This window comes from Epinephelus fuscoguttatus, linkage group LG11 (genome assembly GCF_011397635.1).
Source record: "Epinephelus fuscoguttatus linkage group LG11, E.fuscoguttatus.final_Chr_v1".
Classification (NCBI taxonomy): Eukaryota; Metazoa; Chordata; class Actinopteri; order Perciformes; family Serranidae; genus Epinephelus; species Epinephelus fuscoguttatus.
This window is the reverse complement of record NC_064762.1, coordinates 21,075,569-21,219,333: the sequence shown is the minus strand read 5'-3', so window position 1 is coordinate 21,219,333 and position 143,765 is coordinate 21,075,569. Positions and strand designations below refer to the sequence as shown.

The 143,765-nt window shown below is 40.1% G+C and overlaps 8 protein-coding genes across 10 annotated transcripts in view; 3 read left to right on the top strand and 5 right to left on the bottom strand.

Moving 5' to 3' along the window:
* Window positions 1–9,738, bottom strand: part of rhag (Rh associated glycoprotein) — an 11,160-nt gene extending 1,422 nt beyond the window's left edge. The window contains exons 1-10 of the mRNA XM_049589706.1: window positions 9,462–9,738; window positions 4,078–4,261; window positions 3,285–3,435; window positions 3,017–3,164; window positions 2,525–2,691; window positions 2,291–2,428; window positions 1,615–1,736; window positions 1,390–1,463; window positions 1,168–1,241; window positions 1–54 (exon numbers count right to left, since the gene is read on the bottom strand). The exon at window positions 1–54 is cut by the window's left edge and continues 1,422 nt beyond it. Of these exons, the coding sequence (XP_049445663.1) occupies window positions 1–54; window positions 1,168–1,241; window positions 1,390–1,463; window positions 1,615–1,736; window positions 2,291–2,428; window positions 2,525–2,691; window positions 3,017–3,164; window positions 3,285–3,435; window positions 4,078–4,261; window positions 9,462–9,645 (1,296 nt within the window). The 5' untranslated portion in view covers window positions 9,646–9,738. The remainder of the gene's footprint in view (window positions 55–1,167; window positions 1,242–1,389; window positions 1,464–1,614; window positions 1,737–2,290; window positions 2,429–2,524; window positions 2,692–3,016; window positions 3,165–3,284; window positions 3,436–4,077; window positions 4,262–9,461) is intronic.
* A 29,760-nt stretch (window positions 9,739–39,498) lies between these two features.
* Window positions 39,499–48,657, bottom strand: LOC125897574 (cysteine-rich venom protein TEL1-like). The gene is made up of 7 exons (XM_049590975.1): window positions 48,565–48,657; window positions 48,153–48,266; window positions 47,763–47,853; window positions 43,970–44,112; window positions 43,685–43,779; window positions 42,564–42,643; window positions 39,499–39,617 (listed from the first exon to the last, which is right to left on the bottom strand). Exons 1-7 carry the CDS (start codon window positions 48,655–48,657, stop codon window positions 39,499–39,501), a joined length of 735 nt encoding a protein of 244 aa, XP_049446932.1.
* Window positions 48,658–53,028: 4,371 nt separating this feature from the next.
* LOC125896829 (cysteine-rich venom protein TEL1-like) lies at window positions 53,029–59,762 on the bottom strand. Its single transcript, XM_049589707.1, has 7 exons — window positions 59,607–59,762; window positions 59,199–59,323; window positions 58,866–58,956; window positions 55,199–55,341; window positions 54,908–55,002; window positions 54,319–54,401; window positions 53,029–53,219 (listed from the first exon to the last, which is right to left on the bottom strand). The coding sequence occupies exons 1-7, from the start codon at window positions 59,704–59,706 to the stop codon at window positions 53,092–53,094; spliced, it is 765 nt and encodes a 254-aa protein (XP_049445664.1). The 5' UTR covers window positions 59,707–59,762; the 3' UTR covers window positions 53,029–53,091.
* Window positions 59,763–66,746: 6,984 nt separating this feature from the next.
* On the top strand, window positions 66,747–82,822 carry si:dkey-12h9.6 (macoilin). Its single transcript, XM_049589705.1, has 11 exons — window positions 66,747–67,266; window positions 68,813–68,954; window positions 69,084–69,210; window positions 69,318–69,441; window positions 69,778–69,956; window positions 72,364–72,826; window positions 72,910–73,068; window positions 74,844–75,014; window positions 77,274–77,400; window positions 78,131–78,305; window positions 79,921–82,822. Exons 1-11 carry the CDS (start codon window positions 67,190–67,192, stop codon window positions 80,109–80,111), a joined length of 1,935 nt encoding a protein of 644 aa, XP_049445662.1. The 5' UTR covers window positions 66,747–67,189; the 3' UTR covers window positions 80,112–82,822.
* A 4,471-nt stretch (window positions 82,823–87,293) lies between these two features.
* Window positions 87,294–101,246, bottom strand: nrbp1 (nuclear receptor binding protein 1). The gene is made up of 18 exons (XM_049589985.1): window positions 100,700–101,246; window positions 100,221–100,473; window positions 100,009–100,131; window positions 98,346–98,447; window positions 98,151–98,240; window positions 97,961–98,001; window positions 97,703–97,797; window positions 94,760–94,843; window positions 94,458–94,516; window positions 93,968–94,066; window positions 93,741–93,873; window positions 92,769–92,859; window positions 92,307–92,357; window positions 91,842–91,977; window positions 91,617–91,670; window positions 91,447–91,510; window positions 89,057–89,112; window positions 87,294–88,930 (listed from the first exon to the last, which is right to left on the bottom strand). Exons 2-18 carry the CDS (start codon window positions 100,443–100,445, stop codon window positions 88,835–88,837), a joined length of 1,599 nt encoding a protein of 532 aa, XP_049445942.1. The 5' UTR covers window positions 100,446–100,473; window positions 100,700–101,246; the 3' UTR covers window positions 87,294–88,834.
* Window positions 101,247–103,231: 1,985 nt separating this feature from the next.
* Window positions 103,232–126,165, top strand: capn3b (calpain 3b). Of its 2 annotated transcripts, XM_049591037.1 has the most exons (23): window positions 103,232–103,787; window positions 108,304–108,373; window positions 108,967–109,085; window positions 109,605–109,738; window positions 111,527–111,695; window positions 112,042–112,125; window positions 112,212–112,303; window positions 112,463–112,540; window positions 113,825–113,985; window positions 114,120–114,289; window positions 114,379–114,390; window positions 115,911–116,119; window positions 116,247–116,283; window positions 118,278–118,301; window positions 118,529–118,615; window positions 120,333–120,410; window positions 120,511–120,568; window positions 120,660–120,724; window positions 122,055–122,123; window positions 122,216–122,294; window positions 122,526–122,642; window positions 124,950–125,008; window positions 125,535–126,165. In XM_049591037.1, the coding sequence occupies exons 1-23, from the start codon at window positions 103,476–103,478 to the stop codon at window positions 125,559–125,561; spliced, it is 2,310 nt and encodes a 769-aa protein (XP_049446994.1). In that variant the 5' UTR covers window positions 103,232–103,475; the 3' UTR covers window positions 125,562–126,165. The 2 variants fall into 2 exon arrangements, with proteins under 2 accessions (XP_049446994.1, XP_049446995.1); XM_049591038.1 differs by lacking the exon at window positions 118,278–118,301.
* Window positions 126,166–126,609: 444 nt separating this feature from the next.
* On the bottom strand, window positions 126,610–139,562 carry znf106b (zinc finger protein 106b). 2 transcript variants are annotated; one of them, XM_049591034.1, is made up of 21 exons: window positions 139,489–139,562; window positions 138,929–139,065; window positions 138,737–138,798; window positions 137,042–137,245; window positions 135,696–136,952; window positions 135,250–135,601; window positions 135,112–135,172; window positions 134,616–134,770; window positions 134,461–134,521; window positions 133,618–134,380; window positions 133,473–133,522; window positions 132,902–133,035; window positions 132,463–132,597; window positions 132,041–132,157; window positions 130,285–130,476; window positions 129,996–130,058; window positions 129,591–129,710; window positions 129,195–129,266; window positions 129,019–129,090; window positions 128,748–128,894; window positions 126,610–128,639 (listed from the first exon to the last, which is right to left on the bottom strand). In XM_049591034.1, exons 2-21 carry the CDS (start codon window positions 139,061–139,063, stop codon window positions 128,583–128,585), a joined length of 4,209 nt encoding a protein of 1,402 aa, XP_049446991.1. In that variant the 5' UTR covers window positions 139,064–139,065; window positions 139,489–139,562; the 3' UTR covers window positions 126,610–128,582. The 2 variants fall into 2 exon arrangements, with proteins under 2 accessions (XP_049446991.1, XP_049446993.1); XM_049591036.1 differs by having other exon boundaries at window positions 137,045–137,245.
* Window positions 139,563–139,637: 75 nt separating this feature from the next.
* Window positions 139,638–142,835, top strand: churc1 (churchill domain containing 1). Its single transcript, XM_049591033.1, has 4 exons — window positions 139,638–139,845; window positions 140,100–140,235; window positions 142,297–142,367; window positions 142,475–142,835. Exons 1-4 carry the CDS (start codon window positions 139,807–139,809, stop codon window positions 142,565–142,567), a joined length of 339 nt encoding a protein of 112 aa, XP_049446990.1. The 5' UTR covers window positions 139,638–139,806; the 3' UTR covers window positions 142,568–142,835.
* The last annotated feature ends 930 nt before the right edge of the window (window positions 142,836–143,765 follow it).

Genomic DNA, 143,765 nt, shown 5'->3' with positions numbered 1-143,765 from the left:
TGAGTGATCTGCGTGAGCCAAGCTCTCCTCGTTCTCCTCCTCCTCCTCGGGAACCTGGAAAACATGCAGTCCAAATTATTTGTGTGTAGCCTAATAAAAGAGACCTAAACATGGGAGTTCCCAGCACAGGGTAAAACAAAGAGTACTAGAGAGTTGGAATTAACACAGGAAGAACTGAAGCCTGTCTGATAAAATTTTGATTGTAATGACACGGTGAACAACATTCATCTAATATGATCCCAACTAGGGATGCACAATGTTGGATTTTTGCTGATATCTGATGTGCCGATGCTTTCCAACTCATTTTGGCCAATGTATGCACAAATTTTTTCCACCTACTAACAGAGAACATCAAGTCTCTCCTGTAGTGGAATGAACATATTGTTATGCCTACTCTTATCGTGATGGCCCACTGGCAGATGCAGACATAAACAGGGCTGCAACTAACAATCATTTTCATTGTCGATTAATCTGCCAATTAGTTTCAAGATTAATTGATAAGTTGTTTGATCTATAAAATGTCAGATAATGGTGAAAATGTTGATTAGTGGTTCCCAACGCCTAAGAGATGTCCTCAAATTGTTTTGACCACAACCCAAAGATATTCATTTTACTGACATAAAGAAACCAGAAAATATTCACATTTAAAAGTGCTGGAATCAGAAAATTGTGACTTTTTCTTCCGTAAGAAAATGACTCAAACAGATTTGTTGATTATCAAATTAGTTTGCAATTGATTTAATAGTTGACAACTACTCATGAAATCGTTGCAGCCGATAAAGTACAATGCTTTTCATAATGTATACACTCTCTGGGCAAAGGAAGAAATCTGCTTCGACTTAGGTTACAGGTAAAACACGCCATTATTATTTTCATGAAACATTTTCGAACAAAACTGTTGAATTTATCCTACTTTACCAGACATGGATGGTGTTAAAGTTGCATTATTAAAGTTGTATCATATCTACAGAAATGTTCATGTCGGTTGATGCCGATGTTTCATTATAAAGCCTTAAAGATATTGATGACTCCCCGATTTTTTCGTGCATCTCTACTCAAAACCACCAATTTAAAATCTTAAAAATATTTGGCCTCTGCATCTATCACTTGTGATGTCTGGCAGTCAGACAACTTGAGGTAATATTTATGAGGAATGGGGTTTCTTACCTCCCAGTAAATGGAGTCGTCAAAGCAGTTCTGGTCTGGAGGCTGGCCCAAGAACGGCAACTTCATTATTAAACCTTGAAGAAGAGAATGAATTGTTTGATCACTCAGCCCTTTTGTTAAATCACAAGGCCCTGAACCTTTTTTCTGGTACATGACAAACCTTGTGCTCAGGAATTTAACTGTTATGTTACATTTACGGTGTAATTTTTCATGTCCACCCACCTGTAACAGCACCTCCAATCACAGCGAACCCGAGGGATGAAGCCAAGGCAGCAGCTTGCATGGCAGCACGAAATCTGAAGAGGAGGCGGAGGAGAGACAGGAATGTAAGAGCTGACATTTAACCGACAGATAAAATTACCTCAAAGCTACAATATAGTCATGTGTGTGTATATATTTATTATGTAGTGTGTATGAAAGATTTGTGGTGAGTAAAATGGTCCTTACCCCTCTTTTTTCCCCAGACCCACAGCTACAATACTCGCCACCCCGCCCAGGATGCCAGGCATGCCGTGCAGATTGTGGACACCGCAGGTATCTTGGATGCCCAGGTTGGATGCGAGGATTGGCTACAGAAGAGAAAAAAAGGCCTCTTGTTGCAACCAAAGGAGTGTGTTTTAAAAGGTGAAATGTGCATTTTGATTTTAAAAAAAATGGGCATGAACCTTAATTTTACCAAAATATGTAGGATTCAATCTAGAAATTGATCATTTTTGGCTGACAGAGACATTTTTTTGTTTAACATCAAGAGTTTTGCAGCTAATGAATATATTTATTATTGATAAGTTGACTCAATAGTTAACAAAGGTCAACAAATTGTAGACAGTGCCATGGTGACATTTTCAAATGACTTGTTTTGTCCAACCAACAGTCCAAAAGTCAATTATATTAAATTTACTATCACTGAAGAGTGAGAAAACTATAAAATGTTCACATTTGAGAAGTTGAAACCAGGGATTTTTTTTTTTTTTTTCAATTTTGGCTTACACAGTACTTCAACGATTAATTTATTGTAAAATTGTTGCAGGTTTTTTGGGTAATCCTTTACATGGACACCTCTTAAAGGATGATAACTTAAAATCAGCCATTTGTATTCTGCACCGGAGCTTTGACTTCAACTCACAGAAAGGAACTTGAAGCCCAGGGTAGAGATGATGCCAGCCACAAATCCAATCAGCATTGCCCCAAACGGCCCAATGGCCATGTCAGCACATGATCCCACAGCAACGCCACCAGCCAGGGTGGCATTCTGAATGTGCACCTGTTGTTAACAAAGATATAAAAGCCAATATACTATAAGTGATATTTATTTAAAGCTCTTGAATTAGTGTTATTGTGGATATTAAAGTTATCTGACCATGTCCAGTTTTCCTTTGTGCTCCACAAGGCTGGAGGTGGCATAGGCAGATAGCACACAGGCAGCCAGGGAGAGGTAGGTGTTGATCACTGCTGTGAGCTGAGGGAAGCCCGGGTCAGCGATGGCAGAGTTAAAACTGGGCCAGAACATCCACAGAAAGACAGTTCCTGTAGAACAGGGTGATTAAAAAAAACAGCATTTGTATCGATTCATCTTGAAAATCTCATTCATGTCAAGTCACACTGCATATTAGAAACTTACAGGTTTTAAGGATTCATCATAATTTTCCTTGATCTGGATTGGTACACAGCTGAGGTCAGTATCACTGAACATCAGCACTGTTATTTGTGTCCACTAGGTGGCATAAGTAGTACATGTGCAGGAGGCCATTGAAGAACCAGTGAGTGAAGAGTCACAGCCAAATAAAACACATCACTGCTGTAAACAGATGACTAATACATTACATTATTTTTAAGTGTAACCGGCTCTTACCAATCATAGCAAACAGATCCGAGTGATAAACAGATCCGTCGTTCTCATGCCCGTTCCTTAAACCTGGCCTGTAAAGCACTCGAGCCACTGCCAGGCCGAAGTAGGCTCCGTAAGCGTGGATGATCATGGATGCTCCGATGTCAGTAGCCTGTGAGAGAAAAGGTGACACAGTTTAATATAATCCAGTTTACTCAGTGAATGTTCCAGGTCACAATGCAGTTCATCAATGTTGTCTCGTCAACACAGTCACAAGTCACTGTGTACTTACTTTGAAGACTATCCCCACCAGATGTTCATTGACGGAGAAGAGGGTGATCTCCAGTATAGTCATGATGAGGAGCTGCACAGGGCTGGTTTTACCCAGAACGGCTCCGAAAGAGATCAGAACTGTAGCTGTGCTGAAGTCTGCGTTGATTATTCTGCAGGATGTATGAGAAAACAAGTCTTTAGGAACACAGAAGTTACAGGATAAAGTCATTTTCCAGAGCTGCTCAGTAGGGTTGTAAATCACAAGTTTCATCATGACACGATATTATATCAATTCTTTGGACTACGATATGATGTTTACTGATATCACAAAGTCTGCCATGATATGACTTGAGAAATTCAGAACGATATTTTTAGATGTTTTCACTTTGCATTGCTAATATTGGATTGTTGATCAATGAATCAGTAAATTGACCCAGATTGACGTATCTTTACACCTCTACTGCTCAGCAGCCAACACAACAGGTCATTGGTTTATTTAACAGCTATTAAGCCGGTGATGTATATTTAAAGGTCCAGTGTGTAGGTTTTAGTGGCATCTAGCTGTGAGGTTAGAGAACTGACAACTAAAGCAACCATTAAGGCAAAGTACAGTGGCCAGTGTGAAAATGCAAATGGTCCTTCTCAGAGCCAGTGATTGGTTTGTCTGTTGTGGGCTACTGTAGAACAACATGGTGGACAGTACCATTTCTACAAGTAGACACCTCTAAATCCTACACACTGGACCTTTAACTGCGTAAAAGTTATTCAGGGGTTTATTGAAAAACAATAAGTGCCAAAAAAGACATTCGTACTTAAAGATGCTGACTTTGATCTTGCCATCGTCCAGGTGCCAGATGCCCTGCGTGAAGAGGCCCCACTGCAGGCCGAAGGCAGCCAGGAGCAAGTTGACGCCCACGCTGCTGAACCCGTATCTCTTCAGGAAGGTCATCAGGAACCCGAAGCCAATGAAGATCATGACGTGGACATCCTGAAACACTGGAGACGTGAGAGAAGGGAGGTCAGTTGTGTTGTTGATTCGATGACAGGGCCCTGCTTTGGCCTCAGCTGAATTTGGACATGAAATTAAATCAGATGAAACCCTTTCAAGATACGCTGCCCTCAATTTAAAATTAGCTGAGACGTTGCTTGAAACGGTGGTATTCTTTTGCCTTTGTAGTGTAAGTGATTGATTGAGCAGTTACTGGACTTGACAGGAGTCATTTCCTTCCACAGGGGCTGTTTTGTCAGCCGTGACCTGTTAGCTGGAAAAGCAATTCAATCACATTATGAATGGGATTATGGCAAAATGCTGCTGTTGTTCCTGTTGTTGAGTTTGCCGCCCCTTGCTGTTTCTATTAAGTGCATATGATCCTAATTGTTTAGCACACTCTTATCTATTAGTCTCAGTATGACAAAGACAGCAGGGTTTGGAATTTGTTTGGATCACATCCCATGTTTCACTATCAACACATGGTGTTGTCTTTAAATTCTCAGCACTGGGAACACACAAAAAGGCAAGCTTCTTAAGAAGAGTCACTCTATAAATCTGGGTTAAGGCCAGCTAATTGGGGGGGGGGGATTTACGCAGAGCTGGGCCACCCCACTGAGAGTCATCATCCTGATAGGAAGGGGGACTCCTGTTTCCTTAAAACCTTTAAGCTTCATATGATGAGCCCCTTGTGGAAACACCGTGTGCAGTGTGCACAGGCTAAGAAACAATGTGCTTCATTTCCTGATTGTATAATGAGAATGAAGGTAGCCGTCTATTGTCTAGACCAGTAGTTCCCAACTGGTGGTCGCGGTCCAAAAGTGGGTCCGGGGTGGAATCTGAATGGACTGTAGGTGTTTTGCAAATGTGTCAAGTTTGTAGAAAACACTAAATTTTTAAGTGCAGTGAATTTCCAGCACAGAGCTTTTATTTTGAAGGGCTGTGTCCTGCTGCAGAGGAAGTGACTAACAGTCAGCAAACTAGCTTGAAGACAGGGTAAAATGCAAGAAGGTATTAAACTGTGCAGACCTTAGACTAATGACTAAGGAGAAATCTGGACCCGTGGCTGGACCAGTTGGGAACCAGTGGTCTAGAGAGCATTATTTTTTTTCCCAAGAGTGTTCCGCCCAGTTACACCCTACTTTGCTGTGATTGGCTACTTTTATCTTTCAAATGGGAGCCATTAAATGCAGCTTAGTGTAAGATTAACACATTTTTTTTATCTCATTTGTGAAGCTCCTTTTAGTCCCCATGAGGTTGCCAGACAACCAGCTGAGGCTAGATGAAGTCAGCATCCAGCCAAGAAATAGTCCTGCACATAACCCCATGTGAAACTACAACATGTTGTCTTTACCCTTAAGTTTTTGAATGGATTAAACAAACAAGATATTACACAACTAATAAGTGAGCTTTTGAGTTGCTGCTAAGTGGATTTTGTTCCAATGTGCTGAGCTAGGCTCATTGTTTTCCCCTGTTTCCAGTCTTTGTGCTATGCTAAGCTAACCAGCTGCTGGCTGTAGCTTCATATATGACACAAACATGAGAGTGGAATCAGTCTTCTCATCTGATGCTGTGTTCACACTACGAGCGACACAGCAACAGGCTACAAGTCATTTCAGTGGAAGATGGTGACATGAAGCTACAAACTGAATCCAAACACTTGTCGCTGCTGCCGGACGTGGCACGCTACAAATCAAAGTTAAGCTGGCTTTAACTTTTTTCAGTGCTTTAATGGTGCGACGATGCGTCAAGCAATCATATAGTTTGTTTCTAGCTGTGGTCCGGTGTTATTGAGGTCACTTAGCTGACGCTATGCTAGCTTTCTGTGCAGTGCGGTACACATTAAAATGGGGCTCAGGCATTGATGAAATATAGATATATATTTTTGACCAAGTGCAAAGTTAAGTTGGCGTTCAGTCGAGGTGCTTTGTGGCAAGAAGCAGACACACACAAACCCGTGACGATGTAACTATGTAACGACTGCTTGAGCAACACTTCAACAGATACTCTGCGATAGCACGCGGTTGCGTTGTCGCTCTAGTGTGAACACGGCATTGCTCTTGGCAAGGAAGTCAGCCTTGGCTATGATGAACTGTTTTCAGTCAATATTCTGTATTAAACAGAGAATGGGGTGTGGTTAATAGTCTAGTGTAATCCATCAATGTTACCATGGCAGCCATTTTAGCATAGGTATTAAGATCAAAATCATTAGCATAAATATAGCGATATCACAGGAGCAGGATTTTATCTCTACCTCCTACACTTGAAAATGAGAATCCCAATGAGACAAGGGTCATCATCAGACTATATATATCTAAGCGAATGGCTCTTATTTTGGGTGACTGATGACTGATGAGTGGTGAAATGTGCGCTTTTTGCACACATCTCATTACCTGGGAGATTAGCGAACGGCTGAGCAGTGAGTTCTCTACGGACGCAGAATCACAATGTACCAGCACGAGCTTGGAGGATGACATATGACCTGCAGCTTCTAGCATAGTTATACGTCATCTTCCTGTTTTAGCAAAAAAAATTTTTAGCAAAAGTAAATATTTGGCAAACAGTGTGTCTCATCAACATTGTCAGGAGACTCAAAGTGATTTGAGCTTTAAACATCCAATTTTTATCCATCGTAGAATGAGTGCATGTGTTATTTTTGGTTTGTTTGTTTTATTGACAAACCCCTAACATAGGCATTAGTGCCTTGCAGTTACTAAAGGCAATGAGCTATTATACACTTTACAAATTCCGGTTTCAACCCATGTCTCCACTTATTGAAAGAGAGAATGAATATTACACATCCCAAATATTACAAATATTTCCGTTTGTCTGCTTGAAGCTGCTTTTTCATTCAGCACAGAAAGTCACACATGCACTGGTTTAAAATGCAGCAGCTTTAGAATGATCGACTAATGAGGGAGATTATATTCACCCACACCTATTTTCACAAACAATATTTACATATAGAGTATGTCAGCACATTTTCAACACGTCCTTTGGGAAAAAGTGAAACATTAAAACTCCTACATTTGCTTACGTGAGGCAGAATCCAAGATGCCACAATTTAAATACTGTTTTGTTTTTTTAATGTGTTTCTGTATGTGCTAAAAATCAGTATACTCAGACAGATGTTCTACTGTAGGCTGCTTTAATCATTAACCAACCTGAAGGACACAGTTGCCTGGCTGCTTACTTGTAAACAATTGTGAATTTTAAGGTTAATAATAAGCTTTTAAAAATCCTGATGTGTGTTTTTCTAATGCTGCGTAACATGTAGTCAGCATTTCGCACACTGGTATTAGCAGCAGCAGCAGCGAGTTGAGGTGTAAATATCTGATTTGGCTCACGTCCATTGAGCTGGTTTGACGGAAAAAAAAGTGTTTGCTCTCCAACTTTGTGCTCTGACCCCGTCTCATTCTCACCCAGGACATAGACTTGCTTTTCTGGTAGTAGGGGCTTCTAGTGAGCGGTGAGATAGAGGATGGGGAAGAGGTACATTGGACAGCAGCCACAGCAACTGGCACCACGCCCAGATGTTAGGTAACGCTCAGTAATCTCAAAGAACTGGGTGAGCCAAGATGAGAGAGGGAGAATCCCCTCGGGACCTACTGTACTGCAGACTGTAGTGGAGTGATGCAACTGGTACAAAAACATGAATTATTTCATTTTTTTAAAACGCTGGAGCAACACATTTCCTCGCTTTTGATGTTTTCGTTCTGCAAATCAACTCCTAATGTAGATAAAATTACTTTCAGAGGGTCCTCATCAGAAACATATGCAGTGTTTTGTCATATCATACAGTCAGAATTTGTTCCTGTCACTTACTGATTGATTTGAGTTGCGATATCTTAAACTCCAGCCCACATTCCTCTGCTTATTTGTCTTCCTTTGATCCTATAAGTGCAGATGTCTGGTATGCGTTGAACGCCTTCACGTCATCCAGGCGCATTTTAGTCAGGATAATTGAAATACATTTACAGATGTGTCACTTAACATCTCATAATGGCAATGCTGCATTGTTGGCACATGTAGTTATAATTTAAAAAGTCCATATTGTTGCTTCACTTGTTGTTGAGCTTCACTGTGCAGAATGATGTCTACTCAAGTTTTAAACTTAGATTATTAGATTATCATTAGTTTGGAGGCCAGTCGAACAGTGGACTTTTCAGTGAAGTAGGAGACCTCTTGTGATGGAGCAGATGTGCTTTTTATGTGTTTCATGGGAAAACCATACCAGACACAGATTGTTATTCAAAGCTAAACATGCCTGGAGAACATCGTAATTCATATGTGTAACAAAAAGTTAAGAAGAAACCAAATAAATGATAGAAATACCGAGGAAGACGATATTGCAAGGCATGTTCTGTCCTATCTGAAGTCAATGATATGCCTAATGGTGACCGTGGAGCTAATCTCTATGGGTCACACCTGCCCCACCCAATCATGAGCAGCCACCAACACAGTAAAACAGCAGTTTGTAGTTGCGACTATCTTCATTCAGATAACTTATCAAGATACAGAGCGACCCGTCAACTGTTTAAACTAAGTAGTTTAAAGGGAATGATGCTTTTAAATCCTCCACTATCAGCATCTGTCTGCCTTTTTCATCACCAGTCTTTGTTCTTTCATTATCTGTGTTTGCCACATTGATTTAAGTCACATGTGACCTCCACTGTATGAGACCTGACACTTCTCCCTGCAGGATCCTCTTGGACTCCTCAGCTGCATGTGTATGAATAGACGTTCTGATGGGTGAGAATGTGACCCCCGTGACTCCTCTTATTGCATTTAGCAGACCTTGGAAATGGACCTCTGTTTGCAAGTAACTGGAAAAATTTCACCCTTGAAATAGAATTCACATTATTCCAATGAAGGAGAGGCGGCCTTTTATAGTTCACTCGGCACTACAAAGTTCAAGACTAAAGAGCTGAAGCTTGATATTATGGAAGATTTGTAGGTTTGTTCCTTTTTAAAAAGGAGAAATAAACCTTATTTTAGCATTTTCCCTGACACTTCTAATTTGCCATGTCCTACTGAATGTCAGCAGACCTTGCCCCTGTTAGGTGTCAGAAAGCTTAGCAGGATATTTAACTAATAAACATGTAATAATCCATGATGTTTAACCTCTTCAAAAGCAGTCTAGTGACCAGACATTAAGGCTTTCCAGCAACAGAGCATCCCTCAGAGGGCAGCAGCAGGTAGACTTACTGGGGTAGAGGCTCATAGGCTGCGGCTTCGCATGGTGAGTCTCATTGGAGTGTGCGTCGTGCCCGTGACTTGATTTCCCGTCATCATAGTCCACAAACACTGCAAACAGAATGATGGTGATGAGCTGTAAAACCAAGGCCACGATGGGAAACTTGAACCTCATGTTGGTGGCGTACGCAGGCATCTTGAGACCAACTCGGGTTATCTCTCACAGTCTGACACACACTCAGTGACTCTGTCTGTCCCTCCCTATCTGTCTTTTTTGGGGGGTAGTGCTGTGTGAAGGGAGGCAAGAAAGTGGTGTCTGGTTTTAAACTGATGCAGGTTTCACAGTGACCAATGACAGGGCAGAAGACTGGGGCCTGGGCAGTGAACACCCCCCTCGAGCACTTTGCTGACGGGGATGGGTTTCCTCTCTAGATGTCGGAGGGGAAGAAGCAAAACACAAACATAATGATACTTGGCCAGTGAACAGACATGAGAGAAATAGTTAATGACTGCTCCCTCCCACTCATTTTTCACTGTCAGAAAGTTTTGATTGTTGATTTGTTGACTTAACTGAATGTGTGGACTGGGGCATTTCTTTCATGTCTTCCATTATAGGAAGAAAACTATTTAAAAAAATGTAAAAAGAAACGTCTATATGAAGAGATATTTTCTATTTAGAACTGTATATTGTTCAAGAAAATATACAGTAGCTTTCAAACAATAAGTGTTTTCTTTTATCTGCTCTACTGAACACTGTTCCTCTTTCTTAGTGCACAAGTCTTTAGACTGTTCCCTTGATAATAAACGATTTTGCAGTTTTTTAACTGATGCACCTGCAGTTTCAGATACATTACTGAAGTGAAAGTAGTAATACAACACTGTAAATAATACTGAATTACAAGTAAAAGTCCTCCAGTTTTGTTTTACATAGGTAAAAGTACAGAGGTAGCAGCAAAATTTATTTAAGTATCAAAAATAAAAGCACATTGTTATGGTGAACAGACTTTTTCATATAACTAATCCATTCATGTATAAGCAGCATTTAATGTTGGAGCTGACTGTTTTTTGTTTTTTTTTTAAAATACTTAAGTCTGCTATAAAGCTGTATATTTTGTAAATTCATCACTTCTCAAATTAGACTTTATATGCAGTTATGAACATAAACATATTAATTGATATTAACATTTAATACATGATTTTAACACTCCATAATTTAGTTTTAAGAAGCTGGAAGTGTTTATTAATGCATTTGTCAACTGTAACTCCTCCTGCAGGCACCCGTAACTGAAGACTGGTGTACAAACTGATAATTAATGAAAAATATAGCAAAACACAGCTGTAATAATATATATATATTTATAAACAGCGTTTTAATATTTGCCTTTAAAAGCATGTGTGTGTGTGTGTGTGTGTGTGTGTGTGTGTTTTGGGGGGGTTACTTATTGAACTGTATTATTATTGCACACAGTAGCCTAAGTACTAGTACAACAAAATGCCGTTTAGCGTCTAATCAGAGGGTCCACACTAGTAGCTGAAGTGCATGAAGACATATGTAAAGAGAAACTAATTGGAGAAACATTGCATGTGACTATGATTACATGCTATATAAAAATATTGATATATAAATATCCAAAAATTCTATTAATGTACAGTACAAATTAATGTGGACCAGACTGGCATCGCATCATTAAGCACCAAACAGCAAGGCCACGCCCCTTTTTGGGGGACAGAATCATGCCGTCACTGAAGGAGAGAAACAGAATATGCCAATAAGCTGTAGTGTAGTGGCTTAATGAATGGGTCAGTGAGGTACGTTGAGCATAAGCCAGAGTTTCCATGTTACAAAGGTTCATGGTTAGTTTGGTAAATGGCTAAATGATGCTGGTGACAGTTACTACTGATGGATAGCGAATGTTAGCTTAAATGGGAGACTGCTGCAGTAGAACCTGAATGTATAGCAGCATCAGACCATTGTCTCCAACTAAATCTCAGACAGAGAAAGATCAAACAGTTGGATATTACAGACAACACTCAGCTTAACAATACCTGGTGATTTAATTGAATATGTACAAATGTCCGGATAAGCAAGTTGAGTCACTGATGCACTTAGACGGGGTAAGACTGAAGCACATGTCAGCGATCAACCTCGATTTATTAAGGTATCATGAACGCTCCGGTTCAGACACGGTCACAAAATAATTTTTAGATGTGTCCATAGTTTTATGGACACATCTAAAAATTATTTTGTGACAAGAAATAAACAAGAAATAAAGGCACACAAACTTGTCAAAATTATAATCCAAGCACACATCAGATGACACTGTCATCTATATGATCTTTGTGTTTTCTATCCCCCTAAAAGGAGCGCTGCCAGTCTGATCCATGACATGTCAGTAACAGAACTATGATATGTACATTATGAACAGAGACATAAAAATAGTATAAGTCTGGCTATGGTATATACAGCACAAACAGCAAGCATGTATTGTAATATGTACAGTGTATTAAGGAGACAATGTGTGCAGGTGCCCCCCAATAAATGTCCTTTAAAAGCCAACTATAAACACCAGGGACAACTAGAACTGTCAGATAAATGTAGTGGAATAAAATGTACATTAAATCCCGCAGAAATGTGTTGGAATTGAAATTTAGAGGAAATTTAGAATTTAAATTAAACTTAAAATAAAAAGTAATAAGTAAATGAATGAAAAATTACATATAATTTTAAATTTTAACTTTTGTTACAATTAAAATTTAAAGGAGGTAATAAAGTGGCATAAATTGATGCCACTCCAGGAAAAGTGTTTCAAAATTGTACTTAAAGATATACTATGTGGGATTTAAAAAAAAAAAAAAAAAGAATATCACTTATGGCCCGTTAGAAGTGTGTATTTTCTTATTTTCTTCTTATTTTCTGTGTTTGTGACATTTATGGACATGGACCTCCACAGTGCTCAGGTGAGGTTGGGGCTTTTTAAAAAGGTAGCGACCAGGTGCCGATTGTTACCAGCAGGCATCAAAGAGACATAGTGCCAAAAAATGCAAATATAGCCAGGCAAAACGCCAAATAAGAGTGGATTTGTGATTGGCTTTTGCTTTCGCTGGCACTTACAAACAGTAACCAACAATCCTGCATAGTTTACCCTTAAGTACAGAATTTCAGCTTCCCACCATTGAGTCTAGGCGAGGCAGATGTTGCCTCTCAGGAACTCTGTTAATTGTCTGGTGCTTCAACAAATGCTGCACATTATCGTTCTACCCATGAACCCCTGCAGACAGTGTGTGTAACTATGATCAAGTTACTTCATAGTTCAAGTCCTTTACCATCAACTGTTACAAAGAGTACATGCCTGCACTTCCTTTCCCACTGGAAACCATCCAAATGGACTCCTCTGATTGGCCTTCAGGTTGTGATCCAGTAAGCGGCTCCCACAGTAAGTGTGGTGACAATCTGAGGCCTCTCGCCAAATTACCTCGGGGCAGAGGTCCTTCATTTGGGTCCAAGAGTTTTATGAATGAGCAGAGGACTTAATCACTGCCAGCAACACATTTGTGTTTGTCTTGGAGCTGAGAGCAGTGAGGGTTTTCCCAGACCCTTTGGGAAATTACTTCCAAATGTTGAGAGATATCAAAAACTCTGCTGCACTGCGAGGACTTATCTACTCATGCTGAGCATGTGCTTTACACTGTTTTGTTCTAGTATGTGGCAGACGGCGGAGGCCGTTTCACTGGGTGGAGCCCCGTCTTTTTTTTATCACAGACAAGTGAGCTAACCGGCAAACTTGAACAGCATGGGAGGATTTGTGGTCCAACTGCCACAGTCATTCATTCATGACGGCCACAGATACTCCCTCACATGGGCTGTCTCTTCTTTTAGTCTTTTTTTAATTGGATTCATTACAAAACAAACTGTGGCTGTTTGACTAATAACATTTAACTAGCTGATTATTTTTGCCTGCAGAGGAGCTTAAACCCTGAGAAATGTTTGTGTAATGGGTATCTGCAATTATTTAACCAATTATTATGTCTGTAGTTTTGCGATCAACTTTTCTCTGCTCAGCTGTGATGTGTCAGCGTTTTGACAGAGAGCATGAGAACTGTTTATATAGTCCAGACTGTTCAATAACAGTAAACGCTCTGAGTCTCACATTTCTCAGCTGGGTATCCCAGAGGTACCAGTGCTCTTAGGTTGTTGCCTTTATCAACATTTCATCTCTAACTTGAAACACACATGATTTAGTGTCTTGAATAGAATTTGAGAACTAGACACTGATGATGGTAACATGCTGCAATAAGATGAAATGACTGATAAGACTCATGCATGTGCCTTAAAGTTAAACTATGCGGAATTGTCTGTTGTTGTTTGTGAACACACTCGCCAGTGAAAGTGAAAGACAACCCCAGATTCACTGTTGTTTTGGAACTACCGCTATCGCTACCTTTTTCTAAAGTCCTGTCTTCACCTGCACGCTGTGCCTTTGGACTGTCTTGAGCACAGCAAAATAAGAAGGAAAAAAGAAAATACAAGCAGAAGAGAGTCTCAAGAATAAAAACAGCAGCAAACATTTCAGTCCTTGACTATCATCAGTGTTGTCATCAAGAACTGAAATGTTTAATGCTGTTTTTATTCACTTATTATTTTTTGCACTTTGAGCACCTTTCTTTTTGTGCATCAATGTCCTAAATAAGTTGACTTTTTTCCTTTTTTGGTTGTCCATTATACCAACTCATCCAAGGTAAACTTTTCTGTTATCCTATGACAGCACAGTTTCAAAGCAGCCCTAAGACTTTGCAAGATGTGGATTTGCTCATGAGGGCAGTTAAATCTATGCATTTTTTTTCACATCAGGTTCATCTTTTGTTAACTTTGACATGCAAATTTGTGATTGCATGACCAATAGATCAGACTAGCACCTATGTGTACTTCACAGTTCGTCAGGGCTCACCTCTTTTTGGTGATTAGGAAGACAAAGATCATAGAAATGTCAATGCGTATCATGCCGACGTTAATCAAGTTTTTTCATCAGTGTTTGATGCCGCAAGTCACTTCCCAAGAGCTGGATTTTGACGACTTCAGAGTGAGACCGGATTGAACACAGTGGCCAGATATTGCTTATCTGGACATCTATACATATTTGATTGAATAACCAATGTGTCAGTAGCCAACTGTTTGATCTTGGCTGAGACTCAGTTGGAGATGACAGTCTGATGCTTTTTTACTGTATGGCTTTACTGCTGCAGCCTCCCACTCAAGCTAATGGTAGCTATCCATCAGTAGTAACTGTATCCGACTTCATTTAGCAATTTACCACACCGACAGTGAATATTAATTATATTATGTGGCTCAGATTTCAGTGTGAAAGCCTGGGTGAACCCACCACACAACAGCTTTTTAGCATTTTCCAGTCTCTTTCCTGATGTCACAGCCATAGTGACAGTTCGTCTCTTTCCCCAAAAAGGGGGCACGGCATTGGCGATGAGACAGTGCCACTCTGGTCTACAGCCTGGAGACATAAAGCCCTTCTATTAGGATTTTTTTAGGACATGACAGGGACCAAATTAGAGATCAGTGTTTTTGGAGTTACTGTTGTTGCAACCAACTGGTCTGATGACGTTGTTCAGGGGTTAGCCACGCGAGCACTTTGAATAAATGGCTGCTTTGTTTGACTTTTTGTTTGTTTCTCTTTGTTGGTGCTGTGAACACAGGAAAGTGGTTGTAGTTCCAAGATGGCAGTTTGAGTCTGTGATGTTGTATTACGTCAATGTTGGCTTATTATCTCTTTTGTAGCTCTGTCAGTCTCATATGGAATAATTTGCCACTTTCGTCAAACATTCCCAATTATTTCTGTGGGAAGTAAATGTGTTGGCTTGTTTAGATCCATATAATCTGAGAAACTTTGAAGATTAAAGTAACAAAACAGATTAAAAAAAACAGCTAAACTAAACAGCTTATTCATGTTATCAGCTCTCATCAGTTTTAATCTAGCCTCCCTGTGAACTTTCAGGAACATTCCAGAAAAACCATTAAGTAATTTATCTCTGCTCATTCACAACCCCGCTGTAAAGCACAGATTTGTGGAAAATAAACAAGCCATCAGGCCTAAATGTGCTCCATCCTTTGTCTCGGATCCCCACGTGCCGTTATGTAACACACATGACTACACAGACCTCTCTCATGTCCTGCGCTGCTGTAAAACCACGCTGACTGTACAGTTGATACTCTACTCATTTTATCCATCTGTCACAGACGTGAGTCTCGCTGTAATGGCAAGACGACTCGGTGAGCGTAAGGGATCAAAGAGCAAAGGAGCTGCATGATGGAAGCCTACTTTAGTTTGCTTTGGTTTTCAGCGTCAGGACATTCCTGGACAGGCTTTAGTCTGCCACTTGTAAAGGTCAAACTGAGGTTTAAAGTTCATTGCCTCATATGAAACATCTAGGAAAACCTTTACTTCTATCTGAGCAGTAAGAGCAGATACTGTAGATTTGCTTTAAAGTCTGTGTTTATGATGGAAAAAGTTCAGTTTATTGATTGAAATGCATAGAAATTTTGAATGTAATTTATTTAAATTGATCAAATACCATTTTTCTTTCCATTCACTCAGTGTTTTGACCCTTGTCTCGTGTGGGAGCACCACCTTGCAGCTGATATTTATGTATGGACATTCCTCTGTGTGGTTGTGTTTGCTCAGCCCTTTCTCATACAAAGGTCAACTCCATATGCATCGTTATTGGGTGCCCTAACCACTCAAGTATTTACTTCTTATCACTTGTTTTGAGGACCAGTACGTCCACACAAGCAGTCCTCCTTTCACACTACATGATACAGACCTTTGCACTCCCCTGAAACGACGTCCACGCCTCTTGTTGAATACTCAGGGGATCAACACCACATTCCTCAGTTCGGAGGATTCTTCCATATAGAGATATGTATGTGGCTGATTGGAAACAGAGGTCAGTCGGTGTGACAGACAAAACCCAGGTCTACTTTGTTCTCGTTAATCAAAACTGTAAAGCAACCAGTCTTTAGTTGGGTGGGGTACCATCATGCAAAGCTTTCTACGTGAATGTTCGTGAGCTGTAGAGAGCTTTGCATGAACAATATCTTTAATGATCCAGCCTGATTTATGAAGCCTGATAAATAAATGCCGGAGTTCCTCGAGTGAATGTCGACCTTGCCTCAAAGTGAGGCTGTGGAGGTACTTTGAAGCCTTCTACGAAGCCGGTGCATCCACTGGGAAACTTGTTGTTGCTGTTTCTGTTTTCAATCTGTTTCAGGTTCAGAGCAGCGCTGCAGGTTTGTCCTGCCTGTAGAGTTCAGAACGCCAGAAACCAAAAGTTAAAAATACTGCATGTTTGAATAAGATACCAAGTATCTGTAAAAAATAACTAGTGTCTGTGGAGCTGTAGCTGTGAGTTTGCAGGCAAATTGGTTAGAGGAACTAAAATAGAATTTAAAGTTTTTAATGATAAGAGAAGCAAGCTAATATAACTTCGTGGATCATATAGCCACACAAACAACACCACAACCTCAATAGATAAATAGGAACTAGGACTGGGACACCAGAACCAATACCAGTACCTGTAAAGTGATACCAATACCAATAGAGTACTCAATTTGATACCTTTCCCCCCCCTCCTTCATTTGATACCAATCATGTGAATGGAAGCATTAACTTGTGTAAATTGCCACTGGATGCCACAGGCATGTAGTAAAGCTCTACTTTCAAATGTTTTAGTGGCATCTCAGAACACTGAAATGCCAACTCCATCAAATAATTCATGCTTCATTTCACCACACCACAGACTGCATGGGTTGTGGCTGCTGCAGTAGTGGACCAATCACATGTCACATTAAATTGAAGAATGCTACAGTGATTGACTGTGAGCAAAAAACTACAAATGGTAATTTTTCTCTATATCTAGGTACGAAAATGAACAAATGCAGGTATCGTTTGACTAGAGAAGTTTTGATACTACTTAGTCCTGGCTTATTTCGGTTGATACCTTCAAATAAACACAAGAAATTTGTGCTCTAAATAAAGGATCGGTGCCCAGTATATAACTTCCTAAGCCCTGTGATAAGCTATTATGGCAAGGCTTAACTATACAGACCAGTGAGCAGTGATAACTAACACGTCTTTGGGGTCATCAGGTGGGAACCTCCTTTCACCAGTATTTCGTGTAGTTGGTCCCACAACACCTCCAGGAGGCTAGACAGTGATCTCTGGCATCCCAGAGACACTCCCCTAATGCCAGCTCTCACTGCTCCCCGCACCGACCCAACAACCTCCTTTACCTTACATTACACATGGCTTTCTCAGCCCAAACAGCACTGCCACCTTCAACAAACCCAGGCTCCGTTGATGCGAGCTCCAGGTAGTGACCATGCTGATACTACCTTTCCTAGCACATTCATCATACCTTATTTCACATGCTTCATTTTCACATCCTTATTTCATGCTACATAGCATAACTCCAATATAAGCTAAAGTTAAGGGAGATAGAGAAGATGAACCCACAGGCTTTCTCAGCCCAAACAGCACTACCACCTTCAACAAACCCAGGTTATCAGGATACCTTAATGGTATCGAGTACCGATACCCAACCCTAGCAGGAACCAACATGTCACACCATTATATGATCAACATATCAATCCCTTAACTGCTTTCAAAGAACCCAATTAGCCAGTTTAGAACAAGCAGGATCATTTAAGTCTGAAATTATGAAGGACAGAGCCCTGATCGATGACCTTAACATTATAATAATGTTTGGGATACTCGGGCTGAGTTGTCATTTCTATACGCCCATATACGACATGCTTAAAAGTACTGTATGAGTGCCACCACAGAGGTCACAGTCAGCTTGGAACATAGAGCACATGAGAGTTCAGTGTTTTGCTCAAGGACACTTGTGACAGGTGTGAACGCTCTCATTGGGATCAAACAGGCACTCCAGTTATGGCAGTTATGAAATATCATCTGGATGCATGGATGGCATTGTATGGATATGTGCAGTATCCACATTTCCACCTGCAGAGTTCTTATCTGTTTTGAGCCAGCAGGTGTTTTACCAAGAAACATGTGCTGCTTATTTCCTGTCAAAGGCTTTGTGCTGTTTGCTTTGAGACCGAGTCATCTGTTTTGCTGCTCTACACGTCATTATCTCGATGTGTACCTGCAGCCTTTTAAGCCTGGTGTAATGTGGCAGCAGGAGCAGGGGTCATTGTGCTTACATGGGTCAAAGAAGTGGTCCACTTCAGACTTGCCTGTCTTTAATATGAATCCTTGAATTTTGTATTTATTCTGAAAATTCTCTCTGAAACAAATGAGAAAATCTGCCATGGGGATGACCTTTTTTATGTTTACAAAGAAAAGTTACATTTGAACAATTAATCACTGTTATGTGATACAGGTATTTAATTTACCTTTTACCAATTATGAGACATTTACATGCAAATGTAGCATCTTTGAAAGATAAAGAAAATAAATGGAAATGGTCAATCTTTTGGCGACCACAAAATCCCGTAAATTTCATACCTATCTGCCATTAGATTTTGATATGTCTTGTGTATAAAGATGATATTAGAATGAAGGTGAGGTGGTAATTGACCAAAGTGCTGCTCAAAGGAAAATTTTAACCTGACAATGGTAATTAACAAACGGTCACCAAACATTAGAATTGAAATGAAATTTAGGAATCATCTAGCCATTTTGTTTCATTTCCACATTCAGCATAACATTGTGTTCATGTTAAAAATAGGTAACACAGAATCATGTTTCTGTCCTCCACCAACATCACAGAAACTGCAGTTGCGGTTGCTATAAGGTAGCTTAACATCATATAACAACAAAAAAGACCAAAAAGCTTGTGTCTTTCTCTGGCAGATGTGTGTGGTCATTAGAGTGTGGCTCGGGCCGCATTTTCCAGACCAAACCCAACTCGAGTCCGAGACAGTTATAACTGAGCCTGGCCCGACCCCGACAGACTTTGTTTGTCACCTGACATAGTTGTTGTTATCATGGTTACAGCTTGTCTGTTTGTGGTTTGTCTAGCGTCCTCCGTTTTCATTAGTTCAGTCTGCATATTTTCCTCCTCCTGCTTGAAATGTAACTATTGGCCTGTGTTGCTACAGGTGTTGTGAATAACAAATTCCAGCACCTGGATAGGCCATAACATAACATAGCAGCATGTCAAGCGGGCTGAACTTGAACGGAACCCAAGTCAAATTTCTGATTTGTTATCTGAACCCGTGCATGTTCTGTCCGAGCCCGGCCCGGCCTGTCCCTTGAACTGTAATTAGGAGCCTGAGCCCGGTTTATACCCGACATTTTATTTAAGGATACGAACGTGGACATTGAAGGTTGACTCTCCTCTTTCATTCCATGGCAAGCCTTCGTCATGTGCCTCTTAAGTGTCGAGGTCCCCATCTTTTTGCTGTCATATACCAGCATTGTGCTGCACTTTGTACACTCAACGAAGCCAACACACACGTTGTCACCATTGACAACTCACATGTGCGCGGCCTTGGCCCACGGGTCGGGCAAAGAATCTAAGCTCTAGGTCAGGTATCCACACTTTAGTGGTCGCCCTCCTATTCAGACAAATTTCCAGCTGACCTGGCCCGGGTCAGGCCAAACACAACTGTTTATGTAATATAGGACATGATTGAGACAATAACTGAGGACTTGTCTTCAGAGCACTCACACTTTTGCTCCAGGGACATGATGGCAAACATAAACCTAGCATAGTAGTCTTGAAAACAGCGATGATGAAGCTGATGTAAAACTTTCTGTTGACGTACCATTTTCAAATTCTGATGTTAAAATCAGCAACATTCATTCAGAGACCATCAGAGCTCATCTCCGACAGCTGTTGTCTGCTTACATTCGTCTGTCAGTCGGTGCTCTGTCACATGTTTTTTCATTGCTCTGGTTGGTTGTGGGTCTGTATTTGCGTCCTGAGGCATTTTGGTCTACAGCTGTTGATAATGCCTCTTGGAAATTCATCGGAAAATGAACTGAGAGGTTTCAGACATACTCACATTGGTGAATTGGTCTGGTGATGCCGGGCTGTTACTTCTGTAAGTTGACGTACAACTTGTACAGCTGTGTCATGGACATCTGTTGCTATTTTTGTGGATATAACTTGGTACCTAGCTACCTATGTAGGAAAATGACGTCTCCATCCTTTATCTCGCCTACAGACCTTTGATTGGCAGAAATAGCCATCACTGAACACAACACCAGACTTGCATATTGATAGAGAGGTTTGGAACCAGACTGGGATTCATCCTCTTATGGCCACAAATATTCATACCAGCAATCTGGTCTGTAGCTGTTGAGAAATCTCTGTCTGAACCAATGTGACAGTCAGTCATTGTCACATCAGTGAACACAACACCAGACTTGCATGTTGATAGAGAGGTTTGGAACCAGACTGGGATTCATCCTCTTATGGCCACAAATATTCATACCAGCAATCTGGTCTGTAGCTGTTGAGAAATCTCTGTCTGAACCAAAGTGACAGTCAGTCATTGTCATATCATTTGTAAGGTATTGCAGTGAGATCCTTGGCATCCACGTTTAACTCCCAGTGCCCTGGAGCATCATGGGGGTGTGAACCGGACAGGAAAGGATGATAGTGGAGAGACACTCCTCCTCTCTCACCACAGCCCCCTCCTGAATGCACTCCACCCCTCGTTTCCTGTGGCTGGGGCTGAGGGGAACAGTTGCACACCCTGATAAGCCTGCTCGGAGGGAAGCCTATACAGGCGGGTAATCAGCATGTTGGATGCAAGCAATCAAGAACAATCACAAGCTCTCATCATGTTTATGTTGCGGTAGCCCTTTTATGCTATTTAAGTGAAGGGCAATTGTATAGCATCTCCAAAGTGATTCACATCACACTGTTAAGAGGTCACACATCTGGTCAGTTTCAGGCGAGATGGAAAGAAACTATGCCAACAAGTAGCATTCAAATAAACACCTCTGAGTGTTGTATACATTGTCAGTCAATGTTTTGAAAAGAGAAATACCTTTCTGTTCGTCAAACATAGCATCTTCATAACACGAACATTCACTCCTGCAGCAGCACCTTTGTACATAAAAGGCTTTGCACACAACTGCAGATGCTGATAGGCAGCTCCGTTTGAAGACGGCTGAGAGCACTCAAATGCTTAACAGGTGTGTATTTGAGGATTTAGCGCTGTGCCTATCGAGTTACCGTGGGATATGCAACAGGCATCAGTCAAAACAGTGCAGACAGAGGAGCGTGAGTACAGTATGAGCCCTGTTGGACTGAAACCACATGTGCAAAATGTGATACAGGGAAATTGCAGTTGCGTGCTTGTCCATGACAGCAGAAAGATGTACAGTCACTAACCCTCTGAAGTCTATCCATGCTTCTTAAAGAGGTGTGGTTGTCACTGGAGGATTGCTATTACAAATCCCAGAAGTTCAGGATATTCAAATAAGCTCAGCTTTCAGCAGTATGGCATGTAGTTGAAAGGCTTTACCAAAGATTTTAAAGTGAATAGATTCCCTGTATGGTCATTAGAATTACGTAACACTTTGATGGCTTTAGCTGGTTTGATGGCTTTAGCTGGTTTCCTGTGTAAGTTTGGCTCCATGAAGACCTATTATGTCTACAAATACATCGCAACCCATGCTTACTGTTTACAGCTACAGTATGCGGCCTGTTTGCCGGGGGGGAGGGGTTGGTTTGGTTACTTTGTAGTGCCGTGGGACTTCTTCTATTTGCTCACACACAGAGATAAATCTTTGCTTTACTTTCTAGTTTCCTCAATTACAAAGATAACACAAACAAGCTGTGGTCCCAAGCCACCGCAAGTATGAAATGTATGATTACACTCTATTAAATTTTATTCCTGCCATTTCTTCTGGAAGAGAAAGTGACAAGAAATGCATTCACACAGCTGCGACGTGCGACAGGTCAGGAGCTAGACTTGAACTCATAATGTCAAAGCCACGTTTTCCTTTTCAGTTTTAAATGTCAGGCTAATTGTATGCATAGCACATTAACGGCTTGAGTGGAGATGCATTAAAGGACACATAATGGCACCTCTGGTGTTGTTTTTCGCTTTTGATTTCCCACAGTCTTTATCCGTACACTTTTAAATCCGCCCAGCCTGAAAGATATTGCCTATCATATTATTTTTGGGTGAAAGCCCTTTGAAAAGCAGCGCTGCAGCTTCCTCAGTAGCACATCCTCGTGTCCTGCTGCCTCTCAAACACGGGGCCTCCCTGCAGTGATGTTGTAATTGCTTTATCTAGCACAGGCTTCTTTAAATGACGCCTAATTGAGGGCCTTCGCCGCACCCTTTCCTCATGTGGCTCCATGAGGCAATCAACCTGCCACGTTATCACGACATCTTAATAAAAACTAAAATGATTGGACAACCCAGGACTTCCCATAGAATTAGAGTTTAAAAAAAAAAACGAAAGAGGAGGGAGGAGGGTGTTAAAAAAGCAACCGAAAAAAAAAACATCCTGGCCTAAACGACATGGGGAGTGGGCTTTCAATGCACAGGATGTAGAGAGATTGGTGGTTTGAGGCATGAAGATGGTGAAGCAGAAAAGGGAGGAAAAAAGAGAAAATGACTTGTCACGCAAACGGCACAGCAAACCACACGGCTGGGAGGAGCTTTGTGTATATTATATAATTAATAACTGCAGTATTTAAAACATTTACACACTGAAAAAATGTTTGGCATCCAGTTAAAGCACAGAACAGTCATGCAGGTTTCAGCCGTGTAATAAAATCCCTCTTGAAAATATTGATTTAAAGCAATTAACTGATTGTATGAAAGAATGTCCAGCAGCCACATGAAACAGAATATGTGTTGAACGTGTCGGTTGTATGATGATCCAGCTGTTTAACTGTTTCTCCACATGGTAGTTATTACAGGAGGCATGTCAATTATGTGAGAGCTAAGCAGATGTACAGTATAGGGTCAATTTACTGTACATGGGAGACCATATGTTTGTTCTCTTAAAGTTTTTCTCATGACAGTATAATAACCTCAAGCCAAACCAGTGATGGAAACACAATAAATTTGGAAGGACATGGTTCAGCTCCAAATGTAATGAGCCATGTTTGGGTTGAACAAACAGCTGGATGAAATTAGATTTTCAATTTTCTTAGAAGGCATGTGTTTGTATATATGTTTGTGTGTGTTTGTGATATGTTGCTTAAAGGTCACTATTAAGGTTACAGCGAGGCATCTATATATATGTATATATGTATATATAACTATATAACATACTGTATTTTCTACTACCTGTAAAGGGAGGTAAATCAAGAATGCTCCATTTACACGTCCACTAGGGCTGTCAACAAATATTCTAAATTCGAATTTAAATTCGAATTTGAAAAAAAATTGGACCTTCGAATGTGAAAATTGATATTAGATTGTGGAGGAAAAAAAACACACCACCGCAGCTGTCCTCTGCGAGTGGGCGTTGGCCTGGGCCGCTGCACTGAAAGCACTGCATAAGGCCACACCTCCCGCGGAGGTGCTGCGAAGCGCAGCGCACCGAAATTCTCGCACGAGCCGGAGCACTTCCGTTCACATCAGATGCGCATTTCTCCATGCTGGTCGACAAGCGTTTCTGCTCCCAGCTGTTGTCTCCGTCACCCGGCTTGACACATTCGCTCATGGCTCGTGCAGAAAATAGACCAGAGCCAGCCACGGAGCTGCGCAGCGCGGCGCAGCCGGTGTGGAGGATTGGTTTACATGGGCGCCGAAAGGAAACTGGCTCTTCGCAGCGCTTCTGTGAGTGGTGTGGCCAGACCTGGTCGGGGGGGGGGGTCAAGCGAGAGGTCTGCGGTCGTTTCTAAAGTAATGTTATAGATAATTGTTTTATGTGTTTTAATATGTAGGCAAGTTTTCAAAGACGTTTATGTTGAAATAAAAATACCTACAAGTAGTTATGTTTCCTTGTATTAATACATATACAAGTATGTTTCCTTGTATTAGTTTGCCCTATTGTGGACATAATGCGAAAAAAAAAAAATTCGAATGGTTCGAACCTATGAGTTATTTTTAGAAGGAATATTCGAATGTCATTTTTGAGCAATTTTGACAGTCCACACAGATAAACAGTAAACTGAGATTTGATCTTCACCTTAGAAGGTATTAAAAACACTCTGTTTTAGTGGCATAAAACTCTGTTTGCATGTGAACGAGTGGCCCAAACATATAGGAAAAAATCCATTTACAAAGATATCTGTTTACAGGCCCTGTAGAGAGGGCCACAGAGACTTTTGATTATGCAACTCTGGACGTACTGTCTGTGAATGTCTCTCCAACTCAGGCGCCTATATTCCCTATATGAAAATTTGGCCTGTCACAATGAAAATATATGTTGTGTCTACCAGATGCAGATGTGCATCCCTGTAGAAAATAATAGAAAACATATGAAGAATTATTAGGAATAAAGTCATTTTTTAAATCTGGAACTGATAGCAACTGTGAGAAAATGAATGAATGAAAAACATTTGAATAATAAAGTTGAGATAAATGCATGAATCCAGAAGGTCTGTTTCACCTCTGTGGCACCACAGAAACAAATTACTGAATGTAAGTTCTTACTGATATTTACACTTACTATCTGCCAAGTATAACTTTCACATACTGCTCGTTGACTGAATTAGCTAACAGTCTGCATATTTTTTTCAGATTGAGATAGAGTAAATATCTGACCTGACACTTCAAAATGTTGACATTTCACAAAAACAGAATATACATCAGACTACAAAACATTATGCTAATAATTTAGAATAGATGACATGGATCGGCAGTTTGGTGCAGCTTCTGCAGTGATGCGGGCGCTGCGCTGGACTGTTGTGGTGAAGAGGGAGCTGAGCCGAAAGGCAAAGCTTTCAATTTACTGGTCCATCTACGTCCCAACCCTTATCTATGGTCATGAGCTCTGGGTAGTGACCAAAACAATGAGATCGAGATGTAAATGAGTTTCCTCCGTGGGGTGGCTTGGCTCAGCCTTAGAGATAGGGTAAGGAGTTCGGACATCCAGAGGGAGCTTGGAGTAGAGCCGCTGCTCCTTCTTGTCGAAAGGGATCCATTGAGGTGGTTCGGGCATCTGATCAGGATGCCTCCTGGGCGCCTCTCGTTGGAGGTGTTCTGGGCATGTCCCACTGGTAGGAGGCCCCGGGGCGGACCCAGAACACGCTGGAAGGACTACATATCTCATCTGGCCTGGGAACGCCTTGGGGTCCCCCAGTAGGAGCTGGAAAGCGTTTCTGGGGAAAGGGACATCTGGGGTGCTTTTCTTGGCCTGCTGCCCCCACAACCTGGCCTCGTATAAGCGGATGAAAATGGGTGGATGGATGGATGGTGTAGAAATGATTTTATCTCAGGCTTTTTGATTCGTACTCAGTTCATCACTGTAACTGGCTTCCACTCCATTTCATTTGGCCCTCTACAAATGTTATATTTGAAGGTTATATGACATCCTGTGATGCTACAGTGACTTCCTGTTTAGTTGACAGCTTTTGCTCGGACAGAGTTATAGTTGTTTAGCAGCTGATTTACACATTACTCAAATCTAGGACATTCTTTGAGTTTTACTGGTGCAACCTGATTTAATAAATCCCTAGTTTGAAACTAGCTAGCATAGTAACGAACTCAGTGAATGATTTACCTACAAATAGCTGGTGCAACCCGGTCTTGAACCTTGAACTTCATCTCCTCTCACGTCACGCAGCATAACTTCTGTACCATGAATGCATTGGCTGCCACTGAAATAATGAACCGTGAGCGATTGACCCTTGCATGACCAAGCCATTCCTGAGTGAAGCTTATGGATTTGGTCCCTGCGTCTGTCCGACATGACTAATGGCAAACAGATTTACCAGAATGTGAAAAAGGAATGTTCTCCCCCATTTTCTGTTTAAATGTCAGGCCCCGCAAACGTCTGTGTCAGATTACTGTGGCAGCAGCGATAAGCAGATGTAAAGACCCGTGGGGCTTATTTATTATTAAGGCGACGAGTGGGGGAAAAAAATAGCTGGAGCACTGCAGTGAGAACAGCGCTCTGGAGAAAATAACGCACTCTCATGCAATATTTGTCAGGGCGTTTTGACTCCCATGTGTGATAATACACCAGGGCGGATATGGAGTTCATATATTTTTCCCAGACATCAATTTTCGAGAATTTTCATACAGAAATAATGAATGTGAAAAATGAGAGGGGAGTTTGCATAAGACACAGGAGCCAAGATTTGGAAAAAAGAAGGTACCTTTGAGAATATATGAGAAAGCACTGAGTTTCTGAGCAGAAATGTTACAAAACACAAATGCGTTAGACTCACGGATAGGGGTGAGCAGTGACTTACCTATAGGGATGTAACATTAGATCTTGGCAGAACAGTTTACTATAAACTATATGCAAGTGCCACATTCTCTCCTTGTCTGTTCTAGTGGGGTTATCAGGGGAAATTATTTTGTCGAACACCTACAGGCTTTAATAAGACTATTATAATTAGATCTTCATACGGACTCTAGTGACAATGTGAATGTAGTAACATCTATTAGCTTGAGCTCTCTCTGATGTGACAATCCTTGTTCAGTGAGGTTCAGGCGCTTCCATCAGGACCTCAGCTTCATCAGAGCCAGGAACTCTTTCATCCCATCTGCCATTGCACCTAATAACACAGATACATCAATGGCATGCTGGAGAGCAGGTGCCCACATGCATCTCTGCCAGTGTTAGTCCATATCATAATGATAATTACATTATCAACTTATTGAGGTCAACAAAAATGATTAAGGTCACGTCCATACAGTATATTGTTCCATATTACCCTTTGTGTTTGCATATGTGTTTGTTTTCATAAGAACCCACGTTTTTGTAAATATAATGCCAGAATACACAGCAGGGTTCTCCGGACAATTATAAGACTTGGACTCGAAGCCTAAACATTTTTTCTCAGTGCCAAAGCTGATTGAACAGGAAAAAAAGTGTTTGCTGTCATTTCCGGCCGTGCTGCTTCTGCCCTCTTGTCTGCTCTCTGTCAGAGTTTCACCATGGGCAGGGCTTAGCTACTGCACACACACATTCACGTTTATTTATGTTTTATTTATTCAGGATAATTTGGTGACTTTTTTCACATTCTATAAATGAGCATCAGATGGACTGTATTCATAATAAATACTCCACAATAATATAAGTAAGCAGCACCAATTAATCCATCAATGAGAATGTGTGTGTGTGAGGGGGCATAAGCACATACAGTGAGCAGCAGCAGCAGCAGCAGCAGCGACCCGCCGTCCGACACTGGCACACGAGGACAGAAACAGAGGGCTCGGCGTGGAAAGAGCACCTGTCTGTGGTCATTTTGACTTGACCACTGGACATCATTACAAGCTGATTGGCTGTAGAAACAGGCGATGTTCTAAAACCAGCTGCCAGCGACTTGACCAGCGGAGTTGAAGGTGACACCATCAGCCAGCTTGAGTACAGCTAAGACGCCGCTGCAACTTTTCTCCGCAACGTTCAAAAGCGGTTTTGTCTTGTGGTGAAACTTTTGTCTGAACTAGACTTTAGCGACCTTAATGAATGTGGGCCAAGGTCCTTAAGTGGGGGGCCACTTGCACCTTCCCTGCTTCATACCCACCTACTTCTGGGCCCCTTGCTCTGACCATACCCATCTTTTTAAGCCTGGCCTTTATTTTGATCAGTTACATATTTGTAAAATTTCGTGACTACATCTGAAGTTATCACATTGAGTGCGTTTACATGGACAGTTTTATTCCCTTTTTATTCGGAATGAAAGTTCATTCCTATTAAAAGTGATCTTGTAAATACCTAATTTGGAAAATGGCCAATACGATTGAAAATCCAATCCGATGTAAGGGGCTGGAATATTCCGTTTCTAATTCCGAATGAAAGAATTTCTTGCACTTGTACACACTCATTCCTCTTTAAATTCATTCCTGTCTTTCTGTGCATGCTCGTTTTCTTGCCCCTCTGGCGCGATGACATATATAGCGTGCATAGCAACGGGCTGAGATAGAGCAGTCGGACTCATTGCACTCACCGGTCTCCATTCCCCACAGCACGGTCTTCTATCTCCCTTCTTCAACCTTCTACCTCTTAAAACAAGTCAGAAAAAGGCACTAAGAACGGCGTCGTCAAGCATCTTGTTATCCAGAGCGAGGACTACATGTGTTTTCTTCCAGTAAATGTAAACACGTAACATCCGCCCCACACCCTATCCAATCAGAAACCTTCCCTGCACCAAACCTTGCACAGACATGAATAAAGGCGATTAAACTGATATCCTGTGTAAACCCTTATTCGGAATGAATATTTCCCATGTAAACTACATGGAAAGACTTTAATTCCAAATGATTTCATTCAGATTTATTTCATTCTGAATGAGAAACCATCATGCACCCATTGACAAAATTGGTCCACAGACTGACATATAACAGGGCTCGACAGTGCGAGCGTTTCACTCGCATTTGCGACTAAAAATAGGTGTGTGCAAACTGTAAAAAATATTTAGGGGCACATGTGCGCATAAAAAAAATCAGCCGAAGCAGCCTATATTTTTGTCAATAAAAAAAATATGATAATCTAACTGCAGATGTTGGAGGAACTCCAGCTGCCTTCCCTCTTCCCTCTTCCCCGTGTGACACGGTTATGGGCGGTTTTCCAAGCCACTGTCGGCACAATGAATATCGTGCGCAACACCAAGGGTAGCGGTGCCGCTTTGTCAGGTGTTGCTGCCCTCTCCATAGACAAACAATGGGACAGCCAGCGCAAAGCGGTTTTACAGTTGATCATGTGTAGAGGCTTTTGGGGACCGTTCGCCACGGTACCGGTGCTGGGGAGGGTGGAAATAAAGCCCTTTTCACACAGAGCGCGCAAAGAGCAGACCTCTGCCTCATTGTGTATGTGAGTGTGTCCATAATTTTGCTTGTAAATGTCTATTTGCATCACGTTTATTACGGAAAACACATTATTTGATCAATTTACATTGTGCCCCTAAAGTTCTTTGTGCGCTCCTTACTTTTTCAACCTAGGAGCACATGTGCTCCTTGGGAAAAAAGTTAGCGTCAAGCCATGTATAAAGACATGGCGAAATACTTGAGACAAATGAGGTCCATCAGTTATCGGTTTCAGTGTACTTGAACTTTAAAAGTAAAAACAAAGACAAACATTTATTTAGTGACAGTTTGTTTCCCTTCCATCATGATTAAAAATATCACAAATGTATCAATCAAAGCGCCCTGTATTGAGTATTAACCCGCCTTTAACACACCTTTGACTGTGTCATTACACCTCTGTTGTCCTTCGAAAAACTGCAAACTATTTCTAGAGTTCTTAAGTCCGTTGATTTTATTTTCTTCACAGTTGTGGTTGTGTGTGATTGAATGTTTTGCACTACACTGTGTTTGGGGTATGCCCACACCCACTTTAACCATTTCCTCCACTGCTGCCTTGGGACCCCTCTCCCAGTGTTTGTTTAATGTACATTTGCTGGAGGACCATTGAGTGAGACCAGCGATCACACAGACAGCGGCTTGGAGAAAGAACAACACGCGTCTGCTGATGGCTGACGTGAACCAGCTCTGTTTTATTTAGCTGGGTGTGCTGGGAGAGCTCAGCCCGTGGCCACTGGTTGAACCCCTCGCCATCACGCTTGCTCATAAAACAATAACCACACTAACAGGCACTATCGGAAGCACCAGGCACACAAAGCCCCCTTACTGTGCACCCAGTCTATAGGTTATGAGCTTCTCAGGACAATCTAGGGAAGTATGTGGTTACTATAGGACCTGCTACCACATACAGATTAGAAATAAAGTGTTTGCCATGGCTACAATGCTCCTTTCTTCAGGCTTTTATCAATGAAAGTGATCTGTCAGTGCTTTGGCATGTGGCTGAAGAGATGTGTTTTCAGTGGGCTTTGGTTTGACGGTGGTCTTGTGATGTTCTTGTGTTTGTGATGACAGCCTAAGAGGCGAGCTGACGAGCCTTTTAGCAACTTTTGTTTTGCTGCATCTCAAAGCACTCAGTGAAAGGAAGGAAGCTGCACAACTCAAGCGCTTTGCTTTCATTAGAGGGAGGTCTGAATGTTTCTGTAGCACCCAGTGAGCAGGAACTCCCTTCTCACAGGTGCCTCTTCAATACAGTATGGGGTACGAAACCTATAGCACTGATCTGGGACTGCCACACAAGTTGTGTAGGGCAAAGTCTAAGTTAGGCATGGGACAATACGAAAATTTCTTGTCCTAATTATTCTGGCTCTAAAACGCTAGACTGTATGATATAATGGATGTCACTACTGTATTGTGACCTAATGGTTTGCGGACTGCTTTGAAGCCGGCATTTCAGCTGTCACCTTTTTTTAATTTATTTATTTATTTATTTATTTTTTATTTGGAGCCATAAGTGACCATATTTGGATGAGAGGGTGGAGCTGTGAAGGAGCGAGGGATGGATCTGCCTCATAGATTGCAGCATTGCTGTCACAGAATAAAAGAGAAAACTCCCTTGAATATGTAGAATTTTAAGCCTTAATAAAATGTAAATGGGTGAATTATATAAAAATTCACCCCCCGTACTGTTGACATGAATGGTGAAGTTAGCTATAGAGACCAGAACCGTTTTTTGCACCGGGCTGTAAACATGTTTATTTCTGCTGCAAAGTTGGGCATTTTAACATTTTAACATGAGAGTCTATGGGGATTGACTCACTCCTGGAGCCAGCCTCAAGTGGCCATTAGAGGAATTGCAGTTTTCAGCTCTTTAGTTTTTCAGCCCTAGAGGTTGCTGCTTCTCAACATGACAGCACGTATTAAAAAAAATAAGAATAGAATTAAAAACAATTATTATAATTTATTATAACAATTATTACATAATTTTTGATTTGAAGTTTGTTTTTTGAGGTTGGTGTGTATGCAGGCTGTTTTTGTAGAGTCTCTTTTATTGTTGGTTGCCCTGCAGTCTATGTGGGTGCTGCTGGACACCATATGTAAGATTACCCCAATAATGTAAATTCACCATGATCAGTTTACCACCTTCATAAAATTAGCTAGGAGAGGCGTTGACCGTACAAACTGACAGTAGACAGTCTTGTTAGTGACTCACAAAGTGCAAAAATATCAATGTCGGCCGGGTGTAAAGGAAAGATGGCTGACAGGCTTCTATGCCGGCACAGGGAGGATGATGCTGGAAAAACCTTGGATAACACCCAATACCACTTTGTTTTTAGGGCTTTTCAAAATAATGTTTCAAAGTGCTTTAGAGAGAGACAAAACTTGAGACCAAGTCAAAGGATTTTCATATTAAAACATGCTTATATTTTATTACAAATACCACTAGCAGGTTGTAAAAAAAAAAAAAAAAAAAAAAAAAAAAGCAAAAGCAATAACCAGGAAATGGTTGAGTTAAGAGTCTCCAACAGCTTCTGACTGGATAGAAACAGTTAAGGAAATGTATGTTATGGAACAACTGACTGACATGCCACTAAAAAATGTGAAAAATAATGGAAAAAATGGAAATCTTATTTGACTTCGAAGTGATCTTGTATTTGTGCGTTTGTTTTGTGAGTTTTGTCCCCCATAGTGTTGGGACTTAAGTCAACACCTGTGCCCGATGTATTTACTGTAACGTGAGACATGTGACTGAACATTGAGCACTTGAAGGTTGAACAATAACAAGTGATAAAGAAACACTTTCTGACTGGTCCTGATATACTGGGCAGAGCCCTCTCACATAGCTCTGGAAGCAGTTTAAAACAAGCTCAAGTGTTATTTTGAAAGGGTAGCTGACCCAGTGTCATGGAGTATTTAATCTTGGTCGTATAGTCAGTTGAACAGTTGCAGTTAAATCCAGTTTGCTGCACTGAGCCTTGAGATTCTGTGGTAGGATTCAAATGGAGTGAGCTCTTTTTTTTCCTCAGTATCCTGTCCCTGTGGGACTGTGATGTGGCGAGATAACAGCTCAGACTAAATGAACTGTCTTTAGTCTGGACAGACTGATGTAACTGATCTCCCAGTGTCTTCCTGCCTTTTTGTGTTTCTGCCAACATATTTCCCTCTTTCGCTTCTCATCTGTCTCTTTTCTTTTTTCCACACTTTTATCTCCTTCATTTCTAACACTGTTTCATTGAAAGAAATAACAAGGAAAATGTATCCTCTGCACTTGATTATATTCTCTGTCACTCGACATGCAGAGAGCTGTCTGGTGGAGCTGTAGTCAGCAGTGTTAACATATCTGATTTTATCTCAGCCCGAGAGAGTTTAGATGAGGCCAGTCTATGCTGCAGATTCACCAGGTCACATTGCTGATGAATGTAAAATCTACAACAATGTAGTACATGTGTGTAGTCATTATTTTTTCTCATATTACACAATCTGCTGTCCAGGAAGACAACTGACGCCAAAGTCATAAACATTTTCTGGCCCTGGGACCAACTGTTGAGGCTTGCTGCTAGAGTTGATAAGCCCCACAGGATGGCTCAGCCACGCTTATCAAGCTTCGCCAAGCCAGAGGACCTCTGCTATCGCTGGGTGCATTGGCAGAGGAAAAACTCATCCCCTTATCTCCCCTCTACTGGGGGAATAACTCTTCTTCCAGCTCCCCTGTACACTCACTTCAGGTGGTGCGCTCATCTGTCTTCTCGCTGACCTCATGGGGATCGCAGTGACTGAGCAGAAACAAGAGACTCAGACTTTCGTACGACTCCTACATGCTGTTGTATCAAGAGCGAGACTGTTCTGGCATGCAGACAAGGTTACAAAAAAATCAGCCCAAGTGTTTATTTTCACTGAAAGACGTTTGCCATCACATGAAAGGCCGCTAATTTCAACACAATAGCCGTGTGTGTGATAATGTGACGACAGGAAATGTAATGGTGAAGCTAGAGCGGATTATTTAATGAGCCAAAATGAAAACAAGCTCTTCTGTTAGTGCAGAGAGGAAACTCAGAACAGATTCATAATACAAAGAAAAAAACCCTAAGCAGATCCAGGCTGGACAAATTCCAACCAGCCAAGCCTGAAGATCCATCTGGGCCTCTTAAATGTAGACTGCATGAGCCTATTACATACAAACACAGCCTTATTTGAACCAGGAGCCTGCTGTGTGGCCAGAACATGTCTGGTTGACTCCTGAGGAGAGGCACGCTGTCTCTGCCTCAGATGTGGGTTAGAAAAAAGAAAAAAGACAACAAAGTGAAAGCATGTATTCTGACAGAAAAGTTGCAGTCTGACTTGACTAAGGACATGTAGGACTCTCTCTGCAACCAATAATGGCAACTTTAAACATCTACTCAACAGTGATGCTCCCAAGGGGGGGCCAGGGGGGGCATGTTCCCACAATACAATTGCGTGCGAAAATAATAGGAGGCTGATATTATGGTCTTTAACACTTTCCCCGTCAATTTTTATCATGTCCGCTAATCTTTCAAGACCCACAGAATAATTTGTTCTATGAATATGTAAACAGTGTATACATGAAACTTAAGAAAAGACCTTCTGTTTTTATACACAAAAAACATTTTTATTCTATCTTATTCCATTTCTTTTTTTATCAACACTTGAATTTGTGATTTTTCATAAAAAAACAACATTTCAGACAAAAAGCTGAGACAAATGCATTTTTGTCAGTCATTTTAAAGTAAAGAATAAATTAGATATTTATTTATTGTTTTTGTTTATCATGTCCTTACATCAGTTTGAATGTTATTAATGAAAAAAAAGGAAAGAAAATAATATTCTGTTAGAGGTATAGTGGGACACGTCGCCATGTTCAGTGATCGTTCTGTATCAATACTGTTGTCTCCCTCTCTTCTGTGGTCTTGTCCATGTGTCACGGCATCAGGTCATGGAGATCCTGTTTTGTCCCACCAAATTCATTTTCTTCTTCGTCCAAATCGGATTCAGAAAGTAGATCCGTTTTCTGTTGGCGCCGACATTTTCGTGCCGTTTACATGCTGCAACATCTTCTTCTGGTTTCCAGCAGATCTTCTTAGTCGTTTGTTTTTGGACATGGCAATGCTGTTTTATGTCATGAGATGTGTAACAGCGCCCCTGTCTTATAGCAGTGAAAACACAAATTGCAGGAAAATCTCGTCAGTGGCGGGGAAAGTGTTGAGCAACTGTGGTGCCCTAATTTTTTAAGTTAGCATGAAGGTAGTGTCATCTTATAAAACTAGACAGCCTAAAGGCCCAGACACACCAAACCAACAGAACTAGCAGCGACAAAGGCCCCTTGCTGTGTCGCCTGATGTCGCCCTGTCTTGGCCAAAAGAGTTGCACATTAACACACCGCTAGGACTACAGCCAATGGGCAACCAGCTCATATGCTCTGCACCTGCGTGAGCAGAAATAACTCTCCACACCAGCAGATGCCAGTAGTCTGTAATCCTCATTCAAAAAGAGCAGCTGGAAGATTGTCTTGATGGTAGTTAGCCAGTTAGCACATTAATAGCACAATCCAATGTTGAAAGAACAAAGTGTATTTACTGTGGACCAGCGAACAATAACACTAGGCATCACAAAACGTTTCTGCTAAAGAGCTCAATGGCTGAAGAAACATTTTCTTGCCTTATGTGACAAGTTTGATTTGGTCTAACTCCCTTTTGACTTTAGCGTTCACTCGTGATGCGCAGGTCGGGGGTTTTTCCAACCCACCCCACCCCGCCCCCACCGCTATTAACTTATCCGTCTTGTGGCTCTCATGCTTGTATAGCTTATCACAGGAATTGCACTTCACGTAGCCAATGCTGCTGTCGTCTGCTGCACTAACTACCTCACAGAAATTGTCCCAAACATGAGATTTAGCAGCTTGGCCTTCTTTTCTTTTGACTCTGTACTCTCCCAACCGTAATCTTTCCCTCACTTCTTCTTCCATCTTCACCACTTCATTGATTCTGGTTTGTTGTGGCCGCTGCTTGGCGCTTTTGTGATGTCAGGTCGCAGGTTACGTTACGTAACATGCATTTACCTAACCTACAGCAGTTTTGTTAACAAGTAGGCTATATCCAACATATTTAATCTTTAATGACCCGCCCCGCCAATAAAGTGAACATTACTTGATCCAAGACTCGTAACCCGACCCATGGGTTATGGGTCGGCCCGCGCATCACTAGCGCTCACCAATAGCCCAACTTTGACTGATGACTGACCACTGGCTTGTTGTGTCAGGGCTTTGAGGCAGCATTGGTATCGACCATGTTGGCTAAGCCTGTTGGGAAGGGGGGTAAATTATGCTCCAAGTTTAGGCTACATTTTGGCGAAGGAACAACTGGCACAGCCATTTTCAAAGGGGTCCCTTGAGCTCCCACCTTAAGATATCTGAATGAAAATGGGTTCTGTGTACCCACGAGTCTCCCCCAAACTCAAGAAGCCTTGTTCTGAGTAAATGCTTTGTTCCTTGCAATCAATGTGCTCCTTTAAATTAAGGCTGTATATTTGTCTTTTTAAGGGAAAGTACCACCAGCCTATATGAAGACCAATGAACTGGCTAACACATGGATATGCAGATACATAACACATCACAACAGGATTATGGTGGCACCCAAAATGTTAACTGTTCCTCCATTAATCTGTGCACATCAGATAATTAAGTAACATAACTCTAAAAGAGGAAAGTATATCAGTATGCGATCCCTTAACTCTCAATATTGACATAGATTTTATCCAACTTATTTTGGCTTGCGATTTTGGTGTCCCACCCCAACATTTGCAGTGGTGCCATCTGGCCACTCCTATAAAAATTTTTAGGGGCACTGCTGCTTCTCAGGATGTCCAAAGCCTAATGTTTTGCTTCCCAGAAACAAGAATAGTGTACAATACATTATTAAAAGTAACAAGGTTGCACGGGTCCAACCTTTGAATCCACCTGCTTTGCAGAGTTGACTGATTCATCTGGCATTGTGACATTAAACAGAGGTTTCTTGGTTGTAACAAAAAATGACTGATGAGCATCAAGTGGTGCGCCAAAATCAATGAGGAGTAATAACAATGGCGAGCACTATAGACGATATAGACGTTGTTCCTGCCTTGTATCCCCCTCTAAGAAAATCTCAAACACTGAGTTATTACCCCCTTGTTTCATGACCTCTTGCCTTTTTCCCCCAGTACTTGAATATTGTCTCAGTGTGTACTTTATTGATTTGTGGGCTGTAGTCCAAAGTGTTCTGAGCAAAATATACTTAAAATAACAAAAGTAAAGTACTTTTTTATGCTAAATGACTCCTGTCATAGTGTTGTAGGACCATCACTGATGCATCATGTAATAGCAGCATTTTTGTTGTTGCTTGTTAGGGTGGAGCTGATTTTCACTACTTCATAAAGTATTCTGCAAACATACAATCTTATAAAATATTTCTGTCAGTAATTAGCTCCAGAAAATGTATTTTTCAGTACAATTTAAATATTTCAATCTGTTTTCAAGAACAAAAGAATGAGGCACCATCGCTGCAATAAAATTAAGAAAAACATTATTTTAAAAAATTCTTGAAATGAGTTGATTTGATTTCTTAATGTCAATACTGCTACATGGAGAGCAAAGTTTACTGAAGTCAAATTCCTTGTATGTGCACACACGTACTTGGCCAATAAAGCTGATTCTGATTCTGATTTGTATTGAATACAGCTTTTAATATTACTGCTACACCAGAAAATGGTTTCACTTTTCATAAAAAATGAAACTAAAGGACTCCATTTCAGACTAAACTAAGTAATTGCAAAATATACAAAATAAAACCAGTAATACAGTATATGACAGAGTAAATATATTCCCCCCTGAAATGAAGTGGAGTAGAATGTCTAATGTAGTTTAAGCTGAAAATATTTTATACAGACTGTCCTTAGTTACATTTCACCATTTAGCGTTTGTTATAAACAGTTGCTCAACATTTCCTTTAAAATGGGAGCCAGTGTGTTCTAAAGTCAAGCAACCATCTTATCTAACAGGAAGTAACCTTTTCGGCTTCCTGTAGAATCCATGCAGCCCAATTCCACAGGAAGCCCTCCCAAAATTTACCTGACAGTGTTATCAGTGCATCATGATAAAATAAAAGGGTCTGAAAACACTAATCATTTACATATTTTAAAGCGTTAGCCATCACTATTGAGGTCTGGATTTACACTGTTTAAAGCTTGGATATATATTTAGGACAAAATGATTACTCATTGATAAGGGTCTTTATAATTAGCAGCAGTAACCAGGTGTGGTTTCAAACTGTTACTTGGCTCAGCTTTAATAAATCCATGTGGAATTAATTTTTCCTCCCCACTCCTGCCAAATCCACCCTGTCAAATGTGTTCTACTTCCTCTTTTTGAGTTTAGCCCTCACTTAGAGTCAGAGGGTACCTGCCCCTGCAGGCAGTGTTTGTCCAGAAGGGTGCTGTGCCAAAGTAAATTTCCTTTCTAATCTCAGGTTCAATACAAACCCAGCTCCAAAAAATGTTGGGATGCTTTGTAAAATGTAAATAAAAAATAGAGATCAATGATTTGCAAATCATTTTGGACCTACATTTAATTGAATTCAGTGCAAATACATGATATTAAATGTTCAAACTCATATACTTTACCATAATTATTATTATTATTTTTTTAATAAATGTACACTTAGTCTGAATTTGATGCCTGCAACACGTTTCAAAAAACTCAGGACAGGGGCGTGTTTCCCTCTGTGTTACATCACCTTCTTCTTTAACAACACTCAATAAGCGTTTGGGAATTGAGGACACAAGCTGTTAAAGATTTAAAGTCAAATTCTTCATCTGCTCAACAGTCCGAGGCCTCCATTTCTGCATTTTTGCTTGGTAATGCACCATACATTGTTAATGGGAGACAGATCAGGACTGCAGCCTGCCAGTCTAATACCTTCACTCTTTTACTGTGAAGCCACGCTGTTGTAATACGTGCAGAATGTGGCTCTGCATCATCTTGCTGGAATAAACACGGAACGTCCCTGAAAGAGACGTTGTCTGGATGGCAGCATATGTTGCTCCAAAACCTGTATATACCTTTTAGCATTCATGGTTCCTTCACAGATGTGCAAGTTACCCATGATGCCATGGGCACTAATACATCCCCATACCACCTCAGATGCCGGCGTTGAGTTTCGCACTGGTAACAATCTGGATGGTCCTTTTCCTCTTTATCCCAGAGGACACAATGTCCATGATTTCCAAAAACAATTGGAAATGTGAACTCATCAGAACACAGCACACTTTTACACTTTGTGTCAGTCCATCTCAGATGAGCTGGGGTCTAGAGAAGTCGGCTGCATTTCTTTAATTTTACACTGGAGAGTCTTAACTTGCATTTGTAGATGCAGTGATGAACTGTGTGTAGTGGCTGTGGTTTTCCAAAGTGTTCCTGAGCCCATGTTGTACTATCCTCTATGCGATCATATTGGTTTTAATGCAGTGCATCCTGAGGGGTCGAAGGTTTTCAGCCTTGACCCTTACATGCAGAGATTTCTCCAGATTCTCTGAATCATTTGATGATATTATAGATTGTAGATGGTGAAACCCCTAAATTCCTTGTAGTTGTGCACTGAGAAACTTTGTTCCTAAACTGTTTGACTGTTTGCTCACACAGTTTTTTCACAAAATGACCATCCTTTCTTGTGAACAACTGAGCCTTTTAAGGATGCCCCTTTCAAACTCAATAATGATGCTGTCATTTGTTACCAATTAACCTGTTTACCTGGTACCCGTCCCAACTTTTTTGGAACATGTTGCAGGAATCAAATTCAGAATAAGTGTTACAAAAATTGATAAAGTTTATCAGTTTGAACATTACATATCATAACTTTATTTGATTGAATACAGGTTGAAAAGGATTAGCAAATCATTGCATTCTGTTTTTTTATTTACGCTTTACAAAGCGACCCAACTTTTTTGGAATTTGGGTTGTACTTCAGGCTTTTTGACCCGATCAATAATCAGCTGAGGGACACAAGTGTCATAGTGTATCATTTATTGAAAGTGACTGATGACTCAGAGTCCATGTGGACTTGTGGCATTAAATCAACACTTGCAGGAGGCGGGACACCAAGAAGCCACCAGGCCATGTTTGCAGCTCAGCTGCTGCTTCAACGAGGGACAGTTAGAGGCCTTGTCCTTGTAGCGACAGCGTTGCGAGGTGCCTCCAGCTGACAGAAAAAAAGCAGAATGAAGGCATAAAAAAGGTAGCAAAAATGAGGAAACTGGGTGGTCTCCCGATTATCTCAAAAAAAATCTCTTTATACTAAGGTATATACTAAGCTAACTACTGTCCTGCTTATAAAATGCATACCATGGTCATGAATGAATTAAAAAAAGGACATATTTATTTCTTCTGCTCATAGTTTTCTATTATTTCTGTCTGTGCTTAAAGAAACTCTGTGGGCTTCACTCACTGAGGTTTAAAGCTGTAGTTGGTAACTTCAAAAAAAAAAAAGCTTGCCGAAACTGTCTCTACATTCACACAACACTGAATAAGACAGATAATTTGTGGAAAAAAAAATCATGCTCCTCTGCCTGCTCTTGTAGCGCTTCTAATGGCCTTACGACACATGAATGAAAACAACCAATCAGAGCAGAGGAGTCTTAAACGTAGCTGTGAATCCTGTCAGTCACGTCTTGTGAACTGCGGTCAAACTGTCAAACTAGGCAGCACTGATCAAATGTGAATCAAAATTCTGTTACTGCATTGCGTATTTCTCATCTATGTTTTCAGAAACATACTTTAGTGTACCGTAGGGGTGTAACAATCCATCGGTCTAGATCAATATATCGATTCAGTGATCAATGATCCAGTATCATTGATGCAAAATGAAAATATGATCTATATCTCCATTTTTGGGATACACTTTTACTTTGAGAGTCTGTGTCACTGCCAAACAGCGGCAGGCAGATGTCAAGCAGCCAAGAGAAAGACGACGAGGATAACGTTATTTACTCGGAAAATAAATCAGCAGTGTGAAAATATTATAGATTATGGAGAAAATAAGGGTCAACAGACAGAGCACCTTCACCATGTGCTCTGTCAACTGACAGAGCGCATGGTGAATGTAAACAATACTGTTAACGAGATAAAACATGGCGAAGTTTGGGAGAGAAGAAGAGGGAGAAGTTTGCCTTTAGGGCTGTAAGCCAAATAGTTCTGAAGTTTTAGGAAAAAGATAATTATTTGGGTTAAAGTGAAATTATTTCTTCCAGAAAGGTCTTTCTAATAGAAAAGCCTGAGGGTGAACTTGTTCCACGTGCTGTTATATGTGTGTTAGTGGAGTCCGTTTAAAGTAAACTTTACTGCACTTATTTACATTATTTATGTTGGGTTTTTTTTTACTTATGGACAAAAGCTAAAAACAAAGGGGTTGCTGCGTCCTCTGCAAATCTGAATTGTATTGTGGGAGACTTTGTAATATCAGCAAATATCGTATCATTGTCCAAAGTATTGATGCGTATCGTGATGAGACGTGATGAGATTAATACCCCTATTATTTAACTGTAAAATGAAAATGTTGGTCTGCCGGTGGGCATTGCTTGATACTTTGGTCAACTGTCTTCAAAATCACAGCTGGGTCACAAATTTTCTCATTTTACAGCTAAACAGTACGCTAAAATACGTTTCTGAAAACCTTTGAGATGATAAAAAGGCAATGCAGCTAACAGTATCTTGTTTTAAATTTGATCAGCGCTGCTTAGCTTGACAGTTTGACTGCAGTTCACAAGCAGTGACTGACATGATGGACAGCTGCATCAGAGACTCCTCATCTCTGGTTGGTTGTTTTTGGTGCAGAAAAAAGAAAAAAGAAGAGAAGCCAGCACTCACAAATGTCCTTTTGGTAAATTTAATAAACCAACTTGGGTGGCGTTACCAGAAACACAGACGTTTCGACAGAAAGTCTTCTTCAGTGTGTAACTCAGGTTACGGAAGTGGCGTTTAAGTACGCTCGAAGCAATCAGAGCAGGTGTGTGGAAAGACAATTTACACTTCCGCCATACAATATAGTGCCAACTCACAGGCAAAGAAAAACACAATAACAATACAACAATTTTAAACACGTGTGTCACAGCAAAATAGCAGTAGATACACCGAAAATCGATATACATGTGCATAATAAATTCTGCTCGTACAAAAAGGCACTGTGATCAACAGTAAAACATGTGTGCTTGAGGGGGCAAATAAAGTACCCAACTGTCAAATAACCATTAATTAAAATCAACAAATTGTCCCTCAATTAACAATCAGATCACAAATGCCCAGTAAAAAAATAAAGTGCAAAGAAGTCACTGAGTCGCTGTCCTTCAATTAACAATCTTGACTTTCTGTCGAAACGTCTGTGTTTCTGGTAACGCCACCCAAGTTGGTTTATTAAATTTACCAAAAGGACATTTGTGAGTGCTGGCTTCTTTTCTTTTTTCTGCTGCTTTTGGCCGTGCACCTGTTGAATGGATTTATTTTTAGAGTGCTTGCTTCTTTCCTACGTGATTTTGTTTTTGGTGCACCATGGTAGATTTTAGCCACTGTCATTGGAGTCAGTAGTCAAAGGAGGTTAGACATGATTTTTTTTTCACAGACTGTCTCCTGCTCTTCTTTAAGAATATAGTGACAGTGTTAGCAAATATGACACAAAGTTATTTTCATTTAAGTAACCAACTGTAGCTTTAACTCTTTATAACTATAACTATTTATAACTGGTATGTAATATTTACATTTTACTTTTCGCTGTTTGACTTGTTGGGAAGGTAATTTAGGTTTTTAATATATTGTTTTATTATATGTGATGCAACGTAGTCCTGCCTTATAACACCTTATAACAGTGGAAAACATCCTGGATTTTATTTCACCTTTGACATTTTGTAGTAATTTAATGTCCCTCTGACAATGTCAAATGAGCTAAACTAAACTTAATGTTTTAATAAATCAGTTAAGGTATAAAGGCAAACCCATACACTTGGCATTTTTAAGCAGTATGTAAACATTAACGAAATTGTTTGTAATGTAGTAAAGTGTTGCCCAAATTCCAATAAGCCATTCTCATTCACAAAAATGAATGTTAGGAATTAGTCTTCCAGTATTTGCCACTTACACGCAATACTACCACACAGTTTGTTGTCGCAGCCATTGGGACAGTCACCGCAGGAGCGTCCTGATTTGTAGGGACGAGCGTACTGGTAGTTTCCACTGTAACGTAGGCAAAAGCATCAAATATTAAATGTAGCAGCAGTGGACTCTTACATGGGATATCAGCGCAAACAAATCACAGATTATGATCTGAGAAGGCAAAGCACTTTGAATAACTATTTAATGACTACTTAGTAAGAAGGACAAATTAGATGTAAATTGCAGTTTTACTCCTTACTGCAGAGCATTGTCACAGTCCCTTTTTTCCATCCACTTCAGTATTCTAATGATGTTTTCAAAATTATTCGTACTTAGAGAAAGCCTTCAAGGTTTGAAATGTACTAAAATTTTTATCTATGTTCTTTTCTTCTTTTTTAATCCCCCAGATACATTTAATATTATAAAACAGAACTTGATCCTGGATCCATTCACCTCAATAAACACGTAAATATTCATGTAAATATTCAACACATTTTCACTCCGTCCTCGTCACATATCAATGTTTGGTCATGGAAGGTACCCTGGGTGCGTTGGTTGTTGACGTTTTGGGACGCCATGTCAAGCTCTGCCTGTTACATACATTGTCTTCTTTCAAAATACACTTTTGTTTTCACAGGAAATTTAACGTTTTCACACAGTCTCTTTCAAAATAAACGCACTGCGTCGGTACAACACCGCAAACTGAGTTTTTTTTTCCTTCAACAAACACGTGGTTAGGTTTAGGAAAAAAGAACAGGGTTTGGCTTTAAAATCTTACGGTACACAAACACCGCTCTCATGAGTGAAATTTGGTGTTTGTTGGACCCATCCACCACCCCTCCCGCCTGCCCCAGTGGGACTTTTGCCGCCTTAACTTTCGTCCTTGTCCTGCCACGTTTCCCCCTGATGCTGGCGTGCGCCTTTAAACTATAACGGCAACCAGCCACGAATCAGGCTGAAGTTAAAGGATGCCTTTTTTCATTGGTTTCTGACACCGCAAGTCACTTCATAAGCGCTGGATTTCGGCGACTTCAGAGTGAGACTGGGCTCAAATATTCACTAAAAGTGAGAAAATATGACTTTAATTTATGTTTAAAAAGAAAGGAAATGTTTTGTACTTACGGTGGGCAGTATTGGCAGACGTAGTAGTACTTGTAGGCACTGTTGGGACAGTAGGCTATACCACAGCCAACCTTGTTGGAGTTGTGCCAAACCATCTGTGTAGGAGATAAAAGGAGGAGATAAAACCCAAATCATCCGGAGTTCATGGCATTAATTTGTTGTATAACACTGTTTTAATAGTCACGGTTTGGGTTGGTGAGCCCATTTTAACCCTTTAGAGTTATTAAAGATTTGTGATGATCAAAGTTAGTCAGAATTAACAAGTGCTGTGTGATATAAAGGCACCTGTGTGTAGTGTCCAACCACTTTTCCATTGATAGATCCCACTCCGTAGCGCCAGTCCTTCACCTCGTTTATCCATTTTTGAATAGCTTGGCTCCAAGTTTTCTTCCCGCTAGACATGTACAGGTTCTCTCCACATTTGCTAGCTACAGTTAAAGAGGAGAGGTATACTTCAGTTCTTTAAAACCAATCATTAGTGTGTGCTCAACTCATGATCACACCTGAAAGAAATTCTTCTCATCTGCACAGTATCTTTGTGACAGCCAGGAAATTAGGCTGTACCATGACCAACCCCAACTGTCATTCCTAAGGACATATGACCACCTTCTTTGCATAAAACCTACTATATATTCCTCCTCTATCTATTGCTCCCTCCACTCATTGTTCATGTAATTCTTTGTCAGAAAAAGATGATTTTTGAAGAAGTTAAAAAATTACATGATCGAGTTGAGAGCTGTCGTTGTATTGAATCTCTGCTGACTTTTTAAATTGAATATCAGACACTGGCTGCTCATTTCGTCCACCTCCGGTATGACCTGCTACATATTTTTTTCTTAATTTGAATTTGTTTTCTTTTTTTCGGAGCCAAAACAATATATCACAATCACATGAAATTACAACTAGACTGCATAAAGCTATACAAACAATCCAGTGATAAGCAAAATAAACAAACACATAACCAAACCTATTGCTGAGAATTAAGCAATACATTTCTCAAAAAATAATGTACATTATTGCCACTGTAGACACGCTTTAATTTTTCCAAAATGTACAGTTTATCAACCCATATTACAATTTATTGGTCCATATCTGTAATTGTATGCACTCAATCCAAAGGCAAACACAACTTTATCCAGGTTCAAGCCCTTTCTTGGCCACCAGAAGGAAGCTCATTTGCCTGAAATCAAAGCCACAAACAGAAGCGAGCAAAAAAATGTTGAGTTTGAAGTTTGCACGATGTATAACCAAGTTCATAATTAGATAAATACATGGATTAATAATTTAACTCATTACGGTTAGAATGTAAATCTTGTCACTGGGTTGATGAATAAGGGTAAAATGTACGTGATTACAAGGGTTGAAGCTACTAAGGCATCGGTTCATTATTCACTTATCTGTATTTCTGTGGCGGGACTTATGCTTGCTATTAGGTGTGACACCATACCGGAACTTGCTGTGGGACCGTGTATAGTGCAGTGTTGAGAATGTCTTGCTAGGCTCTCATTTTCTGTTTGTAAATGTCTAAGGTTGAAGTGGATGGTTGGAAAGACGGTTGGAGAGACACTTGAAGGACTTAAAGAGCTTTGGGAAACTCTTTTCATGAAAAGCAGCCAATAAGGTGTTTATTTCACTTTGTCCCTGATTGCGCTGACCGCCACTTTGTTTTCTCTTCTGCCTTCTTGCACTGTATTGATGCATTCTCTGTTATGTTTATTCTTAAAAATAGTTTTCACGGCGTGACAAGAAGTAGAGGTATCAGCGACACGGAAGTGCTCGAATAAGCACCTGTTTGAGACAGCTGACCTGTGTCTGTGTTGTTGTTACAGGAACTACACAATTCACTGATAAGCTCCGCCCTTTGCCAAAGTTTTTGATATTGATTTTGAATTTGTTAAGTGGCAGACATGTTTTTAACTGATCCTGCTCATTTATAGTAGAAATGTGTGTCTCAGTCCCTTAAGGCTGTGTCACAAATTTGGTGTTGATGAGGTCAAAATAAAGAAAAGTCTATTTATTTTCCTGTTGTCACATTATGCATAATAGCAAAAAAATCCATCATGGTGGACTTTTATGGTCCAAGAGGCTTTTTGGAGATCACATGGTGCTGGATATGTGCGCCAAATTTCAAGTCAGTTGGACTTACGATGTGAGTGGCGTGGCTTTCAAAAATCGCATCTAGGTGTTAATTACAGTGCCACCATGTGGCCTATTTGAGTCATATTTCTTGGAGGCATTTGCACATCATTTCCAGTTGGGGCAAGTTTCATGTGTCTAGCTCATTCCAGCTTGAGGCTTGAACTTTGATTAAGTTAATGATTATGAGTAATTCAGTTAAAGGTGAAGTGTGTAATATTTAGTGGGATTTGGTGGCGTCTAGTGGTGAATTGCAGATTGCAACCAGCCAGAAGTTCTCTTGGCTAGATTTCCTTGAGTGAGGAGGTTTTTTACGGAAGCAGAATAATCCACAGGGGTCCCTTCCTCTCCAAAACAAACGCACCAGGCGATTAAAACTGCTAAAAACAAATCCCCTTCTTGCTTGCCCCTTTTCTCTCATAAGTTAATGTGTGCCCCCCTTTTTTTTATCTACACGTTAAGGAGGTTTTTATTGTGAGCCGAATTATCCACAGACGTTTTTTTTTCTCTCCGAAACAAACAAAAACACTGAATAATGTAGTTTCAAGCTACAAATCCACATATTTATGACGAAGTCTGGCATGTCACTAAGGACGGTCTTGACCTCTCCAGTACAAGTGGACTAGGTGATTTTAATCACCAGAAACACCTAATAAAGCAGTTTCTCTTTACAAATCCTAATAATAAATAATATGTTGCTACTAATTGAACTAATGAAAACGCGAATGGCCAGATATGGAGTCAGTGTTTGGTTTGTCTGTTCTGGGCTACTGTAGAAACATGGTGGGGCAACATGGTGATCTCCATAAATGAAGACTGTGTAGATGTTAACAGTTTATTCCAAAGGTAGGGAGAACACAACAAATCTTATTTTCAGTTCATTGTGCACTACAAAAAAATACTCATTAAATTGTATTCTATTTCTGCCAATTTATCCCCCTAAATCCTACACACTGATCCCTTAAGATTGTACCCCTCAGATGCAAAATTAATTTACTCCATGTTCCCATTAATAGTGATTTTTCTTGTCGTTTTGATAGCAGCATCTTACATTCATGCCGAACATGAACAAAGACATTAAAAACAATCAATAAGCAAACAAAGAACCATCATGCATATTAATTAAACCAGAAATTAAATCATACAAAACAACAAACAACTGTAGCAGTAAATGATTGCTAAAAGTAGAAATACATGCTAAGCTGTAGCTATATAGTAAACAGCAAGTACACTCAATTAAAACAAGATCAGAAAAAGGCATTTAAACAGCCATAAGAGTGTCTAAGTTTAAGGTATTCTTCCTAGTTCTGTGAAGCAACAACCTATTCTGTGAACGCGTACCAAGATTATGTGAGGTCATAGTTAAAGACGAATGAAATACAGGGTGGAGGCGTCTGCATCAAAGCTTTATAAATGAACAAATACCAATGCTATTCCCGCCTCACTGCCACATCATAATGATGTTCTCTTCAATAGATCTAAACTGTTTTTAATGGTGACATAGCACTAGTATGATCATCACCACAAGACCCATACTTAAAATATTTGCCAAACCAGCCACACTGAAGAAAGCACACAATGAACTGCCACATGAAACTAGTCTATAAACCCAGCCATGACATTTTGATTACATTGGAAATGAACTCACTGCGAGTACTAATGTTTCTGCCATTAAACGCTTTAGATATGGTGGACACAGAGCCTTAAAAAGCTGCTAACTCTAAGTAATGTGATTTGTCCTGGGTGGCAGTGAAGCATCTAATGTCACATGATGGTCTAAAATACTGCTGTAGGTAATTTTACGCTCTGACAAGATTAAAATGCTTGACACATCACTTTAGAATTATAAGTAACATGGTAGTTCAGTGTTTGCAAAATGACAGTGTGGCTGACAGTTTTATAAAGTAAAGTTTACAGTAAAATAAACAATAAATGAACTTACAGCTGATCGTTCTGGAGCTGTCAGGACTGTGCTTCATGGTACACTTGTCGGCCCATTTCTGAGCGTTGGCTGCAGCCTCGCTGCTCCAGCTCTGTGGGAAGCAGTGGAAGGATCAGCCATTAGCACATCTAGACAATTATAGTGTATATACCAGACAAGCACACAGCACTCACTGATTTTCTGGTATAGTGTATATACCAGAAAATTAATGAGTGCTGTGTGCCTGTCTGGAAAATCATTTTATCCCTTACCCATCTGCTGCACGAGGGAGCATGTGTAATACCAAATCAAGCACTAATTGGCCAGATCAAGTGAGGATCCATGCTGAGAATTAATATTCAGTGAAGCACACTATGCTTTCAAAACTCTGAAATTATTTTATTGCATTACCATTTTCATCATGTTGCTAGCAGTGGGCTGAACACTTCTTCTCACGTCGTTGTGCTTGTTCACGATCTCATTCTGATCAGCTTTGCTGATGGACAGTCGTTGAGAGGGTTGTTCCTCTTCTGAAGATGATGATCCTCCTAAACAGAGATGAACACAATTAAAACCCAAAACCTGGATTTTGTGAAGTGTGAATGTGCATGAATATTTGACATTTTATAATACTAATTACAAACACTCACCCTTCAGGTATGGTTTTCAGGGACAGAAGGGAGATAATTGGTCAGTTTATTGCACATTAGAAGCAAAAATATAAAAATGTACATATAGGAAAAGCTACATTTGTCAGATTATCAAACAAGAAATAAACACCCAATATAATTCCCTATTAGAGAGGACATTAAATTTTACTTACAAACCAATCAAAAAAGAATGCGTTGGTGCTCGGAACCTGGAGAGCAGCAAAGACGCTCAAGGCGCACAGGAAGGTGAAAGTATACACCGCCATGGTTATGTCCAGGACTAGGCCACAGGTGTCACTTATATACACAGCGCCACGTAAACATGTGACTATTGAACATACAGACTCCAGGGCATTTTGATAACAAAGCATCTGGGAAACATCCCTGATGATGTATGGAAAGCTGCAGGTCTCTTTTTTATGTTGTGCATGTGTTCTTCATGATGAGTGTGACAAAGGGGCATGCAGTATGTTGCTTTTTTTCAAAGTTTATGAGGAGAGAGAGAGCAATATCAAAAGAAACCTTGAAAATTAAAAGGTTAAACTAACACTGGGAGCGGTCGTAAGATTTAAAAACCCTTCTCCCTCTTCTGTCCTTGACAGCTTATAGAGATCTTTTTGATGGGACAGGCCTGTATGGTTTCACCTCCGCTGCTACCGTGTGTTCTGTATTCTGCATCATTTCTGTTTTGTTTTGTTTTTTCTACATATAGCGTGTACACAACGTGACATACGTCCCCTAAATGACAAACAACCTGGCTGACTACTTAAAGTCCCTTAATGCATACATTTACTGTACACAAATATCCTCAGGGACCCACAAACGGCTACTGCTGCTAACTAACACTTCACACTTATTCTATACTCACATTAATATTTATAAATTCTCATTTTATTTTTTTTTCTATTTTTTTAACACAGTCTTGTAACAGTTTTTGTGTGTTGCACTACATGTTTGTGCCTTGTTTTGTGTCTTGTTTGTACTCTTGCACCTTATGAGCATCATTCATTCTTTTTCTTTTTTTTTGTGCATTGGGAGCCAGAAGAAGCACAGTTTCATTCCCACGTGTACTATACAGCACTGATAGATGACAGTCTTTCTTATTGCTTTATTGCACATTGTCTAACTTGCTCTTCCTGCATTTCACGTGAAGTTTTGAATGTTGAATATAATCTTAAATTGAAAAGTAATAATCTATGGTAATGACAGTAAAGCAAAGAAGTAAAAATGTTGTGAGGAAATGTATCTGTTAAAAAACAAACAAAAAGTATAAAGCAAAAAACAATGGTCTAATGTTCAACCATGATTTCAAATAAACTAAATAAAACAGAATGCATTGATTTGCAAATCTTTCTAAATTTATATTCAATTAAATACACTCCAAAGACCTGATTTTTAATGTTCCAACTGGTAAACTTTTTTATTGCTTTTGGTAAAAGATACACTTATTCTGAATTTTAGGTCTGCAACATGGTTCCAAAAAAGTTTGGAAAAGGACAACAAAAGACTGGGAAACCTGCACTGTGCATTTACCACCTCGTGGCAACTTTACTGGTAATTTCTCCTCTGCTCTGATCGCCAACACCTATCTACTCTGAGCACAGCTCCTGTCACTCTCTCTGTCAAAAACCACACACACACACACACACACACACACACACACACACACATTCTTGTACTTCTATTATTGACATAATGTATTGACATAATGTATTCCCTCGCCCCTTACCCTACCCTTAACCATCACAACTAAATGTCGAACCCTAACCTAAACCTAATTCTCGCTAAAGGTGAGGACCAGCCAAAATGTCCTCACTTTGCACAGTTTGATCTGGACAGAGACCACCTCTTTTCATCGGACCCAGGTTTGGTTATTTGGTCTGGGTGAGGTGTCCCACCTGTAATTTTAGTTAGGGTCAAAAAGTCTAAACTAAAAAGTCCAAAAGTCAGAACCAAACAAGGTCGGTTTGGAAGGACCTATATATAATGTTTCTGGATGTCAAAATTGTATATATCATTGATGTAGAGGCCAAGCCAACACTCAAAGCCAATGAGATGCTGCATCACGAATTACCTTATGCACACTGATTAGCGTGTCTGATGCAAGTTAGGTTTGATATAAACCTGCCAGTTGAACACTAAGTCCATTTATTTTCTTGGACAAAGACTGGTTCCTATTAATAGAACCGAGCGCTAATTGGCTCCCTCAGGTAACATTATCTTAGTTTATGACGAGAGTTGTGACAACTAATGGATTAATCAATTACTTGTACAATATTAAATTAATTGGTCACTAATTCTATAATTAATTCATCAGTTTGAGTAATTTTTCAAAGGAAAAAAGTCAGAATTCTTTCGATTGTGAATACCGTAAAACCTCTATCAATAGCCAAGGCTTTGATTTGCTTAAATCACTAAACTCAGCCGGCCTATATTTGGGACGGGCATCTATATGGGACAGGCCTTTAATTCCTTTCACACAAAACTGTTGCTCAGCGAAGATCAGGAAATACAGCCATTTTTAAACATTTAAACCACTATGAATATTACTATAGTACTATAAAACTGGACAGGACATTTAATTGAAGGTTTACGGTATTTTCCAATTTCTTCATCCATCTATCCATCTATCTATCCATCTATCCATCCATCTTGCTAATAGCCTAATAATCCCATAATATTTTTGGGCTTGGTGGCACCTCTGGAAGACATTCCTTGAGCCTCTGAATCTGCTGTCTGCTTGGTTTGTCCGTCTGGATTGGGTCCGTTCCCTGTTGCCAACTTAATTCGACTTTATTATCCTCAAGGGGATTTTTTTGTGGAACCAGGTGAAACAAACAATGTGTCCAATGTATAACATAAAACATGAATAAAATTTGCCTGGGTCCAGACTTTTAGATTCATCCACTCCACTGAGTTTGAGTTGACTAATGCATCTCGCGTTCCTGACTTGAAACAGTGGTTTCTCGGTTAAAATAAGAAACCAACCAATGTGTGCTGCGGTGGGACTCTAGCCAGTCAGCGCCAAGGACGCGACTAATGCCACTGTCAAGCTGTTGTCAAATGGTGCGCTGGAACCAATGAGGAGTAATAACAATGGCGACCACTGTAGACTAGACAGTGCTGCTATCGAGGCAGTTCTAAATTGACAGTCTTCTTAACATCACTGGACTTGAAACAATGTAATTGGATAGGGAACATCCTCATCCTCTGAAATCAGTCAGAGTGGACACAAAGTTAGACTGAAGCTGGAAACGGAGTGTAACAAGTTGACAATTTTGTCTGACATCAGGCAATAATAAAATACATGAAACATATAATGAAAATATGCAAAACATTTATGTGCTAAAACGCTCAACTCAGGCTTTTGTAAATATACACTGTGTACAAGTGATGACATACCTCACTTTAGTGGTCACAAGAACCTGCCTGACTACTTGACCTTAATCCCCCAGACTCAACAACAGCCTCTTCCCACAGGCTGTCGACATCCAGCTGCCCCCAAGCTCAACAAACCAAGCACCTTACTTTATGTCTTGCTTTGTCCCTGGTTTGTCTGATGCATGTACTCTGGCACCTTATGTGTAGTCTGAATGTTGATTCTCTCTCAACTGGATGTTGCATCATTCACCAGGTGTGCCTGATGTACACAGCACAAAGGAGTTATTTTTCCATCATACTTTTTATTGTTGATGTACTAAAAATTAGAATTATTTATCTTTCCATCTCGTCGATAGCACATGTGCAAAAAATACACCAAGACGTGTAGAGTAATTGGGAATGGTGTGCCGTGACTTTTCTCAGAGACTCACTCACCTAACTGTTGACATGAAAAATGTCAAAAAAGTAGGGCTGCCCCCCGAATAGTCAACCAAACATTCAGTGTTAGAAAGGTCATTAGTCAGCAGGATTTCATTGGTTGCTTTGTCGCTGAAAACATCAAAATAACAACAAAGAAACAAAAGAGAAACTCTATTAGGAGCTGCACCCTGTCAAAATAAATCAAAACCTATATGACTGGACCATGTGGGAATTTAATTTGAAAGGACAGACACAGGAAGTGGCCACGCTCAGCAGTCAGACAGGAGTCAGGTTAATTTCCAGGGCTGGTACCTGCGGTTATTCCACAGGCTAGTTAATAACGTGTCGGGCAGGAAATCCAAAGTGTGGGGTCATTTTGAGAAGGTGAAGGACAAACCCAAGGTGATATATAAACTCTGCAGGAAAACATTTGCCTATCATTTGTCAACTACAAACATATTCAATTTCTGCCTGTAATTCATGTGATGGACAAAGGACATTCTGATGTTTCTTTCTAGAGATACATGTGATAATGCAGACGCTGTCCCTTTTGAAATGGTCTAAATATTCACAAATTTTGGTTTTGGGAAGGATCCAAACATGAACGAAAAACAACAAAACAATTCTGCATTCAAATAATTTTTACATATCAATCCATTTCACTAACTAGACATATTAAAGTTATGAAAAAAACATGGTAGCGCTTTGCTCTACCCTGTATTGCAAAGACGAAAGCCCTTTTGGGTATTTGTTCCTCCACTAAACTCTACTAAATTTATACTCTTTGGTTTAATACTTCAGGCTATTAGACTTGTTCAGGAATCAGCAGAGGGACACAAGTTTAAGTATCTTTTATTAAGACTGACTGATTAGTCAGAGTCCATGTGGACACATGGCATTTAAATGATCTGAGTGGTGCACTTGCAGGTGGCAGGACACCAAGAGGCAATGTCGCTGTTTTGGCAGGTCCACTGCTGCTTCAGCTGAGCACAGTTACTGTACTTGTTAGTGTAAGGACAGGGGTTGGCTGCAAGAGACAGAGAAAGAGAGATTCTTAGTTAAAAAACACAACACAAGTCAGATCGGAGTCCTACATCTTCTTCTCGAAGGCATTCTGAAGGCCAAAATTGACCCATTGCTGAGTCCCTGCCCCTGGACGCTGAGTGGCCAATCATAACGTAGCATCCATCTGGCTTAGCCCAGGATCCAACAACAACACAGCTGTGCTCTATTGACTCTAATGCAGTCGTTTCAGATTTCCTTCATTTTCAGGCTGGTTTTGTGGATTTGGAGCTAAATGTTGTGCCTGGGTCACGTCGTGTATTAATGATACTCGTTACCTGGAGAGGTTGAAAAAAGATATCGGACAAGATATCCCTGTTCCAAAACCAAAATCAAACCCATCAAACCCTGGAAAGTGTAGGGTTAGCTAGCTAGCTACTGAAGATATAGCCTACTGAATGTGTACACATGCTGCTTTTGCTTTTTAATGATTATAACAGTGAAAAAAAGACCGACCCTGCTGTACAGGAACCAGTGAACACCGTTCATCTGCACACACTGTGATGCCACACAGCTGGTTCAGTATCAGCAAAGTTTCCCTTTATATTCATTGTCGTGTGTGGCGATCAGCAGTGATGTGGTGGTTCACTTTTACACTGTGATCTGTAGCCTATAGTTCGGCTTTAGCTTCTAACTATCTTTGTCTTTTTAACCTGTTGTTGCTGCTGAGTCAGTTTGACATCCTGGATATATCCTTCAAACACAGACTGTAGACCCCTCTGTCTGCTTCTCTCTGGAGTCACTCTTTCATTTTTCCAAAATTATGATAATATTTCTTCAGGGAGTGCAGTTAGTTACAGTGTGGGCTCCATGCTTACTCCGACAGCTTGTCGGACCATTGGAAAGGGGCGGGGCTTAGTGAAAGGTCTGTGAAAGTTTTCCTGTCTTGTTCATTATATTGAGATCTGGGAAAAAGACAACCACCACCACAGGAGGTAGTGAAAATCAGGAGGATGATTCCCTACTATCTCAAATAAAATCTATCTATGCTAAGATATAACTCAAACTCCAATTAGCCATTCTCATCCACAAAAATGGATGAGTGGCCAGTATTTGCCACTTACTGCACAGTTTGTTGTCACAGGCATTGGGACAGTCGCCGCAGGAGGGTCCTGCTTGATAGGGACGAGCATACTGGTAGTTTCCACTGTAATGAAGGCCAAAACATCAATTATTAAACATTCTGAAACAGCAATAGACACTCACACTGGATATCAGCCCAAACGTGACATGGATTATGATCTGAGAAGGCAAAGCACTTTGAATAATTTTTTTAATGACTACTCAGTGAGAAGGACAAATTAGATGGAAATTGCGGTTTCGTATCTCATTGTTGCACGGTGCATTTTTTGGATCCACTTCAGTTTTCTAATGGTGTTTTGAATATTATTTGAAATTACAGAAGACCATCATGATCTGAAATGTACACAACAGTTTTATCAGAAAAAGATAAGGTGTGAAAAAACTGTCTTTTTTATTTCCTTTTTGTTCCTTAACTCCCAGATACATTTAATGTTACATAATGGAACTTAATTTTGGATCCATTCAACTCAAAAGACACATAAGTATTCTTGTAAATATTTACTAAGAGAGAAAATATGAGAAAAAAAAGCCTCTACTCCGTTGAGGAGGAGAAAAATGTTTTTTACTTACGGTGGGCAGTATTGGCAGACATAGAAGTACTTGTATTGAGAGTTGGGACAGTAGGCCATTCCACAGCCAACCTTGTTGGACCTGTACCAAACAACCTGTGCAGAGAACAAAAGATAAAACCCAAATCATCATGAGCTCATGGCATTAATGTTCTGTATAATGCTGTTTTTATAGTTATGATTTGGGTTACTGAGTCCCTTTTAACTCATTCCGGTTATTAAACACTTGTGATGGCCCACTCCTGTGCAAGTTAGTCTAATAAGAGCCGTCCAAACTGTGTCGTAAGGGCACCTGTGTGTAGTGTCCGATCACTCCATTATTGATAGCTCCCACTCCGTAGCGCCAGTTCTTCACCTCGTCGTACCAGTCCTGAATAGCGTTGCTCCAGGTGTCTTTAAAGCTGGCCATGTACAGGTTCTCTCCACAGCCGCTAGCTACAGTTAAAGAGAAGTGGGATACTTAAGTTTTCTTAAAAACCATTATGACTGTGAATTCAACTCATGATCCCACCTGAAAGAAAATTCATCACTGAGCTTCACATGAGCTGAACCCCATCTGGCCGGTTTGTCCAAAGTCCGGCCCTGGGGTTAATTGTGGCCCGCAGATTGATTTTAGACGGCCCTCAGCTTGTCTTTCAAAATACTTGATGATTATCACAATATTTGTAATCAAGTGAAATCACTTTGCATTTTTTTCATTCAGCTCACGATGGCAGGACAGTCATACAGTCTGTAGACATGCAGTAGGAGCTACGCAACCAAACTAATGTGTTTTCATTGACAGCTGGTAAACAAGCAAACAAATGGTTGCCTAACAGCAGATGTTTCCTGCTACCTGGCAGACACGGCCACAGCACAGAACAGTTAAGTCAAAAACGAAGGGTTGCCGCTTTCAGGAGTGGTGAAAAGTTGAATACGTTTTCACATAAAGGTGAAACAGTTGCATTTGTGTAACTTGTTTGTAATTAAAAAAAAACAAACAAAAAAAAAAAAACATATGATGTAGGAAAAGCTGGCCCTGCTTTATGGAAATGTGATGTATGTACATATATTGACTTTCCATACATCAGATATACAAATGTACACATCAAGTAAAAGCATATATGTACATTTATTCACAAACTATGTGTGAAACCTGTTAGAAATTGGAACATCATATATGTCTTATTGCCATATGTGTGACATTCATACATACATACATACAAACATACTGTAGTTATTTATACGTATTACATGTATTTGTATAAATGTGTAATGTGCAACATACTGAGGACTTGTGCCAACCAGGAATTGAATCTTATTTGTAAGCTATTTGTGTATATGATCGGCAAATCTTTTTTAAATTAATGTGTCATAAATGTTAGTATTATATACTGTATGTGAACCTAAAAAAAGAGAAATGTATCTTAAAAAAATAGCTAGAAAAACATATTTAATCATGCATATATGTTTTCACAAACTTGCATACAGGAATTGAATATATATTGTTTACATATGGTCACAACATGTACTGCATAAAAAAATCATCATATAAACACTTTTAAAATATCTGCAATTATAATACATGCTTATATTGTAGACATTTATGTAATTTACTTATATATCCACCCTGAACTCAGTTTATATATGCTGAAATAATATGCGTGAATAAATGTAAAAGATAGACATATATGTCAAAATTAATAAGAAAACATGCATGTTGCAATTTATAATACTGTATAAAAATTCATAATATAGATACTTTTAAAATATGTACAAATATATATGCTTATTTTGTAGACGTGTTATGTACGTATATGTTTGTATGATCACTGACATATTTTTAATATATGTACTTATTCAAAGTAATATGGGTAGTTCAAACATGCTATAAACATATCTTCATATATGAAGAGGATGTGTATATGTGGTAATAATATATGGCCTTGTCAGTAACGTATGTTGAAACATTACTCTTAAAGGGAAATTTCAGTTTATTTCAACCTGTCTCCTATCGTCCTAAATTTGTTTCAAGTGACTAGTGACATAAAAATAATAGTTAGCATGTTAGCCGTTAGTAGCATAGTATAGTGAAGAGGAATGCCTCTGTTGCAAGGAATGGGACTGGTTGCAGCCTTATTTTCAAGGTCTGGATGTGACCGAGGACGAGACACCTCCACCTGGAGTAGTATCCAGCTGGGCTTTATCAAGAGCTGGCGAGATATATTTCGGCCATACTCTGGAAAGCAGAGCTAAATGGTAAACAAACGGCACCACACCGGTAAGGTAAGACAACACATTTACATGTCGTTTTCTATATGTTCTCTGACATTTATCCTAACAATATGAGGTGGTCTTTGTGGAAAAAAAGCTTGTTTAGTGGACTAACTTTGCGCTTGAAGGTTGCCCGTTCACTTACATTTTAACAGGTCTGATGCTACTATGCGCCCTGGCTGTATCTAGGCTAACGGCTAACATGCTAACTATTATTTTTATGTCACTAGTCACTTGAAACAAATTTAGGACGATAGGAGATGGGTTGAAATAAACCGAAATTTCCTTTTAATATAGGGGCATATATGTCATATGTTACATGTCCAAATTGGCAACCCTAACTCTCAGGATCTGTGACCACTTCATGTGCAGTATCAAGTAATAAAACCTATTGTATATTCCTCTTCAATCTGTCACTCCTTCCACTCAGCATTCATGTAGGTCTTTGTCAGTTTTGAAGTAGTTAAATGATTACATGATTTTGGTTGAGAGATCACACTGTGACTCTCTCCTCATCGAATACTAGACACTGGCTAGGCTGCTCATTTCCTCCACCTCTGGTATGACTTGCTACATAAAACTTTTTTTAATGCAAAGCTAAAATCATATATTGATTTGATTTTTGATTTGATTTGAAGGTTTATTTTGAACTTAAAAAAAGAAAACAAAGCAACAACAGGCAATGAAAGGTTTGTTCAAAAGGGAGTGGGAAGAAGTCGAAACTTATCTAATCCCACCCCTTCTCCCTGCACAAATGATTTATAAATCTATCCTGCTTCCTTAGAAATACTACTGTTAATAACAATTATCATAATAATAACAATAATAATAACAATGAACATGATTTATAAGAGATATACACCTATATATACATCTACATTTATAGAAAAGGACAAAGACAAAAGGACCTAAAAATAACAAAACACAGAAACAGAAAACAAACAACTAATAATGAACATAAATAAATATAGAAAACAAAATTTAAATAGAGAAATAAATAATCAATAACACTATCCTGTGAACACCTAGTGACTGTCACACCCCCACTTCATCCCTGTATCCCGTGAAAACATATTCTTTATATTTTGTTTTAAACTGTTGTATGTTTGGACATTGTCATATAAAAATGACATAAAATTACACCTCCATAAAGTTAGACAAACAAGTCAGTGATACACAAAGCAAACACATTAACAAACCTACTGCTGTGAATTAAGCAATACGTCCCTCAAAAGTAATACTTCACATTATGCCCTAAGGACCAGCCTGATTATCGCCACAAGACCCGTACATGATACCTGCATCTGATTCAACCTAGCTACTTTTTAAAAAGCACACAGTGAACTGCCTCGTGAAACTAGTCTATAAACTCAGCCATAACATTTTGATTGCACTGGACATGAACTCACTGCGAGCACTAATGTTTCTGCCATTAAACGCTTTAGATATGGTGGACACAGAGCCTTAAAAAGCTACTAACTCTAAGTAATGTGATTTGTCCTGGGTGGCAGTGAAGCATCTAATGTCACATGATGGTCTAAAATACTGTTGGAGGTGATTTTACACTCTGACAAGATTAAAATGCTTGAAAAACATAATTCAAACTTGATTAGTGACACAGTAGTTCGAACTTAGCTAAAATGAGACTGTGGCTGACTTTTTTGTGACGTATAGTTGTTTTGAAAGAGGGGTTAAAAGGAACTTACAGCTGATCGTTCTGGAGCTGTCAGGACTATGCTTCATGGCGCAGGTGTTGGCCCATCTCTGAGCGTTGGCTGCAGCCTCGTTGCTCCAGCTCTGTGGGAAGCACATGTAGACAATTATAGTGTATATACCAGAAAATCTCCAAGTGCTGTGTGCTTGTCTGGAAAATCATTTTATCTCTTACCCATCTGCTGCACAAGGGAGCATGTGTAATACCAAATCAAACACTAATTGGCCAGATCAAGTGAGGATCCATGCTAGGAATAAATATTCAGTGAAGCACACTATGCTTTTTTGAACTCTGAAATAATTTTATTGCACTATCAGGATGTTACCATTTCCAACATGTTGCTAGCAGTGGGCTGAACACCTCTTCTCAGCTCGTTGTGCTTGTTCACGATCTCATTCTGGGCAGAGTAGCTCAGAAACACCTCAGATGGTTGCTGCTCCAGAGGTGATCCTCCTGTGCCGAAATAAACACAATTAAAACCAAAAGAACTACATTTTGTGAAGTGTGAATGTGTATGAATATATGGCATTTTATAATAGTAATAATAATTACAAACACTCACCCTTCAGGTATGGTTTTCAGGGAAAGAAGAGAAGAAATATCTTATTGCACGTTAGAAGCAAAAATAAATAAAAATGTAGGCCTATGTTTAGAAAAAGCTACGATTCTTAGAAACAAATCAAGAAATATACATCCAATAAAATTCCCTATGGTAGAGGACATTTCATTTCACTTACCTTGCGGGAACCAACATTAAATGCGTCGGTGCTCGGAACCTGGAGAGCAGCAAAGACGCCCAAGGCGCACAGGATGGTGAAGGTATACACAGCCATGCTTATGTCCAGGACTGTTCACCTCCAAGTGCCACAGGTGTCACTTATATACGCAGGGCCATGTAAACCTAACAAATGACCAAACAAACTCGACGGCATCTGCTTGATAACATAGCACCTGTGAAACGTCCTTGATAATGTATGGAAAGCTGCAGGTACGTGTTTATATTGTGTATGAGTTCCTAATGATAACTGTGATAAAGGGGCAGGGGGTATGCAGCTTTCATGTGGCAAGGTTATGACAAGAGGGTGTGCGATATCAAAAAGGAACACGGTATCTAAATAAAACCTTGATAACTAAAAGGTTAAACTAAGACTTGGAGCATTGATAAGATTTAAAAAAAAATGTCTCCCTCTCTTGTCCTTGGCAGCTTATTGAGATGTTTTTGATTGGACAGGCCTGTATGTTTTCACATCTTTAACATGCTCCTGTGTATTCCGTAGGGTGCATCATTTCTGTTTTTTCACATATGACATTGAAATCCTGAGGTGGGGAAGCCCTTCTGTGCGGAGTTTGCATGTTCTCCCTATATCAGCTCCCACAGTCCAAAGAGGGCTAGGTCAATTGGTGACTCTACATTGGCTGTCGGTGTGAATGTGAGTGTTAATGGTTGTCTGTCTCTTTGTGTCAACCCTGTGATAGTCAGGCGACCTATCCAGGGTGTACCCCGCCTCTCGCCCAATGTCAGGGTCACCCCCTCGCTCCTCCCCAACTCCACCTTCTCATCTAAATATGGTCTCTTCTCTCTTCAAAGAATAAAGATGGCAGCGGTTGAAAAGCCCAACTTGAGGCTTCAAAATGGCACTCCACAAACCAGTGGGTGGCATCATGACTACGTTCATTATTTTATACAGTCTGTGCTTGTATCTTATGTGCATGATTCATTCTTTTTGCTTTGCACCAGGGACCAGGAGAAACACAACATCATTCCTTTATGTACAGCACTAATGAATTGACAAAAATGTCTCTCAAGTCTCAACAAAAACCTGAGATACTTGAACTACTGCTTGGGGCAGTAACTCACTCCCGAACCAGAAGGGGCAATCCGGCTTTTTCTGGCAGAGAAGCATGGCCTCTGACTTGGAGGTACTGACTATTATCCTGACTGCTTCACATTCGGCTACAAACCAACCCAATGCATGGTGGATGTCATGGTCTGATGAAGCCAACAAAGCATATCATCTGCAAAGAGCACAGATGCATAGTGTCCCCAGGCTGGACATTCTTACTCTTACTGGGGCCCGCCTCTGGAGCTAGACCTGTGAGGGGAGCTGGCCAGCAAGCATCTGGTGGCCAGGCCTGGAGCTATGGGGCCTGTTCAGGCACAGCCCAAAAAAACATGGGGCTGTTGCCCTGTGGTCCCAACACCCACGGGGATAGGCATCGGGGCAGATGCATTGTAAGCCAGGCATCAGGCAACAGAGGGGACCTAGGCATGCTAACCACTGGCAACGTACACCAGCACCAACTACATATAGTTGTCTTTATCTCTTCACATAGCACTGGTTCTGGAACCAAACTCCTGGAGAGAGACTCTTGCTTTTTCTGATTTGCCCAGGGATAGAGGCAGGTGTGGGGATATGAATGAGCCCCTGGCTAAACGCCACTGTGTTGGAGTTCTCCCTGGGGAACATGAGGGTGGCCTTGATGGGACTCCAAATCGCTGAGAGGTGTTCTCTGACTGCCGTTTGTGCTTATGCACCAGACAGCTATTCAGAATACTTCTTGGAGTCTCTGGAAGTGTCCTGAAAACAGGGACTTCAGTGCTCACATGGGCAACGATGGAGAAACCTGGAGGGGGGTGATTGGGAGGAACATCCTGCCTGATCTGAACCTGACTGTTCTTTTGTTTTTTGGACTTCTGTGCTAGTCATGGATTGGCCATAATGAACACCATGTTGGAGAATGGGGCGGTTTGTAATTGTAATTGGTACCAGAACACCCTCAGGTACAGATCAGTGATTAACTTTGTGGTCTTATAATCAGATATCTACCATATGTCTTGGACACTGGGGTGAAGTGAGGAGCAGAACTGTCAACTGTTTGACAGCTGGCTGACGCCCCTGTCTGCGAGATCTTCTACTCCCACTTCTGGAAGAATTTTTTGTGCATCCTAAGTGAGGTTAGAGATATGGTTGCAAGGAAGGAATATCATGGGTGGAGTATTCCTTTATTAGCAAGTGTAGTATGTGTACAGTGTACACCAGATTAATAAATACCATTTTTAAGTAATGATAACTTAGTACATCCACATCTAAGTGTAATGAGTTTGCAGTATTCTTTTGCGACAAGGTTCAGACCATTAAAAATGCCATCAATTCCACAACACCAATAACAACCATGCAGCCACCTAGACACTTAGAGCTGACTCATTTTGCACCTGTAACTGACAAAACTGTCCAAGAGATCATCACCAGTCTGAGTTCGTCTACATGCTGCCTCGATGTGTTACCCACTAGATTTCTAACGTCTGTGCTGAGCAGTTTGTTACCACCACTCGCTCACATAGTTAACATGTCACTACAATCTGGAACATTCCCAAAGGCCTTGAAAACTGCGGTCATAAAGCCTCTCCTAAAGAAGAGCAGTCTTGATGTCACAGTACTGAACAACTACCGGCCCATTTCAAATCTGCCGTTTTTAGGCAAAGTCCTTGAGAAAGTTGTTTACCAACAGCTTACTGACTTTCTCCTAATGAACAACTCCTTTGATGTTTTCCAGTCAGGTTTTAGACCCCATCACAGCACTGAGACCGCTCTTATTAAGGTGACAAATGACATCCGCCTGAACACTGACGCAGGCAAAGTCTCAGTTTTAGTCCTGCTAGATCTGAGTGCTGCTTTTGACACTGTCAATCATGAGATCCTTTCACAGAGACTAGAGAACTGGGTGGGCATCTCTGGCACTGCCCTAAATTGGTTGAAGTCCTATCTAGAAGACAGGAAGTACTTTGTTGAAATTGGTAACTGTGTCTCAGACCACATGGCCTTGACCTGTGGGGTGCCCCAAGGGTCAATCCTGGGACCCCTTCTGTTCAGTCTTTATATGCTGCCTTTTGGCCAGTTAATACAAAATAATAATGTGTCCTACCACAATTATGCAGACGACACTCAGATCTATGTCTCACTGACAGCAGGTGAATATGGACCAGTGGATTCACTCTGTCACTGCATCCAACAGGTCACTGTGTGGATGCACAACAACTTTCTCCAGCTAAATTCAGACAAGACTGAAGTCATCGTATTTGGTCCACAGAAACAAAGAGAAAGTGTCAGCAGTCACCTCCTGTCTCTCTCTCTAAAACCTACAAATCAGGCTAGAAATCTCAGGGTAATAATGGACTCAGACTTGAACTTTAACAGCCACATCAAATCAATAACATCAGCAGCTTTTTACCATCTAAAAAACATTGCCAAAATCAAAGGTATAGTGTCTAAACCTGACTTGGAGAGACTTATCCATGCATTTGTCTCTAGTAGGTTAGACTACTGTAACAGCCTGCTCACTGGCCTCTCCAAACGGGCCGTAAGACAGCTGCAGTACATCCAGAATGCTGCTGCTCGGGTCCTGACCAGAACCAGGAAGTACGAGCACATTAGTCCTGTGCTCAGGTCTCTACACTGGCTTCCTGTGGCTCAGAGAATAGACTTTAAAGCAGCTCTGCTTGTGTACAAGTCTCTCCACGGCCTAGCACCAAAGTACATCTCTGACATGTTAGTGCTATATGAACCATCTCAGACTCTGAGGACCTCAGCGACCGGCCTCCTGCTGGTGCCCAGAGTCAGGACTAAACATGGGGAATCAGGATTCCAGTTTTATGCAGCTAAAATCTGGAACAGTCTTTCTGAAGATGTGAGACAGGCCTCTACTCTGACAATGTTCAAATCTAGGCTCAAAACAGCTCTATTTCACTGTGCATATGACTGAAAGGATCTTATCTGCACTCTTCTCTTTTAAAGTTCATTTTATAATGATTATTTATGTTTTTATTTTGTATTGTGATTTTAATGCATTTTCTTGTTCTGTAAAGCACTTTGAATTACTTTGTGTATGAATTGTGCTCTACAAATAAACTTGCCTTGCCTTGCCTTGCCTTGCCTAATATTGACATAATATGATACATGATGTAGTAAGACCGTATAGCATAAAAACATGGTAAGTTACTGTATGTAGTATGACAAAGTACTGCATAGTATGAAGTGTAATCCATAGTATCAAGTCTAATGTAACTGTAGCAACAATAATAATATAATAAGGCATAACATTGTAGAGTCTAGTAGGGAAAATCAGGCATGGTTGTAACACGGTATAGTTGTAACCCTTTATATAACTCCAGCCAAGAACGAGCTACGAATCACCGGATTCACTCCGCGCGTGCTCAGTTTAGTTCTTATTCCTCGTGAGGAATTAGCACATGTAGTGCAGACAAGCACAAACACAAGTAGGCAGACAAGTAAGCAAACACACATAAGAGTGCAAGACAAGTGCAAATACAACCAACAAACACACACATAATCTGCAATTATGTTCTAAATGTATTCACTGTAGGCTATGTTAGAACTAACACCACATCACTGAGTGTATTGTAACATTTCGCTCCTTGTGTTTGCAACTAAACCATGCATTTAACAGCTACACCAGCTACATTTAAAGGGATAGTTCTACGTTCATCTCCCCCCAGCCAGATGCCAATTTATTTAGGTTTTCTTTATTCCTTATTTCAACCTCGTGAATCAGCCAATCCTTGTCCATTGCAGTGCTTTCAATGGTAGTGACAGGAATTAAAACATAAATGGGCCATCTGCAAAATGGCCTGCTGCATTGTCCACATTCATGGACACGTCACGTCACGGGCAGGCATGAAATAATATATAATTAATAACTATATGCTATAGTATTTTGAAATAATACAAAGTATAGTGTATCCTCCTGAACCCTGTGTCCTCATATGAGATCAACACATTTAGGGTTTACTTGACCTTATACTTCATTCTGCTTAACTTAGACCTGTTGTCCTCGTTCGTGGACACTTTTTTATGCCATCTAGTGGTAGTAAGAGCACAATAATCCATGTAAAAACAAGATGGCCGCCATCTCTACCAAGTCAGTCTGCAGCCGATCCTGACACAAAAGTGAACAAGGTCCAAAACTTGATCACATTTTATGGTTGAAACTTGTTTATTTATTATTAATAAAGTTTGTAGTTTTATATGGCAACAAATTTGACCAATTTTAGCAACAGTGACAAGCTAAGACACTGTTAATTAAGAAGTACTTGTTTGAAGACACTAGGAATTTATTTTTGGGGGGAATTTAACCACAGTCACTGGGAATTAATAGTTTTTATACTTATCAGGTCCTACTGATCCCACATAGCTAGAAAACATTAAAAATGCATACCAGACAAAAATTTGGGTCTCAAGAGGATACAGCAGTGGTGGAGTGGAGGGTATGTGCAGGTATATAGGGTATACCCACCTCTTTTCTCGGCATTTACAGCACACCTACCTACCTATCAGCAAAAACAAAAAGGCATTGGAGTATATCCTCCTGAGACCTGAGCTTTTGTTTGGTATACATTTTTAATTTCTCCTAGCTATTTAGGATTAGTAGGATCTGATCAGTATAAAAAATGAATCAACGACAACCGCACGAAAGTTCCGCCCCGGTGTGCAAACTTCCATAAGAACCCATGAAATCAACTTTTATATTTTTCCGCAAGAATAATCCATGCGGATATTCACCCTCAATGAGAATGGACTATAAGGTGGAGTAAACCCCAAATGCCATCTCCTCATATGAGGACACAGGGTCTCAGGAGGATATAGGAGAGTATACCCACTTCTTCCTTTGCTGCACACTGGTATGTTAATATCACCCAAATCATCCTGTCTGCCCTTAGAAGAATTTCAGAATTGAGATACCTCACATAGATTTAATTGAGCTGTAATAAAAAAAAATATTTAACTTTTATTAATCCCCTGTGTAATTTAATGAATCGGCCTAGATTATTGTGCACCATTAAAGGAATAAATTCACTTTTATTCTACTAATGCCCAATTATGTGTGATTTACAAAAGTGCACAGAACTATCGCTGCCCTACAAAGGCAAAAGACCTTAACTCACCAGAGTGTGAAACTGAGAAAAATGACTTTAAAGTTGTTTTGTTGTCCCTCCAAATGAGTTGTAGGTAGAACATTGGCATTTTGTTTTTTTATAAATGAAGTTATTTATCCACCAAAAAAATTTAAGCTTAAACTTGACCTTTGACCCTTATTCGGAAGTTACTGTATTCTGCCTTTGCATTGTCTGCAGAACAATAATGGATCATACAAAGTCAAAAGACCTTAACTTCTATTATATTGCCCATTTGGATTTTTATCACTTTGTATAATATTTTCCTGTGATAACAATGGTTACCTTAAACTAAAATTTAGTGATTTTTGTCTAGTTAGGCTTAATATTACATAAACAGAATATTAAAAATAAAAAATAATGAGCATTTGAAGGTTGCAATAGTACATTACTGGATCATTTTAAAACCTCATCATTGTACTAATTTGAAATAAAATAACACTTTACCTCCCTCCTATTTCTTACATTTGAAAGTTACAGCTGATTTGGCTATGCCAGTAATATATAGCATTGCCCTTTGTTAAATACACTTGTTAAGTACACTGTATTGAAGTATTAAAGGTGTGTGTCAGAAGTGCAGAACTGATGTTTATTGTTCCAAAAATGACAGTAACTCATTTTCAACCCAAAATTGAAGTTAAGGCCTTTTGTCTTTGCACTGCAGTATGAATAGACGAACCATTAATAATATAATCTGTTAGTGTATTGTGCTTTTACAACCACTAGATGGCACAAAATGTGTCCACAAAGGAGGACAGCAAGTCGAAGTTATGCAGACTGAAGTGTAAGGTGCAGTAATCCCCAAAATGTAATGTCCTCATATGAGGACACAGAGTCTCAGGAGGATGTAGGGGAGTGTACCCACTTCCTCCTTAGTAACCTACCCATCTACCCAGTGGCACACCCACCTCATCAACTACAACTACACCACTTTAATGTAGTATGTAGTGGAATGAAATAATATATAATAGCAGTGATAATTATATGATATAGTATTTTGAAATATATATTACGTTTAGTGCTGCTGGCACTATTATTATTGTTGTTATATAAATAATGAATGCAGCATATATTGGGTACAGTGTGTACAGTGTGTTGTGTTGCTCCCCTCCTGCGATGAACACTTGTAGGTACAACCTCCTCTGAGCATGCGCAGAACGACCGTCCGCCGCCTGTATGTGCTCGCAGACATCATCATCACAGGTTGAGCTGCACATCCTCCTCTTCTTCCACAAGGAGGGACCTTCTTCAGCAAATCCGTGCTCCTCTTTCTGTCCCCGCCGCCGCCGCCGCTGCTGCCGCCGCGGTGTGAGAACAACCAGCACGGAGGGAGCGGAAGCCATAAGATGAAGAAACGCTATGTGGACGCGAGCAGGCTACGGAAAATGAAAAAGCTGAAAATAACGGAGAAGCTGTCTGAGAGGTAGCTAACAGCGCCGCGTCGCCTGGCTGGCTGGCGGAGGCTGCTTTTGTTGTGGTGCCTCGTCTTTGTGTAGATTTCAGCCGTCGTCATCCCGCTCTCACCTGTCTGCCTCACATCACACACATCACTCCATCTCACCGTCTCACATCTCACATCCACCCAGGCTGCTGGAGTTTGAACGCGCCTCACTGCGGGTTTAACTGCGCACACAGAGGCGTGGAGATGTTGTGCCACTTACTTCAGCCCCAAATTGTTTACAGAAAGACGGAAATCAGCAGCTGTGCGAGTTGACGTCGGCCTGCTTCTCCTCAGGCTCTTACATCTGCTTCCACACTGTCTCCTGTGTCCTCCTGTCTCCTCAATCATGCACAAATTATTCACATTTATCAAATTATAATTGTCTCTGATAATATTTACTGTATTTTCCTATTAGGCTAAAAACAGAGCAGCTCATTTTGCACATTAAAAATCATAATTTGAAGCGTCTAGACAGAGTCCAGACAAGAAAAGACCGCCTCAGGAGAAGGAAACCACTTGTTTTAATTGTGCATTGTTTCACATGAGCAAGGCAGCAAATGCAAATCTGTCAAATGTATTGTATTTTGGACAATACAAGCTGTCTTCTTTTGTTTTCATGAATTTGCAATCAAATACAGCCTACAATTCTTGCTTTTATTGTGGCACAACTTGTACTTTTGGCAGCTATAATTAAAAATACCTGTAAGATAAATTAAAATGCATTCATAATAATACAACATGTATTTGCATGTATTTGAAGAATTTCAGATACAATAGTCCTCCCTTTTGCTCGCCTTTTTCTCGTAAAGACTAAATATTGCTCTTTTGTTGTTGTGGAATAATGTTATGTGTAGAATAAAAGTGAAATAGAATAAAAAAACGCTCTTAAAGTAGCATCATAAGGCTAATTTGAGCTAATATGATGTATTTAAGCAGCTGCTCTTTCTCACTTTTTTGATAAAATAACGCTTTTTATAATTTTTTTATTGTTTATTATCTATTTAAAAATGTCCACAAGATAAATCCACTTCCACTTTATATCCGTAACAATAAAAAAGCAGGCTCTAAAAGTTGCATGTGCGATAGGATGCTGTGGTGCTCCCTCTCTCTCCTCCAGATGAAATATTGCCATGGTTACCAAACAAAGAAGGGGTGATGTGATAGCAGTCTATGGACGCACAGAACAAAGGAGGAAACCACAGCTCCTGTTTGGCTCGTGGACGCCTCGTAAAACGAATGAGGGAACAGTCATTGTTCCGTGGTGCCTCTGCCTGAAAAGGACGGACCGCAATTTTAAGACGCAGCTGCTCAATTATAGGTTCTAGCAACGTGTATCTGATTCCCAGCCTTGAATTGGCTCCTGTGTGTTTGATGCTTTGGCTCAAAGAGGCTTTGCTGTGTCCGGAAACATGTTTTTGTTTGCTAGAATCAGAACCTTGGATACAAATTTCATTCTTGTGTCCAAACTGAATGCACACACCCTCTGATGTTTGGTGTATGATAATAACAAGGATGTGTGTGTTTGCAGTGCGTACACCTTCCTGAAGTTTATGATGATGTGGACGCTGGTGCTGCTGGCAGATTTCATCCTCGAATTCAGACTGGAGTACTTGTGGCCATGCTGGCTCTTCTTCGGGAGTGTGTACACCACTTTCCACTGCCACGGGCTGGTGAGAACCCCCGCTGTGTGATTTCATATTGTGTGCCCAGACAGATGATTATGATGATTATAATCCCACAGAATGAATCCAGTGCGTTAAACTGAAATTAATGAGGGTTTTTGTGTTGTTTTTTTGCAGGTTATTTGTGTTGTTTTTGTTTGTGCTGCCTTCACTCTGGACATCTTTTGTTTAATTTTTGTTCCTTTGCACTGGCTGTTCTTTGTGGCCAGCACCTATGTGTTGTTCAATTACATATGGCACACAGGTGAGTATGTGGATTAGTCACATTTTAATTAAATAAGCAGTGATTCTATTTTGATGGATATTCTTTCCTTCACTTCACATCTAATTTTAAAAAATATTTTCCTGCAGAGAAAGGCATCTGCATATCAACGGTGTCCCTGTGGATCCTGCTTGTGTACACAGAGGCTTCACTTCGACTCAAGGACCTTAAAACCTCTCATGCCAACCTGTCTCATCTTTTTGCTGCACACTGGTATGTTAATATCATCCTGTCTGCCCTTAGAAGAATTTCAGGATTGAGATATCTCACATAAAATTAATTGGGCTGTAATTAAAAAATATGAAACTTTTATTAATCCCCTGTGTGACGTAATGAATCGGCCTAGATTATTGTGCACCATTAAAGGAATAAATTCACTTTTATGCCACTAGCTAATCACACAAATCATGTGTGATGTAGAAATGTGCACAGAACTATGAATAGATGAACCATTAATATATAATCTACTAGCCAAGATGTGTTAGTATCTTTTTAATGTGGCACAGATATTCTAACTGTGCCTTTTCCCCCCTTTGTATTCACATTCAGCATTGGATATCCTGTGGTGTATCTGGGGTTCGATGCCACCTGCTACTTCACTAACATTTTCAAGCTGCGCATACAGAAAGCCGTGCAGAGCGAGAATGACTTCCACATGCACCTCCTGCAGCACTCGCTCCCTCCAGGCCTGCAGGTTTACCCCAAGACGGGCACAGATGGCAGCGGCAGTGAGTCTTCTGCATCGTCTATTAATACACACGCGTGTCTACCATTCTTACACTCTGCAGGATGTTCCTAATTTATGAGATCAGAGGTTTGGCATTCTTTTGTTTGTGTGATCGCTTAAAGTAGCTACTCAGTCCCACTGTGTTTATTCCAAGTGAACAGTTGGAGAGACCCACCAGAGAAACTGGGTGTTAAGAACAACAATTATAAAAGTGAAAATGCTGGTTTGTTATTAATATTCAAGTGAAATCCTCTAGATTTTTTTCACACTTCTATTAATACAACTATATGTCATTCACAGACTCTCCAGGCAATTAATGCTGAGCAGATCCCTGCAGAGATTTATGTAACATTTAAAGAGAAAGTCGATTTCCGGAAATGAAGGAATTCTTACTTCCTTTTTCATCCAAGTGAAAATGATGACATCACTAAAGTAGCAGCAAATATTTCACACAGACAACCAGTTTCTTTTCCAACATGGAAGTGTCTGCAGTAGGGCAGCAAATTCTCACATTTAAAAAGCTGGAACCTCTGAATGTTTGACATTTTTGATAGAAAAATAGCTAATGATTAATCAGTTATCAGAATATGTAGTTGGCAAACATTAAACATTAGACATGAATGGTAACATTTCAACAAAGAAAATAAGTGTAATATCCCCAACCCTGGCAGGAAGAAAAATAAATAAAGTAATTAATAAATAAAATAAATAAGTAATCTAAAATATAAAAGTAAGAATAATAAAAGTAGATAAATAAATAAGACCCTTCATTTACTTTAATAAATGACAAAGAAAAGCAGCAAATTCTCTCTTTTAAGAAGCTGGAACCACTAAATGTTTGATGTTTTCAATTTTAAAAAAAAGCTAATGATTAATCACTTATCACAATATGTTGTTGGCAATTAAATAAATTTATAAATAAATGAATTTAATAAATAATAAATAAATGAATAATTTTTTTTTATTGAGTTTTAAAACATTAAATGTGAACAATAACATTTCAACAAAGAAAATGAATATAATATCCCCAACCCTGACAGGAAGAAAAAAAATTGAATAGAATGAATAAATAAAACAAAATAAAATGAAATAAAATAAATCAATAATTAAAATAAATAAGTAACTACTAAAAAAATAATAATAAAAGTACACAAACGAATTAAAGAAAAAATAATTTGCAAAAAGCTTCAAATTATTCAAAATCATGAGTCTCCAAGAAGTCCATATAAGGGCTCCACAACCTAATAACGTTCTTGTCCTTCTTTATTAGCATATATGTCCGTCTCTCCAAAGCTAGACAGGCTGTCAGTTCCCTTGTCCTCATTCCAATGGAAGGTGTATCCATATTCTTCCATAAAAGTCCAGTTATCCTTCTGGCTTGTAAAAGTCCAAACTCAATAAGCAGCGGCTGCTGCTAAGTTACAACAGGGTCCTCAGGGTGTATTCTCAATATACAGAGTTTGGCACATAAAGGAACTTCCTTTCCAATTACAAGGCTACTTCACATCGATATCTGGGATATTAGGGAACAACCGACTTAACCTGCTGGGTGTAAAATGGGTTTTTGCAGTAGCCTTTTATATTGTAATAGCTTAAATTTTGTGTAAATAGATTGGGTTTGGGCCTTAAAACAAGCCATTTCCCAGTCTGCTTCATGAATGTCCTCCTTTATATCAGCTCTTCATGCCTCCAGCTTTTTGCAAGGATGAATCTCTTGAATATGTTAAGAATAGCTCATTGAACAAAGAAAACTGACCTCTACCATTTATGTGGGATAAAGTTAATTCCAGTGAGGTTGCTGTTAATCTGTATAAACCGATATCTGCATATGTATGTAGAATCTAAAGGCAACAGGACTAGATTTTGGTTTTGTTTGTAGTCTGAAACATATTGACCAATCATGTTTAAATGGCAGGTAAATAATACATGTGAAGGGGCAAAAGACATTAGCCGAAATGCAGTTTCGGAACCCATCATCGTCTAAAGAATGATTTAGCTTTATATTAGCTTAATTAAATTTATCTGTTTATAGAGATTAGTCGAATTGACCTGTGCACAGAAGAGAGGGTTTTTGCCAGCATCTTCCGAAATATTGGCTACAGGAGCATATAATCGTCAGACTGATGACTGATGGTTTCCGAGATCGGTTTGTTGTTGGTATGTGGCAGTACAACAAAACGCGAACTGCATCGTTTGCTGGTAGAAATACCAAAAACGGTCAGATAGGGAAGTAATACATATGAGTCCATCCAGCTTAGGGGAAACGTTTTGAATGCAGCAAATCTTTATATTACTTAAATACAACAAACTGTGAACTGTTGCCACTGTTGTTTACACCAAAGACAGCAGAACTAAAATCATAGCAGAGTGATGATATTGACATTTTTTGTTTTTGCTTATACTCACAGGCTCTAAATGGAAGATAAAGCCTGAGTCGACTCAGTATCAATGTCAGAACGGTGCTGTCATGGCCCACGATGAGGTGCACACCATGGACTGCCTCCAGATTCGCAGCGAGGAAAGAGCGACAGAGAAAGGAGCACAGGAAGTGAGGTCAGTTGAATCAAACCGGCGGCCGTTATCATCCAAAACTGGTGAGTCCAGAGATCTGCTCCACTCTGGGGCAGGAGGACCAGAATCCTCCACACCCCCAGAAAATCTACCTCAAGATGAGCAAGGGAGCAAAGCCACACGGGCGGCTAAAAGCTCCTCACCAAAAGCCCGCAGAGGCAGCACGAACACTCCTTCGCCACCTGCGGGGAGGACTGAGAAGAAGCAGAGATCCAGCTCAAAGACAGTCAGCCCCAACCGGGATGTAACGGAGAAGAGCGCCACAGCAGCTCAGAACCACCACACTGAACAGATGACCAGGTATGCAGCTTTTAACTTGAGTTTGAAACTAGGCATGTGAAGGTGAAGTCAGTGCTTAAAAACCTGCCTTTGTTATCTTTCAGGCTGGAGCAGGAGCTGAGGAGGCTGAAGGGTGAGCTGCAGGTGAGCAGGCAGAGTGAGCAGGAGCTGCGAAGTCACATCTGCAACCTGACTAACAGCGAGAGGAGCCTGAGACCAGAGGTTTCCCTGCTCAGACAGTCCAACATGCTGCTTCAGAGCAAGTGAGTCACCCCTCAGATCCACTGCTGAGAGCTCTTTGGCTCCTTCTGTGGGCTGGTTTACACATTACATCAGGCTATAAATAAAAAGTAAGACAGGGATGAATGCATGCAGAAATGCTGCTAGCACTGTGCTTATCTGTGTGACAGCAAACTGTTTGTGGGCTGATGTTTTAATCTTCACAAGGATAGATTGATCTCTTTTTAAAATGGAATTACCATCGAATGAAGTCATATTTCAAGTTAGGTAAGGAAAGGTAAACTTTAATGTCCCAGAGGGGCAATTTGAGATACAGACAGTAGTCATGAGTACATCAAAACAGAGCAATACATAACACAGTATCCAGTATCACACACTGTCGGTATGGACATTAATGGTCACTGCTGGTTAAGGTGAGTGATAGCTGATGGGACAAAGGACGATCCGTAACGCTTAGTGCTGCATTTAGGCCCTTCTGTGCAGAGTTTGCATGTTCTCCCCATGTCAGCGTGGGTTTTCTCCAGGTACTCCAGCTTCCTCCCACAGTCCAAAGACATGCAGGTTAACTGGTGACTCTAAATTGTCTGTAGGTGTGAATGTGAGCGTGAGTGGTTGTCTCTATGTGTCAGCCCTGTGATAGTCTGGTGACCTGTCCAGGGTGTACCCTGCCTCTGTCCCACCCACTGTCAGCTGGGATAGGCTCCAGCGCCCCACAACCCCGAGCAGGATAAGCGGTTACGGAACAATGAATGAATACATTTTTTACTACGTTTACATGCACTACATGTTCCAGTTTTTGCTCTTATTATGAAAAAGACAGTTTTCCTACTAAGCTGATTACATGGCTAATGGAAATAAATATTCCACTAATATTCCTGTTTACCTGCAGCGATGCGTACTCCGATTAATGCTCCCCAGCATGGCGATTTTCACATCAAAATATGGAGAAGTAAAACAGCTGGAGCTGCTTGTGCTGTTTTGTTTCTATGCATTGTGATAGGATTTTTGCAAGGTTTCCTATCGGTGGCGGACATATTAGTGTGCAAACACAGCCTCCCTGTTTCAGTCCTTCAACGTCCTTCTAGAAAAGATACTTGTGCATATCCAAAAACCCATTCATATCCAAGTCTTTTATGATGTTAAAAAGTAGGTGTGTTTCTTCCTCCAACTATATATGTGTTATAAATGGGTTTTTCTTTTGGGCTTCTCTACCCCAGCATTGCAACCTCTTGGGAACCACTGGTTTACATGACCTGTATCACATTCAGACTATTGTCATATTGAGAACAGCAGGGGAATATTAATGTGCATGTAAACATACTCAATGTGATTAAATTTCCTGTGTAATTAGTCCATTTCTCCTTGTTATGTAACAGTAAAAATGTGACTCCACAGTTTTATCTGAAAACAGATTAGTACTCTAAGCATACTGAAAAACCTATGCTCTAAAGATGTGCTTCCTTACGTAGTCTGTCCAATTGCAGATGAACTATCAACACATGTAACACGTCAAACCCACATCCAGCAGTCAGAGGCTTTAAATCTTGTCTGCGATGAGCATGTTATGCACAGCTTTGATCAGCGCCGCCAGTTCTGATAAGACATACTCCAGTTTTTAAAGCAAGGTGCTCTCCAGTGACTACAAGGCTGACGAGAAACACATTTAACATCCTCTGTCTGTTTTTGAGGCACTCTGAAGTTAATCTCTAACAAGTCTATTTAGATGTGGCAATAACCCCACTTATTCATGGTTTTATTTTTGACATTATGTAAAGTGAGTTTAATGCTCTTCCTTTAGGATTCTGTGTCTGACTAAAACCAAGCAGAGGGACAAGCAGAGCAGTGCGATGCTGGAGAAGAAGACCAGAGCAGAGACGGAGGCCAGACTCTCTTTTGAGAAACAGTTGGCTGAGCTTCAGGCTCAGAAACTGGAGGAAGCAGCCAGCACAGCACGGAGTCTAACAAACAGGTAAATCACACCTAGCAAAAATTTAAAAAAAAAAAAAAAAAAAAAAAATTAAATTCCCTCTTACTGAGTTGGCTTTGTGCCTGGAAAGTAATGTTTCATCTGCATTTGTTTGTATGCTACTGAGTATAATTAAACACTGCTGTGAGCGTATGGTCAAACATTTGATCAAGTAGTTTGAATTATGCTTTTTTTACTGTCTTGCCGTGAGTTTGACGAGAACATCGATACCACACTCATATCTGTATGTTCACTGTGTTGACGCTGGAACTAGCAGCTTATTAGCTTAGCTTAGCATTAAGACTGGAGACGGGGAAACAGCTAGCCTGGCTCCGTTCAAGGTTAAGAAAATCTGCCTACAAACATCTTTAACACTTACTAATTAAAACATTAATGTATGATTTTTTTAATCCATACACACGTGGTTTCACTGTAGGTTTTTGTTTTTATGCTTTGGTTTTTGAATGCCTTAAAACAAACAATATAAGTTAATCAGTGAGCTTTGGAGGTGCTAGTAGGTGATACTGTTGCCTTTGGACAGAGCCAGGCTAGCTCTTTCTGTCTGGTTCCAGTCTTTGTGCTAAGCTAAGCTAAGCTAAGCTAAGCTAACTGTAACCTTATATTGAAAGCCCATCAAGCGGCAACCTCTGAGTCTGACAAGTGAAGTCAATGCCTTACACCTGCGTTCTCTCTAATGGCCAGAGGCGGGCGACTCCACCGTTTGCAAATAGGAGTCCAATTGTATAGAAGTCTGAGAAAATCACCTGAATTCTCAATCGATTTATTACCTCATTAAACATTTTCCTAAAGCATTTATGGTGTTGAACACCAGTTTCAAGTCTTCTCAAATACAGCGTGGTGTTTATTTAGTAAATGATCGTCCCATCTAGGCCACATCCACACTTTTTTTCATTGAAAATCAATAACTGTTGTTAAATTAATGCCTAGTGTTCACACTATTCCAGCGTTCTGGTCCGCCTTAAACAGAGATGTTCAAAAAACGCTGCTGATCCCGCTGTAGTTTGAAAACTCTGTGGTTGTGTTTTAGTGCGGACGGGCAAAAACTGAGACTTGTGGAAACTATGACACAGACGTTGGCATTTCCTTCTCGATTGGCTCTTAACAGTCACAATGTGTCAAGCCAGAACATTACAGCTAAGCCTAAATACCTTTTGTGATTTAATCCTTCTTGTGTGGGTCATGTTAGTCCTTTCCCATTGCCATGGCTTCCCCTGGTCATGAATAATGCTCCCCGTTCTGCAGCAGTATCTCGCCATATCTGCTTTGTATCAACCACCAATCTATTTTTTGCCGCCTTGACTGCCTTATACTCGTGGGTTGTTTTTTTTTTTTCAGTGACAGTACCACCCTGTTGTCAGTCCTCTTACTTCTCACCATCTCTGTAGTATTTTCTTTAACAAAGCAACCAACTGCAGGGTTGACAATCTGCTTCCTGTTGCAAATCGTGCATGCCTTTCAAATATGGACAGATTAATTCTGAAATGGTGCTAAAATGCCCGTGTGCACAGAGAACTTTTTTCATTTTAACCCAGCGTTAGTGTGGCCCTAGAGGAATATAGACAATAAAGCAGGGTCTGCTTTAGGGCCGCGGTTCCCCATTGGTCAAGCCAGTTCGCTGTCTCTGTCAAGTAGCAGTCAGTCACTCAACCAGCAGCACGAAACGGCACTTCAAAATAAAAGCTCTGTGCCAGAAATTCACTGTTGTTGTCACATTCACCCTCCACTTTTGGACTGCGACCCACCATTTGATAACCACTTCTTTAGAGTGTGGCTACCTTGTGACTGACAGGCCGCTACCACAGCAGTGTCCTCAGGTTCTTAGTCAGACCCCCTCCATCCTCGCTCCTCCACAGCTCCACCCTCTTGTCAAAATATTGTCACCTCTGGCTCCAAAAAAACAAGATGGCGACGACCAAAATGCCAACTGCAGGCTTCAAAACAGTAGTCCACGAACCAATAGGTGACATCACGGTGGCTACGTCCATTTTTTCAGTCTCTAATACAGATGTGACAGTGGTTAATCTTCTCATCTAAGTCATGGCAAGAAAGTGAAAAAGCCTTTTCCCCAAAATGTCGAACTAGTCCTTTAAAGCTCACATGACACTTTCACAGACTGTATTTTCTTGCATGTTATATAACCGTCTTTATAAACAACAAATGAACTGTCATGTTTCTTTCTGTGTAAACTGGTCTTCATCTCCAATGAACGCCCTCTGTTATTTTCTCCATCTCCTACACCAGGCAGGAACACTGTGAAACCCAAATGTTAAGGAAAAGAGTTAAAGATCTAGAGACAGAGTACAAACAACTACAGCTGGAGTGTCAAGTCAAACAGAGTCGTGTGGTAGAGCTAGAGAGTGATGTTGAGGTATCTTTTTACACTTCTTGGGAATGACCTTATGAGTTTAAGTGTCTGTGAGTCTCCAGTGGTTCAGTACTTGGTTGTCCTCAGTTTGGTCATGTAGTCATTTTGCTGTTTGATTTCTCTGTCTGTAATGCTTTGTGTTTGTAAGATCTGTTAGAAAACTGAATCGTTCATTGGGACCATTTAGTGTTTTTAATCTGTTTTATTTTGGCCTGCAGTCAACATGTTGCACTTTGTCATCATATCAGTATGCAGTAATATTGTATGGTTGTTTTTGTCTTGACATCAGGTGTGTACATTGTTGTACTGTGTGGTATTTGATTTCATTTTAGTGACATACTCTCCATGAAGCATGCCACAACAAAAGCCAGGTCTTTCATAAAAACATTGCACTGCTTTAATGAAGGTTTCCGAGTCCAGGCCACCTCCCTCAAAATGTTCAAAGTCACTGTTAACACAGAAAGAATCATCCCTCAGATTATAATATCTAATATAATGTGCAGCTCTCATGTTTTTTGAATGGCTGGCCACTTCATCATGGAAACTGTTTTCTTTGTGGTGCATTGGTTTCCTAAGTGAATGAACAAGTGAATGAATAATTGAATGAACCAAAACACAAATTAAAAGATCAACAACTCAGGAAACCAAAGCACCGACTCCCTCAGGTGTTCGTCACACACAGCTGATCGATGTTTTACTCTTGTTCTTACTGTTGATGTGTTTCTGGACTCAGGCTTTGGGGAAGTACCGCTGTGTGGAGAAAGAGACGGACATGCTGCTGTCCACTCTGTCAGCCATGCAGGAGAAGGCTCAACATCTGGAGTACAACCTGAGCGCAGAGACTCGCATCAAACTGGACCTGTTCTCAGCTCTGGGAGACGCCCGCCGACAGCTGGAAATCGCTCAAGGTTCCCCGTTTCTCTTTACACCTCTGTCATCACCCTGTGCAAACTCATTTTATGTTCTTGTGTGTCTGACGTGTCTGTGGTGTGTGACCTACTGCCTCAGCTAAAAAGGTCACTGTGTGTTTTTACTCCTGTTTTGTTTGTTCATGAGTCTGATGCTAATGGCTGAGATATCCTGTAAACAAATTAGACCGTTATTTTAATTCAATCATGGACCAGGGAACAAGTGATGAGTTTTTGGTGGAAATCTGAATCCAGGAGCACCACCATGTGGCCATGAAGCACTTTATATTTTGGCTCCATTTAACTGTGGGCTTGCAATAACTTTTGTCATATAGTTGGATTTTTTTATGACATTTTTTATGGTATACTATTCTAGGATATTTTTATTACATTTTTTTGTGATATACTATAATATGACCTTTTTAAATTACATTTTTATGGCATAATATACCATTCATTTTTTAGGGCATTTTTATAACGTACTATACTATGACATTTTTGATTATTTTTTAATCATATTAAACTAAGACTTTTTTATTTATTTTTATATAACTTGCTATACTTATACCTTTTTATTTATTTTTATATGACATACTATACTATGAATTTTTTTATTAAATTATTATTTAAATTAAATATTATCTGACATAGTGTACTATGACTTTTATGTTAACTTTTTTTATGAGGAATTATACTATGACATATTTAAGTTTTATGACATACTAAACCATGAAATATTTTTAATGAAAAACTATATCATGACCTTTTTTTTTTTTTTTTAGCCTTAACTCTAACGAAAAAATTAAAAACCAAATTTAATATTTGACATTTTTTATGACATACTGTACTATTACTTTTTTTTATCAAGTTTTGTTATGACATACTAGGACATTTTTTATTATATTTTTATTACATATTATACTATTATACTACCATTTTTCGACACACTATAGTATGACTTTTTTTGACTTTACATGCTATTATACTTTTTTTGTTTTGTTTTGGGGTTTTTTTTACATTTTTTATGGCATATTATTTTAATTTTGAAAAATGTTTTATTACATACTAAACTGTATTTTAATGGCATTTCTTATGATGTGCTATACTTTGATATATTTTTTTCTTTACATAGTATACTGTGACTTTTTTCATTACGTTTTTAAGGCCTCTGTACTGGCAAAAACCCTGACTGGGTCAAGTTCCATCTATTTCATTCTCATGGAAATCTCTAATTGTGACATACTACGTTATGTTTTTTTAAATTACATTTTTATGGCATACTATACTGTGACATTTTTTGGAATATACTGTAGTATGACTGACATTTTTGTGGACTTTTTCATGGTATACTATACTATGACTTGTTTATGAATTCATAATATATTGCAGCATTGGTAAAGATGTTTGGTCATTAAGAAGAGTTGAACTCAGAGACAGTTACTGTATGGACTTTGCATCAGGGTAGTTTTTACAGCTGGGAAAACATGAGGGAAGGGAATAACTCCTAAGAATCCAGGTTTTCACACATTATAGTTTAAAAAATGACTTGAATATAATGAATTGCTGCCTCTTGCAGTATTCCCTCACTCATGTATTACCTTTGTTTGTCTGACAGATAAAGTGATGAAGCAGGATCGGGAGATAAAGGAGATGAAGCAGAAGATCGCAGAGGTCATGGCCGTCAGTCCCGGCGTATCTTACATGGCTCCTCGGCCTCCGGTGCCGCAGTATCTCACCAAGTTAATCAACTCTGAGCGCTACATGCTGAATCCACGAGCACTGATGTACCAGTGTCTGAAGAAATAACAGTCTGTCATCGCCTTTTCGTGATCCTCAGACCCCTCCATCTTTAAACATCAGGGGAAGAAGAGGCTAATGGATTTTATCACAGAGCTAAATGACACCACAAAGTCATCTACTTCCAGCCATGAGTGGAACCAGAACGAGCCTCCAATAGTTGAATGCCTTTTGCTGCACTGATGGTGCTAACTTTACATTATCATCTGTTTTACCTGTTTCCTCTCACATCGAGGGTCGAAGAGTTTCACTCCAAAATGATATGCAGAGCTGCTGGAGGCACAAGTTTTTATGTAAAGATACCCTCGTCCTGACAGCATCAGAGAAAAGCACAACATGTCTTTAAAATCAGACCCTGTAGATCTGTCTAAGCAAATGATTTCTGGATATGTAAGTTTAAAATGTACAAGGAGGTAAATCATGCCACCCTGCAAACCTATTATCTTACTGAGGGCAGCTTTAAAAGGTTGATTAACTAGGGACAGTATATTTCCTGGTGTTACGGTAAAACTACACACTCAAAATGTCGTTATGAAAAATATTCAAGATTTTAGGGACTATAATAACTTTCCTTTTAATTATACAGAATGATCTTGATCTGCAGGGACGTTGACTAATGAATTCAAAATAACATTTTTTAAATCTTGTTTGTTCTTAGTTTATCTTAGAACAAATTAATCTAATAAACCTTCTTCACAGCAGACATTTTGACTTGTCATAAGAAAGCACAGATGTTAATGATAAGTTTAACAAAGGCTCTGTTCTATTTAAATGTCCGACTAAGCCATGACAGCGAGCCAGCATTAACAGTACCATGGACGCTAAAACTGAAGCAGCTAAATGGAATTCAGCCATCATTCATTTCTGTTTGACACGTCAAAAGCCCCGTTTCCACTGAGCAGTACGGTGCAGTTTAGTTCGGTACTGTTTCCACTGCAGAAAGTTGTGGATGGTACCAATGGAACCGTTTCGTACCGTCCCCATTTTCGTCCCCCCTCTGTTGGGGTACCTAGCACACAGATCTGGTCTCAAAAAGTGGAGCTGTGAACACTGCAGTCTGTTGATTGGTAAATAGCGGACAGTCACTCTGCTCATGGCTGTGTTGATATTATAATCCTCACTCAGAGAAGAAAAAAGCATCGTGGAGCGTAGTTCCTGTGGGCTACAGCAACACTAAACCCCTGAGCTTGCCTGAGAAGGACTGAATGCACAAACCTGCTATTTTTAAATATCCCATGGAGAGAGACTCTCACTGCACCCTGTTCTATTTTGTTCTGAAAATAACGGTGTGCAGCCTCGTTCTGTGGACGATAAACAAGGTGCAGACGCTCCATCTATGAGGAAACACAGTGAGTGTTGGACGGAGCAGTGAGTGACAACAACCCCACCCACATTTAAGAGTACTGTTTGTGGTGGAAACGCTAGGGTCTGGGTACCATGTCTGAAGGGTTACTTTTGGTTCCAAAGGTACCATACTGAAAGTGTTTGGTAGAAAGGGGGCTGAACTGTCTCTTGTGAAAAAGGCCTGTAAAAATCTGATGATGTCATGCTGCAGTGGATTTAGTAAAAAGTTTTCCTTTGGACTGAATACTACTCACTGAAGTCTAAATATGAATATACGTGATAATATTGAATTATCCCCAAAGCATAGTTAGTTGTGTTTATGGACTACTTTTAAATTTAAGGATAAAATAAACCTTTATTCAATGAAACACAAATATTAGGTCCAAACAATATTCTATTTGCAATTTTCTCAAAGCATAAATATAATTTATTAATTAACTTTAACATATGCTGAGTTTTAAGGAAAGTATGTCTGTGACTGTAAATAGTGGATTAAGATTATTTGAATTGTGCTGAAATTCAGAAGATGAAAGTCATCAAAATCAGACTTTTAAAATCTAAGATGTGTTTTGGAATGAGACCCTTCAGAGTTGTGGACATTTTGATGTCACAGGTGTCATATTTGTGCAAAGCTTCCCAGCTGCAATATGGAAGTTTCTTGAGAACAGTTTGCAGCGATGAAGATAAAGTTGAGGAGAAGATTATCTCTTTCAACTGACAGCTAACAGCTACATTTGGCAGCTCTCGGCTCAAGAAGGGCAAACCTCTGGAAAAGAGATACAGTGTGAAGAAGTGGACTGAGTGTTTCCACTTCGTTTGCCAGAATCAGACTTCGTCCACGAGTCAAAGTGGAGTTGTGAATAACAAGGAATGGTGTTGACCAAACATGGTTCATGAATTTAATTACTGTGCCTATATACATTACTTTCAAACTGGGAAGTAAAAAAACAAATTTAATGTGAAAGAGTAATGTGTTTGAATTGAAGTGCTATGTACTGTTTTTGTAGTTTTTTGTTTGTTTTCTTTCTTTCTTTCTTTCTTTCTTTCTTTCTTTTTTAATTCACTGTACAGAATTGAAAATATCCACACAGCTGAAAAACACTCATGAACTGGATGTCACCATTTTGGTAGCTTTTTATTTAGAGTGTGTTTCTAGAGTGTTTTATATCAAAAATATTTTTTAGTCTTGCTGTACTTTTATTATACTGCTGTAATTTTGTACGGCACTGTGTTTGTCAGCATGAAATGTGTTTTATTCAACAGTTATTTGAGCACACATTGTGACTTTAAGTATGTACATGAATATACTTGTACAAGGGCTACAGTTTCTTAAAATTTTGAACAAATAACTCCAACAGTGATGCTCTGAGGGTACAGATCACACTCTGATACACCCGAAAGGGTTTTTTGTATAAATAATTTAAATAATTGAACTTTGTCTCATTCGTGTGTGTCTGTACATTTTTTTATTTTTTTTTTTATAAATCATAATCCAAAATGTACCTTTCTTTTTGCAATAGAAACAACAAAATTAGATTATTTTTGTTACATAAATTAATGTTTTAGCCTAAAGTCGGTGAAACTCTCCAGAAAAGAAAACATTTTCTGTTGTGACAAGTACTTTTTCTTCTTTCCTAAATTGTTCCACATAGATGCATCCTGAACAGTTTAAGGTGGGACTCCTTTTAGAAGTCTAGATATAAAGCAAAGAAATATTTTTACCTCAGGAGGATGCACTTAAGGAGCACTTAAGCTTGTCATTAAAAAGGTCATGATAGAGGATGTCATAAAAAATGTGATATAAAAGTAATCGTATAGTATGTCATAAAAAGTCATGAACAAAACACCATAGTGTAGTATATGGTCAAAAATAATGAAAAAACGTCATAGTATAGTATGTTGTTGAAAATTATAAATAAAAGTCATAGTATAGTATGTCATCAGAAATAATGAAAAAACATCATAGTATAGTATTTTGTCAAAAATCATGAAAAAACATCATACTATAGTATGGCGTCAAAAATCATTCAATCAATGTCATAGTATAGTATGTCGTCCGAAATCATGAAAAAACGTCATAGTACAGTATGTCGTCAGAAATAACTGAAAAAAAGTCATAGTATAGTATGTTGTCAGAAATCACAAAAAAACGTCATAGTATAGTATCTTGTCAAAAATCACGAAAAAGGTCACAGTTTAGTGTATCCCCAAAAATCATTCAATAAATGTCATAGTATAGTATATCATCAAAAATTATAAATAAAAATCATAGTATAGTATGACGTCAAAAACCATGAAAAAGCATCATAGTATAGCATGTCGTCAAAAATAATGAAAAAACATCATACTATATTATGTCATAGTATAGTAGGTTGTCAAAAATCACGAAAAGGTCATAGTATAGTATGTCCCCAAAAATCATTCAGTAAATGTCATATTATAGTATGTGGTCAAAAATGATAAATAAAAGTCATAGTATAGTATGGCGTCAAAAATCACAAAAAAAAGTCATAGTATAGCAAGTCGTCAAAAATAATGAAAAAACATCATACTACAGTATGTCGTCAAAAATCATGAAAAAAAGTCATAGTACAGTATGTTGTCAAAAATCATTCAATAAATGTCATAGTATAGTATGTGGTCAAAAATGATTAAAAAAAACCCTGTCATAGTATAGTATGTCGTCGAAAATTATAAATAAAAGTCATAGTATAGTATGGCGTCAAAAATCATTCAATAAATGTCATAGTATAGTATGTGGTCAAAAATGATTAAAAAAAACCCCATCATAGTATAGTATGTCGTCGAAAATTATAAATAAAAGTCATAGTATAGTATGGCGTCAAAAATCATTCAATAAATGTCATAGTATGGTATGTCGTCGGAAATAATGAAAAAACGTCATAGTATAGTATGTAGTCCAAAATCATGAAAAAACATCATAGTATAGTATGTCGTCCAAAATCGTGAAAAAACGTCATAGTATAGTATGGCGTCAAAAATCATTCAATAAATGTCATAGTATAGTATGTCGTCAGAAATAATGAAAAAACGTCATAGTATAGTATGGCGTCAAAAATCATTCAATAAATGTCATAGTATAGTATGTCGTCAGAAATAATGAAAAAACATCATACTATAGTATGTCGTCCAAAATCGTGAAAAAAGGTCACAGTATAGTATGTTGTATGAAATCATGTCATCAAAAAAATGTCACAAAAAGTCATAGTATAGTATGTGATAAGAAATGCAATAAAAAAGTCATTGTATAATATTTTGTCAAAAATAATGAAAAAAAGTCATTGCATAGAATGACTTCAAAACATCATTAAAAATATCAACGTATAATATGTCAAAAAAAAAAAAAAAAGTCATAATATAGTATGTCGTCCGAAATCATGAAAAAACATCATACTATAGTATGTCATCAAAAATCATGGAAAAAAAACGTCATTGTATAGTATGGTCAGAAATCATGAAAAATTGTCATAGTATAGTATGTCGTCAAAAATTATGAAAAAACATCATAGTATAGTATCTGGTCAAAAATCGTGAAAAAACGTCATAATATTGTATGTCGTCAGAAATCATGAAAAACATCATACTATAGTATGTCATCAAAAATCATGACAAAAAGTCATAGTATATTATGTCGTCAGAAATCTTAAAAAAGTCATAGTATAGTATGTCGTATGAAATCATGTAATTAAAAAAAAATGTCACAAAAAGTCATAGTATAGTATGTGATAAGAAATGCAATAAAAAAGTCATTGTATAATATTTTGTCAAAAATAATGAAAAAAGTCATAGTATAGAATGACTTCAAAACATCATTAAAAATATCAACATATAGTATGTAAAAAAAAAGTCATAGTATAGTATGTCGTCCGAAATCATGAAAAATGTCATAGTATAGTATGTCATCAAAAATCATGAAAAAAAACCTCATCATAATATAGCATGTGGTCAGAAATCATGAAAAAACGTCATAGTATAGTATGTCATCCAAAATGATGAAAAATTGTCATAGTATAGTATGTCGTTAAAAATCACGAAAAAACATCATAATATAGTATGTTGTCAGAAATCATGAAAAAACGTCATAGTATAGTAAGTCGTCAAATAAATCATGAAAAAATGTCATAGTATAGTATGGCTTAAGTAATCCTAAAAAACCGTCATAGTATAGTATCTCGTATGAAATCATATCATCAAAAATAATGTCACAAAAAGTCATAGTATAGTATGTGATAAGAAATGCAATAAAAAAGTCATTGTATAATATTTTGTCAAAAATAATGAAAAAAAGTGATATAGAATGACTTCAAAATGTCATTAAAAATATCAACATATAGTATGCAAAAAAAGTATGTCGTAGTATGTCGTCCGAAATCATGAAAAAACGTCCTAGTATGTCGTCAGAAATCCTAAAAAAACGTCATAGTATAGTATGTCGTCAGAAATCGTGAAAAAACATCTTAGTATAGTATGTCTTCCGTCATGAAAAAACGTCACAGTATAGTATGTCGTCAGAAATCTTAAAAAAAGTCATAGTATAGTATCTCATATGAAATCATGTAATTAAAAAAATGCAACAAAAGTCATAGTATAGTATGTGATAAGAAATGCAATAAAAAAGTTATTGTATAATATTTCATTAAAAAAAAGTCATAGTACAGTATACCATTAAAATGGGATAAAAACAAAAGTCATACTATAGCACACTTTAAAAATGTAATTTAAAAAAGAAATAGTAAAGTATGTCATAAAAATGTGGTGGAAAAAAGTCAGTGTTTAATATGCTATTAAAATGTATCAAAAAAACTCATAGTATAGTATGACATAAAAATGTGATTGTAATTCATATTATAATAAAAACTGTGATAAAAGGTTATGTTTAGTGCATAACAAAAATGTAATCAAATGTCATAGTATATTATGTTATAAAACTTTTTTTTTAAAAAAAAAAACTTTATAGTACACAGTCGTTAAAGAAAAAGGTCAGTATAGTATGTCATTAAAAAATTATTTAAAAGAATCTATGTCATAGTAGTCTATCATAAAAAAAAGTCATAGTATGGTATGCTAAAAAGTCATACAAGTCATTAACATGTCATCAAAAAAGTCATGTAGTCTGTCATAAAAAAGTCATAGTATAGTTTGCCAAGAGTCACCAAAAGGCCTACTTTAATATGCCTAAAATCCATCAAAAAAACATTATAAAAGTCATAGTTAAGTTTCTCAAAATGCAGCCTGTAGGCCAATATTGGTCCACAGAGACATTCCGTACGGCCCCAGAAGATGACATAAAATTCATGTTATATTTTAATCATCCACGCTCCATATCAGTACTTTCACTTTCAGTAGCTTACATTTAATACACTTCTTGGCTGCTACATCAAACTGTGCCCCCTACCAAATGTCTGACGGGAACTACTGGCAGCATGGCAGCTAGTGGCACCTCATGAGTGTCATGGTAAAAATATTCTGTCATCAGTGATATTGCTATTAGCTTAAGTTAGCGATTTCTGTGGACAGCACAGCAGGTTAATAAGATGGAAAACATTTTATTTATGTGTTCTTTTCTCGTGTGGCCCTTTATCATGTGCTGGCTCCCTAAACTGACTCTCCTCTTATTACTTAAGTCGTTGTTCTCTAGTGTTTTGATATGACTAATGGCAGCCTGAGAAAAACAGACTGTTGATACTGCAGTTATCAAACCTTGACAAGCCCAGCTTCAGGGGCTCCAACTCTCAGCCTGGGAACCACTGTCAAGTCTTTAATTTCCTTCCAAATACACTTTCTTTGATCATGAATGTCGACAACACCAAACAAAGACGCAAGTGCTGATAGTGTACATTTTTATTTCAGGAAGTGAAAAAAGGGGGGTAAATGCATTGCAGAAACAGAGCACAGTGTCCAGCATACAGTGTACAAGATGGTTACAAGCATGCCAGGCAGTTCCACACTTGTATCTCGAAGTATCTACAGACCCTTCAGAAGGTAGTCACGGCATAGAGCCGACTGGAGCACTGACTACAGGTTTAAACGCCGCCATTTCCGATTCATCCTCCCATTTGTTGCTAGGAAGCCAGAGGACATTTTCCGACAAGATATAAAAGTGTACAGCAGTGCAAACTAACAGAGAGAGATCCCCAAACAGTTAACATAGAAGGGTGGTCGGAGCCAATATGTGAGTATCTACATGGCGAGAGCAGAGTTTTAGCTCTGGCGTCACACAGGAAACTGGTGATTCAGAGTTGCGTGATCTGAATTTTGATGGGCCTAAGCTGACAAAACTTTCTCTCTATCACCATTGCTGCTAAAATGAGAACTGAACCAACACCTGAAGCGAGCTTGCTGCATGCATCAGTTTCCACGTAGCCATAGAAAAGCACACATGCATCCACAACTGTTGACAAACATCCATCAGATCATGTGCTTCAACCTCTCCTGCGTAAAACGCCACCTGACGACCACGGCCTAATCGGTATGTGCTGCAACGGGCTACTTTGAGAACAGAAGCTACAGTAGTAGTTGGACCACAGTCATAGAAAATAACAGCGTGATGTAAAGAAAGAGCAAGTTAAAGCATACATTCAAACAACCACCGGCCTTAGTGCTGCAAGTGACGTACAGTACACACTCAAGAAAAATACACAAATAAATAGTTTGATTTTTTTTTTATATATATTTTAGTTGCAGCTCCTCAGATTGTGTTGCGGCTGCAGGTGTCATGACTACATTATATGATGACTGAATTTTGAAGTAAAAAGTGACATCTGTTGCATTGCTAGCTTGATGCGTTTGAGAGCCTTCGAAAACCGATACAAGGTAGGAAGATGCCGCACTCGCTGCTTGAGAGAAAGTTTAAAGGACCAGACTTAATCTTACAACACCATAACACATACACTTCAGTATGCCGGGACAAAGAGGTTTTTTTTATACAGACAACTATTAAACAGTTTTAAGTAAAAATGTTTAAAATACAGTTTTAATACTGACTTAAGGAAAATGCTGCTGTATCCAGTTTTATTTATCTTACCTCTGTCTTCACTATTTGAGAAGTGAAAGAAATAAGCCAAAAAAGGGAACACGTTTGTATTTTCCTTTAAGTTGCGACTAGGATTTCCTCTTTTAAAAGAGAAGCAGATGGCTGTATTGGGTGGGAGAGAAAAAAAAAAAAAGATAGAAAGCAACGACCACTTAGTGGCAGCTTTTCCCACCAGAAGATACGACAGACGACAGGCCGCAGGATCTGCAACCAGACAAAAGGCTTCCTCCTCTGTCCTCGCAAAGCTTTCCCGCAACTCAGAGATGTGGAGCAAAAAGCTAGTCCTGTCGTAGAGGACGAGGAGGGCTGAGAGAAGGCCGATGTGAGTCCTCCGCTACGAGGAAACAGTCACCGGATTGAGAGAACCGTTCCGGCTGTAGAACTTTGAAAAGGCCTCTTCAAGAACGGATGCAAGTCGCGGCTGGTCGCCCTGAAATGGAGAGACAGCGAGGTTAAAAATATCCCCGGGGCTTGTTGTGGTTATGCTACTAATAGCATGTGTGTTCAAGTCAGCAGGGTCATAATGATGATGATGATGATGATGATCTCCACTAACCTCACTGATGAATCCCAGCTGGACGAGCTCCACAGCCAGCTCCTGCACGTTCTCATCTGAACAGACATACAAGCAGTCAGAACACATACAGGACGGCAGGGTGATGAGAGGTTTAGATAGCAAGTATCTCTCCTGGGTTTTTTTTTCGTTAACAACTGCGTCACACTAGTGTTATCAACTCTCACATAATGAGCCTTCAAGTATTTCAGTTTGTTACTCAAGTGATTAAAGGTGCAGCAGGTGGAGTTTGGATCGAAACACTATGTTCTACCAGCGTCCACACTGAACATCAGCACTCGTTTCTATTTTCAAGGGTGAAACTATTTTCTTCACAATCACTGATCACACTGTTAAGAAGCAGAAAAATAACTTTATTTCAGTCTTTCTGAATCTCCAACGTTAGTCTGGGTGTTTAGCCCTTTAAAGTATTTAAACCTTTGAACGCTGAGCAGCAAATTGGTGCGATTTCTTTCAAAAACATGGTGAAAAGGCAGTGAGAAACTTGGTAAGTTGGTAAAAATATATATCTATTTGATAATATATATTTTGATATATATTTTTACTTGGTAAAAATAATAAATTTAGATTTTTTTCCCCTGGAAAATATGGACATAGGTTGGGGAAAATTATATTTATAATGACATATTTTAAATTATGGTACATAATTATTATAATTTTTTAGCACTTCTTCCAATTCTTTTCCTTCGTTGTGTGTTTTTAACGTTCTTTTCTTTTTTAAAAAAACTAATTTTCTTGTTTTCTTTTTTTTTAGTTTCTTGCAAATTTTTAATATATATTTTTACTTAGTAAAAATAATAAAATAAAAATTAAAAAAGAAAAAAACAGGAAAAATTAAAACAGCTAGGGAAAAATTACATTATTATAACATTATACAGTACATAATTATTATAATTTTTGAAAACTTTTTCCAGGTCATTTCTTCATTTGTTTGTTTTTAACATTCTTTCCTCCCTCTCTCTCTCTTTTTTAATCAATTTTTTTTTTTTTTAACTAATTTCCTTGTTTTTAATTTTCTCTTTTTTAAATTCCTTGCAAATTGTTTATATATATTTTAACTTGCTAAAGAACTAATAGATTTAGAAAATTATTTTTTTAAAAGCTGGGGAAAAAGAAAATAGCTTGGGAAAAATTACTTTTATTATTACATATTTAAAATCATGGTACATAATTATTATCATTTTTAAGCACTTTTTACAGGTCATTTCCTCATTTGTTTTTAACTTTTCCAATTTTTTTTTTTTTTTTACTTATTTCCTTGTTTTTAATTTTCTGTTTTTACTAATTTCTTGCATTTTTTGGGGGGGTCATTTCTTCTTTCATTGCTCATTGCCTTCTTCCCATGTTTTTGAAAGAAATCAAGCCAATGTGCTCAGGTTCCAAAGGATTAAACTTATGTCCTCTCACAGAGTCTGTGATTAAAACTGGACTTTCAGCTCTGTCAAAGAACACTGTACTGAGTTCAGACTGTTAACTTACAGCTCTCAAAATAACCGAGCCTCCTACCTGCCTGTCAAATAGCAAAAAGACCCCATAAACCTTCTCTACACAAGCCAGATCTGAGTGGAGTCCTGTGAGGATCAACAGATAAGAAGTCCAGTGGCTGCTTACTCTGCTGTAGTTCAGTGGCTAACAAGCAAAAGCTAGCTGCTAACAGCCACCACTGCGACCAATAAACTCCAAATCCACTCCACCATCCAGAGTCAGACACACACGGCTGCTTATTTGCTGCCGAATTACAGCTCTTAACTCAAGCTGACACTGCTCTAGTGTGAGCATTTTGCTACCAAATCTATTTACTGGCGTGTAAGATGTAACATGAGAAAATAACTGCTAGCACATGTGTTTCTGGGTTCCTAGTTTAAAACATTTCTCCAATACGTTTCATAAAATAATTCATTAATATATTTTCCCCTCAGTTTTATTCAGTTACTTTTTTCAAGAACCAAGTTTTTTTACATTTTAACGTATTGTAGTGCTTAAATTTCCTAGTGCCAAACTGAAGTATGCCTAGCACCTTGTGCGAACCCTGGCATGTACACAAATGCAATCCATGAGCAAAATGGTGATGTGATAGAAAATGAAACTTCCAAAAGGGCAAATCTACCTTAGTTTTCAAACAATAAAGTGCCCATGATACTAAAACTGATGGAGACACGGTGCTGTGGTGGTCTACAGGTTTAAGGTGCCAACCATTAACCAAACGTCCCCATTCTGCATGTGGTTTGACATCTTTGTTGCACGTTATTCCTTATCTCTCACATGTCGAATTACATCTATTAAATAAAGGCAAAAAATGATGATAAAAACTGAGGGCGAGAGTATTTGGTGTGTTGGAATGTGTCCACGTGGCAAGAAATGAATGTACTAACTTGGTAACAAATCACAGCTTAAGTGCCTGTTGAGTTTATCCTCCAGTTTCAACAGCAGGGTCAGCTGAAAGGAGAACAAAACACTCAGACACACAATAAAGCACTTTCACGTACAACATACAAAACTAAGGAGCAGAAACATGACTTCATCACTCAGAGTTCAAACTTACATGGTGCTTGGTGCCCTCGTCAACAGGCTCAATATTGCACTGCATCTGCAGGACCTATGAAGGGAAACAGTTTAAGATATGAAGCATCAGCGTGGAGACGATCATCAGAAAACAAGCTACATGCAAATAAATAATTAAATGCAAATCCAAAAAACCTAAATGAGCACTGAAAATGAAAACCTTCTTTTGGTGACAGAGGTCTAATTCCTGTGCGTCAGTTCTTACCTTCCTGGTCTCGAGCTCTGCAGGTTCAGGAGTCGGGGTTTTCACTGACGGGGGCACTATGGGCGACTTCACTGTCTCCTGCTGAGGCTGTTGTGGACATGGTATCCCAAACGCAGTCAGAGGATAGATCCCATTCCTGATACATCAAAGAAAAAAGGGGCATAACTTCAGCACAACTGCAGCTGATTTCATGCTGTGCAGTTCTGCCCTCAACACCAGAGGGTATCTTTAAAACTTGGGTTTTGCTGACTGTGCATGTATGTAACATACATACGATGCCCTACTTTAGATTTTCCACGTTTGACTGCAATACAACATCGATACTGTTGTGTCAGTGGAGGGTGAGCAATTCTCATTTTATTTCCCCACTTATTTTTTACTAGCTGCTCCAGACATTCGAGCCAGAATCTTCAAATCAACAGCAAATTTATTTCCAAGTACGTTGTATCATAACGGTTTTCTTACCTTACATCTTCCAGGAACTTGTCCAGCTCAAGGGCAGGAAACTGAGAGAGCCTGAAACAGAAGAAAGGCTGTTATTTATTTTGAATGTTCAGCCAATCGGGACCAGAGACTGACTGAATCTTTAACTCAGTTAAAAGGAAAAAGCTGGGCAACATGGGCAACTTTTCATTTCACTCCCCTCGAGCCTGAAAGTTCAGGTGTTGCATCATTTAACTGTAACACAACCTTTAGGACCAAGAAAACATAACACTGACACAAGAGCAGAATAATATAATGACAAAAAGTACAGACAGAATCTTGTCAGTGTTTTGTTTTATAAAATATACATATGTGGATATAAATATTCAGTTGGATTAAACGTGATCATACGAAGACAGAAAACCAAAACTTTCCTTCCTTCACCAGAGTTTGTGATCCAGTTATCTCTATACGTCAGTGTTGTGGGGTTTTACTCAGACTTACTTCATCTGAACTCCGTCCTTGGCCTCAACAATCACCAAGTTGGGGTCCATGTTCTTTGTCATCTCTTCTAAAGCATTTTCTGGAATCATATCTACAGGCAAACAGAGAAGATGGCATTCACCCATCTATTTTATTTTTGTGACTGTGCATGGTTGGTTTTGGGGCATCATGTCCTATAAACGAAATTAATAAGGTCATCATTCTTTGGCATATGAATAATGGCTGATTTGGCCTTGTAAGAAAACACTTAGGGCGCTGTCAGACCTTGAGTTGTCTTGCTTTGGTCCGAATCAGAGACTTATTTTGTTTCAAAGTTGCATAATTGCCAAGAGTTGGTTCATGTTCTCACAGCAGCATTTACAAGCTGAAACTTGTGTGAGAAAGCTGCTCTTGATTGGTCAGAATTTCAATGTGGGAAAAATCCAGGAAGTAAACAAAAATGTTGAAGAAGAGTACACTTGCAAGATAAATGCAACAATTAATCTTTTTCCCACTGTGCCCTCTACTGGTTATTTCTCCTGCTAATGTCCAGATTTCACAGTGATATACAAATCAAATGGGAGTTTCTCATGTGTTTCTGTCTGGGATATGTGTTCCCAGATAGGACAGGAGGACAGTATAATCTCCTTAACACAGTATGTTGCAGTATCTGGCAACCCAGTGTGGAGCATGTGATGTTGACCCTGCCTGACTGAACTCGCGTCAGCTTCTGCCTCAAGACTGAAAATTTCTCTTTGTCAAACTGCTCTATGCACCTTCTGGTACATTTCATATGTTTATTTTTACTTTACAGTAAGCTATGAATGTATGACTACTTTCACATCCTTGTATTTATTCTAGTCATCTGTGGTGTAGGGTTATATAAGGGCAGGGGCCCTTGGGGGTAGGCCATTTGCTGAAATCCCCTGAAAAATCTCCCCTTTTTCACAGCCTAATGTCAGCAGGTATGACACTGTGTGTGTTTCCACTCACGTTGGTGGCTGACGATGCAGTGTGCAGCCAGCAGCTTGAGTAAGGGCACCTCAAACAAGGCCTGGTGGAACAGCAGCTCCTTTGCTGTGGGTCGCTTACTGGGGTCCAACTCCAGACACTTCTGGATAAATTCCTGAGAAAGCATGAGGGGGAAAAAAACTCACGTTGATGGATTTATTTTCCAAACAGCCATGAAGGCTTTAAATGCTTGCTTCTGCTTCACTCACCCGTTGCAGTGGGTCCTCTAGGGACTGAATGGCACTGTTTATGGCTTCTTGGGACACATAAGACGAATCTCCATTACTCTGGATTTCCAACACAGCCATCTGAGGGGAGGGATTGGACAAAGAAGGGTGTCGATTGGAAGTGAGTCATAAATACAAACAACAAAATGTCAACAGCAGCCACTCTCATATTACATAATGCTTTTTTGGGACACTGATCATCACTTCAGACCTGGCTGCTAAGTGTCTTTTACACCAAAAACAGAGTGATTTAAATTGCCACATTTCCTGTCTTGCAAACAACCGACATCCTGATTTCTATTCCTGTGACTGCTGCAAAAAGCAAACTAACACTATCTTAAAGCAAACTTTTTAAAAAAAGTCACTCCAGCTTTAGAGATGCTTCGTGCTGCTACATCGGTGCAATACCAGTCAAGCATATTTTCCGTAAACAAAAGAACGAGTGATTATGCAGAACAAGGGCTCCTCTCACCTCTAAGGCGCACATTCCAAAGGAATAGATATCCACGGCTGTGGTAACATTGGCAACAGCTGAAAACAGAAATAACAAAACAGTTACGGTATGTGAGACAAATCACAGGATCTTTTTTTATAGATTTTTTTTTGGCGATTGCCTTTATTGGACAGATGAAAGTGAGAAGCAGACAGGAAACGAGGAGAGAGAGAGGTTCAACATGCAACAAAAGGTCCCTAGATTGAACCAGCGGTGATGATTTTGTTTGGCTTATGCTCAAAAACTTACAGGACCTTTGATGACAAATGACAGGATCTTACCTCCATATTCCGGAGCAAAGAAGTGAAGGCTCTTCTGCTCTTCCCGACAGGTTTTCACATGGTTATTGATGGTGTCTGGAGCGACTGAAATAATGGGGAAAAGCTTTAGTAACAGCAACACCAATACAAGACATAGCACTAACAATAACAGTGAGGGCATCTGTAGAATATAGGGATGGACAGATTTATCAGCTGAAACGGGCCGTGTTGACAATCATCGGCCCATCTGCAAATAAGATGACATTCACCAACGCCAGTGGCCGATAGTTTTCTGTTCTGTCACATCAATTTTGTGCAGGATAAAAAGCAGGGCTTGAGACTGACAGTGTCCCGTCTTCCCAGGGACAATAGAAAACGTGTCTGGAACAAACAGAAATCTTCCCCAGGACACCTTTGGGAACAAAGGACGCAGTAAACTCACTCTTGATGCATCAGGGGATGCTCTGTATTCATTCCCTATATGTATTATATATATGTATATATATATATACACACACACACACACACACACACACACACAGTACAGGCCAAAAGTTTGGACACACCTTCTCATTCAATGCGTTTTCTTTATTTTCATGACTATTTACATTGTAGATTCTCACTGAAGGCATCAAAACTATGAATGAACACATGTGGAGTTATGTACTTAACAAAAAAAGGTGAAATAACTGAAAACATGTTTTATATTCTAGTTTCTTCAAAATAGCCACCCTTTGCTCTGATTACTGCTTTGCACACTCTTGGCATTCTCTCAGTGAGCTTCAAGAGGTAGTCACCTGAAATGGTTTTCCAACAGTCTTGAAGGAGTTCCCAGAGGTGTTTAGCACTTGTTGGCCCCTTTGCCTTCACTCTGCGGTCCAGCTCACCCCAAATCATCTCGATTGGGTTCAGGTCCGGTGACTGTGGAGGCCAGGTCATCTGCCGCAGCACTCCATCACTCTCCTTCTTGGTCAAATAGCCCTTACACAGCCTGGAGGTGTGTTTGGGGTCATTGTCCTGTTGAAAAATAAATGATCGTCCAACTAAACGCAAACCGGATGGGATGGCATGTCGCTGCAGGATGCTGTGGTAGCCATGCTGGTTCAGTGTGCCTTCAATTTTGAATAAATCCCCAACAGTGTCACCAGCAAAACACCCCCACACCATCACACCTCCTCCTCCATGCTTCACAGTGGGAACCAGGCATGTGGAATCCATCCGTTCACCTTTTCTGCGTCTCACAAAGACACGGCGGTTGGAACCAAAGATCTCAAATTTGGACTCATCAGACCAAAGCACAGATTTCCACTGGTCTAATGTCCATTCCTTGTGTTTCTTGGCCCAAACAAATCTCTTCTGCTTGTTGCCTCTCCTTAGCAGTGGTTTCCTAGCAGCTATTTGGCCCTGAAGGCCTGATTCGCGCAGTCTCCTCTTAACAGTTGTTCTAGAGATGGGTCTGCTGCTAGAACTCTGTGTGGCATTCATCTGGTGTCTGATCTGAGCTGCTGTTAACTTGCGATTTCTGAGGCTGGTGACTCGGATGAACTTATCCTCAGAAGCAGAGGTGACTCTTGGTCTTCCTTTCCTGGGTCGGTCCTCATGTGTGCCAGTTTCGTTGTAGCGCTTGATGGTTTTGCGACTCCACTTGGGGACAGATTTAAAGTTTTTGCAATTTTCTGGACTGACTGACCTTCATTTCTTAAAGTAATGATGGCCACTGCGTTTTCTTTAGTTAGCTGATTGGTTCTTGCCATAATATGAATTTTAACAGTTGTCCAATAGGGCTGTCGGCTGTGTATTAACCTGACTTCTGCACAACACAACTGATGGTCCCAACCCCATTGATAAAGCAAGAAATTCCACTAATTAACCCTGATAAGGCACACCTGTGAAGTGGAAACCATTTCAGGTGACTACCTCTTGAAGCTCATGGAGAGAATGCCAAGAGTGTGCAAAGCAGTAATCAGAGCAAAGGGTGGCTATTTTGAAGAAACCAGAATATAAAACATGTTTTCAGTTATTTCACCTTTTTTTGTTAAGTACATAACTCCACATGTGTTCATTCATAGTTTTGATGAGAATCTACAATGTAAATAGTCATGAAAATAAAGAAAACGCATTGAATGAGAAGGTGTGTCCAAACTTTTGGCCTGTACTGTGTATATATATATATATATATATATATATATATATACACACACACACACACACACACTGTATATATATATAATATTTGAAAGAAGGTAATACTTACTACAATTGAAAAGCATAAAAGCAATTGTCAATGTATGGCTACACACACACACATCCAAAAAGGAGTGGGAGGAAGTATAAACTTACTGAATCCCACCACTTCTCCATCAGTCATCGAGTGAAATGAAACAGACAGCTGCCTAGATAAACGTATACCTTAAACTCTTCTAAATATACATGCTCCATTGTGAACAGGAAATCTGTGTTGAAGTCGGCAGGAGGAGAGCTTGTTAACGTTAGCTGTAGGCAGAGGGTTGCTGGAACTAACTGCTGACAGAGGTCACAATGAGTTTCATTATGGTGCGTTCACGCTCTGTTCAGTACAAATGAGTATTGGGCGAAGGTTAATAATAACGTTCTCATGATTTTCTCACATGTAATCTTGTAAAATTAAGTTTTTGGCAAAAAACTTCAATAGATACAGTTTTTGAAGGAGAAATGTGTTAGTGTTTCCATAGCAAAATAAAACAGATATTAGAGAGGTTAGGAGGGTTTGGTTTAGTGCTTTTTATGATAAAGATTCCTTTGTTTCGCTGGCAAAAAGTGGGGAATAAATAACAACAAAAACAAAATAAGCAGTCAACAAAAAAATTGGCAACGGTGCATTCCTGGTAGTATAGAAAACAACCATAAAGCTAAAGAGAGACGAAACACCGGCTTTACATTGTCCTGATGTTATCTTAGATCTCTGTTGCTTTAACTGATCTCTACCTGAGCCGATCTTGATGAGGCCATTGTGCTGGATGAAGATGGTGTCACAGGTCAGGTTGCCATGAATGATGGGAGATTCACAGGAATGCAGGTAGCTGGAGAAGTGCAAGCAAAGGTTATGTCAATAAAGCACCTGCCACAACACCACAGGACAAACAAGTCTTTTTGTTTGCAGCTGGTAATTCTAAAATGCACACGCCACTTTCAAGACAAATATGAATTTTTTTTCACAGATATTTGCACTTTTGTTCTTCTCACCTGAGAGCAGACAGTATTTGTGTGCACCAGCGCTTCCAGGCCTGTCAGAAGAGACATAAAGGTTACAGAAATTAAAGTTAATGCAAAACATAGCTTTTAAGAAACTAAACAGACTAAACAAGGTTTTAAATCAACTGTAAATCAACTTATTTTCAAAATCCGTTGATGAGTTACAACAGAGATTTCACACCTTTTCATTCATGGTCTTGTGGTTTTTCTTTGTCTTTTTCAAAAACTGTTTGAGACTTCCCGAAGACATGTACTCAGTGATGAAAATAACCTGCAGACAAAAAGACGACATGCAAACACATTAGCATAAAATCCACTGCGCTCAACACTTTCTATATGATGAGATAAAAAGAGGATGTTGGCGATGAGCTCTTACCCTCGCTCTGTTCTCTTTGACATCTGCCCAGTACTTGTGGAACTTCACAATGTTCAAATGCTCCAGCTGGATCAGATTGTCAAAAACGGCTTTGACTTTTTCCTGTGGGGAAAAACAGAAAAAAAAATTCAACTTTAAAAGGTACATTATACACCAGTAACACTCACCAGTCAAGGTAAAAGCCAGTCCCAGATTCACTCTCGTTTAGCTTTTTGGCTCACTATATTTTTTTATTTATTGTCTCTTGGATGCCTGCTGCTTACAGTCAGGCACCTGGACGCTACCTCTTTTTTAAAGCCCCGACCTCACCTGAGCACTGTGGGAGTACACGCCCATGAACATCCCAAACATAGAAATACACTTGTAATGGGTCATAAGATGAGTGAGAGAGATTACTTCTGTTTGAATCTGTACACTGCTTTTTCGTTTATCTTTACATGTGAATGCAGACATCATTTTTATTCATTTTATTTCATTTATTAAACAGGGGCAGTGCACAGCTACGTAGCTGCACCAGAGTTAACTGTAAGCTAATTTTCATCTGTAGTCCCTGGGCAGGAAACTCTGCTAAGAGACACCATCATATAAAAACCACAATAACCAAATAGAACATATTCATCATGACACAGCGGCTTCAGCAATAACAACAGCAACAACAATATGACTACAACACTGAGACACTACCACAACAATAAAACTACAGCATTGAGATATAACAAGATTTTATAATGTTTGAACAAGTGTTTGAGTTCATGTGTGATGAATACATGATGTCATACGTCATTAACCATAGCATATAATCCATGGTGTCACATTTAAATTGAATTAACTGTTTTATTGCAAACAAGATTTAACAATACAGACTGAGTAAGCTCATTATGTCTTCACAATATATTGATTCTTAATGGCCTGACCTGCTCTTGGTCAGTGGGTCGGACAGACTATCGTGTAAGTGCAAGGTCAAATTCAAATTCCACAGTTGTAAATGAGTATCCATTACAAGCGGCTCGAGGGCTGACTCCTTAAAAGCTCTGTTAGACTGAGAACATCATTTCCTTCCTGTCACATATGTATTAAAACTGAAAAGCTGGGTGTTGCAAACAGTCTTGCACTAACTGGTCCCTGACCAGCCGTACTCAAGGGCATCCAGTAGCTAGTAACAGAAATACTACCTCATTATTGTGTTTTTATTTTTAAAAAATGAGACAGACTGAATCTTGTGTCATTTCCGCAAACCAAGATAAGAGTGAGACAATAGAAACAACTTTAGGATGATGCAAAACCACCTAGACAAATGCCTAAAATGCCAAAAGGTTTAAGCAAACAAGAACCTCCGACTTATTCCACTCTGCTGACTCACTCCCCTTCAAATTTCCGAAAACTGTTTCAGCGACTGTTCAGCTACAGTGTGTACTTTGCTGTGCTGCTGGCAGCAACAAGTCTGATCTCTCACTAGCCTAAGGAGCTTAAAGCCAGAGGGAGATATGAAAAGCAGCAGGCTTCTACATTGTTAGAGAGATCACAGTAAAGAATGCAACAGAACACAAGAAACACAATCCTTAAACCTTGTCGAAACCTCTCATTCCTTAAATCGATACAATGATCTCTATTATGTTGTAGTGCACAGACACAAGTGGCTGCATAGACATCGCGCTGCACCCACCTCCTGGAGTTTGAAATTCTTCCTCTCTGAGAACATGACCTCATTCCACACCACCTCAACTCCTTCCTCAGTGTCCATGGCCAAGTAAGCATTATCGATCCCGGGGACGTTTCGCTGATTCACCTACAAGAGGAAGGCAAAATAAAGCATCAGGCCTAATTTATACCTTAGTAAAGGTAAACTCGACCCCTCCGCAGATATATATCCCCTACCTCTTCTCTGCGCTTCTGCCAACGTCCACACGGGCTTTCCTCCAAAATCTCTGACTCATCTTCACTCTCCTCTTCCTCATCCTCCGTGGCAGCGGTAGCTGGAGGCTGGGTCACCATGGACACGGGGGGAGAGACAGATGACACTCCTTGACCTGTGGCTGCAGCTGCCTCTGCCTTCACTTCCTGGGCAGTGTCCGAGGCCTGCTTGTTCTCTCCCTCAGACATCTTCTTGGTTGTCAGGCCCAACAGCCAGCTGTGACACACACACGCAGACATGCACCCAATCAATATCTGCGTCTAAGTCAATGACAATGGGCTGTTGAGGAAGTACCAGGCAAACTAGCTTGACAGCAATGGTATGCACTTGGTGGTTGCAGCTGAGTAATAACCTCTGAGACTCTGCAGGAGAAGTTAGCTTGATTAGCACTGCACAGAAAAGGCCGAAATAAACTGTATCACAAATATGAGGTAGTACATACGTTTTAAAGACAGGAAATGTAACGATGCCAGCTCCAGTTTAGCAGACTCCAACAGTCGCAGCGTTATTTGGTTAGCTTTCTTAGCTAAAAAAAATCTTCGAGTTGCAGCTAGCTCTGTGACGCTGCTAGCTCCTTGGCTACGGTGCGTTACTAACTCAACCGGCGAGCATTTAACTAACAATGTCCACCGCTTTCTTCACTTCAACGCTAAACGCCGCTCGGTGTTTTAACTCGCTAGCTAGCGACGGTTTTAGCAGCCCTCCGCCCCTTGCTGCTTCTCAAGACTCCGGCTAATGTGTGCTCTGAAAATTAGCCACTGCTAATGTGAGTTAACTAGACAACACAACAACAGCAGCGCCCGTCCGAGACGCGTTCACTGATTATTAACATCACAACAGTTCACAGATACTCGACAGGAGAAACACGGAGGGGTTAATGATGTCATTAGCTTTATATCCTCGAACAACAACGGCTGACTGACTTGAAGGCTAGCTAAACATTTAGCCAGATATGATGGCGACAACTTCCAGATGCACACTGCACTACGAGCTCCGTAACGTCAGAGCCGAGTATGGTTGCCAGATATGGTTTGTCCCGTCCCCCTTCTGCGGTGTTCAAATGGCAAGGCAAGGCAGCTTTATTTCTATAGAACATTTCATACACAAGGGCAATTCAAAGTGCTTTACAGAGCAATACAATATAAAACATAATAAAGGATACAGAAAGAGTAAAGAGAAAAACATATAAAAGGTAAAAAATAATTAGTAAATGATTTACAATTAAAAAAAACACCTTTAAACTAGCAAAAGTGCAGGTAAGAGGTACAAATATAAAAAAGTTATTTAAAATTATTTTAAATTGAGTTTGAAAAATACGGTTGCAGTCAGGGCTCGTCCAACATCATCTGGGAGGTTATCCCAGGTTTGTGCTGTATGATAACAAAACGCCAGGGATGGTCAATAGGCCGGCCTGGAGCAACTTTGTTTTCAGTGATGCAAACAGGATGGAAGATGGTTATATGCTATTATGAACATACAGTGAGTAATTTCACCCAAGAAGCATAGAATATACTAATTATGGGGAAGGCAGAGACTTGGGTTGGGAACTGGGGGTTGCTGGTGCAAGTCCCCGTACGGACCAAATATGGAGCCTTGACTGGCAGCTGGAGGGGTGCCATTATGGCTATACATAATGGAAACAATCACATTTTTTTTTTAAATGGCTATGGTTACATGATCTAAACATACTTTTCTGCAGCTGAAATTTTATTTATTTTAAGTCACAGATTTTGCACCAGACCATCACATATGCACTTATATAAACTTTAAGTTACAAACTTTCTTTATCAAGACCACCTATAATATGATATGGAGGGGATATTTAAGAAGAAGAAAAAGAAGAAGAAGAAAGAGGAGGAGAAGAAGAAAAATAACATATACCTTTTTTGATACTTTATTTCCCCCCACAGTGAAATTCTTTTTTTTTCACTCTGTTGTCATATACACACAGTGCCTTGGAAAGGCACCCCGAGCAGTTGAGGGTTCAGTTAAGTCGGTGACCCTGTGGCTCCCAAGCCAAGTCTCTATGGACTGATCTGCTGCCACCCCTTACTACCACTGCGACTGCTGCTACTACTACTGGTGATAATAATAATAATAATTATAATAATAAGTGTATAATTAATAGATAGCATGAGGCAATGTTACCCAGGAAAAGGAAAAAAATAGTTAAAATATTTGAAATTCTAAAAATAGAGATACTCATGGCAGTCAAGCCAAAAAAGAAGATAGAGTCAGACAGCGATTATGTTTACCATTTCATAATTTTGACTAAAAAAAGTTCTTATTTCCTAGCATCCCATACTTTTGTTTTACTGTGAGAACCATGTTACACAAACATGCACAATTTTGTCAAGATATCCTTTCATCCTGGTGTATTCTGTAACAAGACTGCAGGTTTCTGTCAAACCTGGCAACCCCGGGCTCAGCAGCCTCCCATCTCTTATTTGATATGGGCGTGGAGTGACAGAGAATCAGGCCAACTGAAAACTGAATTATGATGAATGGCTGCTTCAGTCTGTCATAACACATCATTTAAAGGGAAGTAAATGTCAGGGCGTTTGTTTTACCACTAGGTGTCAATATAGCTGATATTATAGATGTTGAACAGAGACATTATAACAGTCAATCACATGGTGGTTCTTGCCTTGTGCATTTGTTGCTAATTATAAGCACTATATAGGCCTTTTAATCCCTTTTAGTTTAGGGATTTATTTAAAAGGGGGTATCACATACAGTTTGGATGCCGCTGGGTACATGACCTGACTCTCATCTACTATTTTCTGCAAATAACTTTCCTAAAAATGTCCCTCCCAGTAATAATATCATCAGTTAGATTTACAGATTTTGGATGGTATCTCCTGCTAAGCACACTGGAACCTGAAAATGTTGTGTCAGGGTCTCTCTTTGAGGAGCCCCCTCCCCTCCTTTAAAGAGGCCTATATTTAGGCTCAGCCAGCACTCAGGGGCACAACATAGACTGTGCCAGTGTTGGTGTGAGAGGCTGCCGGGTGGTGACTGTCCAGGAGCAGTGACAGCATTTCCAGCAAATAAAGGAACTAAAAGTGATTGTCGGAGTCAGGGAGGACACAGGAAGTTTCTTTGGGTTGTTTTGCAAGTTCACGCTCTATTTCTGCAAATAAGGAGTTTCTTTTTTGGCACTTCATAAAGTGACTTTGAATCAGGAACACCAAAGGCTGAGACGTTCTCTGACAAAGATGGGGGAGAAGAAGTATAAAAAGGTTGTTGTTGAAGAGATGAAGGCGAAGGTGCTCTTTGAAAATGAAGCATCATACGAGCCAGATGACAAAGCTGATTACCCTCCTGCTGGGACGAACTCCATCTACTCTGCTATTCTGAGCAGGAACGAGGCTGTCAAGGATGCCAAGCGCCTTAAGACTTTTCTGGAGCTGCGGGACAAATACGTGAAGAAGGGGGTGGTGTTTGAAGACCCCCTGTTTCCTGCTAATGATTCCTCACTCTTCTACAGCCATAAACCCCCCATTAAGTTTGAGTGGAAACGTCCCTCGGTGAGTGCCAGTCTTTAGTCATCATATCTGTTAGGCCATGTTACTCTAAATGTATAAAACGTCTCTAATGTGTTTAGAGGAGCTCCTCTCTAAAATCCCAATGTATCTCATCACTTCCTTCACAACACATGGACGGGGTGTCAAGTGGCTGCGTGGTTGTGGACGCATAGCTCTGGGTTATCACCTTCTACAATCACAGACAGCTGACTCTCACACAGGCGGACGCCCTCTGCCAGTGCTGGGAAACATAGTGGCAACTCAGTGTTGGCTGCAGTGTTACATGTTTTTATGATATACACTTGCAGGAGGGTTTGATAGTCTTCCAACACTCTGCCTCTGACAATGAATAGCTCTGACGAAGCTTTATGTCTTTAGCCAAAAGTGTTGCTATATCAGAGTCACTTGTACATGTAGATTATTGAAGATCTATTTGAGATCCAAACACAACACATGACACAAACCTTTACCTAAGACCCAACATTTTCGTGCTGGAGCCTATCCCAGCTGACATTGGGTGAGAGACGGGGTACACACTGGACAGGTCACCAAACTATCACAGGGCTGACACATAGAGACAGACAACCATTCACACCTACAGGCAGTTTAGAGTCACCAATTAACCTGCATGTCTTTGGACTGTGGGAGGAAGCTGAAGTACCTGGAGAAAACCCACGCTGACACAGGGAGAACATGCAAACTCTGCACAGAAGCATTTCCCCACCCTGGGGTTCGAACCCCCCACCTGGATTTGAACCAGGAACCCTCTTGCTGTGAGGCGACAATGCTAACCACTGCACCACTGTGCTGCCATTCATCCAAAAATCAAAAATGCATTTTTTTCCCCCACCTTGTGTTATTTAACAGTCTAGATTATATTGGTGTGAGTTACTGAGTGTTGGAGATATGGGTGGTAGAGATGTCTGTCTTGTTTCGAATTCAGTGGAACTAGATGGCACTCAATTTGTGGTGCTTTGTTGTAGTAGATGTTCCAACTGCGCATGCATGTGTGTACATGAGTCCCTGTGTGTATATGTTCCATTGGCTAGCTACTGCTGATAGTAGGACAGCATAGTCACAGAGGCGTAATGTTCACACTTCAGTTCACCTCCAGATTAACACCCTGTAGCTCTGTCAACACTGTTGCTGCTGTTAGCACTGTTCGTGCTGTTAGCAAACAGTGCTAACAGCACGAACAGTGCTAACAACACTGTTGCTGCTGTTAGCACTGTTTGTGCTGTTAGCTGTGTTTGCTGCTACCATTGGCTCGGCAACCTCCATGTTGGGAGTTTTATGCAGACAATTCCAGCTCAGACTCTAAATTACTACGCTCTGAATCTACTAATCAACCAACACATTGTCACTCCGACCTCATCACATATTGACATTTGGTCATGGACTTTCCACATCCACATATGACGTCCAGGGTACCCTGGGTGTGTTGGTTGTTGACGTTCTGGGACGCCGTGTCAAGTTCTGCCTGTTACATGCATTGTCTTCTTTCAAAATACTCTTCTGTTTTCACAGGAAATTTAACGTTTACATACAGTCTCTTTCAAAATAAACGCACTATGTTGGTACAATATTTTTTTCCTTCAACAACAAACACACGTGGTTGGCTATAGGCAACAAAAGCATGTGGTTAAGTTTAGGAAAAAAGAACAGGGGTCGCTCTCTCAAGTGAAAGTCAGTGTTTGCTGGACCCATCCACCACCCCTCCCATCTGGCTCAGTTGGACTTTTGCGCCTTAACTTTCATTTAACACTGTTAAAATATAACAGCCACCAACCGCGTATCATGTCGCAGTTAAAGAATGCTTTTTTTCATTGGTTTCTGATGCTGCAAGTCACTGCCCAAGTGCTGGATTTTGACAACTTCAGATTGAGAGCGGGCTAACTCAACCACTGCCTTTACTTTCATGATAAACATGACACTTCATCCCTCTGAGATTTATGTAACTGATGTGGAGACAATAACTCTAATCTAAATATTAATGCATATTAAAAGACAAGGCATTCCCACAATATTCATTTAATCTTTTTCTACACTGACATAAACATAAATTAAGTTAAATCCTCTTCAGTAAACAGAAATGACAAACTAAAATTTCTGCTTCACAGTTAAAATATAGTGTTACATGATGGTAGACTGCGGCTTAATGGTCGATGATGAATGCTGCTTTTGCCATTTAGCTGAGATTAGTGATACCTGAATCCCAAACAGGGGGGTCAGCAGTGGACCAGGCTCTAAATCCGGAACATGAGGCTGCATTTTAACAGCCTTAGTTATGGTCAATCGTGTGATGACAGGAACAGAGTGAGTGCTGTGAAACCCCTGAATAAATACTTGGTTTCATATTTCTTTATTCTACCCTCACCCTCTTTTCTAACCCCTGGCTTGTGCCACCTCTTCACATGATGTGTGGATGTGTGTCTTTTTCCCCACTAATTGCTGCATTTGAAGGATTTTTAGAGGCCTATATGTCGAAGTAAAAAGGCATTAGGAACAGAAAATAAGCTCAGTTGTGGGACAGAAATTCATGAATTTATTCCTATTCCTTTCATCATCCTGTGACCCCTTCAGTTTTATCTTGTGACCCTTTGAGGGGTCCAAATGCAGTCCAAAGTTGGGAACCACACTTTTAGAAGATCATGTAATCCTTCAACATAAAATCTCCACAGTATGAGCATAAACAAATACATTAATCCCTTACCAGAGTCAAATATGAAGACGAAGTAATTTCCCAAAGGACCACAGATACAGTCAATCACTCTGCCATAACAGAGGCACGTAGTTATGAGGTGAGGACTTCTCTACATTCTGCACAACGTTATCACTTGTCCTGAGGACTCCAGGGTCATGACCGGCAAACCCCCAACAGCTGCATTCTCATAAATATGCAGTGAATGCAGCTGGGGAAATTTCTCCAACTCGCTTTCAGTTTCAGGGTCAAGTGCTCAAATAGTCAATCATGTCAGGTGTGGATTTGTAAATGTCCATTTATGATGTGTAATTGGGTCTCCTTTACAGCAGTGAGCCTCAAAATCTGGCCTGTGATAGGGTGCTAGGTGGCCCAACAACTTTCTAATTCACAATGAACATAAAGTGATTCACGCTGGGAATTTTTTGTACTATGAATGTAAAAAAAAAAAAAGGTCCCAAAGTGAAACAAAAAGCATTAAATTAGAGCTAGTTTATCAGAAAGTGCCAGGGAGGATCCCCCGGAATACCTGACAGATGTCCTCTAATCCTAGAAACTGTCCCCTGGCCTCCTGTCATTTTGTAAAAGTGGTCCCTAGGCAAAACAAGTTGAGTATCCCTGCTTTACAGGGATGCTGATCCCAGCTGACATTGGACGAGAGGCGGGGTACACCATGAACAGGTTTATAGACTACCACAGGGCTAGATTTGTAATTTGCATTTATAATGACTTTGAGAAATATAAATGTGCTCTTCTAGAACAATATTTCATTTAACAAAAGAAGCCAGTCTCACAAGTCTAATGTCTAAACACAGACAAAGAACAAGAACCTTCCCTCGATAAAATCTTAACATTAATCTTATATATAGGTGGCATGGTGATGCAGTGGTTAGCACTGTCGCCTCACAGCAAGAGGCTTCCTGGCTTGAACCCTGGGCCCTCCGTGTGGTACTCCAGCTTCCTCCCACAGACCAAAGAGGTTAGGTTAATTGGTGATTCTCAACTGGCGGTAGGTGTGAATGGTTGTCTGTCTTTATGTGTCAGTCCTGCGATAATCTGGCGACCTGACCTGACGTGTACCCTATCTCCCGCCCAATGTCAGCTGGGATCAGCTCCAGACCCCCCCACCCCAACCTGCGACCCTGTAAAGCAGGGACACTCAACTTGTTTTGCCTAGGGGCCATTTTTACAAAATGTCAGGAGACCAGGGGCCAGTTGCTAGGATTAGAGGACATACAGGGTTAAGTCCAGACCTCTGCTGGGTATTCGGGGGATCCTCCCTGGCTCTTTTTGATAAACAAGCTCCCTGGACGACCTGGAGGGACGCAGAGGGACAGACTGTGGTAGTCTGGAGACCTGTCCAGGGTGTACCCTGCCTCTCGCCCAATGTCAGCTGGGATAGGCTTCAGAGAGATGAGCAGTTACGGAAAATGAATGAACCAGTGCATAATCTTATATAATATCTAAAACTGGCAACATTTTGATTTAATTCAGGTCCTTAATCTGTTTTTAAAAAAAGTAATATTATGAATCTGACTCCATATTTAAAGCCTTATTTGACAGACTTTGGACTTTGATGTTTGATACCCAGCTTTAGTAAAGGTATGATTAATTAGTTTGATATGAAAGATTATTTTCTTGTCTTTTGACACATTAAGAGTCACCTGGACACCCTAATGTGGACTTCAGACATAAAATATACTTAAACAAGGGTCCTTTTCCTTAAAAATTGCCCAAATTTCATAATGAGAAAAAAGGTTTGAAATTTCACAACACGCTCAGAAATACCTTTTAATACTGTTTTTTCTTCTATGACAGGAAATTTCTGAAAACCCCCACTTCATCATAGATGGAGCCAACAGGACCGACATCTGTCAAGGAGAATTGGGTAACATCTTAACCATTTCTGCTTTTAAACAAGTAGGGCTAAAGCACGTCGGAACTGACTGCAAGAGTCTAACTTGGTGTGTTAATACATAAAATAAACTGTAATTCCCTCTCTACTTTCACTGATTCTCCAAACACATCTATCTTTATCATTTATGGAGCATCCACAGACCCTTTTTAACAAGACATTAACATTTTTTGCCTTACCAAAGACTGTAAGATCATAATATGACAATAAAAAAGTAGGAAAATGGAAGCAAGAGCGTGGAAAAGTGTTGAAGAAAGTTTCTAACAGCACCAAAAGTCAAATGTGTCTCAGCTGAAGACAGCTTCTAAGTGCAAGCAGAGACAGTCCTATTAGGGGACACACATCTATAAAAACACAGAGTACAGCCAAGACACCCGGGGTGGAAACCAGAGCCGGGAATATGTCTGACAGCTGGAATGACTGCGAGAATTAGCCTTAATTTAGTTACCGTACTGATGTTGGCGAGTGACACCTGTAGCAATGCGGCTTTAATCTGAGACAACTACTTTATGAAGAGGTATGTTCGGATCAAGTGCTTTCATAGCTCATGAATCTGCCGTTGACAGGTGACTGCTGGCTGCTGGCCGCCATCGCCTGTCTGACATTGAACGAGAAGCTTCTGTACAGAGTGATTCCTAAGGACCAGAGCTTCACTGAAAACTATGCCGGCATCTTCCACTTCCAGGTTAGTATAGAGAGTGTCAAGTTTACGTCTCAGCATGTTGACATTTTTAGGATGGGTGCGCCATCTTGTAAAGATAGCACTGTGTAATCTGTGCCTGCTACAGTGATCAAGCAACAATCCTTGGACAAACAAATTAAGGTAGGCAACACAGATCCACATGACTTGGCAGCTCAAGGCTGGATTACAGACCCTGAATTCACATACCCGGGCATTGGAAACTATCTTGTTTTTGGACTAAGAGCAAACACTTTGGTAACAGAGGTATCAGAGGTAGAGGTATCCTCACAATATGGTGCCACCACCCCACACAGCATGACAAACCTTTATATTCTCTACTGGTCAGGCATTATTAATTTTTCAAAGAGACAACAAACCTATTTGATCAGAACATGTTTAACTGACAGCTTGTTAAACTAATGATATGATAACAATTAATAATCTAAAAGATGCTGGGACCTTTTCTTCTCTGTCTGATCATTGATTTCCTGCTTTAAATCTGTTCTGTCTTCTTAATCCCAGTTCTGGCGTTATGGCGAGTGGATCGATGTGGTCGTGGACGACCGCATCCCCACCTGGAACAACAAGCTGGTTTTCACGAAATCTTTCAGAAAGAACGAGTACTGGAGCGCTCTTTTGGAAAAAGCTTATGCCAAGTAAGCACAGTCTATTAAAGGAATGCTTAACCCCCCAAAATGATGATTTGTATATCAGTTACTCACCTCGTGTTACGTAGGATTTGTGAAGTAAACTCTGTTTTTCTTGCATGCCTCCATGTTGAACAAAGAATCCAAAAACGGAGAAAATTTGTTATGAATTGAGGTCATGGTCCAAACTTTCACACAACTTGCAGTACGATCTTAGTCTCATTTTCACAGACACTGTTGTGCATGCTTTGATCTCTTCGCGTCTTGATTATTGCAACAGCCTTTATTCCTGAAAAACCTTGCTATGACTTCAGATTGTTCAGAACTCAGCCGCAAGACTTTTAACCAAAATCAAGAAGCACGACCACATCACACCAATTTTAGCCTATTCTCTGGCTCCCTGTTTGTTTTAGGATTGATTTTAAAATCATATTGACTACCTTTAAGGCTCTTCATTGCCTAGCTCCAGATTACATTTCAGACCTATATGAACCTTTACGTAGTTTGAGATCCCTGGGCATAGGTCGTCTACTTGTTCCAGAGTCCAGGCTAAAGACCAGAGGGGACAGAGTGTTTGCAATCAGGGCCCCAAGGCTCTGAACTGACCTGCCCGAGGATATAAGGCTGTCTGAGACATTGCGTTTAAGTCTCTCCTAAAAACATACTTCAGTCGGAAAGCATATCCAGATTTTGTCTGAGCTGTCTGTCTCTTTAATTGTGATCTTATTGATTTTATTTCCCATTTATTATCTTGATTTTAGTTTTGGCCTTCCTTATTTTATCTTTTACTTTGGTGACATTTTACGACACGTTATTGGTTTTATTCTACTTGTCATTTAATTATTATTCATCCAGTCGTATGCTCAGTACTTCCCAAACACATGCATTTTTTAAAAAAATGTTCTCACACAGGGACCAGTAGTGTGCCTGAGTTGCTTATGGGAAGGTGTTAGTAAAAATGCATGTATTTGGGAAGCACTGAGCATACAACTGGTAAAAATGAGACTTAGATTATACTGCCCGAGTTGCATGAGAGTTTAAAAACAATGTTTTGATATAGTGTTTCTGTTGTTAAACGTGGCTCCCTGTGACTCCAATTCATCCAGAATTTTCTGTGTTTTTGGATTCTCCATTCACTGGAGGCATGCTCGAAAAACAAAGATTTATTTGCAAATTCAACAGAACACAGGGTGAGTAGTATACAAATGGTAATTAAAGGGGTGAAGGATTACTTTAATATAATATATTCACTGCAAAGTGGAGACGTCCACATCATGACCTCCATGATGTAAACTGATTCAGTAGAGTTCAGATTTCCTGTCCACCCACTGGAAAAAAGTTTGTCATTTAGTCTTTAATTCATGTTTCTTGCTGAAAAGGTTAAAGCCTGGAGACATGAAATCATCTCAGGTGTTTTAATTGCAATTTTTTTTAATAGTTTTTCCCTTATCATTATCAGTGACAGTTTCGTGAAAATGGGAAAATTACTCCATTGGCACTGAAGTAATGCCTCATGATTTAAGACAATCTGTCAAACAAAATGACTGACACCTGAAACCACTGACCTTTCACCACTGCCATAAAATTTCTCTTTAAAATCTAACTTGAGCTGAATGTCTTATTAAGCTGTATATTTTTTTTGCAGTGTATAGCAACACTAACTAGGCACACCACTCCTCTGCACTGTCCTCATGTTTCTCATATTGCCTGCAGACGCTGTGAAAAATCCAAGCCTTGGAGAGAACAGACATGTCAGCGCATTGGCCAGAATGATTGACCTCTCGCTTTCTCTCTCAGGTTGCACGGGTCCTATGAGGCACTCAAAGGAGGTAACACTTTGGATGCCATGGAGGATTTCACAGGGGGAGTTACAGAGTTCTTTGAGTTGTCCGATGCGCCCAAAGACCTCTACAGCATCATGAGGAAGGCGCTGGAGAGAGGCTCGCTGATGGGCTGCTCCATTGATGTGAGTGGGGATGAAAGTACCATACTGAACAGAGAAGAAAAACACACATGAGATGAGACCTGCAGCAACACAACTGACTGAAACATGAAAATCAAACTGTAAGGAGGAAGAGGAGAGAAATAAACCCTATAAATAAACAGAAAATATGTTTTTCCCCCCATGCAAATGTTTCGGAAAAGCTAAATTAAGGTCTTTAACTTTCCCCTTTTAACATCTGTTCAACTTGATTTCAGGAAAACTAGATTGTAACCATCAACTCCAGAATAAATCACTGAATTAAAATGACATTTTAGCAGTATGTGTTGCCTCAAGTCTGTGTTTTGCTCTGACGTGTTGTATTCATCAGGTTTTTTCATCTGCTGAATTGGAGAGTCGGACTGATCATGGGCTGGTCAGGGGTCATGCCTACTCCATCATAGGCCTGGCGGAGGTACAGTAAAAAAGTCAACTCACTATAAATACAGGTGACAGTCTTTGTAAGAGAAGGCATGTTAAAGTGATGGTTGTTGTCTCTAGTGTGACGAGGTCGTAAAAGACGCCAAAGTTCGCCTGATTCGCCTGCGCAATCCCTGGGGTCGTGTACTGTGGAAAGGACCATGGTGTCCAAAGTAAGAACTGATCTAGGACTTTAATTCAGCCCTTTATACTACTATAAAATTTATATTATTTACAAAATATTTATGCTTCTATAACTCAGGAGTTGTACTGACTCTAATCTTTTTTCTGTTGTTGCGAGTGTGTTCTAATATGATCTGGTCTTTCCATAGTTCAAAGGAATGGTCGACCATTTCCATCGCAGACAAGGAAAACTTAAAGAAACAGACCGTAGAGGAGAGTGAGTTCTGGTGAGTAAAACCACAGAGAAATACTCCTCATCACATCTTTAATTTTGGCTCGCTCATAAAATAAAATATCAATTTTGTATTGTCATCTATTTCTCAGTTGTTTCCCACAAGATGCAGCATTTTGCTTTTAGGGACAAATGAAAAATACATATTTTCTATTTTACATGTAATATGTTTTGGTGTAAGTTGCAGAGTGTTGGTAAAAGCGGCCGTAACAATGTCTGCTTTCTCTTTAATATAATGGAGCTAGATGGCGCTCAGCTTCTGGTGCTCAAAGTGCCAAAAAAAGAACTTCAGTCAGGACCACTTTAGTCAAAGAAAACTTTATTTCCATATGCAGTCTTACACAAAAAGCTTATGTGGACAGCCTAAGGCAGAGAGAGCACATCTCTATGCCCTTCCCAGCGCTTACGTGGAAAGCCTGAGGCAGAGAGAGGACACCTCTAGACCCTCCCACATGCAAATGAAAAACGCCTGAGGCAGACAGGCAAACCTCCCTGCCCTAACAGAAAGAAGAAGAAAATCCGCACACTGAATTAGAGCTCCCAACCTCCCTGCCCTTCCATGTGCCTACATGGAAAACCTAAGGCAGGGAGAGCAGCAGGAAAGACCCCCCGGGAACAGAACAGAGCAGCATCAGTGAAAAACAGAAATGACATTGATAAGTCAGACACAACATGAAAAGGAGGAGCTGGGGTGGAGGCGGGTTGCAGAGCGGTTTGCAGGGGAAGCAGCAACAGTTGGCAGGCCAGCGCAGTTTAAATAGGACGCCCTGGGTGAGAGTTCCCAATTGGTTGCATAGAAAAAAAGAATCATGTGATCTATCAGCTGACTGTCTCCCATCCCTATCAGCTGTTCCATCAGTTGATTGGGCTGTTTGAGATCAGCTGATGTAACTGGGATGTGAGCTGAGCTCGACATTGTGTCCTGCCTGAACTAACGCTATGCTCAATTTTGACTCAACTGCAATGTCTCTCCAGAACTCGGTTATTCAAGACAATCCACAGACCTTGTTGTGGGCAGTTTCATTAAGGAACTATTTTCTTTTTACTGAACTACACCCACAAACCCTATCACTGCACAGAAGGAAGCGTACATCTACTGCCAGCTCACCTAACACCACTGAGCTAGCTAACGTAACAGTTCAGCCAAGGAGGAGTCCATTAATATTTACATCGCACAGTGTCAAGAGCACATTGACAGACACTTTTTTGCCCCACTGTAGTGTTTGAAACTGTAAACGCTGGAACAGTAAAGAACTTCCTCTTTCACATTCCTCTCCAGGATGTCTTTTGATGATTTCAAGAGGAACTTCACAAAACTGGAGATGTGTAACTTGACCCCTGACACCCTGCAGGGTGATGAAAGGAACAGCTGGTCAGTGTCGGTCAACGAAGGTCGCTGGGTGAGAGGCAGCTCTGCTGGCGGCTGCAGGAACTTCCCTGGTAGATATTGACTTTATTTCATGTCAGATTTTATTCCTCCTCTTGATAATATTCTTTGAGTCCCATGTGGCTCATCTGTCTTCACTGCGATCATGTGACCTCATGTTGCAGATTTACCTTTTTGTGTTTTACAGAAACATTCTGGACAAACCCTCAGTATCGGATGCAACTGTTCGAGGAGGATGACGACCCAGAGGACGGGGAGGCACTCTGCACTGTAGTTGTGGCTCTGATGCAGAAAGGTCGAAGGATGCAGCGCCATCAAGGGGCCAGATTCCTCACCATCGGATTTTCCATCTACGAGGTACTGATCACATAAACCCCAAATCACTGGATTATCTGATGTGCATTCACTGGACTTGAACTTCTTTAAAATCTTCTTTGTCTTTGCAGGTGCCGAAGGAGGTATGCCCATGTTGGAGAGGAACATTAGTTTGACGAAGTCAGCGGTTCACAGTATTGACCTGTATCTCCAGAGAGTCATATTTGATATAGAAGTACATGTGGTGGTAATAGCAGAAGCAGGGTTTCCACACCTTCTTCAACAGTTCAATGTCTTTTCACAGACTTTCTAGACCCATTTCCCCAAATTTAAGGACCCAAAACGGCAGCGTTTGAGACCTGGATCGAGGTTATACTGTCTTAACAGCGAGAAGTTTATAATGACAACTAGCAGGTTTTACAGAAGCTCACAGAAAACCATTAAACAGAGCCTTTTTACTGACATTAAGTCAACAAAAAGAAAAAGAAGAGAGAACCTCAATAACTAATTTCTTGCACTTTCAATGGCCTATGTATCTTTATGTCTGTTTTTTCCTTTCAAATTCTTCAAGGATTTCAAGGATCCACGGGAACCCTGTAGTAGTGGTCGTGACAGTTCAGGACTTTTGTGAAACCTCTGTGCACACGTTACAGGACAAGCCAAAATCCTAGCTACATTGTTGAATAATTTTTCAGTGTTTTTTTGGGGGGGGTTTTTTCTACTAATAGTTTAGTCAACATATTGTCAGAAAATAGTGAAATATGCCCTTGAAAAATCCCCAGAACCCAATCAAATTGAAGTGATGTTTGCATTGGTGATGTTGCAGGGTTTTCCGAATGGAAGAATTTTGACCAGGGAAGTTCCCTTAACCGACATTTTCTGAACAGGGAGCTGGAAGTAGGAGCACTTTTTATGTAGGTTACACTGGAAGGAAACACAGGTGCTTTTGGAACTCTGGGTGTTGGAGCACACAGAAATTGGACCGTTCATAAATTCGGAGCCCTGTTGGATTGTACTGTTTGGTCATTCAGAACACCACATGCTCAGAGCAGCAGAGCCTTCTGCAAGCTCTGTCTGAGGAGATGGAGCAGCTGAGCACTAAACAGAGTTAATGTGAGATGAACCTAACCATTCATGAATTCATGAAATAAAATACTCCATTTCTTCGAAAAACAGGGCTCGGATTGGATTTACGAATGTCATTCTTGGCTGGGCGCAGTCACATCTTGGAGTACCCACTAGTATTCACTCACATTCATGACAAGACTCGGCCAAGAAATAGTGCAGCACATAACTCTGAGTACAAGCACAACTTGTCATTTTTACACTCTGGTATTTGTACAGATTAAACAAACAAGATAAGGTGTTGATAAATTATCTTCAGAGGTGCTGGTTGCGAGACTTCTTTTCATTTGAGCAAGGCTAGCTGTTTCCCTCTGTTTCCAGTCTTTAATGTATGCTAAGCTAAGCTAAGCTAAGCTAACTGACTGTAGTTCCATATTTACCATACAGGTACCAGAGTGGTATCAATCATCTTGCCAAAGTTTCAACAAAAGAGTCCCAATTTTGAACTTTTTTCCTTTAATACCTTTTCTGTTTTGACTACTTTCCTTATTTAAGGAGCTCTTTTCCATCCTACCAACTCATTTCTTTCCATTCATAGATGTGTGGAAAAGATCAACACCTGCAGAAGGACTTCTTCCTGTACACAGCCTCCAAAGTGAAATGCAAGACCTACATTAATCTGCGGGAGGTGACGGAGCGCTTCCATCTGCCCCCAGGAGAGTATGTCATCATTCCCACGACCTTTGAGCCCCATCAAGAGGGAGAGTTCATTCTCAGGGTCTTCTCTGAGAAGCGGAGCACGTCTGAGTAAGGATCACTGAGGTTGGGGCACCAGCCGTGTTTGGTGATGCAGCTGATGTTATTTTGGGGATTGTTAACAGTAAAATTGCTTAATATATCAGAAGTCAATTCTAAAATGTTTTTGTCTTTGCAGGGAGACAGAGAACTCAATCGGGTCTAACCAAATACAGGTTTGCAACAGGATTAAAGAAGTAGTGGGGTCTAAAGATATTTTCATAATCTTGACTGATATTGCAGAGGTGAAATGACTCAAAACAGAGGAGTAGTTTCACTTTATATGTCTACAAATTAGTTTTAACATGGTTAAATAAAGGTTACATACATACATACAAATAATTTTCATATGAGTAGTGGAAGTAACAAAAAGAAATTCATAAAAATTAGGGTGATGAAAATTTGATACACTTAATTTACGTTTTATTTGAAACAGCATTGCTCTTATAATCCACTGTTATTGTCTACTGTCTAACATCCATCCCTCACTACACCCACCTGACATTTATCATTTGCACAGCTTTTGTTTTTTTTGTTATCTCTGCCAAAAATGTCAATCAAAAACCATGTCCACTGACTAATTGATCAGTTTTTGGCTTTTTCAACCAGCTCTGTATCACTGCAATGTGGGCAGTTGGGCCTACATGCTAATAAACAATGCTTAACCTTCCTCCTTGCTGCCAATGCCCAGAGCTCATGTTTGCGTGGACCCATCACGGACGGAAACCAAACATCATTCACCTGTACACACTGCCCACACAGCAGTGATACAGAGCCAGTCAGTCAGTATGTCACTCGAATAGACAAGTACCAATCTCAAAACTAAAAATGACCACAAAGAGACATGAAACAGCTGCAAAGAGGAACAAAGAAACTCACAAAGGCAGTGAAAAGGGGCAAAACAACTACAGAGAGACTCTGGAGAGATGCAGAATGACTACAGGGAAATGCAAAAAACAAACAAAAAAACCAAACAAACAAAAATGCAAATTACTATAAAATCTGTGTGTCTTGTTGCTATGGAGGAGAGGTGGTGGGGCCTGATGCATGTTTGTGCTCAGTGGCTCATTGTGTCATAATCCGCCCATGCACAGAGCTGGTTGAAAATTGGAAAGTTTCCGTTTGAGATCCAAAAATTCGATCAGGTAATCAGTGGGCATGTTTTTTTTGACTGACATTTTAGGTGGAGGTAACAAAATTGCTTGCTGTAAATGATAACGGCAGACAGAAACACAGCCCATCTGAATATCAATGTCAGTGAAGTTCATGAAATTGACACTTAATCATTCTATTTTTCATTTCACATGCATTTTAATCATGTTCATTTTTGTAGTTATTTTTTTTACTTCACTCCTCATACCTTCAGTGGCCAGCTGATGTATTGGAATTTCTTGTTTTGAAAGAGTTTCGACTATAAGACGCCCTCTATTTTCTAAAATGTATTTAAAAGGTCTGCGTTCTGTTGCAAAATACGTTATTCTTTAAACTTTATAAATATTTTTGATCAAACAGAGAGGCTAGGATGTAAAACAACAACTTTAGGACTAAGATAGGGTTATCAAGTTATTAACTCTCACAGACAAATACACAAGTTCACACCTTATCACACAGGATTCAAGTGCTACTGCCCCAGAATATTGAAAACATGTAGAAAAAATGTTAAAAACAACATATCAGTGACCCGTTCCATCCAGTATTTTTCTCTCTTCTATTTCTGTAGTCACGGGGTGCAAGTTGTGTTTTCCATGAGGATTTAATCTTTCTTTTTTTAACTGGTAGCTATAAAGCTCCTCAGGAAATAGATATTGCTTTTACACAAACCTTCTGGCACATCTTCAAATACAAGATATTAACACTAAAACCAAGTAACATGACATTAAGCTCCTACCGCCTCACAAAGAGGCTGAATATGGAACACACCAGAACAGCACAGTGCAGATGCCTCCTGCAGCACTTTCACACTGCTCTATCAGTCTGAATTTGATATTTTGTAAACCCCAGCTGTGCAACATCCATATTTCATCAACCTTGTTCTTGAAATCTCTGTCATTTCATTTCATACTGTTCTCATAGTTTTTTCCCACAAGACTAACTAACAGACTTGAAAAGTGCTTTCCTCCTTTTCATCTCATTTCATCCTTCTGTCCTTCCTTTTCTTATTGGCCATCAGCAAGACAAGAAAAAGAAAGACAAGGTAATGCATGCAAGTTGCAATAGCACTGTCAGACTGAAACTCTGCTTTCCACACTGCTGCTCTTCATCATATTTCGGCTCTCATCAGTGTTGTAGTAGTTTGTGTCATCATTGCATATGTATATTATGACCAATGGAATAACTATAAATGAACTCTCTCTCTTTCTCTTTCTGTTTGTCTTTTATAACCCGTCTCTTCTCTTAATAACCTCTGCCGTTACATGCCAGCCTATTGTATTTGTGTCAGACAGAGCACGAGCCAACAAAGAAATTGAGCATGACGGCATCGAGGGGGAAAGGAAAAAGAAACCAAAGGTAATCTCATCGTTACGGGAGCCTGAACTTTGACACTGCAGCCACGCAGCAAATAGCTCACGGTGAACTCTGACCTGTCGTATTTTCTGGAGAGTGATGGCTCTGAAATGCAATCTTGACCAGGTCAAATAACACCACTGGGAATAAAACAATTGAGTTTGAAGCCAACTGATCTCAAGTGGCAAAGCTGCACCTGTTTTCCCGTAAGGCCTCGGCACTTACAGACCTAGCTCTTTTTAATGTCTTTCCCTAATGTGCTGCTCTCCTCTGGTACTATTAGGAAATGCATCAATCACTAAATGTAGTGTAGTACAGCAGCAATTGAAGAAATGGAAAAACACAATTCTAATCTTTTAGGATCCCTGATCACTAAATATAGACTTAACAGGAAAAACAGTTTCATTTGTGCAAAACTCAAGACATTGGATTTAGTGGCAGTTAGTGATGAGGTCGCAGATTGCCACCAGCTGAAACTTCTCGTGTGGCAAGAGTGGAGGAGAACTACGGTGCCCATATGTGGACATATACAAGTCTTTCTAAGGTAACGAAAACACAACAATTTTTAATTTCAGATGATTACAAAAAATAAAAACATAGTTATGAATATTATGTACCATTTCTGCCAGTATATCCCCCTTAACCCTACACACTGGACCTTTGAGAATCTGCTCCATTGAGTCCCTCTCCAGCACTATGCAGTGGTGCAGAGATGATGTTTATTTAAAGGCCAGCTGGGAAGTAAGCAAAGCCCTGGTTCTGTCACCAAAAAACAGTGGCATTGGATTTTGGATTATTGCAGAAAATAAACACTTTCACATTTTTTTAGCAAGATAATCTTAACAAATGAACACCACTTTCATGATTTTTTAAGCATAAATGGACCTTCCAGAAGTAAAAATCTAACTCTGGGCTAAAAAAGAACTACACCACGTTCACATGACTTCAGCATCACCACCACTAAACTTGTCATTCGATGTAAAAACGTTTAGTCTCCCTGAAAACCTCTGTAGTCTCATTTAGCCACTTGTTAGCAACCGCTTTTTTAAAGACATGTAAAAGCTTCATAATTCACAAGTGGGTTCTCTACTGATGTGGTTAATGTCTTAAAACAAAACGTGAAAGGTTTGTGTTAACCACAGACCTTATTAGAGTCAATACCCATTCAGAAAAACCCACTGACTTTAAGATGAGGGAACCGTGAGTGCTAACATGCTAACAAGCTAACTAAATTCTGGGTTTTAGGACTCATTCCTGCAGCGCTCTATGGACGTAATTTAAATTGACATTTTGCAACAAAACCAGAAAATAGCAGCTACATATGTGGTCAAAACTGCCTTTTGACATCCATTTTACCAAACAAAATGACAATAAACCAAAAACAACATGTAAAACATTTAAACCAAACCATAGAAACTGCACTTTAGCTAACGCTAGCTGTGACTTTACAGCTTTTACAGCGTAAAGCTAATTCACCAACTTTTTCAAACTTGTTTCCTGTAATTAAAAAAAATAAAATTAACATTTAATAACTGAGTTTGTGATATTATATCATTATGGAGAAAAACAACAACAACAACAACAACAACAGATAAACTAGTCCTGCTATCAGCTAAAGCTAACTGGACAGGCTTTGAGGCCCTTCACCTTGTCCAAACATAAAATCAATCGTCCCAAAAGACATCAAATTCTCTGTTCTTATTTCTCCTGTATCCTTCAGCGAAAACTGCTCGAATCTGAGGAGGAGACTGAAGAGGAAAAACAGTTCAGAGCCATTTACAGGCAGATTGCTGGTGAGGTGAGTACGCAAAGAGGATGATGAAGATAACACAGATTATGCTGTGTGGGTGTTTTACTGTGTGAATATTTGTACAACAAATTGTTCTGCCTTTCATCAGGACATGCAGGTCTGTGCAAATGAGCTCAAGATGATCATGAGGAACGTACTCTCCAAACGTGAGTACACTGGGAAGAATACATTATGATGTAATAATAATGACGTAATGGTGTCAGGTGAATTTTCATACTGAGCTGTCCTTTTTCACAGATAATGATATGAAGACAGAGGGTTTCAGCCTTGAGACATGTCGGAGTATGATCGCCTTGATGGATGTATCTTTTCGGTTGGTTAGCTACAGGAGTTTATGGAGTTGATGAAGCCCTGTGTCAATCAGCAGATTATTAGTATGAATCCCTCTACCCAGTGGTAGAACCAAGCCACAACCTCTGAGGCTGAAAAATGGAGCCAACGCAGAAGTGCCAAAAACTTTGGTTTCTTCACAGCAGACATAAACATGTTTCCAAGCTTGTTTACATGTTTACAACAAATTTTAAAGTCACTCAACCCCTCGCTCCTCCACGGTTCCACCCTCTCGTCCAAATATGGTCACTTCTGGCTGATTTATCCAAGATGGTGATGGCCAAAATCCAAGATTTGATGCTTCAAAATGGGAGTCCACAACCCAATGGGTGACGTCATGGTAGCTACTTTCATTATTTAATACAGTCTCTGTGTAGAACAGGCACTTTTTCTGCTATGTTCAGGACGTGGTTGAGGTTGAGACCTAATAAAAAGGTAGCGATCAGGTACCAGACCATAAGCTATCACAAGTGTGGCTTGAGCCCAATAGCAGCACCAAACACGGAAGGACAGTTTATAATAGGCAGAGGGTAATGTTGGACAAGCAGGGAGTCTGGTACCAGGAGTACACCTGAGAGAGGCCAACACGCTTGTGTGGAGCTGACTGTAGGGAGCAAGGGTCTTGACAACAGCAATGATGCGTGGACTCTTTGGCGCACACACAAAGGCAGAGTGTGCAACCACATGTGCAATCACAGGCAGCAGAACAGATAAACTCATAACGGAGAGCTGACTGGCAGTCACTCCACACAGCAACATGGAACAGTTGAACAGAAACCACAAATGTAGAAGCAGAACTCTTGGTCAGGGACAGCAGGCTGAGTGGTTTAACAGGGGAGCAGACGAAACAGGAGAGTCAGGGACAGGCAAGGTTGGCAATTAGGAAGCAGTCTGAGAATAAATGCTGGAAAGTCTTGCATGCGAATGACAGAGAACAACCTGGCAAGAGAGTCTGTGAAGCAGGAGTCTTAATACTGGCAGGAGGTAATGATCCACAGGTGAGATGCATTAGCTTGATAAGATGGGTGTGGTGGACCAGCAGGAGTGGGAGATGTATGGACTGGTGATAGGCTGGCAGGTAGGTGTGGCAGACTGGCATGTATGGCAGGTCGGAAGTGCACACTGTGACATAAGGCAGCATGCATCAAAGATAAAGCTACGAAAATCGAGGACGCAGCCCCAAAATAAACACAAATATAATGAGGCAAAATTTCATGTGGACAAAGCTCATTCCAAGAGTCAGGAGTGACTCTCTCAAATCATCTAGCTGTGTTGGTATTTCCATAACTGACCCTCTCTCAGACTGATGGGACGGGGAAGCTGAACCTGCAGGAGTTCAAACATTTGTGGAAAAAGATCAAGGAGTGGCAGGTAGGACTGTTGTTACCACCCTGGAGCTTCTGCTCATGTTTAACAAACCTACAAGTTTTCATTTGACTGTCCATCTTTTCGTGTGTTTGCAGCTGATCTTCAAACGTTACGATAAAGACAAATCTGGCTCCATCAGTAGTTTTGAGATGAGGAACGCTGTTAAAAATGCAGGTGAGGGGACGTCATAAAACTTCATTAGACTTAATTTGTAGTTGACTGAAGTTTACAACACAATACAAAATTAAAATAAAACCATATTAGAGTTATATTCCTAATTTTGTTCACAGGTTTGTCCTACCTTCACCTTTGTCAGAAATCACATCCCACATTTTGCAGCCTGTTAAGAACCTGTCATGTGATATTAACTATCGACCATCTCTGTGCCATCTTCTCCACATGAAGGGTTTAACCTCAACAGACAGCTGTATGACATCATAGCCATGCGCTATGCAGACGAACAGCTCAACATCGACTTTGACAGCTACATCTGCTGCTTTGTGAGACTAGAGGGCATGTTCAGTAAGTACACGTCACACCTGAGTTTGCACATGAAAAAATGAATGAAGAATATATTTTAAGGACTGACTGCATCAGTCTCATGTCTGCATGGGTCATCAAATATTCTGGTACTATGTGGACACAAAGTTAGTTTAAAATTGACCTGATATATTTGATAAACAGAAGTAGTACCATTAAGGCTGACACCTAAAAAGGTAACTTTGGTATTTCTCAACTTGGGCACTATTTTCTCATGTTTTTTTTTTGTCTAAGTGACAAATGGGAACAACAACAACTTTTGAAACTGGTCCAGTATTGAGCAATATGGCTGCAGCTGGCAGTTGAAATAAACCCTCAATCACACAGTTAGATGTGAAAATACACTGGTTCCATACATGCTAAAATTACTGTTTATTTAAATGTCTGGTGGGTGTGGTGATAGCGATTTCTGGGCTAGGATCTAAAGCTCCTGAACCAACAAGCGCATGGTCAGTGTTGGAGCATCGGTGAGCATCCGGGATGGTCTTTGCTGCGGTGTGTCCCACACTTTTGCCCCTTGTCGGCGATAGTCTGCTTTTTTCCCACTGATTCAGCATACTGAATCCGCATTGGAGATGGTGTAGTCCATCAGTGAATGAAATCACTCTGATTGGCAATTCAGCTCAGCACATAAAAAAAAAAACAGCAGTGAGGAAAGTAAACAAAAAGCTAAAGTCAAGAGGGATTAGGGACAAAACAAACTTGTCACTGGTGCACGGTAAATACTTGTTCTTTCCATATTGGATTGTGTTATTAATGCGCTCACTAGCTAACTAACATCAAGATGGTCTTCCAGTTTCCCTTTTTGAATGAGGATTACAAACGATTGCTGTCTGGTGATGTGAAGAGTTACGTCCTCTCACACAAGCACAGAACATACATGTTCGTTGATCAACAGTTCAAGTCTTTGCAGTGTGTTCAGGTGCAATTGTTTGCCCAAGACATGTCAGGCGACACAGCAGGGAGCTTTCGTTGACACCAGCTCTCTGAAGTTGGTTAGGCATGTCTGGGCCTTTAGTTTTTAATTAAAAGGTCTATTTCTATAATGGTGTCAGACACTTACAGCCCGTCCCAATACACCCCCTTAGCCCTACCCCTTGGCCCTACCCCTACATTTGCGCGTTCCGGCGAGGGATAGTGGTGTCCCAATTCCTTTTTGCGTGTAGGGGTAGGGGGCATAATGAGGGGTGGGTATCAAACTAGCCCTTCGGAGCGAGGGATTTCAGATGCTGACTTGCCAGCAAGGGGTAAAAGTCGCCATGGCTACCACCGAGCAAGAGGCGGGGAAAAAAGTTCATACATAGCTAACGTTACCGTCGTCAGGTTGCTTGTTAGCTAGTTAGCTAGCTCGCACTATCTGGCGTGCAAAATGGTCGGACTTTTCACATTACGATAACACGCCAGCTAGTATAACTATGCTGCCTCGTAATGTTAGCTGGTTAGCTAGCTAGCACAAGTCCCCTGTCGTCTGTCATTCAACAAACGAAGCATGATGAATGCGGCAAACGCAGTGGGTAGGATGATAGATAGATAGATATACACATATATACACATATATATAGGCTATACTGTATATACTGTATAAACACAATATAAGTTACACAATACAAAATATAGTATAGCATATTAATAATATAGCATATTAATAAATTTATTAATATATTTTAATAAAGAAAAAGCTTGATTGTTGATTGAGTTTATTTCTCACACACTCACTCTCTTTTATACCCACAGCCATCAGACTTAATAATTCTTTGTTAAATAGATGATCTTACAGACTTCTTTGAAATTTCCTTTGGGGATTAATAAAGTTCTTCTTATTCTTATTACACTGACTGCTGTGATCCCTCAAAAGTAGTAAAAAAACATTTTCAATATTTACATAAACACTGAAATGGGATTGGGCCTTAGAATAAAAGTCTAAGCCTGTGTGTTACAAAAACAAGCATGATTAGTGGATGTGAATTCGACAGTGCGCAAATGCCCAGAGTGGCTCTATTGCAGCCTGTTTCACCACAGCGCTCTCGTTCAATACTGGACTGATTTCAAAAATTGTTCCAATTAGTCACTTAGATAGATAACAATATGGGGAAATAGGACCAAGGTGGAAAAGAACCAACATTACCCTTTATCTTCAAAACTAAATCTGTGCTATGACAAGTACCTTTTTATGACTTTTTAAAGGACAAAATTCAACCTATAGTAGGTCCCTTTATTGCAGCATTGCGATACTGCATGAATTAAAGGTTACCTTAGAGATTTGATTGAAGACTGTTGTGTCTCCTGCAGGAGCTTTTAATGCCTTTGACAAAGACGGAGATGGAGTAATCAAGCTCAACGTCCTGGAGGTAAGGCAGTTTTAGTTTTCGTGATCTACAAAGTGAAAGTGTGTGTCTTGTGCTATCTTTTAATGCATTTCTATATTGTGTTGCGTGTGGTATTACTCACATTTGCGCTATGATTATTAGAGCTTTGACATGGTTGCAGTCTGAGTGACCAGAAAAATAGGAACAGCTGTAGCTCTGTCGTAATTACTACCCCGCTTAAAATGCTGTTTAGTATTATGTTTTGTGGTTGGACTTTGAGGCGGTGTTGCATTCGGCTACATTATACCAGAGGGGTGTTTGCTGTCACCCTTTAATTGAAAAGACCAAAAATAGATATGTATGCAGCACTGAAACATATGTGCTGAGCTCTCTTTACTAGTTGCAGCTCATAATTAAGTCTAAGAAAAATTAATCAATAGCTATCTGATGCAAACAATTACATGTTTCACTTTTGATTTGATTTGCACTGCTGTACTGGATTGCATTTGTGGTGGGTGTTTTTTTTTTGTCTGTTATCTTTATTCTCATCTTTTGCTTTTCTTTCCAGTGGCTTCAGCTCACCTTGTATTCTTAAGCCACCTTCTTGACCACTGATGTAGCTGCAGACAGCTGGAGCTCACGTTAGTGACACAACTCTCCTGGACAGCAACTTAACTTTATTTTTTCTTCAGCATTACTGAACAAATTGTATTTTTGCACAGGTGCACAACAAAGTCTTGAGGTCAAAATTTGCCGCTTGATTAATTCTCCAGTTTTACGTGACATTTAAATTTCAGTCATCACTCAGACTATGATGGTTTAGGTTTAATATCAGTTTAATTTTAGCTCATTTTTAGGCGACTGACATCCTATCAGTATTAGGCTGATTCCCGAAACATCATCAGATTTCTCGACCCTACACTGCTGATGAGAGTGACATACTCTGATGAATGCTGAAGTCAGTGTAACCTGATAATCATGTTACATTAGTGTCTGGTATGAAGCAGTGATGGGCGGCAAAGCGGAGAGTTGACCTTTCTAAGTCTCATGTCATAAATAACATATGGTTAGTAATGCACAGATGCCAATGCTGAGTAATGTTATAATGTAAAGACTGAGTGTATGAATACTGTTTGACAAGAGAAATACTGAATGTGCTGTACATTGTTTTTAAAATAAACTGAAGTGAACACTGTAAATTTGTTGCTTTATTGCTGTACACATACAGAAGGTATTAAACACAGGTCAAATACACACTGTACACTTTTACATACAAAAATTAAGGCATGACTTTAACACTGAATTCACTGAACTGAACAACTCTCTTTACAGGTTTGGTCTGACAACTTTCACAACTACTTACGTCTATTGTTCAAAGCGCGAGTTTTCAAACAAGGAAAAAGTGATAAAAGGAACAAGTTCATTGCCTAGAATAACTCTGTGGGAAACATTATAAATTAACAGATGGTTTATACATTTATAGATGAGGATATTTTTTTTTAAACCAAACCTCTCGGTCAAAACAAGGAATTTATTTCAGAGTTCTGAAGTGGGACAGGAGCAAATGTCTGAGTCAAGAAGTAGTTAAGGATATACTGTCTCTACACTGTGGTATCACCAACAATTAACAATTTACCAACTCGAGAGAAATCTGACGTGACAGCAGGTGGTGAAGATTTTTATTCTTTATACAGGAAATAGGTTGCAAAATATTAACGTGTGGATTTAAAACCCTGGAGTAACTCCCAAACTGCACTTTCTAAATATAATACAGTGTACCAGCAAGTTAAGCCTGTTTGTTTCCATATTTGAGCTACCGTCCACGTATGCATGTCCCGACCAAAGCGAATTGACAACAACCCCAAAAGATTTGAAAATCCTCCTCAGAGCCCCAACCTTTCCTAAAATTAGAGAGCTGCATTAAATCTGATAAATTGTCTAAAGTGATGTGACTTGAGTCAGCCTCAGTGGGAGTTGAAGGCTACAAGTTTGGAAATGAAACCTATCTGGATGTGTGGAGTTAGGAAGAAGCTTACTGGGCTTGGGCGGCATCTATTTTCTCAAACCTTCCCGAAATTTTACCAGGGTATGCGGTTTATGCTGGTATTTGTGTGCAGCACTTCTTAACCTCTCTGACCAGTGAATTCACAATGTTCCACAAGCTCTCCGTTTCTTTGGTCTAATGAATAAACAAATTGTCAAGGAAGGTAATATACTCTTATTTTTCCTATTAGACAGAAAAACACAACTGCAGACTTCCTGAATGTAAGTTTGTGTCTTCCGCCAAACTAAGACGAGCTGAACTGCCTTGTTTACTAATCCAAACACATTTCATTCAGACTCGACAGAAACAAACAAAAAGCTCACCAAAACTGTCTTAGTTAATCTTGTTAGTTGTCTAGTTAGTTAGTCCACTCTTACAACAATAACCAACTCTGGTTTGGTTGAAATAAATCCTTAATTCATAGAATTAGATGTTAAAATATGTTGTTTAGTCCCTCTGTGTCTCTCTGCCATTGCTAACTGGTTGTTTAATCCTGTCTTCACTACTGGCAGCCGCCATGTTTGCCAGCTCAGCTTCCTGTTCCACCAGCAGAAACTGACTTCTAGTGGCACGTGATGTGCACTACATACATTACATCCTCAATACAGCCTCTCCATGTAAGTTTTTATAGATACCCCAGTATACTATAATAACTTGATTGTGCCCAAGCCTAGAGCTTACCAGACTACTGTAGCCAGCTTCTCATCTCTGCTTGAATCTATCAGCTGGATGCTATATTAGCCCCTATTAGCATTATAGACGTGACTCTGCAACTGACCTGTAAGCAGTTGAGTTGCATTGTGGGTATTATAGGTGCCGGGTGTAAGAGGGAAGACAAATGCGTGTATTAAAGACAATATCACCTGTTCTGTTGCATTGGTTTTAATCCTTTTTTTAAACTGTCTAGTGTGAGTCTGACAATGTGACAGGAACACAACACCAAATTGGTGGAATACTCCTTTAAAATAACTATGAAACTGTAGATTTGATGTATAACTAAGTTCATTTTGTTCAGGTTCAGACAATGTGGCATTTCTGCTTTGGTGTTCCACAAATTAAAACCTGTTAACTGAGTCTGGAAACAGCCCACACTATAAGTTGCAGCATAGCTGTAGAAATGCTCTGAATAATTAGCCTCACACACACATATCTGAGGAGGGTTACTGTATAATATATTTTATGGTGTCGACCAACAGATCCAAAAAAGAGGGATGAATTACTTGTTTAAAAAAGAAGAATTACTGATAACCACAAATAATTGCTGAGGTTACTAAGCTACTAAGGTCCCAAAAGGTTTTAGAGTGAATGTCTTAATCCTGTCATACAGTGGCTTCAGGGATCAATAACAAGCGGCCTGCCTTGTTTCACTGTCACAGAGGTCACACAGGGTGCACAACACCGAAGAGATGAGGAAATAAGATGGGAAATACAGGAAAAATATGTTCTCCCACAGGAATTTAATAGAAAGTAAAACGGAAAATCCGGAAGAACTTTGAAAGAGAAAATCAGTCGATGTGTTGTAATGGATGAGACTCCAACCTTATCTGCTACCTTACTTCAGCGCTGCTGCTGTCAAAGCTGCACTTTACTGTCGTTCTCCGCGTGGTTCTGCATGTGCTCCGGCAGCTTCTGCAGGACAAATACAAACAAGACTAAGGAACTCATGCACACTGCTTGGCTAACGAGCTGACTGGTAATCTTCACTTTGTCGAAACAAAGATGGCGTCGTTTCATTACCTGCCGAACACACTGCTGCGTGCCAAAGAAAGTGCTGCAGCCTCTCCAGCGGCATTTGACAGACTGCAGATTCGGGTTGCTGTGGTCTTTGACGAGGTGCTGCAAAAGATGCTCCGCCATGCCGAAGATCAGAGCGCAATTCTGCCACTGAACAGGGGGCAAAGGTCACAGAGACACACGTTAAGATACAAGTCAATGAAAAAAAAAAAAAAAAAAACAGAACAAAAAAATTTTTCCTCTAAGCTTCACTCTCTGTGTAATGAGTCGTTACCCAGCAGCGGTAGTTCTTCATCAAGTTGAGCTTCACAGCTTGAACACTGCCATCATAGCAGCCTGTGTAGATCTGAGTGAGACAAACAATGGTAGATACATAGATTAACAATATTAGTCCATCGTTTGTGCACATTTAGATTCAGAAACATGGCTGGATCAGCTTTAGCAACATACCACACTCTTGTGTACGGCCATGCACATCACCATGTCATTGTGACCCCCATACACCTGCAGGCGGTCATGGGACTAGAAAGACACAAAGTTTAAATGACGAGTTAATAGATGATTCAAGTGATGCACAAGACGACAGATACAGGGGTTAGTTAAAAAAACCCAGAACGAAATATATCTGCAGGTTTCAAGGAGTCAAATTTAAGATCTTTTTAAATGGCGGCCTGATTGTACCTCACTTCTAACACTGCAAATGGAAACTATGAGAAATCTAATTGAAATTAATAAAAGAAAAAAACTTGTTTTGATTATTTTACAGTGGTTGGTGAAGCAAAAAACAGCCTGTGTTCACTTTCTTAAACACACATCTTGGTAAATTTTGAGTCATATATTCTGTACCTGGAGCTCGTAAACTCGGACCAGTTTATCCAGACAGGCTGTCACCATCACTTTCCCCAAGATGACTATTGATGTGACGGCATGACCGTGACCCTTGTAGATGCGAACCAGCTCGCCCGTCTGCAAAAACAAAGACGGTGAACGCAAGAAATGGAAAGAGAAACATGCCAGAACAAAAACCCAGACACACACTCTGCATAAATTAACATTTAAATATAACAGGATTATAAATCTGAATAATCTCATTTTTTTGTCACTTTAATAACTAAATTTGTGCTCAACTTTTAAGACACAGGAATTAAGATTAATAGATTTGTAATGTAGCAAGACAGGAAAACAAACCTCAAGTGTCTGTCCATCCTTACTCGTAGATCATTTTAGCTATTGGGAAACTTTTTAACTTACGTGGATGTTGTGGGCATGAACAGATGTGTCACTGGAGCCACTGAAGACCAGGTCATTCACCACCTGAAAACAACAAAGAAACATGTAATTCAGTACACCTGATATACGAGTAATAATCTCTTTAATGACCAGATCTACACTTCATCTACAAGACCTACAACCCAACGTTTTTCCAGCCAATGTAAATGTCTAAACTGGAGAATCTCCAGTTATTTAGCCTCCTTACTTGGACGAAAATCATTATAAAGTTTAACAGCTCAAGTGTTCAGATGTGGGTTTGTCTCCTCACCTTCATGCAGAGTACAGTTTTTGTGTGACCCTCCAGCGTGCGTAGCAGCAGGCCACTCTTGGCGTCTCGTACGCTGATGGTGCTGTCGTAGGAGCCGACCAGCAGGACTCGGCGGGCGCCTTCCTGTGCTGTACCCAGGCAGCTCACACCTCGTGGGCCGTGGCACTCAAACACATCCAACTGCTTCAGAGTCTGAGTGAGAAAGACAGAGAGATCAGGGCTGAAGAAAATATGGAGATAACTGTGCTACTGTTTTAAAGCAGCTGTCAGAACATTACTGCGACAGACAAGAATACAAAGGCAAGACCTACGCTCTGAAAATATTGTCAACAATTTATTTCGTTTGTTCATTCAAATACACTGGTTACAGGTTAACACGTGCCAGAAACATAATCTGACAGAATTTGACTAACACAAACCCAGTTTAGATTGTTGGTTTACTCAGGTTACAGCATATGAGTGTTTTTAAAGAGCCAGTGAAATAAAAAATACATTTTCAGTTTTAATTCTGTGTCTCTGCCTCAGTTAATCATTAGGGATTAGGTATCGGCCGCCGATATTAGCAAAAAACGTGCATCGGCATCGGAAAAATGCATGGAAAAATGCGGATCCAAGAACTCCGATCCAGTTTTTCAGAGTCTGATCCAGCTTTTCCAGCCAGCCCAGTGCTCCGCGATTCAAGCAGTCTATTCCAATGACCCGCTCCAGCTCTTACTATCAATCCACCAGGCCAGCATGCAGACGGCAGATATACACGGAGGGTAGGAAGAGTAGCGGTCAACTTAGTTAACTGACTACTTGTTTTCTGCTCCGGTTTTTTGAGAGTGATATTTTTATTTGGTTTACACTCTTACTGTTTAAGTAAAGAGCACTGATGGCATTGTTTTGGGCACAATTAGTGAAACTGGAGCCATGGATGGACTATTGCTGGTTTAAACAGTTGTACAATACTGTGTGTGGTTTTTTGTCCCCTCTGTTGGTCCCAGGAAACAGCAGCACCAGGCTGGCACTGACACTACTAAAATAACTGAAAAGGAAAGGCTGCATTGTTTGTTAAATGTCAACAATGTCTTGTGGTGTTACTCTATTTTTTTATTTATTTGGGGGCCAAAGCACAAGTGTGTGAGAGTCTTGCTGCTATTTTAATTTCATTGTTAGACATTTTAAAGATTTCTTGTGTTGATTTATTTTCTATTTATTAAGGGGCCAAAGCAGCCAAAGCAAACCAGCTATATTTTCTATTTGATGTTAATGTTCAAGTTTAAAGTTTGTTTATTTAACCCTGTTAACAATAAACAGGTCAGTTTCTTATACTAACTGTTGTGGATCATTCTAACTGACCCGATTAAGTAGTTCTTCTTGTTAGAGTAATATCGCTTGATCAAACCTTTTCTAACATGACTGACAACAAAATAAGTGAATATGTATAATACGTGCTTGGATCGGATCGATATTGGCCAGAACTCAAGGCTGTAATATCGGTATCAGATCGGAAGTGGAAAAAGCTGGATCGGGACATCCCTATTAATCATTATGTGCTAAACTCCAGGCCCGCCCACTTTTTATTGGTCTAATCAGTTGCAAAGGAAGTGATTTAAACCCCTCTTGTGACTGTACTCCCCTCAAATATTCTCTACAAAAGCTAAAGATGCTCTAACTTCTCTTTCACTGGGACTTTGATGTCAAATCAAAAGAAATACCAACCACTCATGGTGTTGAAATCTTGAGTTTCCTCCCCTTTATTACAGTCACCCACCTTTAAGTCATAGCTAGCCACTGATCCATTGGCGAGTCCAGCAAACAGGATGTTCCAGGCAGTGTGCAAACACAACACTCTGTCCGATAGAGTGATCTGCTCCAGACACTTTGTGGTCTAAAAGTGAGAGGAGAGAAATATATCACTGAATAAAAAGACATTGAAACAACATGCAAACCAGAAGCCAGGAGGTAGAACTAAGCTCACAGAAGTGGGCGTGTATTTAAAGTATGATGGCAAAAACTGTGAGCAAAAGGCTTCATTCTCATTTTTTTGAAAAATCCAAAAAGCCACCTCCAGCTGCTAAAACGCTTTCTGTGTGACCGGGGCCTAAAGCTGCTCTTTCTTTAACAACTGAAGCCACTCCTGGTCTAATAAGGGTTAGACACAAACAAATCATAAAGAGTCCAGACGTTTTGTACCTTTATGCTGTAACAGCGGATAGTCTGGTCACTGGATCCGGTGTAGAGGCGCGCCGGCATGTTTGGGAACGATGCTACCAGCAGACAGTTGACTTTGTTTGTGTGACCTTCAAACACAGCCTGGTACTCCCTGTTCTGGATACACAGAGACAAAATATACATCTTATTATGATCCATTGCCTTTGGTGCTTGGTATGTCGAAAAAATTGCATCACTATATATGTAATAAATTCAATGTAACAGCAGCAACAACAGCAGTGCATAAAGATTATTGTGTGTTTTCTTTACCTGAAAAATAATTAGTTATTTTTTCACAACGAGTAAAAAGCAAAGAACAGTCTGCATGACACAGACGGATTGTCGTAGTTTAATAAGATTTGTTTAATGTCTGAGGAAGGATGCAGCTGTCAGCAGGGGCAAAATTTTGTAATCAACATACCATAAGACCGTAGGCCCGCGCCGTGTTGTCCCCTGAACACGTGTACAGTCGACCCTCATGAACCTGGAGGCCGTGGACTGGTCCTGTGTGATTCAAAAAAGCTCCCACAGATGGCTCCTCATTCTCAACACCCTCTGAGGAAAAAAAACCTTCAATGTACTGCCTTGTGGTTGTATACCTCCACCAACCAATCAAGTTGAAGTTTACATCAATGTCTGTCCAGGCTAATATGCAGCAATGACAGGAGACAATGCTTCACATATTGATGTTGCTACATCACATCCCCCCAGCTGTGCAGAAGATCTATACGATTGGCACAGTTTTAGGGGGCCACCCAAGACTGGTGTCACTAATCAAGTATCTGACCCAATTTCTTCCCTTCTGTTCCTGAGTGTTGGCGATGAATAATGGCCAGAAAAGTGTTTTTGGAAAAGAACAGAGGCGTCAGAATGCTACGGAGGTCCTTGCTCCAAGCAGCCCTCCACAAATAGCTTTCTTCAGGCTGCTGATTGGCCAACATGTTCTTTGTGTGGCTTTAGGGACATGGGTTAGCAGGAGACACAACACTCACCCGAAGGAACACTGGCATCTTTCACTGGCACAGCTGTCGGCTGAACTTTCCTGAGTTGTCAAGAGAAAAGAGTTGGTCGCATTTCACACTTATAAATAAAGCAATGCTCGTAATGTTCAGGATTCTATACCAACTGTGATCTCACCTCTCAGCATCATTATCCTGAACCACCTGTGTGCTTGAAGAATGAAATTCCACACTGACAGACTTCTCAGGGGGCTCTTGTTGGATTGGATCATCTGGTGCGTCCTCATTGTCTGATTCATCGATATCAATGACCACCGGGTTGGAGGGCTCCATCATTTTGACAGAGGCGTCGCTCTCACTATCTCCATCGTCGTCCGATGCTGCAGCAGATGCATTCTGACCTCTTTTGGGGGCTGAAGTGGAGTCAGACTTCTCTGCTGCTGGCTCTTTTCCTTTAACTTGCTCTGTGCTGAGATTTCCTCCTGCCTCTTCCTCAGAATCATTGTCGGCTGGCTGTGCTTCTTCGCTCGCTAACCTAACAGTCTGCTGATTTACATTTGGTGATACAGAGGGCTCAGATTGGAGTTGTTTCAGAGAGGTGACAGCAGTTGTTGGAGCAGCTAAGCTTGTTGATGGCAGCAGCAGTGAGGGGAGCAAATCAGCGGGAAACAAGGGCACAGGTTGGGTCGCAGGTACCTGAGGTGTCTCAGAGTTACAGGGGAGCATTTTGGCAAACTGACTGGCCTGTCCTGCTGCGGACTGTTGGAAGATTTCTTGCTTTACTTGCATGGCTGTCAGGGCAAGGGGGCTGATGGAAGATACTGGGTTTGTGGGTGATGGCTGAGTGGGAAAGGCACTAGAGGAAGGAAGGGGAGAGAGTCTTGCCCCTGCTGGTGAGGTGGTGGCTCTCTCTGTTATGGTAGATGCTCCTGAGTATCCTCCTGAGAGAGATGAAGAAAGACAAAGGTAAACTACTTGTTGCGTATGAGGTCATTTAAAGCAAAGGGTAAACTGACTGTACCTTGCATCCCCTGCAGGATTTCAATGCGCTGGGCTCTCAGACTGTTGATCTCAGCAGTAAACTACAACAGCAGGAAGAACAGTTAATGTAAACAAATGAAAAGACACCTGAGGAAACATTAAAACAGATTTATGTATCTCCATTAGTGGTGTTACCTGCTGTCTCAATAGCAGGAGTCTTTGGACCTCTGTGTAGGCAGCTTGCAGGGCACTGCGGGCCTGGATCAGAGACCTGTCCAAATCCTGCAACGAGTGGCTCAGCTCATCCTCCCTCAGAGACACGGCCAACAGCTGGTCCATCTGGCCCTGGTCTGTGCGGCAGGAAGAAAGGGAAAAATACACACTGAGATTTACTGGATGACATTTATTTCTTTAATGTGACAACTTGACCGGAATCAAAACATCATCTGTCTAATGAATCTGTGGTTCAGAGTCAGTGTGCAGACATTATCCTTCTCAGTTATGTCGTTGTACAGCAGCCTTGCTTGTACCTACACATGATGTGCATATATTTACATTTGCCCCTTTCAAAAAAGACAATAACAAATAAAGGAAGCTAGCTCCAATAGTCGACCAAAGATTAGTCAATCAGAAAGTTCATAGGTCGGCAACATTTTATTGGTCGCTTAGAGCTCTCAAATGTCAGAATTACCTGTGTTTGACTTTGTTTTCTTCTTTTTTCCACTTGACTGCTTATCAGAAACGTCATCATACTGCAAGAACACATAACAATTAAATTCCAATAATACAAATCTATTAGTTGGATCTTCCAGCTGTGACCTACACTCACCATGTTGTGTTTCCTCTTGCTGGCACCACTGCTGGCTCTCAAATCTCCGTTCTCATCCTCACAGCTTTGCTCCATCTTCACAGAGACAGCGTGGACCGTCTGCCTGCTGCAGCCTTCCTGAGCTGCACCAGGTGGCTCCAAAGGCTCCTGCACCTGAGGAGCTGACTGAGTTTCTGTGCGAGAGTCATTATATACTGTGTCCTGGGGCGGAGGAGGTAGTCCAGTCCAGTGTGCAGCTGAAGGACTGTTTGGGAACGACTCCCAGTGGAAGCCCTCTGAGAGAGTCATGTCAGATTCTGCTTGTGTTGAGCTTTGTTGGTTCGACAGAGGGTTTGCCAGCTGAATTCCAAACCTGTTACCACACAGAATTAAAACAACAAATAAAAATCCCTGTTTGGCAAATACAGGTTAAAATGGATACAGCGGAAAAGACATGAAGAGGTTACCTGGGCATGCTTTTGCCCCTCGCCTGCTTCTTCCTCTCCTCATACACCTCCCTCCAGTTCGACTTACTACTGCCCCCTGAAAAGCTGAACACTTTATTCAGGGTTGGTTTAAGTCCAGCCGCATTTCCCCCCTGAACTGTGGCTGATCTGTGGGCGATTCGAACCCTGCGGGTGATGTTCGAGGTAGGCTCAGAGGTCTGGCTGTCAGGCGGGGCCTGAGATTCTCTCTCTTTGCTGTTTAATGCTCTATTTGAGTTACTTGCAGACACTGAGCTTTTCTCACACTGTTGTGTCGCTCCCTGCGTCGTTCTAAATGTCGTCTGCTTTGGCTCAGGAGGAGCAACACTGGACGAAGAAACGCCAGAATGGGATGCACGAGCAGGGCTGTTGACCTGTGAAGACTGCACAGATGGAGCTGCAGCAGAAGTGACGGGAAGTGTAGCCTCCTTGGCGTGCCTCCTACAGGAGCTGCCTGTCGGCGACTCTTTCTCAGTCACCCGGACACCCGCCTCACTGCTCTGCTTCCGGGCTTCACGGTCAGCTCTGCACGGCTCCCTAACACCAAGCGCTCTTCTGATTTGCCGTAGCATCGCGCTGATGTCGACATCCCGTATGGGAGCTGCGTTGGCAGATCCACTCGCTGAAGCATGGTGAGCTGAACCTTCTTGTCCTGGCTGAGAAGATTCCGTGCTCTCATTTTGGCCGTGACCAAAGATGATGGCTCCGTTATGAGGAAGCTGGTCACTGGTGAAGTCTCCATCATACTGCTTGTTGTAATAGTCATTCTGGCTGTTGGTAGGCCATGATTTTTGTCCCGGCTTGTTAGTGACACCTCCTTGTGGTCTCCTATTAAGTCTGTCCGATTGGGAGCTCTCAGTTTTGACTGAATAGTTGTCAGGCTGCTGTGCTGATTGGGTGGACTGGTCTCGAACATTAGAGCAATGCAGAGTTCGACCTGCAGGTTCTCCTGACAAATAAGTCAATCTTCCACTTTGAGACTGCAAAACTGATTCTCTTTGGTAAAGAGGTCTTTGCAGACTGGATACTTTATTCTCTTTGTTTTGAACAACAGCGTCATTTCTCTCCTGCTGGTACGTTCCCTGTTTCAGTATCCTTGTGTTCACTTGTTTGGATTTTTCCGGCCTCGCTACATTGGACACCGCCACGTTTTTATGGCTGCCTCCCTGTTGCATGGCTGCACGCTTCTGACCAGCTATCTGCTTCAGTTTCTTCTTTTTCTTTTTCATTGCTTTCTTCCTGTAATGAAAAAAAAAACACAAGTTATTAAAACATATCACAACACGGAGAGAATAAAATGCAAGCAGATATACAGGATAAATTATTACTCCTCTTTTTTTAGTGTCTTGTTTCTCTCCAGGATCTGGCCCATGGTCTCTTTGTCCAGAGTCTTGAACAGAGAGAGGGCCTTCACCTTCTTCTGCGTCAAGCTCTTCAACTTGGCTTTGTGTTCAGCGGTGGAGATGTGCCGAGCGTATTCGTTTAAACCCATGGAGGAGGCCTTACACGCCTGACACTCATGAAATGAATCCCTGATAATGAAAAGACACAACGAACACCATTTTGTGTTGGGTATAATTTGATATTTTTGATACTAATGCCAACACAACACCTGAGTTTCAATACGATGCCAATACAATATTTTTTTAAGACCTTACATTGACAAATATAAACCTGTTTTTCTACAAACAATTATCTTTATGAGTCAAACTTCTCGCTGAAGGAAATACTCCCGAGGAATGCAGCCTAAACATATGTTGTACATATGGTGTCATCATAGAAATAGAACAGGGGTGCACTCCAAATAGCTTACTTTTTGTTTTTACTTTCAGGATGTACTGCAGCTGCCCCTTAAAAGTACATACTGTTGCATGCAATATGCACACAATCGGGACATACTGCTTTCTCATAACATAATGTCCTGAGCTTTGACCCTCTTTCTAATGTATCTGTTACCATGGAGATAAACCAAAACATTGTTCATAGAGCTTGCAAGAGACGGAGGTCAACCCGGAGAGCTCTCTGATGTATGTAGTTTAGCTTTTAAATTATAACTGCATACATTGTAGATTCTAACATTATATTCACAGCAGTGAAATTACACATGCATTTCTATTGATATTTTCAAACTTATGTTCTTTTCTTGTTAGTAATCTTTATGATTATTTAGTTTATTTAAACAAGTAACATTCCAATTGTTATTCAAACGTGTCATCAGTTACTTCAATGCGCTGTCAGCCGTTATTGCGACTTCTAAGGGCTGTCAATTAGCTGTCAAGCTGTCATCTTTTTGCAGCCCAGTTGATGTGACAAATTTTGCAGTATGCAAGCCACTGTGCAGAGGATTGTGGGTCAGAATAGCCAAAAAAGCATGTTGGCTTGCAAACTGCAAAATATGGCCACATGGAATAGAACATCCTGGTATTTATGGCATACTGCACTTGACATGCTGTATATTGGGACATACTGTTTTCTGACACACTAAATGTATGGGTATTGGAACATACAGTGATTTTTTTATGGGTGCCATCCTTCTACTTCTTTTCTCAGATCATACTACACCCCCCACCAAAATGTCTTAAGTGCATTATGTGTGTTTATCAGGGCTGCAACGATTAGTCGACTAATCGATGACTATTAAAATAATCAGTGACGATTTTAGTGGTCGACTAATCGGTTTGAGTCATTTTTCATAGAAAAGTACTATAAAAGTACCCCAAAATACTCTTATTGCAGCTTGTTACGTTCAAATATTGGCGACTTTACACGCTCTCCCATTACAAACTAAAACCCTTTGGCGTGAGTACGAAACAAGACATTAGATGACATCATTTTGGGGTTTGGGAGAGACAGACCGACATTTTTCAACATTTTAACACATTTTTCAATAAAATGATTAGTCGACAATGAAAATAATGGTTAGTTGTAGCCCTAGTGTTCATTGGTGTATTTTTGCATCATGAAAAAAAATGATGAAATTAAATAATTCTTAAATGAAACTGTTGTTGACTAATATCACTCACTTGCCCAGCACAGTCTCCAGCTCCCTGTGATGCAGCATACTATGCACATGCTCTTGTGCTTCCTGTAGTAAAGAGACATAACGTCAAGATTATAAATCTTTTGTGACAGCTCAATATTGTAGGAAAAACCCATATCCAGCAGCCCAGCAGTGTTACTCATTAAAATGTATTGATAAATATAGAGCCACTTACATGTTTCATATGAAACCTGCGACACAGAATACAGTAGTTCCTTTTGGTGTTCTTGTAGTTTTTAGAGTTGTGGTTGTTCTTTTTCTTCACAGGGGGTTTCACCACCTTTTCATTTGGGGTTTGAACCTTTGCCATTTCTAAACAGGTGAACACAAGAACAGCACATATGTGAAAACAAAGCTCTGCAGCACAGGATAAATATAGCCTAACTGCAGTGTCTCAATAGCATCATACCATCACAGAATAAAAGCCTTGGGCCTATGCGACATAAACTGCAGGTGATATTTTACGTAATATCGACATTAGGGTGAACACAATGACACAATTTATAACCAACACACCACTGCAGTAATCCAGTGTTAACAGCTGCACAACGTGGGTGTCAAGTCAAAGCTAGCCAACGTTCACTGAAGCACGTTTGGGGTGAGCTAAACAAGCTAACGGTCCGTGCATTACAGCTAACACCAGCCGCTGGGTAACGTTAACAGCACTTAGCTTAAATCCTAACCGACTGTTCTGACATGAATAGTATCCATAAAATTTAAATGCCTCATATTTACCAGACAATTTTCACATGGCAACAAAACTCTACTGCAGCTCAACCGCCATGTTTGCGCACGTAAATTACGTAGCCGTGACGTCTCCCAATCGTTCGGAGATGACACCGGAAGTGAGGCAGCGGCGGGCGGTCTTCATAGATCTACAAATTACAGGTGGGGGGTTTGCAACGATGTCCGCTGACCACGGTGTTTTACAACTCTAATGAGCCGCAGGGGCCACCGTCCAGTGCGGAAGAGATGTTTTCGCATCCCTAAAAAAGGCTGTTGACAGTGTTTTATCGCCAACTGACTTGAATAAAATAGGCTTTTAAAGTTAAAATGTGCAACGGCTGCGTGCAGAAAGAATACCCGGACCGGGTAAGTTGAGGCAACAAGCTTACTACTTACTTACTACTTATTTTTAGGGCACAACGCCCACTTGGTGTACTAGTAAGTAAGGGTGATAGTTAGCTAGTTAGCTATGGTGAGTAACGCTAATTTATGTAAGGACAGGAAAACCAAGCACCTCAAAAGATGATGTTTTGATATAATGTTAAGGCTTAAGGCTAAATTCCAGGGCGCCATTGGTAAAGCATAAAGAGTTAACTGTGGTCCTGTGATGTGCTGCTCAGGGCAACACCTGTCTGGAGAATGGCTCCTACCTGATGAACTACCTGGGCTGTGCCAACTGCCACCAGAGGGACTTTGTGCTGATCAGCAATAAAGCCACAGAGGATGATGATGGAGAGGAGATCGTCACATATGACCGTTAGTCACTCTTCTTCCTCTTGTGCTCCTCACACAACTTCACCAAGCGTTTTTTTATTGTAGTGGGGAAAAACCTTTAGATTTAAAAGTATGATTCGACTGTTTATGCACTGTTTTTCAGATTTGGGCTGATTCAAGCTGAGGTTAATCTTAAATAATATCATGTAGTGGTGTTTTAGTAGTGCTAGTGTGTAGTAAAGTAGTACTAGTGTGCTTCCGACTTAGTGGCAGCAGTTTGAGGAAGATTCTTTTCCTGTTTCAACATGCCACAGTCCATAAGTATTTAACAGGCCTGCACAGAGCTCTGGTCTAAAGGAGAACACATCTTAAAGTAAGAATTTCAATATAGTATCTCCAGGGCTGCACAATATGCACAAGAAATTATAATGCAATTTGTAAACAGATTTTAGTGGGAATGGTGATTTTTGCATTTCATTTTCATGGTGGTGGTGCAATGGTTAGCATTGACGCCTCACAGCAAGAAGGTCCTGGTTTGAGCCCAAGGTGGGGCATATGAACCTGAGATAGATATAAATATGCACACACAGGTTAATTGATGAGTCCAAATTGGCCGTGAATGGTTGTCTGTCTCTATGTGTCAGCCCTGTGATAGTCTGGCAACCTGTCCAGGGTGTACCCTGCCTCTCACCCAGTGTCAGCTGGGATAGGCTCCAGCACCACCGCGACCCCTAACAGGACAAGGGTTACGGAAATGAATAAATTAAAAAAACATTAAAAGGATGATGATATCTTTGCTGGGGTCTGTACCGAGCAAACACTTTTCCTTATGTCTTGGACATGATTTGTCGGCTGGGGCACCTCTATAGCACCACAATGTTTCATTTATAATGGCATGTTGGGACTTTGTTTTTACTTTCATCAAAAAAAAAAAATGCAGCTCCTGCAATTGGCCATATTGCATTTTTGATAATGTTTTAATTAACTGTGCAGCCCTAGTTATTTACATGGTCTAGGAAACTTCAATCAATATTTGTGAACATGAGCTTCTCTCTCTTAAAGCTAGAAACCACAAAAGTAGTACTCAAACTCATAATGTCATCACATATAAAGTCAGGAACTGCTTCATAGACAATAAACGTGAGGCTGATTTTGAGGACCCACAGAAAGCTTGTTTCCTCTTTTATAGACCGCATGGTAATGTGTGTTTATAATAACTTGCAGGTTCTACTCCCATATCACGTACATGAAATGTAAAACATTTTTGTTTTTTAGCCGCCTTAAAAACGCCCTAACTAAAAAAAAATAATCTCAGTTAAAGTGTACGCTATGTTTAGAGTATTTTCATAGCTTTACCTTGCTGTCAGAAAGCCCTTTCAGTCGTACCATCATGTTTAACTCTACGTCTTAAACGTTAAGGTCACAGCTGAAAATAACAACAGAAATTAACAAGTTTGTGGATTTCACATATGTCGGCAATTCAAATCATTTGCCAGTTGTCTACCTGGAGGTGACTGTTGTGAGCATGACGCTACATTGATTCGATCTACACTCAAATGAGCTTTATTCTATTGCAATGTTTTCAGCTCTGAAACAGAAAATGTACCCATATACTCAGAACATTCCCCTGGGTGCTTTTAAGTGTCATCAATAATATCTTTCCCAAGTCTTTGTCTTTGGAGCAGCTCCAGACTCTATACTTGATGACATCACAACTTTGAGTTTGAGCACTTTAGTTTTTGGGAGAGAGTTGTTCATACCGTAAAATATTTTTGGACTGTAGGAATAACTTATGTGAATTTTGAAAATGGGCGTAGCTCCCCTTTAACATCAGGCCGACCTCACTACTACGACTGTGCCTTCATGGGAACAATCCCCAGAGCTAGGTTCCAAAATCTTGTGGAAAACCTTTAAAGAAGGGCGGAGACTGTTAAAGCAGAATATTAATGTGTCAGAATGGTAATAGCTATATAGTTTATGAAGAAAAATTTACAGTCATCTGTCAAAACTCACCACAAGTCAATGGTAACAACGCCCACCTTCTAAGAAACTCATCTTCAGTATGTTTAAAAATAATCCATCAATGCCCATTTCTCTTTCCAGATGTCTGCAAAAACTGTGACCACGTCATCGCCAGGCACGAATACACTTTCTCTGTTGTTGATGAATACCAGGTAAGGTGTCTGCACACTAGTTTATTAACCATATGGTGATCTGTATTTGTATGTGTTAGTTGCTGCCTTGTACAGTCTGTTTATTACATCTGTTATGTGTTGTCCAGGAGTACACTATGCTCTGCATGCTGTGTGGAAAGGCAGAGGACTCCATCAGTGTGTTACCAGATGACCCCAGACAGTCTGCGCCTCTCTTCTAGACGTCACACCAGCAGGTCATGATTCATGTTTTAGATCGAGTGTCACCTCCACAGACGTGTTGCTGGCTGCTGGTTATCATCCTTTTAAATTTTAATGCACCTCTTCAATTATATATTCCATATTTTAAGTCCTTGTCTGTTTATAAACCACTGTATGCTGATATCAGTTGAGCAGGACGTTGCTTTTTATTATCCATGACAAGACCAGATAATCTTTATGTGAATTGATGTACTGTAAATAAACATTTTTTACTAGTAAGGATTTTAATACCGTCTGCATTTTACTGCTCGAGACATTATATCTGATGTTGCAAAGTCAGAATGACATGCAGCTATTGGAGTTAGAGGGTTTGTTAATTATCCAAAAAAATAGCTATAATTTGATTTAAAAATGGCTAAATGGTTGTTTCAAGCGTTAGGATATTTTAAAAACAAAATGTTTATCAGCTTATATGGTTCAAAATTATTTATTTTACCAAGTAGCTTGCCCCCAAATAGTATGGCTCATAGCCACCAAACAGTTTGGAGTGTTTTGATTATGTTAAGCTCTGAGCACAGATGCTGTGCAGCCCAAATTTGGGGACAGTTGCTTGAGATAAAAACACCACAAGGTCAAGACTGAACTTTCAAACATATATTTGTCAGCTAACATAGACGAGAAAAGGGCTCAGAAATATTTCAAACATTTCCATGACAGCTGGTCAAACTTTAAAGCTTCTAAACAGCTACTGAGGGGACGTTTTCAGTGGATGTTGCTCAACATTTGGCCGTTTGTTATAGTTTCCTGTGTAGCAGCATTGATTCATAATCTACCCATATCAGCCATACTGCACCCTTCATATTTAATGCACCCCCTCTCTTATGTACGTACATAGACACTGAGAAACCTGAGGGATGTATGTAGCAAGAAAGCCCAAAGAACGATAAATCTTGCACTTATTTAACAGAGTTTAGCGCTTATCTCTGAGATCTAATCGGTTTATGTCCACATGTCCTTTAACCTCCTGTCAGTTACTGCTGTTAAACTTTAAACAGTGAGCACAACAGATGGAGGAGCCTTCATTTCCCTGTCGTCATCTGGTGACCCCCTCTTTTCAGTCACCAGCTCATCAGCAGTCTCTCTTGTGCTTACAGAGAAGTCTGTCTGGGAAAACAGCTGCTGTGACAGAATCTGACAGGCGATTGTTGTCAGGGGACA

Bases quoted from the DNA above. Each gene is read 5' to 3' on its own strand.
- si:dkey-12h9.6 (XM_049589705.1), top strand. From the start codon at position 67,190: ATGAAGAAACGCTATGTGGACGCGAGCAGGCTACGGAAAATGAAAAAG. The intron at 72,827-72,909 runs GTATGCAGCTTT...GTTATCTTTCAG, and splicing joins CACACTGAACAGATGACCAG to GCTGGAGCAGGAGCTGAGGA. The intron at 73,069-74,843 runs GTGAGTCACCCC...CTCTTCCTTTAG, and splicing joins AACATGCTGCTTCAGAGCAA to GATTCTGTGTCTGACTAAAA.
- LOC125896829 (XM_049589707.1), bottom strand. From the start codon at position 59,706: ATGGCTGTGTATACCTTCACCATCCTGTGCGCCTTGGGCGTCTTTGCT. The intron at 59,324-59,606 runs GTGAAATGAAAT...TCGGCACAGGAG, and splicing joins TGTTGGTTCCCGCAAGGTAA to GATCACCTCTGGAGCAGCAA. The intron at 58,957-59,198 runs GTAACATCCTGA...TGCTTCCCACAG, and splicing joins CTAGCAACATGTTGGAAATG to AGCTGGAGCAACGAGGCTGC.
- churc1 (XM_049591033.1), top strand. From the start codon at position 139,807: ATGTGCAACGGCTGCGTGCAGAAAGAATACCCGGACCGG. The intron at 139,846-140,099 runs GTAAGTTGAGGC...TGTGCTGCTCAG, and splicing joins AGAAAGAATACCCGGACCGG to GGCAACACCTGTCTGGAGAA. The intron at 142,368-142,474 runs GTAAGGTGTCTG...TGTGTTGTCCAG, and splicing joins CTGTTGTTGATGAATACCAG to GAGTACACTATGCTCTGCAT.
- nrbp1 (XM_049589985.1), bottom strand. From the start codon at position 100,445: ATGTCTGAGGGAGAGAACAAGCAGGCCTCGGACACTGCCCAGGAAGTG. The intron at 93,874-93,967 runs GTGAGTGAAGCA...ATGCTTTCTCAG, and splicing joins TAGAGGACCCACTGCAACGG to GAATTTATCCAGAAGTGTCT. The intron at 91,978-92,306 runs GTAAGAAAACCG...TTGATGTATCAG, and splicing joins AAGTTCCTGGAAGATGTAAG to GAATGGGATCTATCCTCTGA.
- znf106b (XM_049591034.1), bottom strand. From the start codon at position 139,063: ATGGCAAAGGTTCAAACCCCAAATGAAAAGGTGGTGAAACCCCCTGTG. The intron at 134,381-134,460 runs GTACAGTCAGTT...CATCTCTCTCAG, and splicing joins AATCCTGCAGGGGATGCAAG to GAGGATACTCAGGAGCATCT. The intron at 128,640-128,747 runs GTAATGAAACGA...TTTGTCCTGCAG, and splicing joins CGCAGCAGTGTGTTCGGCAG to AAGCTGCCGGAGCACATGCA.
- capn3b (XM_049591037.1), top strand. From the start codon at position 103,476: ATGGGGGAGAAGAAGTATAAAAAGGTTGTTGTTGAAGAGATGAAGGCG. The intron at 113,986-114,119 runs GTAGATATTGAC...TGTGTTTTACAG, and splicing joins CGGCTGCAGGAACTTCCCTG to AAACATTCTGGACAAACCCT. The intron at 120,411-120,510 runs GTGAGTACGCAA...GCCTTTCATCAG, and splicing joins ACAGGCAGATTGCTGGTGAG to GACATGCAGGTCTGTGCAAA.
- LOC125897574 (XM_049590975.1), bottom strand. From the start codon at position 48,657: ATGGCGGTGTATACTTTCACCTTCCTGTGCGCCTTGAGCGTCTTTGCT. The intron at 47,854-48,152 runs GTAATGCAATAA...TGCTTCCCACAG, and splicing joins CTAGCAACATGATGAAAATG to AGCTGGAGCAGCGAGGCTGC. The intron at 44,113-47,762 runs GTAAGTTCATTT...CTTTAACTGTAG, and splicing joins CAGCTCCAGAACGATCAGCT to CTAGCAAATGTGGAGAGAAC.